This window comes from Salmo trutta, chromosome 1 (genome assembly GCF_901001165.1).
Source record: "Salmo trutta chromosome 1, fSalTru1.1, whole genome shotgun sequence".
Taxonomy (NCBI): Eukaryota; Metazoa; Chordata; class Actinopteri; order Salmoniformes; family Salmonidae; genus Salmo; species Salmo trutta.
Genome location: NC_042957.1, coordinates 49,951,270 through 50,062,142, shown reverse-complemented (window position 1 = coordinate 50,062,142; position 110,873 = coordinate 49,951,270). Strand labels below are relative to the sequence as shown.

General features: G+C 41.8%; 3 protein-coding genes and 1 non-coding gene across 15 annotated transcripts; 1 reads left to right on the top strand and 3 right to left on the bottom strand.

Moving 5' to 3' along the window:
- Positions 1 to 11,667: 11,667 nt before the first annotated feature.
- trnat-cgu (transfer RNA threonine (anticodon CGU)) lies at positions 11,668 to 11,739 on the bottom strand. Its single transcript has one exon. It is a non-coding gene; the product is annotated as a tRNA-Thr (tRNA).
- Positions 11,740 to 16,060: 4,321 nt separating this feature from the next.
- On the top strand, positions 16,061 to 61,278 carry LOC115198550 (axin-1). 8 transcript variants are annotated; one of them, XM_029760574.1, is made up of 12 exons: positions 16,061 to 16,402; positions 27,628 to 27,825; positions 38,229 to 39,209; positions 46,466 to 46,612; positions 48,208 to 48,304; positions 52,174 to 52,311; positions 54,812 to 55,368; positions 55,508 to 55,666; positions 55,824 to 56,075; positions 56,515 to 56,622; positions 58,110 to 58,259; positions 58,516 to 61,278. In XM_029760574.1, exons 3-12 carry the CDS (start codon positions 38,308 to 38,310, stop codon positions 58,634 to 58,636), a joined length of 2,631 nt encoding a protein of 876 aa, XP_029616434.1. In that variant the 5' UTR covers positions 16,061 to 16,402; positions 27,628 to 27,825; positions 38,229 to 38,307; the 3' UTR covers positions 58,637 to 61,278. The 8 variants fall into 8 exon arrangements, with proteins under 8 accessions (XP_029616434.1, XP_029616442.1, XP_029616450.1 ...); XM_029760582.1 differs by lacking the exon at positions 16,061 to 16,402 and adding an exon at positions 16,872 to 17,086; XM_029760590.1 differs by lacking the exon at positions 16,061 to 16,402 and adding an exon at positions 17,581 to 18,008.
- Positions 61,279 to 74,211: 12,933 nt separating this feature from the next.
- Positions 74,212 to 82,700, bottom strand: LOC115198540 (galanin receptor type 2-like). 2 transcript variants are annotated; one of them, XM_029760543.1, is made up of 3 exons: positions 82,577 to 82,700; positions 78,082 to 78,476; positions 74,212 to 76,364 (listed from the first exon to the last, which is right to left on the bottom strand). In XM_029760543.1, exons 2-3 carry the CDS (start codon positions 78,453 to 78,455, stop codon positions 75,611 to 75,613), a joined length of 1,128 nt encoding a protein of 375 aa, XP_029616403.1. In that variant the 5' UTR covers positions 78,456 to 78,476; positions 82,577 to 82,700; the 3' UTR covers positions 74,212 to 75,610. The 2 variants fall into 2 exon arrangements, with proteins under 2 accessions (XP_029616403.1, XP_029616413.1); XM_029760553.1 differs by lacking the exon at positions 82,577 to 82,700 and adding an exon at positions 81,834 to 81,858.
- Positions 82,701 to 105,349: 22,649 nt separating this feature from the next.
- LOC115198522 (AN1-type zinc finger protein 2B) lies at positions 105,350 to 109,803 on the bottom strand. Of its 4 annotated transcripts, none has more exons than XM_029760513.1 (10): positions 109,629 to 109,803; positions 108,521 to 108,594; positions 108,141 to 108,235; positions 107,835 to 107,966; positions 107,579 to 107,730; positions 107,370 to 107,483; positions 106,964 to 107,057; positions 106,519 to 106,601; positions 105,965 to 106,104; positions 105,350 to 105,697 (listed from the first exon to the last, which is right to left on the bottom strand). In XM_029760513.1, exons 2-9 carry the CDS (start codon positions 108,573 to 108,575, stop codon positions 105,993 to 105,995), a joined length of 837 nt encoding a protein of 278 aa, XP_029616373.1. In that variant the 5' UTR covers positions 108,576 to 108,594; positions 109,629 to 109,803; the 3' UTR covers positions 105,350 to 105,697; positions 105,965 to 105,992. The 4 variants fall into 4 exon arrangements, with proteins under 4 accessions (XP_029616373.1, XP_029616363.1, XP_029616382.1 ...); XM_029760503.1 differs by having other exon boundaries at positions 106,020 to 106,104; positions 109,629 to 109,802; XM_029760522.1 differs by lacking the exon at positions 109,629 to 109,803 and adding an exon at positions 108,329 to 108,425 and having other exon boundaries at positions 106,020 to 106,104.
- Between the last annotated feature and the right edge of the window lie 1,070 nt (positions 109,804 to 110,873).

Sequence of the window (110,873 nt, the reverse complement as noted above, 5' to 3'; positions counted from 1 at the left end):
ATATTGAACTTACAGTAACATTTCCCTTAGACAAATGACTATTTGTCACCATTTGATGTAAGAAAAAAGTAAAATAAGCACCATTGTGCAGAGTTAGGGCTAGATGACAAAGCACAGATCCTGGTGGAAATGGAGCATGTCTGTCATGTGAATAGTCGTCATTTTTCAGAACCCTGTCAATACAGCATCCTTGAAACACTGTCAAGGGGTTTGTTGACATTCTGCCAGAGGGCCGAAGCATAGAGACATATTACCTGCCTCTTTTCCACAAAGTTCAGACTATGGTGGACTCATAATAGCTGGCAGTGCAGCTTGTCATTGACCCACAACAACATGGCTACATCCCAAAGTCATAACCCAACCAGCCAAAATATCTCTGAGTGATTTCTTAACCACTGAATCAACAGGAGGATCTTATTTTGCCTGTGTTTTTACCTGCCTATTTAAAGACAATAACAACACTAACTGCATTTCTTTTCTGGAGGCTTTGCCTAATGTAGATTTATCTTTAAGTACAGTACATGTCTATTGTGGTTGTTAATTAAGCTGTTACTCCTGGGTCTGCATGCTAGAGAGCACTGGACCAGAATGCAGTCAGCAGGGCCTGATACTGATTAATTTGAGGGCTTCTCTCCAAGGCCTGGCAGTCATATGAGGAAGCTGAGCTCTACTGCACAGAGCTGGTCTCCAGGGATGCCTGTCAAGGATTCTGGATTTAACAAGAATCATAGATTCAGTTAATGTAAATCCTACGTATTGCTCAGTGAGGAAAATGTGCTATGCTGTGAATTGTAACTTTTAACCCCCCCCCCCCCCCCCCCAAGTTCTGTTTGGGAATTGTACATGCACTTAGATTTTCAATAACCTTGTCCAATTGGGTGGTTTGTCCATGCACTTGAGTGTGGTTAAAAACCGTGCTTAGCAGCATGACTGAAATAAAGCAGTCCACATCCCCATATGTCTAGTAATTGGTCCACTTTTGATGACCATCCTGAGTGTTCACATCGGTCACAGGACAACGTTCAAGTATGGTTTATAGATGTGATTACTACAATGAATGTTGTCCAAATAGGCTCAATGCTAAACACATTTTGCCTTCACAAAGCAGTCTTAGAAAACGAGACATGTGAGATGAGTCATATGATCCGCACTCCCCAAAGGCATATTCAGTGGTGTAAAGTACTTAAGTAAAGTCGTTTTTTGGGGTATCTGTACTTCACTTCACTATTTATATTCTTGACAACTTTTACACAGCTTTCCCTACATTCCTGAAGAAAATGATGTACTTCTTACTCCATACATTTTCCCTGACACCCAGAAGTACTCGTTACATTTTGAATGCTTAGCAGGACAGAAAATGGTCCAATTCACATACATATCAAGAGAACATCCCTGGTCATCCCTAATGCCTCTGATCTGATGGACTCACTAAACACAAATGCTTTGTTTGTAAATGACATCTAAGTATTGGAGTGTGACCCTGGCTATCCGTAAATAAAAAAAACAAGAAAATTGTGCTGTCCGGTTTGCTTAATATAAGTCATTTTCTATTATTCGTACTTTTACTTTTGATGCTTAAGTGTATTTGAAAACCAAATACTTGTAGACTTTTACTCAAGTATAATTTTACTGGGTGACTTTCACTATTACTTGAGTCATTTTATATTAAGTTATTTTTTATTTTACTCAAGTATGAGAATTGAGTACTTTTTCCAACACTGGGCATATTATAATTTCTCATGATTCAAATGGGACCTCGGCACGGTAGTTACACAAATGTATATTGTTACAAACCCAATAACTATCCTACTGAAGCTACTTGTTAGATATTACTGCATGGTCGGAACTAGAAGCACAAGCATTTCGCTACACTCGCATTAACATCTGCTAACCATGTGTATGTGACCAATAAAATTTGATTTGACTAATATTGTTTCACTTGCTTTATCTAGGGGTTCTAGGTGTAGTTACATGTTCTGTAACCTGAATCAATGTGTGCATTTATGTGAGAAATCAGCGTTTGATGACAGTGTTGGATGCACATGTGCCCAGGAGACAGCTACTTACCGAGTTCAGGGCCAGCTCCATCTTGACATATTGGATGGCCATATATGAATTTTGTTTAAGTGAGAGCGACAACTTGGTAATATTTGTCTGGACAAATTTCTATTGTCATTATTACATTGTCATACCAAGAGAGCACAGCCTACATTCATTAATCTTACTGTGTTAATCATGTTTGGTGTCTGATTCGAGCATAAGAATCAAGAGAATCATCTAAATTCCTTCCCATTTAGCTTCAAATGCATCATGATGTCCTCTGTTCGCCGGTTCTACTGAAGCTCTAAATATAACTGCTGAGGCAGAAAGGGTAAATGTATCCCCCTCGCTGTGTGAGGGTGGCTTGTCATGTGAGATTTTTCAATATACTTTACCCTGCAGAGTTCCCCTACAAGGTCTCTGTGTGTGTCCCTCTCTGTCTAAGTAGTCCTGCTTCAAAATGGGACTTCAACATTATGTGCAGCTCAGCGTGAATGTTAAAGGAATCTGATATCAGCAACAGTAGAGCACTCAATATGGCCATATCTACAATAGGATTAGATGTGGGTGGGAGTCTTGGCTGTAAGGGTTTCATACCGTGCCTATTGCTTCACACATGTCTTGATGTTTTGGACAAGGAAATATATATTTTTCCTGACTAACATTGTTATAAAGCATTCCCAAATGGAACAATTCCAAACTTTTTTATCATCAGAATGTGTAACACTTACATTGTAACAAGTGTTGTTATGACATTGTTCTTACGCTGTATTTAGGGTCAGGATTACTGTAATTACAGTAATTACAATACTTGTTGTATTACTTACAAGTAAGATCAGCATCTGATGTATGCTGAAGGACTGAAACTAAATGTGTCATCCCATCTTGTGATCCTGTTCAAGTATTATGTGCATTGACAAGAAAAGGCACATTTCATTTTGCTATGCCACCTGGTATTTTGTTTAAAAGCTGTGTGTGTGTGTGTGTTTGTGTGTACGTGTGTGTGTGTGTGTGTGTGTGTGTGTGTGTGTGTGTGTGTGTGTGTGTGTGTGTGTGTGTGTGTGTGTGTGTGTGTGTGCGCGTGTGCGTGTGCCTGCGTGCTCTTGGCTTGCTAACTATCACACCCTCAGCTTGTTGTATCTGGCAGGCTGTCAGTGTGGAGACCTGCGAGCAGAGATTATTAAACAGTAAACTCTGCTCTGCCTTGTCTGAAGACCACTAAATAACACTAGGAGGACTCATGTGCATGAGCGTAGTGAAAGAATACATGCCACCATCTTCTATTCACTCATACATACAGATCCATTCATCCTATGAGGAATAGAGGGAAGGTTCTTGAAGACAGACACATACACTGAGTGTACAAAACATTAAGAACACCTTCTGAACGGCACACATACACAACCACGTCTCAATTGTATCAAGGCTTAAAAATCTGTCTTTAACCTGTCTCCTCCCCTTCATCTACACTGATTGATGTGGATTTAACAAGTGACATCAATAAGGGATCATAGCTTTCACCTGGATTCACCTGGTCAGTCTATGTCATGGAAAGAGCCGGTGTTCTTAATGTTTTGTGTACTCAGTGTAGTAGAGTACTATACGTTGATGTAGAAGAAGCCTCTATAGAGGAAGGTTGAACAATTAGAAACACAACAGTCTAAGGACTGCAAGGACCAGGAAATATTGGTCACATCTGGAATCTTAACGGTGGTTGTGACAGTCCAAACCATTTTGTAGGTCATTGTGAATGTACTTTGCTAATTCAACAAAAAATGATGTTCTCCAGTGCATTCCTCTCCTCTGACGTCAGTTTGTCATAGCAAGAGGCTTTTGGGGATTCATTTTTGCAAAGTTTACTAGTTTATCACAGAATCTAATCAACATAGTTTTGGTTTATGCACAGCAATGCGTCAGAAAACGTTCTACGTCGTTAGGATTTGAGGGATCATTTAATAGAGATTACTCAAAGGATTACATCCATTGGAAAAAAGTCAAAGAAGCTTATGTTATTATCTCATTATATTGAACATCAAATGTCTCAGATGAATATCTTGCAGTCCCTTTTAAAGATATCTCAACTATGACAGTCACTCACTTCATCATCTACTTCCTGAGGCACCAGGCACCACATGATGCAGAAATTATACCAACAATTAGAGTTTCTACTATCATTATTAATCAGTCTATTAATAGTTTATCTGTTGTTTTCTCATCTTGTCATTCACAGTTTAATATTTTAAATACTCATATTGCAATATTCATATTTCAATATTATTACCATAGGCATTCACTGTGATGTTTTATTTAAAATCAATAAAGGCACAGATCCTTTCTGCCATGTCATTTAGACTGGAACGTTCCGTTGAAGGTATAGGGTGTCAATAATGACTTCCCCAGCTGTAACTGCCTCCCTCACGATAAGCAAAGACAAACCTGTCTGGAAAGCCAGCAAATGCTCTGTGATTCAACACAGCCTGACCATATTCTTCACACACAGCGCCTTCACAGTAAAGGAAGGTGTTTACGACTCCACAATCACATCTCACGATGCAAATGATTACAGTTTTGATTCCATAGGAATATAGGATATGTTTACAATGATATAGATGTGTTTATTCACTGATATTTTGAGAGTTTATTTAGATGGGCTTAGTTATAGAGGGTTCTCCTCCACTGATATTCTTATATGAATGCAAATACAACAATGAAATCCAAAATACTTTTGTTTCATGACCCATTCTGTAAAAATCATTCTGAATCCGTCATCAGTTACAAGGTAAAGGTGAAGAGAGCTAAATATCTATTCTGCTCACTCACAGTATATCCCACATAGAAGGAAGTGCTCTCCTGATAGCAGTAGCTACAGGCTTGTGGACATACAGAGAGCTTGATGGGTGTGAATGACCACTAATCACCTGTTTTATGTCTTAGCCCGCTTGCTGTGCAGCATATTTCATGAAGATGAGCAGAATTGCAAATGGCCTACTGAAAGTGTTCCTTTTAATCAAAATTTCTTTGGTCTTCATCTGTTCACCCTCATCTAATTTACAAAAAATGTTGGTAATCAAACTAAACCATCGGTTTGGTATTTCAATTAGTTGATCATGAATCCACAGCTGCTGTGACTGCACTACACTGTAAAATATTATTCAGGGACTTAGTAAATATTATCCCCAAAAATATTTGATTTTCACATACATATTCAGGTTTCAGGTTTTTCTTCAATATTTGTAATACCTTACTTCATTTGTATGTGTTCAAAAACATTACATTTAAAAATGCCAATTCAATTTAATATACAGTGTATAATTTACTACATTTTCATAATATTTACTCTCAGCTTAATAATTAAAACATTTTGCAACAACTTTCCGTGTGGCCTCGTTTTTAGAGGATTGTGGGTAATTCAAAATTGTTTGACTTTATAATACTTTTACACAACTTTATATATTTTTTATTTTTATTTCACCTTTATTTAACCAGGTAGGCAAGTTGAGAACAAGTTCTCATTTACAATTGCGACCTGGCCAAGATAAAGCAAAGCAGTTCGACAACATACAAAAACACAGAGTTACACATGGAGTAAAACAACATACAATCAATGATACAGTAGAAAAAAAATAAGACTATATACAATGTGAGCAAATGATGTGAGATAAGGGAGGTAAAGGCAAAAAAGGCCATGGTGGCAAAGTAAATAAAGTATAGCAAGTAAAACACTGGAATGGTAGAAATGTAATTTGAAGAAAGTTCAAAGTTCAAATATAAATAATATGGTGCAAAGGAGCAAAATAAATAAAATAAATAAATACAGTAGGGGAAGAGGTAGTAGTTTGAGCTAAATTATAGATGGGCTATGTACAGGTGCAGTGATCTGGGAGCTGCTCTGATAGCTGGTGCTTAAAGCTAGTGAGGGAGATAAGTGTTTCCAGTTTCAGAGATGTTTGTAGTTCGTTCCAGCAATTGGCAGCAGAGAACTGGAAGGAGAGACGACCAAAGGAGGATGCATGCTTCTGTGCTATGAGTTATAATGGATTATGCTGAACTGATATGAAAACCATCGGGCAAATTGACGTTCAACAATGAGACCACCCATTCAACAAGGTTACACAACTCTTAATGCCAGAGACACATGCAGCATCTTACAATGCCTGCAGTTCTACCCCCACTGACTGCTACTGGAATGCGCACTGTGTTCAACAATGGGTTAAAATGGCAAATAATCAAAGACATAAACAAATATTTGACATGATCACTGAAAGTAACTGATCAAAAAGATGAAGTAGATCTAACTGCTTTGGAATTATATATTATACATAGTAATACCTCATGTTGTAAATACTCAAAAAGCTGAGGCAAACAGTTTATTTAAAAAAAGTTTTTTTTACAGTGTATTCAGTGATTCCAGTCAGCTGGAATTTAACAGGAAAGTGATACACACACAGGGGCTGTGAGCAGACCTTGGTGCAAAACAACTTAATTGTGCACTCAAGGCCATCTGTGAGAAGCACAAATTGTAGGCATGACATTATGTGAACTCCCTACCAAAGGGCTTGTTCAAGCCAAGGAGATACATTGGTAATGTTAACACAAACAAATATTGAGCAGTGGCTTGTGTTTGTGTCACATGCTCTGAGCACTGAAAGAGTGTGTTCTAGCCTGTGCCTCAGGACTAGGATGGAACAATCTGGGCTTTGAAAGAAGACACGGCTCCTTTCTTTACAGGGAAATTCTAAGAAGTCAAAACTCCCCTGCGTTAATATTTTGAGGAATTTGAACGCCTCCTTACATGTTGTAATTGACGCAAACCTCTCACAATTGATATAAAGCCAATAACCATACTGAATTAGGATTTATGCAATGCAATCATTATTTATTCATCATTAGAAGTGATAACAATCTATAAAATTATAATTTGTCTCCTACCTACAGTACATGTAATACTATTTCTAAACATTACACTGTGGACCTAATTGCATATATGACCAATAAACAAAATACAGGTATAACCCTTTCTTTATCCTTAGGCATGAAATTAACAATTTGACAGAGATGTACACTCCCGTTCTAAAGTTTGGGGTCACTTAGAACTTTCCTTGATTTTTAAGAAAAACTATTTTTTTTGTCCATTAAAATAACATCAAATTGATCAGAAATACAGTGTAGACATTGTTAATGTTGTAAATTACTATTGTAGCTGGAAACGGCTGATTTTTAATGGAATTTCTACATAGGCGTACAGAGGCCCATTATCAGCAACCATCACTCCTGTGTTCCAGTGGCACGTTGTGTTAGCTAACCCAAGTTTATCATTTTAAAAGGCTAATAAATCATTAGAAAACCTTTTTGGAATTATGTTAGCACAGCTGAAAACTGTTGTTCTGTTTAAAGAAGCAATAAAACAGGCCTTCTTTAAACTAGTTGAGCATCAGCATTTGTGGGTTCGATTACAGGCTCAAAATGGCCAGAAACAAAGAATTTTCTTCTGAAACTCATCAGTCTATTCTTGTTCTGAGAAATGAAGGCTATTCCATGCGAGAAATTGGCAAGAAATTGAAGATCTCGTACAATGCTGTGTACTACTCCCTTCACAGAACAGCGCCAACAGGCTCTAACCAGAATAGAAAGAGGAGTGGCAGGCCCCGGTGCACAACTGAGCAAGAGGACAAGTACATTAGAGCGTCTAGTTTGAGAAACAGACGCCTCACAAGTCCTCAACTTGGCAGCTTCATTAAATAGTACCCGCAAAACACCAGTCTCATCGTCAACAGTGAAGAGGCGACTCCGGGATGCTGGTCTTCTAGGCAGAGTTCCTCTCTCCAGTGTCTGTGTTCTTTTACCCATCTTAATATTTTCTTTTTATTGGCCAGTCTGAGATATGGCTTTTTCTTTGCAACTCTGCCTAGAAGGCCAGCATCCCGGAGTCGCCTCTTCACTGCAGACGTTGAGACTGGTGTTTTGCAGGTACTATTTAATGAAGCTGCCAGTTGAGGACTTGTGAGGTGTCTGTTTCTCAAACTAGACACACTAATGTACTTGTCCTCTTTCTCAGTTGTGCACCTGGGCCTCCCACTCCTCTTTCTATTCTGGTTAGAGCCAGTTTGCACTGTTCTGTGAAGGGAGTAGTACACAGCGTTGTGCGAGATCTTCAGTTTATAGGCAATTTCTTGCATACAATAGCCTTCATTTCTCAGAACAAGAATAGACTGACGAGTTTCAGAAGAAAGTTCATTGTTTCTGGCCATTTTGAGACTGTAATCGAACCCACAAATGCTGATGCTCCAGATGCTCAACTAGTCTAAAGAAGGCCAGTTTTATTGTTTCTTTAATCAGAACAACAGTTTTCAGCTGTGCTAACATAATTGCAAAAGGGGTTTCTAATGATCAATTAGCCTTTAAAAATGATCAACTTGGATTAGCTAACACTGCGTGCCATTGGAACACAGGAGTGACGGTTGCTGATAATGGGCCTTTGTATGCCTGTGTAGATAGTCCATACAATATCTGTTTTTTCCAGCTACAATAGTCATTTACAACATTAACAATGTCTACACTGTATTTCTGATCAATTTTATGTTATTGCAATGGACAGAAAATGTGCTTTTCTTTCAAAAACAAGGACATTTCTAAGTGATCCAAAACTTTTTGAACAGTGGTGTATGTGGTCTACATTAGTTCATGTTTCAACTTTATTTGTCCCAGAGGGCAATTCGTTTTGCAGCAAGGAGCACATAAGACGTAGAAACATAAAAAAACACATATGAATCACAAAGATACTGAATGCAAAGGTAGTACATCCAATGCTAGTGCATTCGTCATGGATGGGCAGCCATCAATATAAATATATCAATATTAATGATCAACATTAGCACCAGCAATAGTACAAAGTAAAACCTAGATAGAAGTTAAGTACCGTATCAAATACATCAAGTCAACACCATCATCATCAAAAATATGCTGACCTAAAACTAAACATAAAAAATTATGATTACATTATCATCATCATCAACATCATCATCACCATCATCATGAGCCCATGTAATGGAATCCAAGACAATAAAGCTAGTTAGGACATTAATCCAAGGGCACTGTGAAATGTATAGAGGGGAAAGAGTTGGGTTAGTTTAATCTGATATATATTTTAGTTTAATCTGATATGTATTTTGGTTTAATCTGATTAATATTTGAGTTTAATCTGATATATATTTTAGTTTAATCTGATATGTATTTTGGTTTAATCTGATTAATATTTGAGTTTAATCTGATATATATTTTAGTTTAATCTGATATGTATTTTGGTTTAATCTGATAAATATTTTAGTTTAATCTGATATATATTTTAGTTTAATCTGATATGTATTTTAGTTTAATCTGATATGTGTTTTAGTTTAATCTGATATGTATTTTATACACCCCCATAAACACAACGATAGGAGATCAGTGCAAGAGCAATAAGGATTTTTAGGGGCATTATGATGGTGAAACTGAAACACAAGTGCCCCCAAAAGCCCCTCATTCTCCCTGCGGCGTTACATTTGAACTTCACTGGGCACCATTGCCTGCCACTAGTTTTACTATTTATTCTGTCCCAACATAATCACAGTATCATACAAACAAACATAAAGTTGGGCTAATTGGTTTTAAGATGAGAGGGTGAGTCACAGAAGCGGGACTTTGCGGGCCAGTTGGATTCTGATCAAACTCATCTCGCCCCCAAGATCCCGTGACTGAGATCACACTAAGGCCACCTGACATTCTCATACACATTACAATTACTTATGGATACAATATTACATCATCCTCAGCTTTTGTCCTGAGTTCCTTTTCAAAGAGTGCAGTTTGTGTGTAGGTTATTGTATAACTGACATTGGGTCTAGGTAAGGGTTTTGTCTGGCTATAAAACAGATAACACACTTCCACTCACTGTTATTGAGAACGTGTCAGTGTCAGCCTGCTATAATAATTAGTTAATCTAGCTACATCCTGCATGACCTACAATAAGGCTGATTTCATAAGAACAACAGCTTTACAGTAGCCTGTGTATTTTATACAAATGATGTGATTACTGATTATGCAATCCTTGAACATGTCCTTTCATAAACGACACACTTGATTAGCATCAAGCTGACATTTTTTTGTACAATAACTGGATTTTAACGTGCACATTAATATCATATTGCTGCAATATATCCCTCTGTATAGAATGTAAAACAGCATGTTTTAATATACAGCTCGTGTGTGCCTTTAGTGAATTCAGTGGGCGTTAGTTGAGTCCCAGACAGTGTCTGGTGGTCCCTAGAGAGTTCAGGTACTCTCAGACACAATCTGTCTGCTACTCTGAGAGCCCACCCCTTGAAAAAAACAGCACATTTAACACAACTAATCATGCATACCTAATATCAAAACAATAGCATTATCTAAACATTCACAGACTAGTTTAGCGTTCATTGCGCTATTCAAAATGATCAATAACATAGGCCTATAATTATTAGATAATCGAAGTGACAGCAATAAGAATTCCCCTCACACCTGCTGGCCCTCCCAGCCCTGGTAGACAGACGACATGACAGCCGCTCCGACCTCTCAAGCAAAACATCTTCCGTGTATCATGGATATAACGTCGCTTTAAACTTACCATGATAATATCAGACCAGTCAGCAGGATAGGGAGGAACGACTGTCTGATTTTATCTGTTGTTGTTTCTTTAAGTATCCGTGCTCCTAGTGGTGAGCTCAGCAGTGTCTGGCGGACTTGACTCAATGCATTAAAATAAAATCTCGATACCAGCGCCTCAAACATTGCTTCATGGTCACGCCACGAGGTAAGAGAGGCCGTGAAGGGGGTGATGCAGTCTCAAAAACAGACAACAGCAATATGGCATTTATCCAAATATACTTGTTTTTGTTGTTAATTATAGGCTGTTGGAATTCAGAAAACCATTCTAGGGGGGGTCGTATCAGAATCAGATATGGCGTTGTCCTGCGTTGTTTTCTGCAGCTATTGGGGGGATAGTTTGGCATATGCTAGGCCTACTGTCAATGGGATTATGAGTTTTATTTTCCTAAAAGTATTATACAAATATTGAAACTGGGAAATGCATTCCTCAAAATCCATGGAGCGTCACACTGTTTTGTGCGTTTATGGTGCCCAGAACAGGGCTCCGCGCGCGCCAAAAGGTTTTCACAATAAGATTAATGATGAAAGGGTTTGAAAATGCAGATGAAATGGTATGTAACAAAAACAAAACATTGCTTTGTTTTGTAAAATTCTTACAAAAGTCCCCATGTCTCTTTTAAAATATGAATATATTGCGCAATTTAGCACACTCATTTAGTCAGTTGCTGCCTATATGTCACGTTTCACTTTAAGGTACCTACAATTAGGTACTCATTAAAGGACAGATTGTATGGACGCATTAAAAACATTAGTCTTTGCTGCCCCCTATTGATGCTAAAGTAGTCCCACACAATGTTTCAAAAGTCATGTATGCAGTCGAAGTGAAAATCAACACAAATTTGACTGTTGTTGTGGCTAATCACGCTTTCTATTATAAATTATATTGGGAGTAGGGAAATGGTACATCGATTTTTGATTTAGCAGAAATGCTATTTATAATCTCCTAAAAGGCACGGACGGGGTTCGAACCCGCGATCTTCGGTTTACGAGACCGACGCCTTACCACTTGGCCACCGCGCCTGCGCTGGTTAGCGCATGAAAAAGTGTTCCATATCTCATGTAGACGAAGTAGTATGTGTTACACAGCTATCTCGTGGTGGCCTTATGCAGTTAAATTCCCCTGAAAAGGTTTAATTTAGAAATCTTTTTTTCATGGCTTATGCCGTGTGCATGTATTTTGGTCTATGTTCTACACTCAAACAATTTAAATTGGAAATAGGTAATGTTTTGTTTAAGACAGAAGTAACACAATTTCAGTTGAAAGGGAGTAGCTAGTAGGGCCCCTACCAATGCATGTCAAATATAATGTATTTTAGCATAGGCCTATTTAAATTAACTGTCACTTTGGAAGTGACATTTGGTGTGAGTAAAAAAAAAAAAATATGAGAAAAATAAAATGTTTTGCATGAACCACAGGGGGGGGCTATTACACTGCACTGTCTTTCAATACTTCCCAAGACTAGCTAGTACACACACGCACACACATAATTTATGCAATATACAGATCAATTAAAATTATTATTCAAACAGCTTTTTACATTTAAATTACCCTTCAAAAATGTGATATTCAATCAGGTTTTCATTGTTGCAGACATAGGACACATTTGTCACAACATTTAAAGAATGGCCCAGCTAGTAATGTAAAATGAATGTAATTGCGAATGGCCAAACATTTATATATTTTTTTTAGGTGCCGTGAAATATGTTGTTTTACAAAGTCAGCCATAGTATTACGGCGCCCTTGAATGCCTTGTTCAAGGGCACATTGACAGGTGTTTCACCTCGTCGGCTCAGGTATACAAACCAGCGACCTTCCGGGTTACTGGCCCAACGTTAACACGTCTGTAATTTTCATCCATCCAAACTGTGCTCAAAATACTTATTGAGGCCTAAACAGGAATGCAGAAACGACAAGACGCCTAAGCATAAATGCAATATAATCTGTGAGAAAAAAAATGTTTTGTTAACGGCAGTTTGTGTTCTATGCTGTTGCCGATGTGTTCTTAGAGGCACAGATGGTTTGGTCAGCAGAGTTACACTAGTTGTTTTACTGGGTCCTTTAATCTTCTCTGTCGGTGGGTTCTTTGACAGTGGGAGTGTGCTTCAGTCCTACAGCCTGGAGGGAGGAATAAACAAACACCTTTGGGAGAGAGAGAGAAAAAGAAAGAGAGAGAGAAAGGAGACAGACTGCTAGTGATGGGGGAGGGGAGAGAGGAGAAGGCGAGTCATGAGACAGGAAATGTAAGCGTGAGATGTATCCTTATTTTCAGACTGTTCATTGCAGAACACTGGGAACAGAATGACTAACATTCAAATTGAATTGCCTTTTCTAGGGGGGAAATGTTACGTTGTTACTGAGGGTGTATGGTTATAGAAATACAAATCTGTATTTTAGAATACTGCAGATATATTTGTGTTATTTCTGAGTCTACTGGGAAAATGCACCCCTGAAAAGGAACCTGGAGTTGAACTGCTCTACGGTATTGATACGGATAGTCAGTACATTTGTATTGCCTCTACATTTAGTGATACAATATGCATGAGTCTGGTGGAGCTCTCACTATCTTCTTCTTCCCCAAAACCTCAGAGAGAAATGCTTGCCTTAGGGCTTTCATTTGATCAGATATCCTAGGGGTTGTTTCAAAGGCTTTCCAAAAATGAATAAGACTCATTACCATTGGGAATGAGTCAGTGTTGAAAACCAACAGATGTTGTGGATGAAACCTTGACCTGCTTATCCCTAATCATCAGTACCTAGAGAGGAACAAAAGCTTGCTCTGTTTTATGTTCAACTATTCTTGAGGCTTGCTGGTGCTAACAATGTATTTATTAAACTAGTGTTACCTTTTATGCTTAGTAAGTATAGCAAGCAACTATACTAAGCCATATTTAAAACAAAAATGAAATCTAAAAGCATGCAATGAAAAAGACGAGTTGGGTTTAGTTTGTCTTTGCTTGCTACATCACGGCACAGGCATGGCCAACAAATAGTTGTAATTGTTTCGGAAGTGACATGAGCGGAGTGATTTGAGAAAGACAATGGAAATGCAATATGTCATGACGCAAATGTTCAGGACACAAATGGTTTGAATGAGCTCTGCTCCTACCATAGTGTCTATGACATACAGAATGTGTCAGTCAAGATTAGTTGTGGAGGGTGTCTATTGTTTGTTTCCGTGCTCGTTGTTTTGTTTGTGACTGAATTGTAGGTTGAGATTAAAAGTGACTGCAGCTGCTGGCTGCTACTTTGCCCCCTGTTGATCATCAGTGGAATTTCATTGTGCGGTTTATCTCAGGGTTCCATGTTCTGTAGTCTGGGGATGCTGATAGGTGCAGGGCTGCCCAGTTAGTGAAATGAGGTGAAAACAACACCAAGAGTAGGAGATTATTTGTTGCTTCACAAGAATTGTGAAATCCATAAATACAGGGTATACAGTGAAGCGTGGAAAGTTATGGAATTTGTGGATTACAATAATCATCAACCACAACCCAAAGCATTTCTATGAGGCCTAAATTATGCTCCTTGAGCTAAAAAACACTATTGTGAAAACAATTAAAATTGGTAACAAATCTGTAGCTCACTAACCAAATTCAGTATAAGAAAGTCACTTGTATAATGAGGATGGATCTTATTGCATTCAGTAGTGACTACCCACAGACGCCAATACATTTGAGTCATTCTTATTCAGAGTGACTGCACACATTTTTGTACTGGTCCCCTATGGGAATCAAACCCACAACCCAGGCGTTACAAGCGCCGTGCCCTACCAACTGAGCCACACAGGACCCTCAGTCAACATCTATTCCACGTTGGTTCAACGTAATTTCATTGAAATGACACGGAAACAACGTTGATTCAACCAGTGTGTGCCCAGTGGCTAGAATCAACAAACACAGCAACACACAAGTTAAGTTATTCTTACTTTTCTGCTCTGCCAGGCCCGTATTATAAATGCCAAGCGCATACACCTGCCTATAAGATCCAGAATATATCACACTCTCCAGTAGCCAGAGCTCAAGGTTCTGTCCAGAGCTCAGTTGGTACAGAAAATGAGGCTCTGGCTTTGGACATCCTGATCCACACAGGAGGACCTTCATCCTTCTAGCAGTCATTACCAGCCATATCCATTGCACTTCTGTTGATAGGATTTTGTTCAGTGACTTTAACTAGGCTTTACTGCCCATTATGGATGAAGAACAAAGGCCGCAGAACATCTAGGCTTTATAGTAAAGAACAGGTATCCGTGGCATGCAGAATGAAGGGGAACATTTGAAATGAGACTGAAACAATGGTGCCTGCTCTCGTGTTTGAATCTTTATGACAAGAAATTGTATCCCTGAAACTAAAATAGTATGGAGTTTGTAATGTCATACAGCATTGATTTTGTGCCCAGAACAACTCCGTAAATCCGTAAACAGAATCGTAAATCAATTCAGTTGTAAACCCTGAGAGCTATTTCTTAGTCTGAAATTACATCATTATGAGGCATTTTTATTCATGTGGTGAATCACCAAGAAACTCACTTTCTCCCTCCGAGAATAAGGCAACTATTTAATGTAGCTATCTTTTTAATAATGCATTGCTCCTTGTTATAGACACACTGGCCAAACTGCTCTTTTATAAGCAGCGCTTGTTTTTCTGTTCGTGAGGGGAAATACAGGAGTGAGCGTGTCCATGAAAACACAGTCAGCTTCAAATGAGAAATCCACCACTATGGAATATTACCTGATACACGCACAGAGTACAATATAAAACACTTGTGTGGCTAGAAGTCGTAGCACTTGTAGTTTATTTTGTCCAAACTGAGGTCTTTGAGTGTTTGTCTAAGTGGTCATACAATGTGGATGTCTTCATTTGTGTACGTGGCGGGGTAATGTTTGCTTTGTATTTTTGCCGTAGTGGATCTGTTTGACGAGTCTCTCTGATGTAGTGAGGACGTCATAGTCAGAGAATGTGCAGAGAATGCTGGGAGGTGGCAATACGAACAAAATCAAACACAATATAGAGAGGACAATATGTTCCTAACACACCCATGTAAAATGTGCATCTACTATAATGGTCACTTCCACCAAATTAAAGATTTGTAGACTGTACTTTGGCTCTAGATTGTTTTTCTTCTCTAATCCATCTGTTCAGGTAAAAATAAACGTCAGGCGAAACTTTCGATCAAATTTCCTCTCTGTAGGTCTGTGTTCCCCTGGGGGAGCGTCAGAGAGAATCTGCAGGATAAGAAAAAAATAAGACAAAATCCTTGTGTCCATGACAACTTACTGCGAGGTAAATAAAATCTTTCTCCCCAAGCCAGGACTTGACTGCTCCAACATCTCACCCCTCCCAAACATTAATCCTGGCTCTCCTTGATACCACTGGCCAGCTGTTTGTCCTGTGCTGCTCTCTTCTTTTTAAGAGTTACATGTCTTTGAGTGTTGTAGCTTCTCTTGTTTCTATTACAGATGCTGGCCAATGTGCCCGAAGGAGCGAACAGAGAACCACTGAAATCAAGCGAAAATCTGAAAGTAAAATTTGTGTTAGTGTGGCGCAATCAAGGCAAATGCAAGTGGCAGGCGACACCATGGATGTTCGTTGGGGTAATGTGAATGGAAAATCGGTCATTGTGGGAAGGGTTTGCTAAATCTGACCCTGGCTGCTACAAGACAAGCAAGTGTGAAATTCATATGAAAGGTAAGCAGCTAATAACGCTATACAACAAAGGCAATATCATCTCTCGCCCTTTTCCCCAATGTTCTTTTCACTACTCTCATCTGCTTATACCTCTTCTCAGTGGCTGTTGTGTGTTTTGTGTCATTTCGCAATCCTCACTATCCATTAAACACATGCTAGCTTTGATCTAAAAAGAACCAAACTTCAGGTTTTATAACAAAGCACAGCTATTTCCACCACTCTCCATGGCTAGAGAGTTCCTTTTTTAATCAGACTGGATAAAACCAGACTGGATTGCGGAAGAGGACTCCGTTCAGCTTTGTTTGTTCAAAGCCACTTTCATTTTTGTAATTGTCACCCCTAAGTCTCATCACAAACTGTGATCATACCCGCTAATAGTAAGTGGGCTATTTCTAATGTTTACCCAGCAATTAGGAGCAAATCACTCATGCCTGCGGGGTCTGTTGCTATAGTTACAATAGGATTCTGCAGACTATCATCTGGTCCTCGCATCCTCCAATGGGGTTGCAGTGAAGAAGCTGCAACATGAAGTAAAGATGCACATCTTTCAGCAATCCACTAGTAAGAAACAGAAACAGGTTCATGAGTATAAGAAAGTAATCTAGAGTGGCAAGCAGGCGACTGCGCCCAGTCATGGCGGACCAGAGAAATCAGAACCGACGACACACTCAGCAGGAGAGCCAGGTGAGAGCATCGACCATTTTGAGTCTTAACTGGTTATTGCACGAAAAAAGTACTTTACGGAACAAACAAAAAACTGTGACAGTAAACAAGATTAGCCTTAAAATCGAGTCTCCGACCATAAAAGAGCGAAACGAGTCATGTGAGTGGGGTGTCAAAATGGATGAAGAGCATTGTCGGGATGAAAGCAAAAAAAATGTAGTCTAAGGCCTCTCAGAATTGTTTTGGTTTCAAATGGTGCGATCATAGAACTCCAGCTGAGCCCTTGTTTACTTACGATATGTTTTTTTTGCTCTCGATTTTTGTACATCGGAAGAACAACAAAGTCGGATTGGTTGGATCAAGCGTTTGTGTCTCTAATACCTTTGTTATCCGTAAAATATGTGACTGAGACTGTACGGGTGACAACAAATTGGCCTAGATCAATCAAAGTCCTCTAAATCTCATTACTCGGAACATCTGACAGAAAGATGTATTCAATAGACTCTATTGAGGAGCTTTGAATTCGGCCTTCCACACATCAAAGGCCTCAGTGCTGAGATACATTTTTGTTTGGAATCGCTATTTTTGGGGAAAAAACTAGAAATGTGGTCAGTGAATGTGCGGCGAGGTAAAGGAGAGCGGCCAATGCTGCTTGTTTTGAGCTTCCCCCCTACCAGGCGGCACATGAGCCTGTCGATATGGCGGTTTGATGTCCGTCAGAAAAGAAGAACCCCCACAACAATCACAGAGGGGGCCGGGACGGAGAGACAAGAACAGAGTAAGAGAGGGGAGAAAAGAAAGAACCATCGACAGATGAACTCAGTTGTGATTAAAGATGGCGGCTCTGCATACCGCAGACTGCGTAGCGCGGGACGTGATCCATAGCAAGACAATCGGAGCAGTCTGCATTTCAGCAGAACAAAAACAAGCATCGCGTAACAAGGTAAATTCAAATGGAGGTGGTAGTTATGCTGTCTGCACAGCTTTGAACCTTTGGCTGCTTTTGCATTGTTTATCGCTCCATTTCTTTGTCATTTCGAAACAGTTTCCGTTTTTTCTTTCCCAGATGATCTTGCTACTGTCACGGACCTCCTTGTTTGCCAAGGCAGAGCACATCAATTGTTTTGACTGCTTGAAGTGCATCCCAAGCCCAAAATACTGGGCATAATGACAAGCTTTCATGCCTAATTTCATGTGCATTTGTCCAACCCAACAGATCTTCTATGATCAGAGGACTTTCGCCATTGGGTGCATGGCCACCGCTGCATGTCACTTCAGGGTTCCATTCCATAACAGACAAAAAGCAGCCTGAATATGTAGTTATATTATATGCATGTTTCGAAGAGTAGAAACTATAAGTAGTAATATGAACTCAAGACGGAAAATCATTTAATCCTATGTGCTTAATCCACCCTTGGGTTTGTTAGTCACGATATATTCAGCAATGACAAAGAACATCAGCAGGACTCCAGAATACATTTTCTGGTAGTCTTTTGGGTATTGCTCTTTTAAGACGTTCAAACACTAAAAAGAGCAGCATGTCAATACACCAAAGAGACACTCTTTCTTTTAAGTCCCTTCTATTCAAGTAGCTTAATTATTCTTAACCAAAGCTTGACCAAAGCTTGCACTGTGGTTCACTATCCGCAGCTGAAAAAAACCCTCAGCCGCTGAAAACATTTGTGGGTGTTTTATTTCATTGAGTCTTGTTCCATACTTTTTTAATGAGAACCTTGAGACAAATAGATATTTTTTATCGCTTTTGTTCTTATGCAAACTTCATTTTTTGTGAGTGACTTGAAAACTACTGGTTTTGAAACATGATACCGCCTTGTGTGTACAAAGAAATAGAGCATTCATTTTAATGTATAGATGGGCTATTGTCAAGTGAAGAGGCCTCACCAGAGATAAGCCTATTTCAAGCAAGGCCTACAAGGGAGTGAAAATCCACATTGGCAGCTGGAACAAAAGGCAAATGAAAAGAAGAACTGGGGATGTATTAAGTTGTTAAGATTATTCTATGAAAGGAAGCTTGCATCATTCAATTAGATGATTGCAGATGTTTTGTTGTTGATTGCCATCATTTTTTATCCTGTCACAAAGGAGAGGAAACACAAAACATTCTGATGAATGTGCTTTTTAATTCTTCGTCATTAGTTTTCATTGTCTGTATTTTAACCTCAGAACCCCATCATTTATCTTGGTTATCCTGATTCAGGCCAATGATATTGCCAACAAATTAATAACATCAGGTGACAAATGTGAAATTAAGGATTTATTCATGTTTATTAAGAAATAATGACGGTGTATCCATTGTATGTATGCTTCGTCCATCCATCTCTGCATCTTAAAACTGTTCCTAGTGCAGCTAGAATGGTGGTAATTACTATATTTACAGTAGTATTGAGTCAATGCCTATTTCAAAAGATCTCTTTACAGCCAACAGTGGTTCTCCAGAGCAGTGTGAAAGGAAGTCAAAGGAACATCTGCAGGTCGCATTCTGTTCCCTCTCAATCTCAGTCGGCCGTTATGGCTGTCATTGCCTGTTTATTGAAAGCTTGAGCTGCATATTATTCAGTCACAGCCACTGAAATAGTTGGAACAGATCTTGAGCATTTTGAATGGGTACATGAATTAGTGACATACAGCTGAGAGATCGGAATGTCTTTTGTCTTCGTTCCTGCTGATTAGGATGTAGGAGTGATTGTCCAGCATGTCCTCAAAGGAAGTAAGAAACTCCAAAATAAAAAGCAATGAATCAAGCAAGTGTAAAGTACATGTGCACAGTATCCTAAACCGGGTCGTAAATGCCATACACAAAATAGGAGTTTATGTGTCTGGACTTTTGGCAAAGTGGTATATAGCATGTTGGGTTGGCAAGCACCATGTAAGTACAGATCCCATTCTCAATACTATCCACATTTCTACAGCAGTGAATAATGTGTGACATATTGAAGTCATTTAGAGAAATAACTCTGCAAAGTCAGTAAATTATCCCAAAAAGGAGTGAAATTGCAAAAGAAAGGCATGCCCGTTGTTGCTTCATTACATTTCATGAGCTGTTATTCTGGGATGTGACCTTTAACATAGTCACTGTGAAACTTGCACATTGGTCGTTTTTCCCCCTCACCAATGAGACTTTACTGTCTTTAAGCAAACACAGCTCTCAGATGTGCAAATTAGATAAAATGGGCAGGCCCGTGGGAGAGCCCTGAGATTTATTTTGGATTTACAGGAAATGTGTCTGGAAAATGAGAAGCTAAGCAATCTTAAGGAGAGCAGGTGAGGAGGAGGAGAAGAAATTGAAATACCACTTGCTATGCAGAAAGCTCATTTAATTTCATCATGGTCTAAGACAGTGCATGAATTCCCTGCATGGCCCAGGCTCCATTCTTGTGTGATATAACTCACTGGAGGGATCCCTGTAGAAGCATTTTCATCTACTGTAGGTGAGCAGATGGCTGGGTCACAGACAATGGAGAACATGAAAGACACCTAGAGGCCTGGTTTTGTCACGATCGTCGTAAGAACATTCAGACCAAAGCGCAGCGTGAGATCGGTTCGACATTTTATTTGAAGTGAACCGCACAAAAAACAAATAAAGAACAAACGAAACGTGACGTTCTGGAGTGCTCACAGGCAACTACACATAAACAAAACAAGATCCCACAAAACACAGTGGGGAAATGGCTGCCTAAATATGATCCCCAATCAGAGACAACGATAAACGGCTGCCTCTGATTGGGAACCATACCAGGCCAACATAGAAATAAAACAACCTAGATTACCCACCCTAGTCACAACCTGACCTAACCAACATAGAGAATAAAAGGCTCTCTATGGTCAGGGCGTGACAGTACCCCCCCTAAAGGTGCGGACTCCTGACGCAAAACCTGACTATAGGAGAGGGTCCAGGTGAGTATCTAGTGTCGGTGGTGGCTCCGGTGCGGGGTGAAGTACCCACTCCGCTCGCGGATCCACCAGCATCGGTGGCAACTCTGGTGCGGGACTTTGCCCCCGCCCAGACCACGGGTCCGGCCATGGAGCCAGGTAGAACGTCGTGCCCGGACTGGGCCTCGGCGCAGAGGCGGACCCCGGCCATGGAGCTGGGTTGAACGCCGAACCCGGACTGGGCACTGGCGCCGAGGAAGGCTCCGGCCATGGAGCTGAGTTGGCCGCCGTGCCTGGACTGGGCACCGGCGCAAAGGAAGGCTCCAGCCTTGGAGTGGGACTGGACGCCATGCCTGGACATTGGCGAAGAGGAAGGCTCCTGCCTTGGAGCTGGACTGGATGCCGTGCCTGGACTGGGCACCGGCGCAAAGGAAGGCTCCGGCCTGTGGACCGTCGTAGGAGATTCCAGACTGTGGACCGTTGTAGGAGGTTCTGGACTATGGACCGTCGCAGGAGGTTCCGGACTGTGGACCGTCGTAGGAGGTTCCGGACTGTGGACCGTCGTAGGAGGTACCGGACTGTGGACCGTCATAGGAGGTTCCGGACTGTGAACCGTTGGTGGAAGCTCTGGACTGTGAACCGTCGCCGGAAGCTCTGGACTGTGACCCGTCGCCGGAAGCTCTGGACTGTGACCCGTCGCCGGAAGCTCTGGACTGTGACCCGTCGCCGGAAGCTCTGGACTGGGAACCGTCGCCGGAAACTCTGGACTGGGGACCGTCGCCGGAAACTCTGGACTGGGGACCGTCGCCGGAAGCTCTGGACTGGGGACCGTTGCCGGAAGCTCTGGACTGGGGACCATTGCCGGAAGCTCTGGACTGTTGATACGCACTGGAGGCCTAGTGTGTGGAGCCGGTACAGGTGGCACCGGACTGGTGACACGCACTTCAGGGCGAGTGCGGGGAGCAGGCACAGGACATGCCGGACTGGGGAAGCGCACTGGAGGCCTGATATGTGGGACTGGCACAGGTTGCACCGAACTGGTGACACGCTCTTCAGGGCGAGTGCGAGGAGCTGGCACAGGACGTACTGGGCTGTGGAGGCGCACTGGAGACCTGGTGCGTAGGGCTGGCACAAATCGTACTGGAACAATGACACACTTCGCACGGCGAGTGCGGGGAGCTGGCACAGGACGTCTGGGCTGTGAAGGCGTACTGGAGACTTGGTGCGTAGAGCCGGCACACATGGTACCGGACAAATGATACGCTCCTCAAGGCGAGTGCGGGGAGCTGGCACATGCCTGGACATCGGCGCACCAGTCCGGTGCCACCTGTACCGGCTCCACGCACTAGGCATCTAGTGCGCATCAACAGTCCAGAGCTTCCGGCAACGGTCCCCAGTCCAGAGCATCCAGCGACGGTCCCCAGTCCAGAGCTTCCTGCGACGGTCCCCGGTCCAGAGCTTCCGGTGACGGTCCCCAGTCCAGAGCTTCCGGCATCGGTTCACGGTCCAGAGCTTCCGGCGACGGTTCACGGTCCAGAGCTTCCGGCGTCGGTTCACGGTCCAGAGCTTCCGGTGATGGTTCACGGTCCAGAGCTTCCGGCGACGGTTCACGGTCCTGAGCTTCCGGCGACGGTTCACGTTCCGGAGCTTCCGGTGATGGTTCACAGTCCGGAACCTCCTACGACGGTCCACAGTCCGGAACCTCCTACGACGGTCCACAGTCCGGAACCTCCTACGACGGTCCACAGGCCGAAACCTCCTACGACGGTCCACAGGCCGAAGCCCTCCTTTGCGCCGGTGCCCAGTCCAGGCACGGCGTCCAGTCCAGCTCCAAGGCTGGAGCCTTCCTCTGCTGCGCCGGTGCCCAGTCCATGCACGGCGTCCAGTCCCGCTCCAAGGCCGGAGCTTTCCTCTGCGCCGAGGCCCAGTCCGGGAACGGCGTTCTACCCGGCTCCATGGCCGGACCCGTGGTCTGGGCGGGGCCAAAGTCCCGTACCAGAGCCGCCACAGATGCTGGCAGATCCGCGAGTGGAGTGGGTACTTTGCCCCGCACCGGAGCCGCCACCGACGCTAGATGCCCACCCGGACCCTCCCCTATAGAGTCAGGTTTTGCGGCCGGAGTCCGCACCTTTGGGGGGGGGGGTACTGTCACGCCCTGACCATAGAGAATAAAAGGCTCTCTATGTTGGTTAGGTCGGGGTGTGACTAGGGTGGGTTATCTAGGTTGTTTTATTTCTATGTTGGCCTGGTATGGTTCCCAATCAGAGGCAGCCCTTTATCATTGTCTCTGATTGGGGATCATATTTAGGCAGCCATTTCCCCACTGTGTTTTGTGGGATCTTGTTTTGTTTTTGTGTAGTTGCCTGTGAGCACTCCAGAACGTCACGTTTCGTTTGTTTGTTTATTGTTTTGTATTTGCTGAAGTTTCACTTCATAATAAAGATGTGGAACGCTACGTACGCTGTGTCTTGGTCCAGTTCTTACGACGATAGTGACAGGTTTAGGTTACCTTATCATCTTCGGCAGCTGTGAATTGCAGCACAGGAACTCAAGTGCGCCATAGCCCATAGGTGGCAAATCTTTAAGCTGCTGTTAATTCAGATATGAACATTCTGACTTCTGGTCGATGAGACATAAATAAAGATGGAGTATTCCATTGCGTGTGCCTGTTCGTTCTATTCACTTGTAACACAATGGATCTTAGTTCAGTGAATATCTGACTATGGGCTCAATTCAATCAAGCTCACATTGCAGTAGCATAAACATGCTTTTCCACACTAGGTCCCCCCCCCATACAGGTAAATGTTTACAATTTTCAAAACAAGACTTGTAGTCTTTGGTGGAGAAAAAAACAATACAATTCTATGTCCGGTCTGATTGAATCCCAAGTTTTACTTGGATTTTTCCACTAATGCTAAAAGGCCTCATGTTAAATTATAACTCAATTCATAACACGTACTATGTTGACGGTAAAGCAGTAGGATGATTAAGTGTCCATAAATATTCTCTTGCAATAAAGCAGTTTGGTATTTTGCATGCACAGCACAGCAACTTTGTAAACCTTGCACTTTGCACACCACATGCATACAATATGTTGATAGTGTACCAACAGATAATACATATTACTTGGACCGGTACAATGAATTGAAGGAATCGTCCATGCGCATAATATAAACATTGCATTATTGTACCCAAGGGTTTGTCTCCTGATAATTCAGAGAGGAAGACAAATTAAAGCATAGCTGAAACCACGATATATTCCTCTGTATTGCATCACTTTGTATTGTTCCATGTGTACAGAAAAATCGTCAACATTTGAGACATAATTGAACAAAGGGATTCAAAAGGAAATCCTTCTTATGTACAGTATATGTCCCTGTTTGAGGAGCTAACTACCACCATGATGTAATGATGTCAGGTTAATGTGTAACGTAGAGGGTATGATAGGGTTGGGATTACCACCCTGAACGTTGTATCTGATGTCCTGACCTCCTTACTCATGCTATGCTCTAGCTCTGCTACATGCAATGATAGGATCTTTTACCATTTAACTGTTTGTTGATCTCAAAGTGATTATATTACAAGCACCAAAAGGCAAAATTTTTCCAATTATACTTATGAGAATAATGTGTAAGATTGTTATGTGAAGTTATGTGAATACTTATAAAGTAAGTGACATCATTAGTTACAAGTGGAGATAGTTGGATGGCATGGTGTCAATAGGAAAGAGAGAGCAAGTGCTTGGTTAATGAATGTGTTTTGTTTGGTTAGATAATAATACACTGCAGTGGATGACATCGTTGTACACTATGGGATCTATTTTGACAAACTAACCTCTAACATAAATCTAAGCGCACTCAAGTTGTGGGTGTGTCAGAAATATTTTTGATATTTTGACAGCGGGAATTATGGGCGCAAGTTGTAGGTGTTATGAGGGCTTGACCACTCACTGGCCAATGAAAAACTGCTCCGAAGCTTTTTGTGGTTGCTTTAAATTGTGTTTTTATGGTGTTTGGTGTTCTGTTGTCATAAACTCCGGCGGGAGAAAATGGATGTTCGTCCTATCCGTGAAAGATAGGGCTACTAGTTTATTAAATAGCATAGAGTATAAATAACATACAGTAGTAACCCTATAATAGTCCTAGTTATAACAAATGTTTATGTATCTAAATGTTCATATGCCTTTTAAAAAAGGTAATGTCCTTCAACATGGGAATGTTGCGTTCAAATTTCGGTAGCCTATAGCCCAAATTGTATTGCATAACCGAACAATAGACATTGCCTACCAAACGTTATAATAAGATGAGCCTACCTTCGCAGTGATATGGCCTGTATGGTGACTTTGCCATGTGAAGAATTGTACAGGTAAACAAACAAACAAACAAACAGTCAAATATTAGTCTCCCTATAGGCAGAGGGGTGGGTTGCCTTCCACAATGTATCCACCGAGGGTCGGGGTTACCAGACTATGCAAATATTAATACAATAGCGGATTCAGCACTACGGACAACAAACAGAATTCCTGTGATTTGACATCAGCAGAGGGCAGTGGAAGATTAATTTTTCAACAAAATGATAAACGAGAAACAAGCAGACTTTTTAACAACTTCATGTTTTTAAATAGGCTTCCTACACATAACTACTTGATGTTTCTAAATAGGCTTACTGACATCTTTCATTCAATGGGCATCACACGTGTCTAAAGTTTTTTACAGGAGCTGGACATAAATATCATCCAAAAACTGCTCCCAAAAGTGATATTTTAATATAACATTGGTGATATGCAATTCTATTGATTAGGATACTGGGTGCCCCCGCAGGCTAAATCCATGCCATAGACAACAGCCATACTGCTAAGACCAGCTTTTGGTCTGTCTTTAATATCCCCGCAGCGCTGCCTGAAATTGGCACTTTAGCGCACGTTTTTAAGGACACACCTCAAATATTTCCACCCCTCCCACCTCAGCGTAAGCGAGCTGATATAAGACAGGTAAATTGCCGACCCTGGCTCAATTGTTTGAAAAGATCAGAGTGCCTGCTTTGAAATTGCAAAAATATTGTGCATTTGAGAATTGCGCTGGGTTAACGGCAGCCGAAAATAGAGCCCTACACCTTTACGAAGCTGTCATCGTGACATGTGCTGTGTCACGTACCATTCTGTTCCTTAGCTGGGTTTATGGTCTGGGATGCCCTTGAAAGCTAGTTAATACCACTTGAGACAGACTGTGACATGGTCTCATGATTTTAAAGGTCAAGGAGAGACCGTTAAACTCCCTAAGTATATGGTAATGGTGGTACGTAAAAATCTCTTGCCACCCCAAACTTTATGTGTACCCCATCTTTATTTTTGTTACTGTACTGTGCTTTCCTTTGCATATTAACTGTATATTCCAACCAAACCTTGAAAGGCAGATGACAAGATTTGCCATACCTGCAAAGCAAATGTGATTTCGTATAACACAATGGTTTGTTGAACCTTCACTGTACCTTTGCTGCTGAGGAATTGGCATTAGTCAGAAAGTTAGACTGATGCCGGTTATACTTGTGATTACAAACTCAGTGGAGTTTTCCTTATTCAAACTTGTTCTGACGGCAGCTCTGCCTTGAGGGCAGGACAGAAGACAGCCCTTACTGTCAATAACACACCCACCCTTCACTAGCTTGTCAGCTGCCTTGTAGAGGGGGCAGGTACTAGCAGCCTGCACCTGTCATGTCATTTGTCAATCAGTCCCAAGGCCAATCAACAGGTAGCTGATTGGCATCTACAGCTGCCAGTCGCAATCCCTACACATCATAGTAGAGGAAAACTGCCAAACACAGCTGTCAAATGATTCTAATAGTTTGCTCTATGGGGGGGAACATGATGTCCATACGTTATGAGCAGACATCGATATAATGTAAAATGGACGTGCCACAAGCCAAATAAAATTCATGTAAAGGGTTAACGATTATTTGAAGGCAGCGTCAATGGCTTTATGTAATACTTTATGCAAGACTAACCAGAATTGCAAAGGTAGTTCCTCAATCTGTGTAAATCGTATCCATTCGCTTGGCATTACGCCCAAACTTCTCCGTTTTTTTCTCTTGCTGGTGAGCTGGTGTTGAGCTGAATTGGTATTCCCTGGAATCCCGGAGGCCTGGGGTTTGTTCGCCGTGGGGGGCCCAGCGATCAAAGCCAGGGCCCAGGAAGAGGGCTGTGTGTGCAGCTGCTGATGGCATCTGATGGGAGATCTGCTCTGCCGTTTCCACTCAATTGGGGAACACTGCTACAGACCTTGTGCTATTATTCACCAGGTTATGTTAATGTTGAAATAGACCCTTATCTGGATGACAGTGCTACATAGCTGAGAAATATTGAAATAAACAGTCTTGAGTTAAAAAGGGGTAGGGGGCTTCTGCACAGCAGTACATCTCCTTCAAGGTGCTGTTTCTGGCAGGTTTTAGATATTATTTTGAGATGCTGGTTTATTCTCTAAATAATGGCAAAAATGCATTTGATGTTTATGCATTTCTTCAATTTCTATTTGAGTGAGGTGTCAAAACTTTTAAAAATGAAAGCACAAGTAAAATTTTCATTGGCATTTCACATCCTCAGAGCATTGTTGTCAAATTGAAAATATTTTATATTTGGTGATAATGCAACCAAATGTTTTCTTGTTCCTCTGTTTCAGAACCGAATGGATAAAAAATACATCCTGGTATGGCAAGATTCTCCATGGGCAGGCACCTTCATTTTGCTAGTATTGAGAGAGATGTTGTCTTTACCGGCACCTGATTTATCCAATGAGATTGCAATGGGAGCCTCAGCAAATGGGTGTCAAATTGGAGGAGAGAAATCCATTAAACAATGGAGTAACGTTTTACTAAAGGTAAGGCATGTTGCTTTACATAATTGAGAAATATCTTCTTATTTTATTTCAGAACTTGTGGCATTTTTCAATATCGAGCCTATTCATTATGTTATGTCTTCAGTCACATGGGCCTGCAGCCTAAGACTTGAGCTCCTATTTATAATGAGACACAGATGTCAGGCAGATACAGTATGTCCGTGAGCAGTGCTGCATGTCCTCCTCTCTTCATCATCATCATATAGAATAGCCCATGGTTAGGTGTGGTCTTTCAAATGGTTTTCTTCATCGATAGAATAGAGCATTCTATTACTAGCACACCACTCTGCTGCTGTTTCTGTATCTCTTCTGAACACGTTTCTTGGAAATGTTATACACACCGCACACTTCTTGCTGTGCAGTCATATGTAGACACTCCAGATAATAAATGCTTATACCATGGCAATGTTTGAATACTCATTTCTGATTGGCTTGAAGGGCATTCTAGAGTGCATTATTTCCCTATGGCGCACGGTAGAATTTTGGAAACAAAAGTGAATTGAAAACATCAATGGCATTGTTGAATTTGATTTTCATAATAGAAAGCTAGGACTGATGGTTTGGTTAGCGAAACTAGGAATACTGTTTGGTTACCATCTAGTAAACTTGCTAGCTACTTCAGTGGAAGTTAAACACATTTCTAGCAGCAAATTAACACTTCTAGCGGCAAATGTGTTTAAATTACAGCCATGGTATAAAAGGGACAATCAACTTGTTGCTCTCTGTGTTCGCTGGAAAATAATGCAACTCCGTGGAAGGTCAGTTCCACTCCGCCAGTGTGTCGTTCATTAGTTTCCATAGAATGCATAGCCTCTTATCCCTTACATAATGAGTACATGTACATGTGTCATAGAGGAGGTGTGATTAGTGCAGGGGCACTGCACTCCAAGTCACTCTATGTTGACAGACAATTCCTCTAGTCAGCCATTCTGTGTCATATGAGACCTCTGGCATGCCGTGTGCCCTTGTGGCTACAACGGTTGAATAGTAGTGCACTTGAATTCAACTGCAAGGACTTCGTCAGGAAATGTTCACAGAGGCAATTCTCTATAGGAGGAGAGAGAAAGTTCTGACTTAAAGAACTGCATGTCGCTGTAGTTTACAACTTGTCCTCATTGTTTATGGCTGATTCCAGCATTATGGAAATGACATTTGCATGAAAAATCACAACTTTAATGTCTCACAGAAGGGACAAACAAAATATAAATGAAACGTTTCATGTGTGTGTCTATAGTACCCCTTGGGGTGAGTGTACATCCCCTAAAAGTGGACTTCTAAATATTGGCATGTTGGAGAAATAAAGATATTAAGAAGTGTTATGGATGTTAAATTAAATGGACACACTTTTTGGGGAGACTAATGCTGCGCATCCCGAGTGGCACAGCGGTCTAAGGCACTGCTCGATCCCAGGCTGTGTCGCAGCCGGCTGCGACTAGCAGACCCATGAGGTGGCGCACAATTGGCCCAGCATTGTCCGGGTTAGGCCGACCGGGTTGTCCTTGTCCCATCGCACTCTAGCGACTCCTGTGGCGGGCCAGGCCCAATGCACACTGACACGGTCACCAGCTGTATGGTGCGGCTGGCTTCCGGGTTAAGCGAGCATTGTGTCAAGAAGCAGTGCGGCTTGGCGGGGTCGTGTTTCGGAGGACGCCCGGCTCTCGACCTTCGCCTCTCCCGAGTCCGTACGGTAGTTGCAGCGATGGGACAAGACTGTTACTACCAACTGGATATCACAAAAAAGGGGTAAAAAATCTAACAAAAAGAATAATAAAAAACCAAACATAACTACAGGCAGCCTGAATAGAATACAAGGCCATGCACCACCTTTTTAAAAACAAATTATCTTTAAACATATACAGCATTCCTCCAGTGTTAATGAAGATGAGATGTTAATGAAGCAATACAGACCTGTTGAATGTAGACACAAATATAAGATGTTTTTGTATAAAAAAAAATTTAAAAAAATTGTAACAAAATATGCACATGAAACAATATTCATGTGCTTATATTGCCGATCCACTAATTTCCGTTTGATAAATACAAACAAATTGTTGATACACTCTTCTCATCTTTCTATCTAAAAAAAACCAGCACTGCATTGTATGAGAAATCAGAATATATTTTCCAAGAGAATCTTATCTAGAACACATCATTTTCAAGATATCAACAATTACTTCAGGGCAAGTCTGAAGAATACTTCTCAGAACAAGCAGACAAAATGTGGTGAATTCACAAGCTTTTGAAGCTAAGATATGATACATCAATATCCATGACATCCACAACCGTTATGGACGTTAAGGATATCATTGCGCTGAAAAAGGATCCTCATAATGAAATGTAAGAAACCAATTATAGACCATATGAAACCTTGTTGAAAGTTGGCTTTACAGAGAAAGTTTCAAGATGATCCAATGTATGGTGCATATTTTACAAAAGAAATTCCTGGATGGATGTTACATTGCCTGTCCCAGTCACCCCACTATCTTTATAAGATAGTAGAACATAAAATAAAACTTTGGTCTGTATTGCTTCATTAACATCTTCATAACTAACACTGGAGGACAGCTGTGAGTGGAAAAATAAGCTCTGTGAGCCCTTTCTGAAAAGCCTTTTTTGAGACTTGGCAGCCTACTCTGTAATGATCCAAATTCAGGCAATTTCCTACATAAACTGGTCAAATAAAGCCTGAACTCCAACATATAGAATAATTATCAATGTGGTTTCATTTGGAAATGACTAACTTTATGTATACATGCTCAGGTTGACCTTCCCACAGAATCACCCTTATCTTATTTGTATTGCACAGTGGTATATTTTGAAGCACACCATTGTGGCATAAAATCTGCACTTCAAAGACAAGACTCAAAAGAATATAACAAGAATTGAACCTTCATACAACCTATTTCTCAGAGAGTCTTTCGTATTTGTCCATGTTACTTTAATAAAAAACAATAAAAAATGAATTGACTTGATAAGAAGAGTCAAAGAAATAAAGGATGAGGTCACTGAATTCTCAGAAGAAGATGGCTCCAGGCCAATCATATAAAGTAGATCATTTACAGTACATGACACACACCTTACTGTTGTTATATTTTTTGCCATTGGAGGTGAAAGAGTTTATGAACAAGAAAAGATAAATTGAGAAATACCAGCAAATAGCTTGAGCAAGGTCAAAGCACATTTGTATTTTGTAAGTGCACACAAAAATTCAGCCCGATGAGAAATTATTTTTAAACATTTTTTTTCTTCAAAATAATTATTTTTTGGTGACAAATGTGTCATTAATTGAATAGAAATGACAGTTGAAGTTGGAAGTTTACAAAACTTGGAGTCATTAAAACTTGTTTTTCAACCACTCCACAAATGTCTTGTTAACAAACTATAGTTTTGGCAAGTCGGTTAGGACATCTACTTTGTGCATGACACAAGTAATTTTTCCAACAATTGTTTACAGACAGATTATTTCACTTATAATTCACTGTATCAGAATTCCAGTGGGTCAGAAGTTTACATACACTAAGTTGACTGTGCCTTTAAACAGCTTGGACAATTCCAAAGATAAAATAAAGTGGTGATCCTAACTGACCTAAGACAGGGAATTCTTACTAGGATTAAATGTCAGGAACTGTGAAAAACTGAGTTTAAATGTATTTGGCTAAGGTATATGTAAACGTCCGACTTCAACTGTACACCTTGGCCAAATACATTTAAACTAAGTTTTTCACAATTCCTGACATTTAATCCGAGTAAAAATTCCCTGTCTTAGGTCAGTTAGGATCACCACTTTATTTTAAGAATGTGAAATGTCAGAATAATAGTAGAGAATGATTTACTTCAGCATTTATTTCTCTCATCACATTCCCAGTGGGTCAGAAGTTTACATACACAATTAGTATTTGGTAGCATTGCCGTTAAATTGTTTAACTTGGGTCAAACGTTTCGGGTAGCCTTCCACAAGCGTCACACAATAAGTTGGGTAAATTTTGGCCCATTCCTCCTGACAGAGCTTGTGTAACTGAGTCAGGTTTGTAGGCCTCCTTGCTCACACACGCTTTTTCAGTTCTGCCAAAACATTTTCTATAAGATTGAGGTCAGGGCTTTGTGATGGTCACTCAAATACCTTGACTGTGTTGTACTTAAGCCATTTTGCCACAACTTTGGAAGTATGCTTGGGGTCATTGTCCATTTGGAAGACCCATTTGTGACCAAGCTTTAACTTCCTGACTGATGTCTTGAGATGTTGCTTCAATATATACACATCATTTTCCTACCTCATGATGCTATCTATTTTGTGAAGTGCACCAGTCCCTCCTGCAGCAAAGCACCCCAACAACATGATGCTTCCACCCCCGTGCTTAACGGTTTGGATGGTATTCTTTGACTTGCAAGCCTCCCCCTTTTTCCTCCAAACATAACGATGGTCATTATGGCCAAACAGTTCTATGTTTGTTTCATCAGACCAGAGGACATTTTTCCAAAAAGTACGATCTTTGTCCCCATGTGCAGTTGCAAACCGTAGTCTGGCTTTTTTATGCCGGTTTTAGAGCAGTGGCTTCTTCCTTGCTGAGCGGCCTTTCAGGTTATATCGATATATAGGACTTGTTTTACTGTGGATATATATACTTTTGTACCTGTTTCCTCCAGCATCTTCACAAGGTCCTTTGCAGTTGTTCTGGGATTGATTTGCACTTTTCACACCAAAGTACGTTCATCTCTAGGAGACAGAACACGTCTCCTTCCTGAGCGGTATGACGGCTGCGTGGTCCCATGATGTTTATACTTGTGTACTATTGTTTGTACAGATGAGCGTGGTACCTTCAGGCATTTTGAAATTGCTCCCAAGGATGAGCCAGACTTGTGGAGGTCTACAATTTATTTTCTGAGGTCTTGGCTGATTTATTTTGATTTTCCCATGATGTCAAGCAAAGAGGAACTGAGTTTGAAGGTTGGCCTTGAAATACATCCACAGGCACACCTCCAATTGACTCAAATGATGTCAATTAGCCTATCAGAAGGTTCTAAAGCCATGACATAATTTTCTGGAATTTTCCAAGTTGTTTAAAGGCATGGTCAACTTAGACTTCTGACCCACTGGAATTGTGATACAGTGAATTATAGGTGAAATAATCTGTCTGTAAACAATTGTTGGAAAAATTACTTGTGTCATGCACAAAGTAGATGTCCTAACCGACTTGCCAAAACTATAGTTTGTTAACAAGAAATTTGTGGAGTGGTTGAAAAACGAGTTTTAATGACTCCAACCTAAGTGCATGTAAACTTTTGACTTCAACTGCATATTTCCCTCCACGTGGGCCAGCCCACTACCAATTAGAGTTCTTGCCAATGAGCTCTAGCCCCTTGCATTTGAGTGACAGCTTGGGAGAGGCCTGCCCAGCATTACCCAATGAGATTGCAGGGCAGGCCCAACAGCTCAGTGGGCACAGGAGAGAGAGAGAGAGCAATTACTTGGTGCATATATGTGACTTAGTACGCAATCTTTGGAGACCACTTTTGGCTCCTGAGTGGTACTTTTAGAACTACTGGCTAAAAAGTATACAAAAGTACACAGAGAATCTCTTTAATAAAATGTTTTTTTTAAGCACATACAGTCATATCTAACCTCAACCAGGTTACAACAACACTGGGTGTAACCAAGTATACCTCAAGATGTTGTTTACTCTGATCATTTTACACAACACCAGGACCTCCAATTCTTGAAGGGCTGCAAATATGCCAGATTTGTGTTGGCTCATTCTGTTGCATTGCAGGTGTAAAATCCCCCCTAAAATATAATGTAGTTGAAAAATATGTACAGTCACTCTCTGTACTTTTTGAATGATCTAATCAAACCATCAAGACCAGTAATGGCTTTCTGCATTCCAATGGCCTTTGATCTCAGTACAGTAAAGCCTTGAGATTACAGACCTGATTGTTTGCAGGAATGTGCAGCTAGTTTGCAGGTCTAGATCAACACACAACGTGTGATACACAGTCAAAACACACATTGCCCTTGCAAATATACATTCCAGTAAAAATAAATGTTCTTACTCCCTTGTGTATTTCTTAAAGGGGGGTAAAGATTCGAATAGCAAGTTGAAAGGCACCTGCATGAACTTTTGTCTAAGCATTTCTCTCCTTTGGTTAGGTGGAGGAATACAATCACAGGCATACCTTTGATCTTTATCTCTTTACAAGCTGTGAGAAGGGAGCTAGAAGAGTTAAAGAGTACCGTCATACCACCCTGCATTTCTCTTTGGTAAATTCCGGCAGAGCTGATAGAATTAAATGATACGATACAATAATTCATTGGCTGTTGTAATGTGGTGGACATATGGTGATAATAGACCTCTCTCTGGCTCTCTTCTTGTGTGACATTCAAGGCAGTTAAGCTGCACTCCACGTTCATATTCCCTGTGTGTTGATATTGATGTTTCACGGACATTTTCAAAGTGAACTAACTAGAGTACAGTGGCAGCAGGCAAACACAATAACTCCATTCTTCGTTATTCTGTGCCAACCTTATACATAAAAGAACAGGGGGAAAGGACAACCACATTAAATTATTACTTGCCTTTTTGAATCTATATTCTCAAAACAGTTCCTTGGCAAAAGTTCTTGTGAAAATATTGTAAATAGCGTTCCTAAAGAGACAGGTGGTCCACTGTCTCTTATTGCCATATCATCTGCTTTTACACGCGGCATTGTTCCTTTCCTTACAAATGTCATGTTTATCTCTGTAAGGATATCGCTTATAATTTTTTTCCCTGATATCAGCGTTTTCATTTGACCCTTTCTGCCAAAGGATTTCCAAATAACGTATAGATGTAACGTTATCATTCTAGGCTTTTGCTTTGTTTTGCTTTGGTTTGATCAGGTTGTCTTTATCATCATCAATACATGTGATAAAATATATTGTCGTCTGGGAAGAGAAAGCCTAGCTACACTAGAATATTTGAAGAGAATGCACATCATCCCTCTCCCTCCAGTTCAGGTCCCCCCCACCCCATTTCTTCTACACCGCGGCAGTATGTTTTTTGAACGCTGGTGGCGCTGTACATCTTCTGAACCACCACACAGACAGGAGTGAGAGACAGCCATGGAGAGGTGGAGAACGGACTGTTTTCTTTGTTATTTTTAAACTCTTCCTATTCGCATCTCTGACACGATTCACAGTGAGCTGTACAAGCAAAAATTCCCGATGCACTCGAAAACGGCAAGTAGGTTTTCACAGGTGAAGTATAGAACACTTTTTTTCCAGCTCATGGTTTGGGATTGCGGTAGCCGGAGATGATATGTGCCATCGCTTTGCTCTGTGTGTGTGTGTGTGCGCGCGCGCCAGTCAATTCCGAGATCGAGTGAGTGTTCTATCTCTGCTGCGTCTTTTATCAATTCTGAAAAATGGTGGGGTGTTGGTCGTGAATATTCTTTGAACATTCATTACCTAAGATACTTACATTTTAGTAGGCGAATAGTGTTGCAAAGTTGTGTACTAGTCGGTCGGCTGCGGAAGGGCCTGGCTGTGTGTACGGAGTTTGTTTCTGCCTCCCCTCCCCCATCCGTTTCTGCTGCTCATATTCAGAGGCCAAGACATGAATGCAATGAATGTGGGGATCACTTCAAAGCATTAGGGATGGTAGGGAATGGGTGTAGTAATACAGTTATAGTAGCGACAGATTACACTCTTTGGAAATGTACGTGCATATTACGAAACTGAAGACCGCAACACAGTATTTGTGAATGTGCGCATGATAATACTTGCACGATCTGCGTGTTCCCAGTTGGAATCATATCACAGCCTGTTCTTGATAATGTGACCTTGCTATTTTGGTAAATGTGGTACTACGTAGGCAACATTGTGGTTTAAAAGAATTCCAGCATCAATATTTTTACTTTTTGTTTGTTCCAGGATAACGTCAGCTTCCTACATGTTTGTTACGTTGTTGCTGGAAGGCTATGTTCCTAAGTTACTTGATTCCAACAGTGTTGTTTTGGTATTGTACACAGTGGAAGTTGTGAATTCATCGGAGGCTTCGTTTTTCATTCTCACCTAAGCTTTTCCCCCTGATCTTTAAATCAAGCCGTTTTAATTAAAGCAGTAAAGTGGAGAGCTTAGATTTTAAGGTTTGATGTTGACATGACCAATTGCATATAATGTTGATGATTGTACAAATCATTCTGAGCAGTTGGCTGAACTAATGCCCAGTGGTCAAAGCAGTTGTCATTAGCTAACGTCCACACCTACTGTGTCAATAAAGATCAAGTTCTTATTTACAATGAGACCTCTCAGATAGCAGGGGCAGCACGTATAACACACAAATAGGTTAAGCAATATCATAGATACAACAGTCAAAAGTACACACAATGGCCATTTAGTAATGTGCAGCATTTAATTAAGAGGTAGTGGGAAAACATATGCAGTTATCAGTTAAAATCTCAGACAGTTTGTTTTTAAAAGTACCAGTTGGCTCAAAATAGCATAGTTTTAGTGTTTTTTTTTTTAGGCATGGTCCAGTCTCTAGCAGCAGGTAATTGAAAAGCATTTTCACCAAAGATACTGAGTGTCTTGTGGACTGCCAGGTTTATGTAATTGCTGGATCTCTGGTTGTTGTTGGTGGTGTGGAGTCTTAGTATAGTGAGCTGAGATAAAGGGAGGTCTTGCCGAGGAGGGATTTGTATATGAATGTGAGCCAGTGGGTTTTATGTCATACATGTAGTTAATGAATGACTATAAGTCACGGTGATGGGTTTGGAATGGGGCACTAGTGACAAAGCTTATGGCAGAGAGGTAAAGTATGTCCAGTTTATTGAGGGTGGACTTTGGGGCCATATTGTAGATGATATCACCGCTATCCAGGATGGGAGTATTGTGATTTGGACCATGGTGTGTTTAGCACTGTGTGTGAATTAAGATTTGTTCTGGTAGAGAAAGCCTATTCTGGACTTGACCTTTGCTTGAAGATTATTGATGTGTGTGTGGAATGATAGTGCCAGATACCCAGGTATTTAAATGAGCTGACATTCTAGGGCAGTTGGTGTCTAGATAGATGAGGACATTCTAAAGATATTGAGATCCTTGAAATGTAACATTTTAAAGAGATGTACTACTCCTGCTACTAGAATTGAGCGTATCCCATTTTTGTGTAGGTTCATCATCTCCGTCAACGTGAAAAGGAGAGATTGAGGATAGTTAGCGTTTCATTGCACTGTGATGTGTAAAAGACCCCGTCTGTCCACTCCATAGTTCCCGGACAGCCACAGGGGAGGGCCGCTTCCTCCAGGTCTCAGCAGGGACTGAAAATATTTGGCTCAAGGTCGTCCTCTGATATGATCAGTCGGAGTGCCTGCCTGGTTGCGTTCACCACACACAGCAGCCACGGTCACAGCCACGGTCACAGCCATGGCAGATTGGGCTCTGCCTGCACCCCACGGTTCCTCTTTTAACCTCCAGAACGCTCTGCCCTTGTCGCCCTATTTCATGCTCAGGGTCGGCTCCTGTAGTACACTGCTCACATCTGTGTCTGTCATCGGTGGCCTCAAGTGGAGTTTTTGTTCTCTCTATCCTTTACATGACACATGTCAAACATGCAAGTTTATTTTCAATGGTGAAGAGGGGTCAATGTGCACATCTGTCTCTACTTACAGGAGAAAACAAAAACAAAATAAGAACCTGACAGTTTTAAAGAATGGAAGGAAGAGGCACCCTACTACTCAGCGTCCATAACCCTTTTCCGTTCAGTTATTTTCAGCCAACCATTCCAAGTCAGAAATACATTCAATAGGATTGTCATGAAGCGGTTAGGCTATATCTGAAGTAGTGTTCTTTATTTTCGCTACCTCTGTATTTTATAGAATAGATTTCATTCACACTAACATATAGCCTAGCCGCAGTTCAGAAACCCAACAATAGAAATATGTTCTAGAATCTTCTGATGTTAAGGTGTTGCTGTGGGGAGTCACTAATGGAACGTGCTAATCTGTGTGAACATATGACACACAGATCACTTTTTTTCATGAGCATCGATTTCTTCAATGCCCTTTGCTTTAGGGGGATATTGAATTTTATTTCTTAATAGTCAAACAGTTTTTTCAACCTTTTAAATGGGTGCTATCTATGTGAGCAATGAAATAATTTATGGCATCTCTGTTTTGGCAGGATTTCTTTTTGAAATATTAGACTTGTGTGAATTCTAAGCTTAGACATAGATATGCAGTCTGCTTTTATTTTCTCAGTATTGAATGGATTTCCAATTTGTCTCAAACGTTTGTTCTTTTTTTACTAAGTTGTCAAAATGAGATATTAAACGTCTTGAGTCATTGCCTGTGAATACGTTTAAACGTGTGTTTAAAGCTCCCACTCATTGTATATTTTTGTATTTTTCTTACAGGAGAAATTCTTTCACGGTGGCATAAGTAGAGGGGTGGATCTGATAGTTCTGCACTGTGGGCTGTACTGGGACGGGGTGGATGGACGCTGTGAACATGAGCGTGGGCGACAAGGTGGGGGGTTACCTGGTGGATCTGGGAGGCAGCTTCACTGAGGATGCCCCCAGACCCCCGGTCCCTGGGGAGGAGGGAGAGCTGGTGTCCAGCGATGGACGGCCCTACAACCACGGCTTCTATTCCTTCAAGAGCGAGATCCTCAAGAACGAGGCCTCCACGGCCACGCCCAGACGACCTGACCTGGACCTGGGCTATGAGCCGGAAGGCAGCGCCTCCCCCACGCCGCCCTACCTTAAGTGGGCAGAGTCTCTGCACTCCCTCCTGGATGACCAGGATGGTATCCACCTGTTCAGGACGTTCCTCAAGCAGGAGGAATGTGCCGACGTGTTGGACTTCTGGTTCGCCTGCACTGGCTTCCGGAAGCTCGAGGCCAACGAGGGCCAGGGCGAGGAGAAGAAGCTGAAACTGGCGAAAGCCATTTATAAAAAGTACATCCTGGACAACAATGGAATAGTCTCGAGACAGATCAAACCGGCCACCAAGAGCTTCATCAAGGACTGTGTGATGAGGCTGCACATTGACCCGGCCATGTTTGACCAGGCTCAGACTGAGATTCAGACTATGATGGAGGAGAACACCTACCCGCTGTTCCTCAAGTCAGATATCTATTTGGAATACACCAGGACTGGGGGGGAGAGCCCTAAGCTCTACAGCGACCAGTGCTCTGTCTCTGGGGTCGGGAAGGTTTTACCAGGGTATTTGCCCACGCTGAACGAGGACGAGGAGTGGAGATGTGACCACGAGCTGGAGGAGCAGCAGGAGAGTGATCCCACTCCCAGCAACCGGCTCACTCAGAAGCTGCTTCAGGAGACGACTTCCCAACGCGTCACCAGCACCAAGAGATTCCAGGACAGTCACGAGTACAGGTAAATCCTCTCCCGACATCCTCTCTCTCTCTCCAGTCTCTATAGCTATCTAGCTTCTCTGTGCAAGTGCTGAATTAGAAATAAACTTGTCCTCCCCCTGCTGTGCGAGTGCTGCCTGAAGTCGGAGATGAAAAGTGGCTCTGAGTTTAGCACAGCGGACAGCTCAAGATGAGAGGAATGAAGTGTAGGCAGAGGCCTTTAACTACCTGTGATGGCAAGGCAGTGGCAGGGGTCAAAGGGAGAGCATTTGCTGGTTGTTAGAAGGTGGAGGCAGACGCGCTTTGTGTTCCCCACGCAGGTGTCCTGTGAATGGCAGGCTTTTCTAGTGGACGAAAGGTTCTCTCAGAGAAAAGCTCAACATGATTTCTCTTTTGACTGTGGGAAATGGAGAAGTCTGGTTTAACTGCAGCAGAAAGTCAAAGGAAGTATTCCCCGTCTAAGGAAATGAACCTGGCACAAAAAAAAGGAAGCACTCCCCGTATTTCTGTTCTGGATGACTAGAATAGGATTGTAAAAGTACGGTCTTGTTTATCTGTCTTCCATTCTTTAATTAATAGTAATATGATGCTTGTGTTATATTTGACAGACATCTTTGTGTCACAGCCCTGTGTCATTTCAGTTGCGCAGAACGGGATTGTGCGATGTGACTGACTACATAAAACTCTAATCCTCGTCCTGTTGGAACAGAAACGGCCCGTCTGGGCTTTTTAGTCCTACAAATGTTCCTGGCAAAGTCTGTGAATTAAATATCAGTCTTTTTTTTGAAAGATATATTCACACATCTCTGAATTTCTTCCATATTTGTCACTAAGCAAAGCTTCTATTATCACCAGTTGTGAGAAGAATATGTGGAGGGATTTTGCGGATTTATTTAGCCTTGCTCTGAAATATGTAAGAACACAGCATTTTTACTTTTCAGATGTGCTTAAGGATACTGTATTCACTTTTGGCATTGTCTGGTGCAGAGATTGAAGATTGCAGAATTCTATCCCTAGAAGTTGTCCCTCTTTTCTATCAAGTCTTAGACAAACCTTGACATATGCTGAAGTTGCAGTAGCACTCTGTGCAGAGAATGTGTTGAAGAGTTGTGGTTGCAGGGCTGAAGTACTTGAAATCCGTCTTCAATTAGCCCGACTAAAAAAGTAACGTTTCCAAGTCTTTGTTTTAGTTTAGGACTAGTGTTGTGATTTTGGAAATAGGTCTACGCAGAAATAGCACATTGTTTAGACTATTGGCCTATGCTAAGGAATATTGTTTTGTCTGACTTTAGTCTATTTGGATGCTCCGAACAGTGTTTTTAGTATAGTTATAGTGTATAGGCCTATATGTTGCCTTTTCTCATTTCCAGCTGGTCTATAAATGTGACAAAATGAAAGACTAGGATATTTTAAAACCACAGACACTCCCCACTCCACCCCACTTCTGATTGTGTATTCTATGGCCCCTGGATAGGATTTGCTTTAATTAGTGAGAGCAGTGCATTTTTGAGGTTGTTTTCAAATGACTATTTCATTAGGTCTAGTATTTGGCGGAAATTACAAAAAGATTACCCTCCATTTTTAAATAGCCTTTTAGCATCACCCTTCGGGTTTTTGTGCAACTAAATGTTGCACCAGTCAGGTGTCTCTTAATGTGTGAAGACCAGAATCCAGGGAATTAAAAGGGAGCAGCTCTGTAGTGAAGATGAATATGGAGAATAATTTTTTTTCTTCACAGTTGTGTAGTAATGCACAAAAAATGTTGCGGGATATTTATATGTTGTTTTCAGACAAGCGGGTGATAGCCGCAGCCAGTCACTGTTCTTGTAGAGACAAAGCTCTCTGAATATGTTTACATGCTATGATGAGCATGAATACACATTTTATATGAAACTGTTCATTCTGAAAGACTCATTTCCACCTGTCTGTCAACTCATTCAATTCACCCCCGACTCATTTTCCACCGGGAATCTTTCTCCTGGTGCCCCTCCTCTCTCCAGGTCTCCCTCGGAAAGAAGTTTAGATGGTTTACCTCAATGATAGTTTCTGGTTTGAACAGGTTAGATATATAACTTTCATTTTTATATAACCCTATCATCTTCAGAGTAATTGTAGAGAGAATGTAATGAGTAGCTAAACTCCTAGTCGGTCTGATTCCTTCACCTACAGTCAGAAGTTTACATACAACTTAGCCAAATACATTTAAACTCAGTTTTTCACAATTCCTGACATTTAATCCTAGTAAAAAATCCCTGTCTTAGGTTAGTTTGGATCACCCCTTTATTTTAAGAATGTGAAATGTCAGAATAATAGTAGAGTGATTTATTTCAGCTTTTATTTCTTTCATCACATTCCCAGTGGGTCAGAAGTTTACATACACTCAATTAGTATTTGGTAGCATTGCCTTTTTAAAATTTTAAACCTGGGTCAAACGTTTCGGGTAGCCTTCCACAAGCTTCCCACAATAAGTTGGGTTAATTTTGGCCCATTCCTCCTGACAGAGCTGGTGTAACTGAGTCAGGTTTGTAGGCCTCCTTGCTCGCACACGCTTTTTCAGTTCTGCCCACAAATGTTCTATAGGATTGAGGTCAGGGCTTTGTGATGGCCACTCCAATACCTTGACTTTGTTGTCCTTAAGCCATTTTGTCACAACTTTGGAAGTATGCTTGGGGTCATTGCCCATTTGGAAGACCCATTTGCGACCAAGCTTTAACTTCCTGACTGATGTTGCTTCAATATATCCACATAATTTTCCTGATGCCATCTATTTTGTGAAGTGCACCAGTCCCTCCTGCAGCAAAGCACCCCCACAACATGATGCTGCCACCCCCGTGCTTCACGGTTGGGATGGTGTTCTTCGGCTTGCAAGCCTCCCCCTTTTTCCTCCAAACATGACAATGGTCATTATGGCCAAACTGTTCTGTTTTTGTTTCATCAGACCAGAGGACATTTTGCCAAAAAGTATGATCTTTGTCCCCATGTGCAGTTGCAAACCGTAGTCTGGCTTTTTGATGGCGGTTTTGGAGCAGTGGCTTTTCCCTTGCTGAGCGGCCTTTCAGGTTATGTCGATATAAGACTCGTTTTACTGTGGATATAGATACTTTTGTACCTGTTTCCCCCAGTATCTTCACAAGGTCCTTTGCTGTTCTGGGATTGATTTGCACTTTTCGCACCAAGTATGTTCATTTCTAGGAGACAGAACGCGTCTCCTTCCTGAGCAGTATGACGGCTGCGTGGTCCCATGGTGTTTATACTTGCGTAATATTGTTTGTACAGATAAACATGGTACCTTCAGGTGTTTGGAAATTGCTCCCAAGGATGAGCCAGACTTGTGGAGGTCTACAATTTTTTTTCTGAGATCTTGCCTGATTTCTTTTGATTTTCCCATGATGTCAAGCAAAGAGTCACTGAGTTTGAAGGATTGCCTTGAAATACATCCACAGGTACACCTCCTATTGACTCAAATAATGTCAATTAGCCTATCAGAAGCTTCTAAAGCCATGACATAATTTTCTGGAATTTTCCAAGCTGTTTAAAGGCACAGTCAACTGAGTGTATGTAAACTTCTGACCCACTGGAATTGTGATACAGTGAATTATAGGTGAAATAATCTGTCTGTAAACAATTGTTGGAAAAATGACTTGTGTCATGCACAAAGTAGATGTCCTAACCGACTTGCCAAAACCTATAGTTTGTTAACAAGAAATTTGTGGAGTGGTTGAAAAACGAGTTTTAATGACTCCAACCTAAGTGTATGTAAACTTCCGACTTCAACTGTATGTTGCTGTGTATGAGCAGGGCTTTGATAAACCAATCAGTGGTGATCCAGGGGTGGCTGCACTCCAATGTAAAGGGGAGTGACAAAGGACCAGTAATTATTCTCAAGGTGCAAAGAAATGCCCAAGTCGTTGGAACAACAAAAGGCCCTACATCTAATGATTTGGCATTGAGCTTCGATCACTGTGCATCAGGAGGACAAGTTCATTGAGTAACGTTTTGGCAAGTGCTGCTGTTACACTCGGGTATTTCCTCATGTTCATCGAAAGCCATCTGGCCTACTCGTCGGTCGTAAGAAACGTGATGAAATGTAATCTATTTACAGCTGTGCACCCACACTGTCATAGCTAAACAGCAGAAAAAAATCAACCATGATGAAACCAGTGTTGGTTTGAAAGTGTCTCTCACCTCCGGCTCCATCTCTTTGCTCTCTCTCTGTGATTCTGTGAACATTGACATCATGGCTGCTGCTTCAATCATTAGAAGATTCTAGATCATGGGCTTGAGTGCTGCCAGGGAATAATCATCAGAGGCTGCAGTAATCCGATAGCTGCTTCCATCCCTTTCCTCCTCTCGGGCTGAACCAGGCTGGGTCTTAGAGGCTCATAAACAGATGCCTCACTACCAGTCAGTAGGATGGATGGCCATGGTTCAGGTTCTGGTAGGAGGCTGCCATTTTCCCTGTGGTGCCCTGAAGAGAGAACGCAGCCAGCTTTTAGAATTGGAAGCCCTGGTTTCTAGAAGGCAGCAGGGGAAGCAGGCTTCCAGGGTCAAGGGGAAACCCTGGTAGAAAGGAGGCTTCCTGCTTGGCGCTCGCTCCCCTGCCGTGTGCACTCCTTAAAACACTGTGGCCTCCTGCAGCTGCCCCTTTCAGTTACATTTCCTCTCGCAACGCTCCTTCCTTTAAATGAATCCCACTCATTTGAAACCTTGGCCATATAGCGTTGTCGCTATCCACAACCACGTTGCACCTCAGCCACAAAATGTACATTTCTATGCATTGACTGCTCGTATTGGTCGGACTTGTTTTTGTTTGATAAATGTACCATGAGGGATGCCAACATGGTGTGGGTTTTGTTCCTCAAAGCAGTTTTTTTAGAGCATCCGGACCAAAGAAGTGTTCTCCTCAGAGCCTCTGTTTTGAGAAGTGAATCGATTTTTACTACTCAACTGTTTTTTTTTTATATATTGAGAGGCATTTTTGACTTCAATGGAAACTCACTTTTATTGCAAAATTGCTGACTATTCCAAATGAAGTACTTATCTGAGCTCTTTCCCTTGTTTTCTTAGTTGTTCACGTTATGACATTTTCATGTTTTATTAGATTTGGCCTGTAAACTAAAAGCAAATGCCATGCATGTTCGCCATGGGTAATTCAGTAGACTTCCCTGGAAGGACAGATTATGTAATAGCTTACTGCTCACAGTGCTTATGAACTGAAAATGCAAAAAGGCCATTAAGCATCATTTCATGACCAGAGTGCTTTAGTATTAAACTGTAATCTCTTTTCCAGTGATACAAGCTGAAAGGATTTATGGCTGATGGACAGGATGTTCAGAAAGCATGACTGAACACCTGTTCTTTACGAAGATTAGACCTATATTTATTTCCATGTTACGTCGAATAGGAAGTGAGGCATGTTTCTGTGTTGTTTTTTTTTCTCGGGGGAAATTTTGCCTCCGGGATTGTCGGTGGAATAGTCTCTTACTTTATTGCTCTTTGCCGAATAGTTTGACACCACCTTGATATGATCCTGTCTGAATGTGACAGCAGTACCACTAGCCTCGGTCCTGTCCTTTATAGCCAATAACCATGTTTCCATCCATACATTTTACGTGAGTAAAGTCATACAGTATAAAAACGAAAATAAATAACAGCTGTGATGGAAACAGGAAGTTTCAGGACAATTTTATAAACGCTGACAGATAAGTTGTTCGTTTGACATGCTGGGATCTTTTTTGTTTCAGGGAAAAATGTTGTTATGCGAGAAATGGTGGTGGAAATGCCTTTATGCATAAATATATAATAGCCATGATATGGAAGTAAACTTGGAGTCACGTGATGACAGGGTGTGTGGTCCTCCCACAACGACTCAGGAAACCATGCACTTTATTAGGCTACAGATTAAATAAGTTATGGTGAACTTCACAGGGCGGTGAAAGTGCACGGTATGAGGTTGATGCTCCTTTCCAATAAATGTTGAGGGTCTTATTCTGGTGACATGACGATCGATGCTTGACTGCCGTTTTGACAAAATAAAAAATATTCTCTGTGATGATATCATCATGTAGACTAACCTACCGCAGAGCCTACCCGAACTGTATCTGTGAGCTGTTGGCTAAAGCACACGTGCCAAGACCAGACTAGTCACATTTTGCTATTTAGCCCCCCAAAAAATTGTGGCAAAACTGTCGGTCGAGTTGAAAATGTAATGGAAACGCTTTAAACATTCACATTTTATTCGGTAAGCGAAAAAGTACATTTTGTGCGCTACGTCATCATGCACTGATTTGTATCCGCGACAATTCAGTTTGGTGGAAACGCCATTGGTGGGAAAATGCGCATATTTACTCGCATGAAAACCTCTCACCAATTGGATGGAAATCTAGTTTATATCGTCATTTTATTCGATAGATTGGCAGTCTAGTTATGACACAATAAATGATATCTTCTGTCACGACTGCCATTGCTTTTCAAAGAGAACCAATTGTAATTTGTCATTTCTAGACATTAGAATCTCATCCCTTTACTTACACAATGTAGAACTAAAAGACATTTTTTCACCCACTCTCCATTCATCTCTTAATCCAAACTGATTTACCACTTCACAATAGATTTTCTTTTTCTTTGTTTGGCTGGAATATGGGCTGACTGATCAGCCAGAAGTAGCCTGGGTTTGGTTTGGTCTCTAGTAAGACTGAGCGCTTCAGAGTTCCCAGGGAGGGAGCACGTAGTGAACACTTTAGGGATCGTCTTCAGTTTAAAGATGAAGAGAACAGAGGCCTACCCAGATCTATAATTCATGTGAAGGGAGCAGTTTGAGGAGTGTGTTGAGGGAGGTTGAGTCAATGATGGAGGCTGTGGTGATGCAATGCCTCCAATAAGAATTAAATCAGCATCTCTACTGTACCTACCCTTAGAAACCCTCTGAAGGATATTCATTATGACAATGTGGGTGGTTTGGTGTGAAAGGCATGTATTACTACAGAGATACTACAGTAGTCTTATTTGGAAGTGCTTCTTTGTTTTATATCTAAATGACATTTACATTGTCACTCAGTTCTTATCCAGAATAACTAACATCCTTCCCTTTTAATGCTATGATAATACAGTGCAATAATCTTCGTAAAATGTACTTACGTGTGTCTCATGTGAACCTGAATCTATTGTTTAATGGTGCCAGTACACTCTGACATCATTGATTGTGTTATGTCATGTGCGTTGTATTGTTAATGACTTTGCCTTAATGCTCTCTCTCTCTGAATGTTGTGTTTCTTCCAGACATGTGCCGTGGCGGGAGCCTGTCAACCCGTACTATGTCAACACGGGCTACGCCATGGCCCCTGCCACCAGCGCCAACGACAGCGAGCAGCAGAGCATGTCCAGTGCCAGCGACGTAGACACACTCTCCCTGACAGACAGCAGTGTGTACGTACTCGCACCGCCTCCGCATCACCTCCCACTCACACGCGTGCACACGCACAATCGGCCAAACTGTAATAGTACATAACACAAGTAAGGGCAGAATGCCTCGAGAATGACGGTTCACTTCCCTGTTGCTTGCTGTTCAGCATGAGGACCTTCACAAACAATTTCATGACATGTGAATGTGTGGGTGTAGAAAACAATAGTGAGAGTGTGTTATTTTCAATTTCACCCATGCCCAGTATATCTGAGCTCTACCTGGGTCGTATTCATTAGGGCACACAGTAGCAAAACGTTTTGCCACAGAAAACAGAAACAAGTTTCTCATTGAACAAGTTCAGGTAGTCCCTCTTTTTGAGTACGTTTTCTTCCGTTTGGTGCCGAATGAATAGGGCCCTAGTCTGACTGTAGCGCCTCCTGCTGCACGCAGACTGGTGCCATGGTGCCATTTCCCCCTGTCTGCCTGTCTCACTGGGAGCAGCAACACATCTCTCTATGTTCCTCTCCTCAGAGAACAGCCATCTGTTCATTACGCACACAAATGATCGCTGCTAAATGTCATTACTTCTGCTAATTATAGAGCTATAAACTGGGAGCTACGACAGGGCCAAAGTATGTCATTTGAAGGCATTGACCTGTTACCCTTTAAATCAAGTTTCCCGGAATTCTGAGAAAATGGTGGAGAATTGATGGTAAAAGGTGGAGTAGATTTTGACAGGCTCTCATAATTGTGTAAAAGGAGTCGGTACACAATGAATAAAAATAAAATGTTATAGCCTACGTCTTATATGACATGCCCACATTGCTTGACAACGGTTTGTTTCAAGATGGGTAAATGTATAAGCAGTGCCTTTGGAGGATCCCTTGTTGGACACAAGCTGTTATTTAGCGCAGCAATCCTCTTTCTTCTGCCTTAGCGGGAAGCAGACTGTTTCCTTTTAGAGTAAATCGAGCTAGGATCAGTGGCGGTTCTAGACCATTTCAACTGGGGGGGGGCCAAGCTGGGGCCAGTTGTACTGTTAGAGGGGCCAGTTACATTAGACGTTATTGTTGTCATATCGTTTTCTTCACTGCATTGCAGGCATTAGCAGGCAAAAGACCATGTTCATAATCATCATCGTTGCCACTGTCTAATAACGGATGTAAAAAAAAGAACGATAGAAAAAATGTGTTATGTAAAAATGATTTCATACACCACAAGGGGGTCCAAAAATTGTTGTCACAGGGGCACTGGACCCCCCCCCCCCAGAACCGCCCCTGGCTAGGATGTGTTGACAGAGGGAAGCCAGAGAAGAGAGAAGACAGGAACGGTGCTGTAAGTTCAGAGATGGCACGGGGGAACGCATGTTAAAATAAACATCAAAGGCTGCTCAGCAGGACAAAAACATGTGTCTGAAGCAGGTTAGATTAGAGGACATTATCTGCTGTTTGTTCCACAGCTCCTAGCACAGATGAGGCAAACCCAGCAGGACCCCTGAGACTTGGGATAAAACAGTTCTTTGTGTTGGTGTCAGCGACCACTCCAGCTTCAAAGTAACCTATGAGTTTTCTAGTTTTGAATATGTTTGTAAAATTGTCCCTTTTTGTTTTTGTTCCAGAGATGGGGTTCCACCATACAAATATCGCAAACAGCATCGACGAGAGATGCACGAAAGTGCCAAAGCAAATGGGCGTGTGCCACTACCTCATATTCCTGTAAGTTAACCTTGGTTTAGCTGCGCACACACACACCCCTACACAAACAAGTACGCACACATACCTGCAAGAACCCCACTCGCTCATCAAAGACTGCTGACATGGCTGTAACCCGGTATTCTAGAAACATCAGTCTTTCTCAAATGTTCCCATCTCTCCACCTTCCTGCATTCGTAAGATGCCTGACTGCATCTCTCTCTGGGCCCGTGTAGGGCGTGTGAATAGCTCATAGTGAGGCTTGTGCTTTCTAAACTGTGTCTGGTGCTCTCCTCAGCCCTCAGCTGTCTGTCTGTGTTGAAGCCCGTCAGACAGCAGTGTTTCTCCTCTGTGGCAGTCCCACCTCCCTGCATGCCTCTGCAGCTCCCTACAGGAGAACTCCCATCCTAATTGGGCCTCGGAGTCAAGAGTCCTGCTGAACAAGACTCTCTCCCTCACATTAGGCTGCATGTATGTTTTTGGGTAGAATATTTTTTATTTTTTTCACCGACTTCTGTTTTTCAGTACACAGAATACAAAATAATAAAGAAACGAGCTATGCATTGCAGAATAATGGAAACGCTGTCTGTCCTGTCCTTGATTGTTCCGTTTTTGTCTAATGGATTAGTCCCAGACACATACTGCAGTGGTAATAGAGAAACGTACAGTGCATTTTGAAAGTATTCAGACCCCTTGATTTTTTTCCACATTTTGTTACTTTAAAGTGATATTCTAAAATGGCTAAAATAAAAAAGAATCCTCATCAATCTACATAATAATGACATTTTTGCAAATGTATTAAAAATCAAAAACAGAGTTACCTTTATTTACATAAGAATTCAGACCCTTTGCTATGGGACTTGAAATTTAGCTCAGGTGCATCCTGTTTCCATTGATCATCCTTCAGATGATTCTACAACTTGATTGGAGTCCACCTGTGGTAAATTCAATTGATTGGATATGATTTTGAAAGGCACACACCTGTCTATAAGGTCCCACAGTTGAAAGTTCATGTCAGAGCAAAAACCAAGCCATGAGGTCAAAGGAATTGTCCGTAAAGCTCCGAGACAGGATTGTGTTGAGGCACAGATCTGGGGAAGGGTACCAAAACATGTTGGCAGCATTGAAGGTCCCCAAGAATACAGTGGCTTCCATCATTCTTAAATGGAAGAAGTTTGGAACCACCAAGACTCTTCCGAGAGCTGGCAACCCGGCCAAACTGAGCAATTGGGGGAGAAGGGACCTGGTCAGGGAGGTGACCAAGAACCCGATGGCCGCTGACAGAGCTCCAGAGTTCCTCTGGAGATGGGAGAACCTTCCAGAAGGACAACCATCCCTGCAGCACTCCACTAATCAGGCCTTATGGTAGAGTGACCAGACGGAAGCCACTCCTCAGTAAAAGGCATATGACGGCCTACTTGGACTTTGCCAAAAGGCACCCAAAGGACACTCAGACCATGATAAACAAGATTCTCTAGACTGATGAAACCAAGATTGAACTCTTTGGCCTGAATGCCAAGCGTCACATCTGGAGGAAACCTGGCACCATCCCTACTGTGAAGCATGGTGGTGGCAGCATCATGCTGTGGGGATGTTTTTCAGCGGCAGGGACTGGGAGACTAGTCAGGATCAAGGCACAGATGAACGGAGCAAAGTACAGAGAGATCTTTGATGAAAACCTGCAACAGAGCGCTCAGGACCTCAGACTTGGGCGAAGGTTCACCTTCCAACAGGACAACGACCCTAAGCACACAGCCAAGACAATGCTGGAGTGGCTTTGGGACAAGTCTCTGAATGTTCTTGAGTGGCCCAGCCAGAGCCTGGACTTGAACCCGATCGAACATCTGGAGAGACCTGAAAATAGCTCTGCAGGCTGTGCAGTGACACTCCCTATCCAACCTGACAGAGCTTGAGAGGATCTGCAGAGAAGAATGGGAGAAACTCCCCAAATACAGGAGTGCCAAGCTTGTAGCGTCATACCCAAGAAGACTCGAGGCTGTAATCACTGTCAAAGGTGCTTCGACAAAGTACTGAGTAAAGTGTCTGAATACTTATGTAACTGTGATATTTCAGTTTTTTTTTTCTCTTATTGTTTCAGTTTTTAAAAAATTCAAAAAACTCGTTTTTGCTTTGTCGTTATGGGGTGTTGTGAGTAGATTGATAAGAAAAATGTAATACATTTTATAACAACCTTGTAACGTAACAAAAATGTGGAGAAAGTCAAGGGGTCTGAATACTTTCTGAATGCACTGCATACACTGAGTGTACAAAACATTAGGAACACCTGCTCTTTCCATGACATAGACTGACCAGGTGAATCCAGGTGAAAGCGATCAACCCTTGTTGATGTCATTGTTAAACCCACTTCAATCAGTGTAGGTGAAGGTGCCGATATGTTATGTGGATTGTGTATGTGTGCTATTTCAGAGGGTGACTGTGCAAGACAAAATATTTAATTGCCTTTGAACAGGGTATGGTAGTAGGTGCCAGGCGCACTGGTTTTTGTCAAGAACTGCAACACTGCTGGGTTGTTCACGCTCAACAGTTTCCTGTGTGTATCAAGAATGGTCCTCCACCCAAAGGACATCCAGCCAACTTGACATAACTGTGGGAAGCATTGGGGTCAACATGGGCCAGCATCCCTGTGGAACTCTGACACCTTGTAGTCCATGCCCTGGTGAATTGAGGCTGTTCTGAGGGCAAAAGGGGGTGCAACTCAATATTAGGACGGTCTTCCTAATGTTTTGTACACTCTGTGTACAATCTTCATTAATAGAGGGTAATAGCCACAGTAGTGAAGTCATTTCTACAGCCAGGTCTTCTAACGGTCATAAAGCTACTCTGGGCTATTTGTGTGTAAAGCTTTGTCTGTGTTGGGTAAAAGGAATATGAATCCAACTGAAACCGAATTCAAAGAGAAAATAGCAGACAGAGCTGGAGAAATCCGGCTTTGTAATCAGCACGTGGACATATCCTGTGTGCTTCGGTGGGGCCCCGAGTAAAACGGCCCTCTACAATATTTAGGCTATACTCGGAATGTACTTTAATCTCTCTTTGCTAGATTACTACAACAATGCACCTTACAGGCTTGAGTTGTGTTGGAAATACCAGCTAAGAGCTGCATATACTCAGCATCTCCCTTTGATAATAATGTACTTCACTCTGCTGCCTGTAATTAAACATGCAATGATAATGATTATTTTGAACGGACAATCACCTTTTAGAGATTAAGTCTGGTCTGTGGTTTACCAGTGAGTTTTCACTGTGTTTTTCCAGACGTGGTCTGCAGCTCAGACACCGTTAACCTATATTTAACTAGGCAAGTGGGGCACGGTGTCACGCTGCGACGGGTCGATCTGGAGATTTGATTTCGGTGTTTTCTTTTTTAATGACCATTATGAAGTCACTGACCAACAATGTTGTTTATGGCTGATATTTGACTAACTATCTTATGCATTTTCTCTAACTTTGGAAGTACCCTACGTTGAAACGTTATTGTTGAGATGAATGCCTGCTGCTTACAGCATACATTCTGCGTAGCAGCCTATATCAGATTATTCAAAGCCTTAAACCATGTCAAATCAGACCTTGTAGGTACTACATTAGCTACTAAGCAGTAGTCTTCTTGACTTTGGTTTGAGGTCATTGTTTTGGCACGTTCATTTCCATTACAGGTCCCCTGTTAGCTTTTTCCCTGATGAACTGTAGACGTGTTTGATAAGTCTTTCCTCCTTTATGTACCATTTTCTCCCTTCTGTTCTATTAACCAAAGTGAACAGCATAGAGGCCACAGGTTTTACCTTTTTTGAGGAGAAAACGGCAACAATGTTATCAGCCAATGACTACCGGTACAATTTGAAATTAACTGGAAATGGTGTGTTTCCCTCTGTTAGCGAACAAACCGGATACCAAAGGACATTCACGTGGAGCCGGGGAAGTTTGCGGCGGATCTGATCAGCCGGCTGGAGGGAGTGCAGAGGGAGAGGGAGGCCCAGGAGAAACTGGAGGAGCGGCTGAAGAGAGTCCGATTGGTACGTTGTTGTCCACAGAAATACCACCTTGCTGTCTGTATGATCCCTCTCCCTGGAGGGGCGCTGTACTACTCTATATGCCCCCATCATCCTCTTACCATGTTCTCTATAGCTTGGTCACTGTTTGTCTGGCTGTCTATCAGAAGGTACACTGTAATATCTCCGTTGTTTGAAAGGACTGGTTTGATTCATTAAAAGGAAACCGACATTATTCCATTGTGAATCATTTATTGAAGTGTTGCTCTGGCCTATCAGGGATCCATCCCACTGTATCCTGGAGCCCTTTGTCTCTGGCATCAGATGGAACACCTGTAAGACAGCCTGAGCCACTTGTGAGCCTGGCGCACTGTAATGACTTTGTTTGAAGTCAGTTGGAGCGTGAAGAAATGCCTGCGCTCACCGCAAATGGAATCTCTCGGTACACAGAGCCAGGGTCTTAAGTCTCAAGGCAGATATTTTATGTCGTTTGGCCCTTCCGTAAGAGGAACCGCCATCATGGAACAGTAGGTTTCTCTTTTATTAAGAGCTGGTGGCAGACGGGAGTGACAAATAGTGACTGTATTAACTGATATTCTTACCTAAATCAAAGATAAGCTAGTCCCCCCCCCTTTCCTCTCCTCTGCTCCCTTACCTGCTTTTCATCCACAGACTTACATCCTGATCTCACTGAATGTGACCTCAATCCAATGTTGATGGATGGAGAGGTCACATCCGGTCTAGGCATGCTCCCTCAGTAGTGTCTGAAAGGAACGGGTCAATATAGCAGGATAGCCTGTGGTATTATGGTGCTGTTGACTGATGAAATCATTTGTCGTCTTCATCTCTCCTCTAAATAATACAGAGCCTTTAGGATCAATGCATTGGTGCCACTGAGAGAGAAATAACTTAATAGGTGTTTTTCGCTTTACTTTTCAACGCTCTGAATATTGGCCCACCTAATGTATAATTTACATGTTCAATAGCAGCAGTACGTTCCACTTCCCTGAGGTGAGATTGAGTGAGAGAGACTCGGTACATCACATTCATTAGTAGATGCCTTTTTGCAGGATGGGCTCAGCAGGTCTGGATCTGGCCTCATTTTGGCACGAACAGGGTAACTGAGAGTGCAGAGCAATGGCCTGCACAGCTGCTCTGAGCCAGAGACTGAGAGCCAGGCCAATATCTGCACGCGCCAGTCAGACCCTCATCAAAAAGTCCTTAGCTACAGCCCAGGATTCCTCTACCTGGAGTGAGCATCAAAGCCTCCATCACATAAATTGCCCACTGTTATTTGCCAATGATTCCCATGTTGAAATGCCATCAAAGGTGTGTGGGAAGGGTGAGGCGGTGAGGAGCCAATGGGGGCTGATGTGTTTTAGTTAGGGGAGTGGAAGACTGAGTCCACACATCCTTAGCAATTCAGTTAGTTGCAGAGACGGAGACAGACCTGGTGAAATAAGTGCACAATGGTATGCACAGCTGCTACATGTCATACAGTTAGTTACTATGGCTGTACGTGTCATGCAGTTAGTTACGGCTGTACGTGTCATGCAGTTAGTTACTATGGCTGTACGTGTCATGCAGTTAGTTACTATGGCTGTACGTGTCATGCAGTTAGTTACTATGGCTGTACGTGTCATGCAGTTAGTTACTATGGCTGTACGTGTCATGCAGTTAGTTACTATGGCTGTACGTGTCATGCAGTTAGTTACTATGGCTGTACGTGTCATGCAGTTAGTTACTATGGCTGTACGTGTCATGCAGTTAGTTACTATGGCTGTACGTGTCATGCAGTTAGTTACTATGGCTGTACGTGTCATGCAGTTAGTTACTATGGCTGTACGTGTCATGCAGTTAGTTACTATGGCTGTACGTGTCATGCAGTTAGTTACTATGGCTGTACGTGTCATGCAGTTAGTTACTATGGCTGTACGTGTCATACAGTTAGTTACTATGGCTATACGTGTCATACAGTTAGTTACTATGGCTGACTGTGCCTTTGTCTAGGAAGTAGAACATAGCAATTTTGTAGCTTGAAATATATAGAGCTATTTAATTGTAGTAAAAATCAAGGGTCTATTGAGAGCTAAGATTATGCTGGCAGGCGTGATGTAGAGTGAAATAGATTTGCACCACAGAGGAAGAACATTGCCTCTGCAGCAGAGCCGTGATAATGCCACTGCATGTGTTAACACATGGTCTCGTGGAAGTGTGCCATCTGCTGGTGTGACTGATTGGAACAAATTGCCTTTTGCCTTTTGAAATGACTTTAGCAGTTGTTCTTTCACAATGTGGTGAGTTGGGGCTCCGTTTATTTTCTTGGGAAATGACCAGACACTGAAGCTCATACATGTGGGTTGTAATTGAGATTTGTCTCAATGTACAGCACAAATTAATGTGTAGGATATATTTGTGTATTATATACTGATGTGATCTCTATGTCAACTTGTAGTATTGCTGTTGAGTTGGGTAGTAACCATCTTCAGTATATTTAATGATCATTTATTTTTCTTTCTGGAAGGAGGAAGAGGGTGAGGATGCAGACATCTCCACATCCACCTCGTTCTCCAGTCACAGACTGCCCCCTGGTGGCCACCCACAGCACTACAACAACCCCCGCTACTCTGACATCGGCTACAACGGCCTGGCGCTGCGGCCTGACGCCCACGAGGAGAACCCCGAGAGCATCCTGGACGACCACGTCCAGCGAGTCATGAAGACCCCCGGCTGCCAGTCCCCGGGCACCGGCCGTCACTCTCCCAAGTCCCGCTCACCCGACGGCTTCCCTGCAGGTGGCAAGGTGCCCGGACCTGGGATGCCACCGCCCACAGGCCCGGGCAAACACCCAGCTCGGCTGGGGCCCAAGGGGGAAGCTGCCAGCCACCAATACCACCACAAACACGTGCACCACATCCACCACCCGGCCGGAGGGAAGCCCAAAGAGCAGGTGGAGGCTGACGCAGCCATGAGGGTCAATGGTAACTTCCACTGGGGGACGGAGCAGCACAACTATGGGTCCAAGTCTCGCAACTATGCTGACGGCACGGGCCCCAGCCCGATGGATCCTATGGGCTACAGGTACGCACAGAAACACACAGCCTCTTCATGTCTCTTTGAATTATGTTTTTAGTTCTTCCATGTCTCCAATGTTTTTTTTGTGGTTTTTTTTACACTTGCCATTAACGTCATTGTCCTTTTTATCACGCAATTTCCGTAGTAGCAAAGGTAGCACGCTATCGAAGCGGCCGTTTAAGAAGGCTGAGGAGGTGCGGACCTTTGAGGTGCCCGTGCCTACGGAGGACGTGGAGAGGAACCAGAAGATCCTCCAGTGGATGATGGAGGGAGAGGCGGTCCGCAACAAGAAGAGCCCCTACGGGTGAGTTCCTGCTTTATGGGTGACCGCTAGCTGTCTTTCCCACGTAGGGAATCAGTAACGTACAACCACAGTGATGCAAGTCAATTGAATTAACTCTGATCTGTATTATGGTGGTATGTGTACATTTGGGTCCGACAATGACAAGGATGTCTCCCAGGAGCACCACAGGGTCCAAGAAGACCCCGTCGAGCCACGAGGTGTCGCGGCCCAGCTCTGTGGAGCGTCCCGGGGCAGTGCATCCCTGGGTCAGCGCCCAGCTGCGGAACAGTGTGCAGCCCTCACACCCCTTCATCCAGGACCCCACCATGCCCCCCAACCCGGCCCCCAACCCCCTCACCCAGCTGGAGGAGGCTAGGAGGAGACTGGAGGAGGAGAAGAAGAAGACGGGGACCTTACAGACCAAACAGAGGTGAGTCGGCGTTGCCTGGGGAGGAAGGGAGAGGTCTCTGTCACAGCCTGGTTCTTCATTGTCATGTCTAGCCATCCTCTGTATTGTTGCAGTGATTGTGGCAGCCATGTGACTGAATCACCAAACTCATCCTTTTCATAATACAGGAAAAAAAGAGTAACGTTGTTATCGAAAAGTAATGTTTGTGCTGAAACAGCAAATGTTGGGGTGAGCTGAGGCATGACAGGGTCTCAAGACCTCTAAAGAATGAAATATTCTTCCCTTTTTTTTCTTCACGTTTCTCACTGATCAAACCCCCTTTTGAGTAGCGTGATGCACTGACCAACCTTGTTTTCCATTTTCATTGCACATCTGTGCATGATCACTGGTGTGTGTATCCTGGTTGGTGTGGCCCTGTGGCTGGTCCCTGTCTAACTCCCAGGGTTGTTGGGTCCTTCAGGTATGTGATGGAAGTGATCCAGCGGGGGCGCGCTGCCGCCAGGCCCGCCCTTTTCCCACCGCTCAGCGTGGTGCCTGCCGTCTCTGACACAGAGCTCTCCGAGTCCGAGTACGTCCAGTCTGGTTTACCCCAGTAGCTTTTAACACCCACCCCATTGGTCACAGCAGCACCCAAACCCCCATCCCATTGGTCACAGCAGCATCCCACCTCACCACCTCCTTCCATGTCTATCACCAGCAGCATCCAGACCCGACTGCTCTATATCTGCACAGCCAAACAGAGCCCTGTCTGTATGACTAGACTCCATAGAGATGAATAGAGGCATATATGTTTGATTACTGGCATTAATACTTGTATCCCCATAATCTAGTTGTAGTTTCCTGTACAATAACATCTCTGTGTAGTTTAGTTTTTTGTCAATTATAAATTCATATTTGATCTGATTATTTGCTTATGTATGGGTGGGGATTAGAATAATCAGTCTCTCCTCTTCAGCCATTTCTTAGTCAGACAGTATTCCATAGCTGCAGGGTGAGGGCTAAGACAGCGGAGGACAGTGAGAATGATTATACCTCTAGCTTCACACTGATGGGATGAGAGGGATTAGAAGGATATTAAGTGGAGAGAGATGGGGAAGATGGAACAGGAGGACAGGGAGGGAGGTAGCAGGAGGCAGCAGCTAGGGAGAGGTGTACTGTAAGCTGCGTGGGGCGAGAACGCAGAGCTTTGATGTTCTCTGTGTGAAGCTGCTGTCTGTTTGATGTCCCGTGGCTTCTTCCTCCGATGGACAGTTTAGTGATGTAAGGGGGACAGGATAGCTGCGGTAAGGAGCATATGAAAGCCTGGCTATCCTGGCATAGCCCTTGGGCCTCCACCACCTCACCCCACACCATCAAACCCAACAGGCCCCGGGGCATGCAGTTGGAACACTATTTACTGTAGTAGCCTGCTCCCTGCTGGTAGCATTTGGGCATAACACCTCATCATCACAATCCCATTTAAACTTGTGAGCATTTCCTTGCTGGAACAACATTATCCTCCAAGAACTCTGATTGATATATTAATAATTTCCCTGGACAAGGTCCTTAGGGCAATATTATCTGTACCAGGAGTGCTCAATTTGATAGCATTTTAGAGGAAATCAATGCTGTAAAGTCATACATTGTGGCTCATGAAGTATTCAAATCATGAAACTGATTCTTTGAATTTGTTTGTCAAACATATTTTCTATTTATTGGTTGTCTCCTTTTTGGCAGACCTCTGGAAATCAAACTAAGACCGCCCACTAGGGGTCCCCAGCCCCCTGGTTGATTATGCTTCGCCACCTAAACAGTCATTCACTGCATTGCAACTCAGGTGAAGGTCACAGCCAAAACATTTCTAAGTTGTAAAGAGGGAGTATGAGTGACTTGAAATCTTGTTTTCTTCCGTAAGACTGGGAGGAAATTATACCCCTGGATGTCAGAATTTTTTTCCCTCCACTCAAATGATCAGAGCTTGGAGTTCTGCTGAGGTCTTTGAAACATCTCATGCAAAAGATGAAAGGAAGCCTTGACTTGACAAATTGAATGAACCTCTTGCTTGTTTGTTTGCAGACATAAAGGGACGAAGAAGCCCGCGTGTGAGAACATTACGGTGGCCTACTACTTCTGTGGGGAGCCCATCCCGTACAGGACGTCGGTCAAAGGTCGCATGGTCATGCTGGGCCAGTTCAAAGAGCTACTGACTAAGAAGGGAAGCTACAGGTGAGGTCACTACTCTACCTGGTGAGGCACAGGAAACTAGATTTACAGGACCATGTTATGTAACAGTTTAGTCTATTAAACTCTGAAGTCCTTGAAATTGAATATCACGTTTTTGTTGTTTATGGTAATGTGGAAAACGATGAACCACATTCCAAAGTCAATTTTTCGTCTTATGTAAATTTGGTGCATAATAAATAAAGCTTTTTTCAATGAACTTGAACTAACAACCAACTGTTCTCTATAAAACCGACTCTAGGTATTTTTTCAAGAAGCTAAGCAATGACTTTGGGGTGGTGTTCGAAGAGGTACGCGACGACGACGCCGTCCTGCCCATCTTTGAGGAGAAGATCATTGGGAAAGTGGAAAAGATTGATTGACATGGAGGTGGAGAGGAAGGAGACGCTCACAAAGTCGGCCTGCGACGGCGCTATCGGCGGATGAGCTGTTCACTTGAGAGAGACCGAGAGAAAGTGTTTGATTAGAGGGAGGATTGGCAGGCGAGAAAAGGAACGGAGTAAGTCGCTACAGGACGAGAGGAGGAGGGAACGAGGAGAAGAGTGCGTAGTGGTCACTGTGGGAGACCCTCATGACTCCAAGGCTTTCATATCTGCTCAGTGCCACTGCATTGTGTAGACAGAGTAGGAGAGCATTGGACAAAAGAAAAAGCTGTCATTCTCTCCTTCAGTGTCTTTCTGTGTGTAATGTAATGTAGCATTGTACAATTTGACAAGAAGAAAAATGCTATGAATCTGCTTACTAAAGCAGCATATTATTTTTGATATGACGTATCAGAAGGTATCCTTTCTAATGTATCCAAGCTTGTCATTTTTATATGTGTCGGTACCAGATGTGTACAGATTGTCTGTTTTAAAACGTAACGATAAAGTTTTATATTATCTATTTAAATATTTGAAAAAGCGGTTGTTTTAATCCTATTAAAGCAGCGGCGGTGTTCCAATTCGACGAGATCCAAGTGTTTTGACGGGGCTGTTTTTCAAGTGTTGTAGGAACTATTATACAGCCCCATGTTCTACCAAGTGCTTTTTACAGGACCACTCAACCTTTCCAGTCCTCTAAAGTTAAGTGGCATTGAGTTGTCGTGCTGCACTTATCACTGTATTATGCATTAGTGTCAATGGAGCAAAATGAAAAAGGAACGCCTTCTTGAGGTTGCCCTTAACTGATTCTGCCTTCATGTTTTGTGTTTTTCAATTAGAAAGGGGCTCCCCAGCAGTAGCTCGATCTGTGTACAATGTACTGTACTCTGAGGTCTCTTAACTTTACCCATAGTGTATGTGTGTATGCACATTAAATACATTATTATACCCATACCTGCAGACATCTGCCGACTTAAATTGATCCCCACTATGTTCAGTAACTTTCATTTTGCTACATTTAGGTCTTAACTGTAGCAGATCAGGGCAGAAAAGAACATCTTTGATCAGAGATCATCACAACCAGTTGTGTACGTGCTACTGACAGTTCAGATTCTATTTACAGTCCAGAGCTTTTCTAGGCATTTAAGACCAGAGTCCATAGTAAAAGTCTCCTGAAGGTTCGTACACGGGTGTCTGTGTAGAGAAAGGGTCTGTGCGCGGAACTTTGTCACAAAGTAACTACCGCGTTCAATAGAGCGTTGATCATCTAATGTGTGTTCACATGCATTCGGAAAGGCTCCTGACCCCATGGTTTCACTCTGGACAATGAAAGGACATTAGTATATGTTTACCTAGTAAATATATCACAAATACAGCTGAATAATGACTTGTAGCCTTTCATAGCTCTATAGAGCTACATTTGGTGCCTGGCAGAAATTGTCTCTAGAAATAACTTTAGTATGAAATGATCTACTTTTTTGATAGGTCACAATACACCAAAGAGAACGGTAGAAGTTGATATATATTTCTCATCCCCTTTTCTCTTCTTTATTTACCCTCATTCACATGGGTACTCTTTGATTATTCTCCAAATCCCTGTGTTGAAGTGGAATTCTCTTGTACGATGTTCTAGGGCAGGGCTCTCCAACCCTGTCCCTGGAGAGCTACCCTCCATGTATGTTTCCGCTCCAACCCCAGCTGTAACTAACCTGATTCAGCTCATCAATCAGCTAATGACTACAATTGTTTGCGCTAGATTATGGTTGGAGGGAACCTGCAGGACGGTAGCTGTCCAGGAACAGGGCTGTCCAGGAACAGGGCTGTCCAGGAACAGGGCTGTCCAGGAACAGGGCTGCTCTAGGCCGTTGTGCCGGGGTCAGTGCCAGGTGGAATGTGCTATGCGTTGTGATTAGGATGGTAAGGACCTTTTTCATCAGAGTGCTATATTGCTGGGTGTTGTTCTGTGTCAACACCACATATAAGAGGACATCTCCTTTTCTGAGATGCTGTTTTTGTATTTATTTAGATGGATATTTTTTAAGAATCTGTATAAAGTTAACATACGTAGTAGACAACCCTCTATTGCTCCTGTTTAAAGATTTGAATAACCGTATTTTATGTTTTTATAACGAGAGGTATTTACTCCATGATCTTTGACAATATTGGTACTCAGCCATCATCTGTCACACTACAATGTAGAATTTGGCTCTCTGTTATAATTATGAATAGATGTTCACTGTCTGTATGTATTACCAATGGAGGGCAGTGATTCTTACTGTGAAAGCCCCAAAGTGAACTTCCCCCCCCACTTATGGTCAATGAAATGTACATAACAGCCATCACAGAGTGCCTTGTATTGCCATCCTCTCATGTCATCCGCTATGTGATTCTCACGTATTACCAGGGCCTTGCTTTATATTTTTATTTAGCGTCTTACAAAGGATGTTCTGTTGAAGCGTTTCCTGTGTCACATCTCACTTTGGATAAAACTTTTCTATGTAAATATGTAAAAAATTGTACATGTCATCAACCAGCAGTTCACTTCGGAGATATTCAATACCCTGGACCTGTTTTCTTTGTGCTGAGTTGTGCGGTTATCATTTAAAGGTACTTGAACAATAAATACATGTAATAAACCTAAACTTCTGCATTACTTGTAGTCATTCAAATGTCTTAACTGTTTTACTGATTTTAAACTATAAACTAGCAACACTTTATGAAATACTTAAAATCCTATTAAACTATACTTTACTATAAGGTGTTACCCACAAAGTAGATTTGCAATAAATAACTAAAAAAATCTGCAGTGTTTTACTGGCACAGCTTCAGCAGAAGATGGCAGTCTGGATCCGCTGACATTGTGAGCATTGCTTGAAGTGGGCTGGTTCTCACCCGTACAGGTACCTGCACCTCACGTGTTCTACTGCTTGACTACTGGGAACCTCTTATAGAATATTGGCTCTAGAATATGACACCTAAATCAGTACTGTAACTTATGGCAGTCCATGACCAGCAGAGTGAGAGAAATATTTCCTGGTGTAAGGAGTAGATTCTCAAACCTGGCTGAGATGACAGCAGTTACAGACAAATCCTTTGATAATGGTTCTGGAGGTGAACTTTGGAGAGTGTGTGTTGTCTGAACAACGGTTCAGGCTTCCAGATTGAGGTGATTCATTGGAGCGTTGCTACAGAATCAAACTCTTGAGAATCAGAATCGAACTCTTGATTGACTCGTTGTGGATTGTATTAGAACAGCTTTGCTTTTTGTTCATGAGTTTGAATCAAGTTTGAAGTATTTCAAGTCTAACTACAAAGGAAGATGTTGCAGTTCACTCTTGTCAGTTAACAATCCTTAAGAGTCTATTGACACCCGTGAGTCAATCTAAGTAACATAATAAAAAGATCCCCATCCAAATCCGTAAAATGAAGCTAGAGGTAGCATGGGCTGAATCTCAATCCGCTGATTCCGCCTGTGTCTGCCTTCCGCGTCTGCGGTGGAAGGTAGTCGAGCTACAGCGGTATTTGTCAGAACATGAGACATCCCGAAAATCGTTTTTCTCACGGAAACGTCTGTAGCGTCCAAACGGTTTGGCCTACAAACTATGACCCCCACAAGTGTCATGGGACTAGTCTGAATATAACCCATACAAATGAATGGGAGTATGGAGGTAGATTTGTGTCCCAAAAATATGGGGTTAATTATGTGAGAAGAAAAAAAATCCGGAGCTTTCTTATATCTCCTAGATATAGGACAGACACTTCAAAGCCTTATTCCTTCTGATTTTTTTTATTTTTTTTACTGTCTTTTTTGACATACCTGATTGTGCCATTCAATGCATTTCTATGGGCTATAGTATATATATTTTTGGGGGGGATACCTAAAGGGGTCCTAAAATTCCAAATCAAATAGCTAAATGATCTATGAAATGACCATCTTAAATCAATTGCATATGTTAGCTTTGTACCCCAATGACTTTTAGAGGTTAACCTGGCCCATTACTGGCTACATCAGAAATAGCTGCATATATAGACACAAGTCAGACGTGAGCGGTTACATTTAACTAATGGTAGACTTGATTGATTCACTTCGATGTAGACTTACGAAGGGATAATGTTGCGATAAGAGTCAGATTCAAGCAGTTTCAAGATGGTTTATATGTGAATAAATGTTATTAAGTTAAGATGGTTGGTGGAAATACTGGACATTTGTATAAAGCGGAAGCAACGTTACATTTAAAACAAGTGTTCTCAGAAATGACAGGGTTTCTAAGATCAAAACTGCCAAGTACATTTTGTAGGACGTTCTCCATTGACCTTCCATGACACTCTCTTCAAGCCTCTCTGCCGTGTGGGTGATTATGCATCGAACAATCTCCTTATAAAGAGCTCTGTATATATTAGCTACTGTTACGGCTCTGAAATATCTTCCTTTGTCTTCCAATCCCTAGTTTGCGGCGTGTCCTAGTCCCAGACAAGTGTTAAAAACACTGCTGCCTGCACACTGTTGGTTAATTGTGTTCTCGCTCACTTCTTTCCAATCCAATAGCAGTACCGTGAGGCCCCTGCTGTTTCATCCCAACAGGGCCCCAGCTGATATTGACTTGTAATTCATTCTGGAACACAATGTTGGGCTCCGTTTAGAGAAGCAAGCAGCTTAATTGAAAAAGTAAGATCATTAGTGTGTTCTCCAGCAGTGCCTAAAACTAGCCAGACCAAATCAAAATAGGCCTTCATTAGTGGTCGCCACAGCTCCAAGATATATATAAATATACTGTATATATCCAAGTTGTTTTTGCAAAACCTTTGCTCTTCACACCCTTTTGCAATGAACATCAATTCGAGGTTGTCTGTAATGATCAGACGCGTGCTTTTCTTCTCACTTCTGATGGAGACTGTGTTCTTCCCAAACCTGTTTGATCACTCTTCACACCATCCCTGTTGATGACTTGTATGATGGTGTTATGTCCTTTCCCAGCATCCTCGGTTCTTTAACGCGCGCTAGTGTAAGTCTACTGCGTTTTGTCAGACCATGGTGTTCTTCATTGTCTTGACACATGCACACAAGCAGCAGGATGCACCTGTTTAAAACATGAACATGCACTGCCGTGCACTTACTGTACCTAAAGACAGGCCACACTGAAGCGTTGGCTAGGCTGGTGACTTCTTATACAGCTATATCAGTACGTCACTGTACATGCTGTGCTTAGTATGGAGACCTGGACTGGACTGTACAATCAAAAGTCAGAAATGAATGTCAGCCTGTCAGGTCACTATTGTCCAATGTCCCAGGCTAGTGGAAGGTAAATGCCAGTCCCACCTCCTTTCATGCATAACCTTCCATACAATACCACACTGCCTCACGTACTTTACATATCCTTTGTATGTAACACCCAAGTAGGCAATGTTCTGACGGAGAAACCAGTATTGACTGGGAGCAGTGTGTGAGAAACAGAGGGAGGAGGGAGTGATAATATATGTTTTATTGCATGCAGTCCTTGTATTGCTGACTAATTTATACATGTTTTAGATTGCAGCACAGCGGTCAATAAATCCCACTGAACCTGAGTCTGAAATCCCCATTGTAACCAAATCTAAACACTCGCATTTTATTTAATCACCGTACATCCTTTAAAAGTAAACGTCAATATGGCCTCCATCAAGATACCATGGGGAAGATATGCTCCCCTTAAATCAATGATCGCTTTTCGTTAGACTGTGTCAGGACTCCCATTCTGCATTCACACCGTTGTACAGTCGCTGTTGTTGTGTGTGGGGGTGTATCCAGTGTTGAGAATCACTGGCCTCTAAAGCACACATTAAAAAGCAGCTGTGCACTTTACTCCCACCCAACAGAAACAGTATGCCTAATTAGACTCAGTCAATTCATCGTGCATGGCCGAGAGGAATGCGCAGACAGCAGCACATTCAGGATGTCCCTCGTGTAGAAAATGCGCAGTTACAGTACTTGTTGTTTATGACATATTCTGCTTAACGTTTGTGGGCAGCTAAATAGAACCATGCAAATGATGTAGGTAGGATAGTCATCATATAGGTGTCAATAAAACTGTTAACTGTCTACGAACTGTGTTCCAGGTACCATGGATATAACAAAAGAAAAGTGGGTAAAGGAATGAAGAAATGTCAGTCAGGTTCTGTGCTGGTGTGAAAAACAGCATTGATGAATCCACAATGAAAACATGCAGACCGTGAGCCCACTTCCATGTGGTCAAAACAGTCAATAACACAATGGATGTGTCAAACTAATTGCAACATGCATCTTTTCTAACTAGGCCATAGTAACAGTAGGTTCAGTTGAGCTATTTTCCGCTGTATATTTTCCCACTGCATGGGGTAGTGTTAATTGTTGTTAAAACGTCTTAATGTGACTCAGCTCAGCCCCTTCATTTCCTACTCATTTACGAGACTTGTAACACTAATTGTTGTATTTGTGTTTATTAAGGAGTCCTGGAGTCCAGCAACATTAAGGCAGTTATATACAATAAAAAATATTACATGACACTACATGTCATAACACTTTTCACAATACATTAAGTGTGTTCCCTCGGGCAGTGGTCCAGGTGCGACAAAAGTAGGGCCTGTAGGACCTGCCTTGTTGAAAATGAATCCTAAATGAAATAGTATGAACATGTTAAGATTTTGTTGTATATTCATTCGACCAGCTGTGTTTTGAGGTGTGCGTATGACATCTACCTGTTTTTCAAGATGACTTGCTCTCGAGTAATTTTCAGAACACTCTCAGTTCAGGATACTCTGTTCAAAGTGCAGCACTCCAGCATATCACACATTTCTCACAGCTTGAGAAATGTCAAATCAATTAAAAACACCACTGGTGTCCTGGATACATCATGAAAAGGCTTTAATAAAGAAAGCAATTTGTGGAAGGTCTGTGACAGGGTTTCCCAACCCTGGTCCTTGAGTACCCCCCAACAGTACACCGTTTTGTTGTAGCCCTTGGAAACACTATGAAATCAGGTCCCTCGTAATATCGGGGATCGGATCAAAGTTGAGTCAGATATTCTCAGGGATCCATCGATTCTTCGAGAGGGCATGTAAAACATTTATAATTGTGTTATAAACCAACATATCACGTCAAAAGGGCTTTAGTCATGGAAGTGATGGCTGTGACTGATATTTCACCTCCACTGTGTTTTTCATACAGTGATGGCCATCACTTAGTTTCAGACTCTTTGGTTTTCTGATCTTCTCCTGCAGTCATAGCTGCTGCTGTATCCGTCTTAGCTGCTGCAGGCTATTGAAGCGATATAGAATCAAGACTACTCCTTTGCTTTCATCCAGACTACAGCATCTAAACCACAGGTGTGTTTGAGTGCTCTTCAAGGGTTGTGAGTGCTAAGAATTTTTCCCTCTTCGTTCCACATTATCTTTCCCACTGATGTTGCCATATATGGATGTTTAGGGGTAATGCTTGTAATCTGATGAAGTGTCACATCCTGCCTCTTACACCTTTTACTTTGTTTCATTTTTTGCTGTTCTTTTTTTAGTACTCATGGTATCCCTTTTCAATCTAATCATCTTCCTAAACCACTGTAGAATGTTGATAGAGCTGTTATCTCTCTCTCTCTCGCTCTCTCTACCTCGCTCTAGCTCTCTCTACCTCGCTCTCGCTCTAGCTCTCGCTCTCTCTACCTCGCTCTCGCTCTAGCTCTCGCTCTCGCTCTCTCTACCTCGCTCTCTCTCTCTCTTTCTCTTTCTCTCTCTCCCTCGCTCTCGCTCTCGCTCTCACTTACTCTCGCTCTCTCTCTTTCTCTTTCTCTTTCTCTTTCTCTTTCTCTTTCTCTCTCTCCCTTGCTCTCGCTCTCTCTCGCTCTTGCTCTCACTCACTCTCGCTCTCTCTTTTTCTCTTTCTCTCTCGCTCGCTCTCTCTCCCTGTCTCGCTCTCACTCACTCTCGCTCTCTCTCTGTCTCTTTCTCTTTCTCTCTCTCCCTCGCTCTAGCTCCCTCTCCCTCTCCCTCTGCCTCTCTCTCTTCAATCCCTCAGGACTTGAGCTACAGTATTCCAATGCTCTCCATGCTTCATTTCCACTCCATCTCAGCCCTCACCACACTTTTTTGCTTCAGAATACTGAACTTCAAGAGCTATCTTCTTTTACCCCATCTATCTCCTCTCATTTTCATTTCTTCCTGGCCTTGGGATATTCCCGTGTGGCAGACAGAATGGCTTCAACATTTATACTCTAAGCTCTGGATTTCAGTCTTGCTCCTTAATGTGTAGCCAGTGTTTCTATAGATATAGAGATGCTTTCTGTTCTTATATCATAGTCTGTCTTGAATATACTTGTCATGGATCCCTCCGGGAACTTTCATCACGCACACCTGTCCCCTATTCCCACTGATTAGTAATTGTATATATGTGCCCTTTGTTCGACCATGGTGCTATTGATTATCGTTACAATGTCCATTGGTGCGTGTGAGTACCTGTGCTGTGTGTTTTGGGCTTTCGTGCCGTTGTGGATTGCGCAGATGATTACAGGTCTCGTCCCCTGTGTTAATCATTGTGCGCGTGTGTATTCATTCGAGGTACTCCTCGCTCTTTTGTTTGGGTTTCAACCCTGTGTTTTGTTACGTGTATGTTTGGTCTTCGTCCCCGTCCCTTTATACGGCACACAGTAATTTGGGCTGAATAAAAAACCCTATACGCATTCCTGCGCCTGTCTCCCGAATCATTGTTACCAACATGACAGAATAATCTACCATTAAGGGAAACAGCGGGAATGGCCCGTCCGTTCGACGCTGCGACTTGTCCGTCCGGCGCCGCCGCAACTTCGGCAGCTGCAACTGGGTCGTCCGACGTCACCACAACGGGTCCGTCCGACGACGCAACTTCAGCAGCTACAACTGGCCCGTCCGATGCCGCCACAACCGGACCGTCCGACGCCACTGCTACTGGTCTGTCCAACGACAACGGAACTTCGGCAGCTGCATCAGGTCCTGATCAACCCGCACTACGTTCCTGTGATCATCCTCGAGGCCGGTCCCGTTGCGTTGCGGGGGGGGGGGTGTACTGTCACGGATCCCTCCGGAACTTTCATCACGCACACCTGTCCCCTGTTCCCACTGATTAATATTTGTATATATGTGCCCTTTGGTTTCCATGGTCTTGTCGATTATTGTTACAATGTCCGTTGGTGCGTGTGAGTAGCTGTGCTGTGTGTTTTGGGCTTTCGTGCCCTTGTGGATGCGCAGATGACTACGGGTCTGTGTGTTAATCATCGTGCGCGTGTGTTATTTATTCGAGGTACTCCTCGCTCTTTTGTTTGGGTTTCAACCCTGTGTTTTTGTTACGTGTTTGTTTGAGACCAAACGATACTCTAGAAATCATATGGAGGTCAATTATACTACTCAGCCTTTATATGCTGTGTACTGCATGTGGCCTTCATATGTAAATAACGGCTTTATGGTAAAGCATACTAATGCATACTTTTCAGATTTTATTTTGTGTGGATCCCCATTGAGGCCTTTCCTCGCGTTCATCAGAAATTAATAGAGATGGCTTCCAGCCTGTTGTCTGCAGAATGAATTCATTCATTGTGTGCGTGTGTGTGTGTGTGTGTGTGTGTGTGTGTGTGTGTGTGTGTGTGTGTGTGTGTGTGTGTGTGTGTGTGTGTGTGTGTGTGTGTGTGTGTGTGTGTGTGTGTGTGTGTGTGTGTATTTTCCTCACCATGCCACTGCCTGAAGTTTGATTTTCACAGTGCTAGAGATCCAGACAGAAAGCAATCAAGGGCTTTGGGATGTCACAGCCATGTCTAGGTGAAGAATGTACAGTAGAAAATGTAGTGGAGAATTGGGAAAAGTGAACATTATCCAAAATTCTGCTTGTCTAACACATTGATCCTCTAGCCGTAAACTGCATTCATCTGGGTTTCTTTGCAAATGTTGAGGTTTATGTCTATATAAAATGTAACATCTGCTCAAAATTCTAATCTGTGACTAGATTCTTATCATCCTATGTGTTGTCCTCAGTATACAGTAATCCTGTTATCTTGCTCAGAGGTGAAAGGGAAAGACCACATGCAGCATAAAAAATGCATAATCATTGATTTGTGGAACTGTGAGTAACTCGTACTCCCTATGAAGGCTTCAGCCTTCACCATATAAAATAGAGAATATACAGCTATTGACGCAACTCTTTTCAATTCCCTTTAAACAAGAATGCGTTTCAATGCTCATCAAAACAGCGATGGCAGGATCATGCCGAGAAGAATCCAAAGCCTTGTACAGCGTCAGAAACCAAACTTTCCCACCCTTGACCCAACATGTTTTCCTCCAAGTTATCGGGTCTGTCAAGATATTGTATTCGGATCCATCAAACTTTATTTCCCATATTTGGTTGCCATGGTGCTGTGACGGAAGCCTAGGCAGAGAGCTCTGTCAATATTGTACCTACTGCTGTTATTTTTTAAGTGATTTTTGAAGAATGTTTTAAAAAAACATTTGGGGGGGGTTGATAACCTTGAGCTACAATATCTGGTGGTAACCCATGGATTTACAGGTTTGACGATGGCAAGTCTGTTTACTTAGCTATAGCTAGCTAGCTAACATTGGCTGGCAAATCTAAATTTCAATGATGCACCGGCTGTTTGTTCCACCTGCCCAGGTTTCTGGAAGGACTGTGGGGGGATGGACTGTGAGGGGATGGCAGAGGCTCGCCTTGTAGGAGACTGTTGCTGATTACTGCTGACGTGTGGTGGTCTCTGAGGCGCTTATAGCTGACGAAGCATCACCCAGGTGGGTGCTACACTTCTCAGTGGTGAATCTGCTCCGACCGCAGGGGAGGAGTCGCTGTGAACTTCAGAGACAAAGGTGCCTGATGAATAGTTCCGGGGCCTGCCTGTCTGAATAATCTTACTCCCTAGCTGGCCCATCGACACCACCTTTAAGCTTCTCCTGTACATAACTGCATCATCGTCCAGCTGTGGAAGACCATCTCCCCTGAATTGCCAGCTCCCTGACATCTTTTTTTGTTGTGTGTGACTGAGAATCTGTACGAAAAGTGCTATTATTATTATTAAGATCCTATTAAATTACTAGAGGCGCTATGTTATAAACCCTCAAAGTTCCAGAATGGTATGAAAATGGCAGCCATTGTGGTCGGGCAGAAATCCAAACCAGTCTAATTGGGATGAATGGCAGTAGAGGCATAGGTGATGCATTCCTTCTTTTACTGATGCAGGGAAATAAAAGTAAGGCATGTGCAGGGGTGTCATTTCAGCTAAACCTAGGGTATGGCAAAGTGCAGTGGGTGGGGTTTAATGAAATGAAATCTATGAAATGTATGCATTCACTACTGTAAGTCGCTCTGGATAAGAGCGTCTGCTAAATGACTAAAATGTAAAATGTAAAAAAATAAACTTCAGGCTCATTTACTGCATTTCTACACAATTCAAAACTCTCAAATGCATTTTGGAGAACAGCAAAAGCAACCAAAATTTACTCCAGCCATCATTAAAATGCAAATCAATTTATAACATTTTTGACATGCGTTTTTCTGGATTTTTTTGTTGATATTCTGTCTCTCACTGTTCAAATAAACCTACCATTAAAATTATAGACTGATCATTTCTTTGTCAGTGGGCAAACGTACAAAATCAGCAGGGGATCAAATACTTTTTTCCCTCACTGTATGCCTGGTGCCTTTCTAATTAGGCCTACATCTGTTGCAGTAGGAGAAGGCTTCTTTTGCAGGGAGCAAGGAGGATAATAAATGGAATCCGTGGGTGTGGATTACATCCCCTATGTAGACTCCAGCCCTGAGCTGGAATTACTAATGAACAGACACAACCAGAGTGGAAATATTAGGCCCTGTGTTGGAAACTGTTGGAATACCTACTCATATAACCATTACGCGCAGGACGCGCGGTGGTCGTAGATATAATTACAGTGACCTATTTCAAAAAACAACTTGCAAACCTCTAATAATTTGATATCAATGAGACAGACACATGTAGTAGTTACAGAAAATCGAATGTATACATATGTACAAAATGACCAAGTGGAGACCGCTATAAACTATCATATACCAGATATAGGATATATCAAAAGCAGTGAGGGAGCTTGCTAACTGCATGCTGATTGTTGGAAATGATTAAGTCCCTTATTTTAGAGAATTAAAGTGTGTGTGTCTGTGCATGCGTGTGTGTGTCTATTCTGTTCTGCCTTACTTTCTTAGATCCATATCAAGCAAAAAAGCTTTAAAAAGAACAGTCTATATCGTGCTAAGAAGGAACTGGGGTAAGTTTTTTTCAAACGTCGTCTATTTATGTTCCAAGTTGTTCTTAGAGTTAATTCTATCCTGAGTCATAGCAACCAGATGCTGAAGTCTCATAGATCACGATTACTGCTGCTTGACACCCACAGATTTCGGGAACGGAGGGGTTTAAACAGCATCAAGGTCAGCATCACTCCACTCCTCTAGACTTTCTGCTCTGCTGTGATCATCTTCACAGGAAGTGTCTACACTGCAGATGGGTTCTGGGGGAAATGGAGGTTATGGTTTGTCCACTCACCTCTATGACTTTTCCTTGGATCATCAGTAATTACAACACATTAATACGTATTTCACGTCTTCTTTCAAGAGTTAATCATGGCACATTCAATGCCATCTAATCTAACAGCATATTCCCTATATAAACTTAGGGTATGTTTGTAATCCACCCAGTTGGCCCACACTTTATCACCCAAGCTTAATAAAGTTTGTAATGCTCATGAGAGAGGAGAGACTGTTACATAAGAACAGATTCAATTCAGTACAAGCCTGAAACCATACAAATGAAACCATTAATCACTAACCACTAAATTGTTCTTCAAGAAAAAAGTGTCTGAGGCTTAAAGCAATAAGGGTAGCCTGATATAAAAACTTTTCAAATCTGTCAGTCCACGGAAGTGCTGCAATAAGGGTCTTGAGGAGTTAGTAACTCTGTGGTGAGAGACAATGACGTATTTTTCAATTAAAAAGACAATTAGATGGAGTATTGACCTGCTGGAAGAGAATGTTCAAGCTCTACTGCAAGGCAATAAAACACGGTCATACAATTAAAGCACAGACATTTTGCCAGTTTGTTGGAAGACATTTCATTTGTTTGTCACAACTTTTTCATTATCCTGCTTCTAAGTTTGGTAATATTGAAGGATAATGGACATTTTAGGATACCAATGAAGTTGTCTTTGAAAGATAACTCATTGCAGTTGTATCAACTGCCCACAGATTGAAGTGGTACAATGTCAAACAGTAAGGCACTTTGATTCTTGGCTCAGCCGGTGCGTGGACATGGATTTGAATCTCTGTCTTTTGTCTGTATACAAATCGAGGACATTGTGTCTGAGCTGCGTCATTCTGGGACGGAGGAATTCTTATGCACAATAGAGTTATCCTAACAGTGAACGAGTCAGAGAACACATCTCAGGGACGAATCCGTAGAGACGAACCACTCTCTATTTAACTTAAAATCTTGTACCACCACTGCACACTTGGCAGATGTTACAGTCAATTACTGTGTGCCAAAATAAAAGCTTTCATCCCAGCCTTAATTGCTTGCTTTGGGTTTTGGGTGTGACAAGCTACATTTCAAACTGAAATGCCTTACAGCGGGATTACATTAAGGAATGCACTCCCACCATGATGAGAGATACACTGATGAGTCATAATCATGCTGTTTATGCATAACGTTGCTTTCGTGTAGCACACATTGGCCAGAGTCATTCTGGGATGTCTATGCATGATAATTACATTTGGCTTTCTTCTTTACAAGCTTTATTCTTCAATCAGGAGCTCCTTCAAAGTGAAGCAGAGGCAACTCCTGTATGCAAATGCTGCCTCTCTCCCAGGTCAAATTCCAGAGATGCAAGGATCTCTGGGGGCTCCCTTTTTCTCCCCTTTCTTGCTCTCTCACTCTCTCTTGCTGCTTTCCTTGATATTCTACTACAGTATGAGTTACTTCCTAGAGGAAAAGAAACAATCTGCCAAGAACAGGTAGGCCTAAATCAGTGGAGGCTGCTGAGGGGAGGACGGCTCATAATAATGGCTAGAGTGGAGTCAATGGAATGGTATCAGATGTGGTTTCCATGTGGTTGATACCATTCCAATGACTCCATTCCTGCCTTTACTATGAGCCGTCCTCCCCTCAGCAACCTTAACTGGCTTTAATGGAGAAAAATAATCCTCTTTTGTGTGCAAGCACAGCACTGTGTGCTCTATCTTCACACAGTTTCATATTTATTCAATGTACAAACGTGGTCAGATGCGTTCAAGGATGTAACACTACAAGGTGTGAAACAGATGAGGGTAAGCGCTCATGAGGACAAGGGAGGCTGCAGGCTTATTGATTGGTTGCCACGACAATTCAGAAACAAGTACTGAGCCTTATAGAGCGTCATTGAAAAATCCTCAAAACATCACAAGACAAACAATGCCTTTCTATGATCATATCAGTGCAAACAGAGAGCCCGTAGTTCAATAATTATATTTACTGTCTGTACTCATTGTAATGCCAGTGAATGAAACATGGGAAATTATTGCCTGCCATCGAAAGAATAGGATCAATGGAGAAGGTGGATGTATCGAACCACCATTTGGAGAGACAATTATAAAATGTGTAGGATGGTGAGCCTGACTAGAAAGCTCTTAGAAAATGCTTCATAAGAATTGGGTGAGACTGAACCTGTGACTGTTAGTATGATAGTCATTTTATTAGCCGTACAGTATACCTGAAGTGGGATTTAGCTAATTGAGGCTCCTCGCGTCTTGCATTGTAAATTCATTTTACTCTTGGCATGATAATAGTTGCTGTCTTCTATTGAGATCGGATTAGCTCATTATATTTTCCAACCTTCAGAATACATGATGTGTGATACTGACCCCTTAGAGCGTTATTGTCCTACTACCTTTTACTAATGAAGGTTCTTAAAACAAACACACAAAGCATTTCTAATGTGAAGTGTGTGTCATGTGTATCCTCATATTATTAATGGGTGAACAAGAGAAGGATACATACTCCATCCTGGCTTTTAGATGGGTAATGTGCACGTTGCCAAACCTAGCATAGCAAGGAACACAAGGAGCTATAATGTGACTGTTAGAACTCCTTATTGCTTTTCTAAACGTCTCAATACTGTACTTATGAATATTGATGTAGGGACTGAAATCCCATATAGGGATAAAAGCAATTCCCATGAAAGCAATTGCTATTCCCCCAGGCGGAGTTTGCTTTTAATTAGTCATACTGAGAGTTAGAGACGTTGAAAATCTACAGTATTTGGGCTAAGATACGCATGATGTTGTGAGCTATTTGTTTCATGGGGAAAATTGTTAATAAGCTGAACCAATTGAGCTTTTAAAGCATGGTCTGTTAGAGCTTGAATGTTCTGAACACACAATATTTGGTCATCTTAGTTTAAACGAATTGCTTATGAATAGCTACTTTACATGAATGTACCTTTCATAAATACTACATAGGGGTGTGTCTAGGTTTAGGGTTGAACCGGGTTGTGCAGATGAAACCAGGATTAGGGTTTGATATGTTACCAATAATAGCATTAAATACCGCAACATAAAACATTTTATTTGATCATTGATATTTACATCCACTTCTAAAATGTTTAGCCAATATTTAACCAAATACATAATCTCATCCAATACACATAAACAAGTTAGAGAAGTACATAAAGTACAGACATAAGGAAGTGTCACAAAGGCGAAAACAAATAACACAAAAAGCACATTGCATTTTGACAAAATTGCCGGGTATAAAGGAGAGTTCTAAATATAAAATATATGCTTTTCTATTCTGGCCTTTTGCAGGAAAATCAGTCCTGCTGGTGGAAAATTGCATTTCTTGGAATTTCTAAATGAGAGGGAGGGTAAGGACATGAGAGGCAGGGTAGTTTAACACAGCAGTGAGGTAGTATACAAGCTTTTAAGGAGACTCGACTAGAAAAGGGGAAACTAGGAAAGTGAAGAAAGCAAACAGAGAAAAGAGAAAGCTGACTTCATAGAGTTTAACAGACAGATTAGATAATACAAGTGAATAGAGGACATAAAGGATAATATAGTTAGCAGCATGGAATTTACAACAGCAACACAACTCTTAAGTGACTGAGTGCAGTAAACATCAGAGAGAAACATGCGAAAAATACAAATATGTGCAAAGCAAAAAGATAACACCACCAGCCGAATACATTTGAACCTATAGAGATCCTATTCATAGGTTGCACCATGGCATTGTTATGAGCATTCTCAAGCCGCCCTCTTGAGAATAAACCCATTCATTCTGAACGGAGGGAAATGACTGCTTCATCTAAATTACAATGACGTTGCTAAGGTAGGCAAATATTTAGTAGGACACAACTATGCCATCATTATCATTTCATAAAATGTACTTTAGACAGAGGGTAATGTTGTTATTAGCTAGCAAAGTTTGTCAAAAATAGCTAGCAATGCTAAACTTAGCTAGCTAAAAACCGGTGATCTCCACTCAATCTTAGCTTGCTAGCTAACGTTATTCTGCAAGTCCATCTGATGACATCAAAATGATGACAAAAGGTTTTCCTACTAATTATTTGCCTCATTTTAAGTGTAATTGTATTTCCAAGCCATTGTAATGCACTTGATGATATCTCCTCAGCGCTCATTGATAATGCATAGAGTAGAATGCTCAGTCGGCATCAGTTCTAAAACAAATGTTCAAACCAATATTGTGATGAAACATAGGTGCAACCCATAAATTAAATGACTAGTATTCTAATTTATAATTCTATATTTCAACCATTCTCATGTTTGTTTTTTTAAGGATCATGCTCTCTTTACCCTCTCATCAAATTCTCAGTTGTCACCATCTCAAAAACCGAGATACTGTCATCATTGAGTTTCCCTTTGAGGTTGGAATACAAAGTCTTTGTGATAAGGAAATCTGCAAAGTCCTTTACCATTGGCCTCATCATTCAAGGCTGTTTCTGGAAACGGCTTATAGTTGCTTCCCTCGGCTCGGCGATGGGCCGGCTGCTCATCTCACAGTCATTTTGTCGTACATTGTCCTCATTAATTTGTGACACTTCTGTGGACCCCGCCTGGAACCCAGGCACTGTGTTGGCCACATGTACCACATGCACTTTGTTCCTGCCGTTCTTACTGAGAATGCAGCTGAACACCTTCTTGAAGCCTTTGCGAAAGTGCTTGGACACCAAGGCGTACACAATGGGGTTGAGGCAGGAGTTGGCGTAGGCCATGCAGTGAGAGAGGATCCTGAATGCGTATGTGGTCTGGTTGAAGGGGAAGTCTCCGTACAGATAGCATAGGATCACCACATGATAGGGCAGCCAGCATAAGCAGAAGAGCACTGTGACGATGATGATCATTTTGGTGACTTTGCGCTTAGCCCTCTTGGACTCTGACATCCCGTCCAGAGGGTCCACAGCAGTCCACAGGTACTTGATGGTTCTGGTGTAGGACAGGCTCACGATGAGCACAGGGATCACATAACCAAACACAAAGGTACACGTGTCCAGCACCTTGCGGTTGTACTCCTCCCAACCTGGAACACAAACGTTACTGTTGGCGTAATCTATGAGGTCGTAGTAGCTCAAATACGGTCCTGCGAAGATCAATGATAGTCCCCAGATGACTACCATGGCAACCACGGCATTACAGGGCGTTCTCAACTCTCTAGAGCGAAGAGGGTAGCGAATGGCCAGATACCTAGACCAAACAGAAAGACTTAGTTACATATTCTATTAAACCATAATGCCATGAATCAATGTACACTGAGTGTACAAAACATGAAGTAACACCTTCCTAATATTGAGTTTTACCCCACCCACCATTTTGCCCTCAGAATAACCTCAATTCTTCGGGACATGGACTCTATAAGGTTTCGAAAGCGTTCCAAAGGGATGCTGGCCCGTGTTGACTCCAATCCTCCCCACAGTTGTGTTAAGATGGCTGGATGTCCTTTGGGTGGTGGACCATTCTTGATACACACGGGAAACTGTTGGGCATGAAAAACCCAGCAGCATTGCAGTTCTTGACACAAAGGCACCTGGCACCTACTACCATACCCCATTCAAAGACACTTAAATCTTTTATCTTGCCCATTCACTCTCTGAATGGCACACATACACAATCCACATCTCAATTGTCTCTAGGCTTAAAATCCTTCTTTAACCTGCCTCCTCCCCTACATCTACACTGATTGAAGTGGAGTTAACAGGTGACATCAATAAGGGATCATAGCTTTCACCTGGATTCACCTAGTCAGTCTATGTCATGGAAAGAGCAGGTGTTCCTAATGTTTTGTACACTCATCGTATGTTGTTTGCTTTATATGTGTAATTGCAAGTCAACTGGGATTTCATTATACTCCACCTTCTAAATGGAATTAATTGTTTTTACTGTTGTGTTGCTTGCACAAAGACATACAAATATTATGAGCGCTTGCTTCTGGGGGTTAATAGACAAGAGGCACATTGGTGCTGCAAATGGAACTCATGAAAGGGCAATCAGTGTGTGTATATTGCTCATCACAACCTGGCAGTGAAATAATTGCTGCTGGGTATTCTAGGTCTCAGCTGTAGCCTGAGTGGACGCTCATTTTTCACATAGAGGACATCTATCAAATGAATGTCCCCCTCCAAAAGGTAAACAACACCAGGGTTTCTGCTCCCTTATTTAATGTAGGATAAAAAAGACCAGCTATTTTCACCGGGCTGAGCATAGCGACGGCCCTGCAGAATCAAAGGCATCCATTTATGCAGGAAAGAAGAATATGTCAATTTCATGTAGGGATAACACATTAGTGGTTTTTTACCTACTCTTTCATTTCCACATTTTAATGCAGATAAAATGCCCTTCCCTTGATCACATGAATACTGGGTTTCAATTAACGTGACCAATAGGGTTGCCAAAAAAGAAATGCCTGATCAGCATTCTCCCTATCTCCCTATGCTCTGTGAAAATGTCAAGGCTGTTTTGTAATAACAACCAATGGATGACTACAGTATAGGTTACTGCCGTGTGCTTTGCTAAATGAGCGTCCGTCCTCCTCTGTAGAGAGAGCATTGGGCGCTTGTATAGAGAGGAAGTGTGCTGGACTTTAATGAGGTGAGGGAAATAGTGACCTTGGCAATAGAACTCCGTACTATAATTGGCACCGACCTTTAGAGCTGCTGCACAGGTTATGTCTCTGTGCTTTCGGTTAGAACTCAACCGAATAAAAATGACAAAATATTTCACAAATGAAGTCTATTCCTATCAGCTCCTCGTTATGAGCCATAAAGAAGTAGTTAACCCAAAACGAGAATAAAGATCTTCTCATGGAATTTGTATACATGTAGAAACATTTGTATAGAGTATTTCAATGTTTTCAAATGTTTATGTAAAATGAGACATTAGCGAACAAGAGCTACAGCGTACATACCTGTCGACCGAGACGGCGGCAAGCGTGAAGCTGCTGGCGTACATGGTGAGGTTGATGAAGAAGTGGACCACCTTGCACATGAAGGAGCCGAACACCCAGCCCTCCAGGGAGTAGATGGTGGCTTGGAAAGGCACGCAGAAGATGATGAAGAAGAAGTCGGCCACGCTGAGGTTGAGGATGAACAGGTTGGTGGTGTTGTATCCCACCTGACCGCTGCGGAGGAGGACGGCCAGGACCAGACTGTTCCCAATGGTCCCCAGCAAGAATATGAGCGAGAACACTACGGGCACGATCACACTGGTGGGATTCAGCTGGTAGCTGTCCGACGTGTTCCAGTGCCCTGCTGTTTTGCTGAAGTCTTCCAGGTCTGACATTTTGGGAGTACTTTAGAAGTTCTGGAAGAGAACGAGAGAAGTACATGATGTGGTTAATGCTGCTGAATTATGACTGCAATGGGGCCACGGGGACTTTAGGGAACACAAGACTGATCATTTATGAACGTATGAACTCAGAAATGTTTTAAAACCAATTAATTCAAATGTTCAAACCACGAGGATAGGGAGGAAAGTTCGTTAAATATTTCTCACAACACATCAATTTCTATTATGTCTCATGTCCTGAATCCCTACATTGTGCAAATCTGAGCAACTATTTCCTTTTGGATGATTTATTTTACAAGAATGGTGGATTGTGTTCCAACTGTGAGGATAAAAAAAACAAAGGACAACCATGTATTTTCATAACAGGGAGCCGATGCATGCTCAGACTACCCAAGGGACCTGTCCACTCCACTTGTGTCTTTTCTATAGCCTTCCCACTCAAAGTGACCTGGTTAGCCTCTTGCATTCATCCTCATGGCATGAAGATGCACACATCCATTGGCTGCTAAGCCATACCAGCAGCAAGGCCTATTAAAAAGTGAGTAGGGAGAGATGCTGATATAATCAAGTCATCATTAAGCTTTGATTATTTGAATCAGCTATGTAGTGCTAGGGCAAAAAAAACAAAACGAGTCTGGGAAACAAGTTTTACATACTGATGAAATCCGCATATCAGATCACATCTGATTACAGTAGGCCTGCCAGCACAATGGCTTTGGAGTGTGCCTCAATAACGTTTCAATGGTGCCCACGTTTTAATGGAAATGGTTGAAATGACATGACACACATACACAGTCACTAATATTATTAAAATGCAGATTCAGATGAAACCATGACAGATGATGCAGAAATGGATTTGTTACTATGAGAGTGATTACATTGTACTGTATGAAAGCTTCAGGTAGGCCTATACAGTAGAGGCGTGTTTGAATCTACAGTTCTGCAGTCATTATCTTATATGTGAACTAAACTAGAAATAAAAATACATACTGTACTTCCTAACACCATGCAGATATTAAATCAGTCTATATATGAGTACCATGTATACTGACATCATTGGACCGTTCTCACTCTATTTTTCCTTTTCAATGTTCATGTTGGACCAACGATGAGTGTTGGTAAATTGGCACTTGCTGTAAGTGCCACTCTGGACAAAGAATGGCTCATCCTCCAAAATATAGCAGAAGCTGCTTGTGCAATCCACCATTTCACTCACTGTAATTGATATTTTTTCAAAGAAAATTCTCTGAGACATAGTATATCACTATCGGGATCTATCGTAAAAGGAGTAAAACATTGATGGTGTTGTAGATTTTACAGTTATTGTGTATGGTTCAGTTAAGCTAGTTTGCTCTACCTCCACTGAGGTCTAAAACCTACTTGTTATCAGAGATGTGTTATCAGTTATACCATTAAACCACAGGACAAATAGGTTACAATAAATCTGTTGGCTTGGATTGTACTTGTCTGGCATAAATTTGACAGCTCTTAGAAAACACACATTTCTCAAAGCAGAGCTGTACCGCTATATACTTCCACCTTATAGATCTCTATCAGCCTGCGCCAGACCCATCGCTCCTCATAACGAAACTGGACCTGATCCAGTACAGGACTGACTGATCTCTACCGTACCATGAACATGACAAGTCAGATGTCAAAACAACAGCTGCTGTAACCAACTTTAAATTGCCATGACAGAGTATTGTTTCGGCCAACTAATTGGCTAGGGATCCTATTAGGTTTGTGACATGACTGCTAAGTCGGTTGCCAAGCTAACATCTGCTGTCATGATTGATCTGATATGACGTTATTGTTATTACAGTTTTACATATTTGTGACAGAGGATTCAAGTCCCACTTTAAAATAATGACAACTGTAAAGGCTTTATAGCACATTCATATCTTCTTAAAACAAACTACTTAGATTCTTCCCAAATCATTCATAAGTCATACCATATTAAGGGCGATATGAAAGTACATCTGGTGATTTGTCAGTGAGCAGCATCCCGCCTTTCCCACCCTTTAAATTGCATGCCATTGGCTTGATCTCTGGGTTAAGATAGGGATCACGAAAGCCTTAAAAGTAATATTTTGTCAAATCACTGTCAAATTATTATTACATCAGCTGAAAGTCAGGTATTTGACGTAGCCTAGCGGTTAGCACGTTGGGCCAGTAACCGAAAGGTTGCTGGTTGGAATACCTGAGCCGACAAGGTGAAAAATCTGTCGATGTGCCCTAATTTGCTCCAGGGGCGCTGTACTACTATGGTTGACTCTTCTTACATATTTCTCCCATAGGCCTTGGAGCAGTACCATAGCATACAGTAAACCCCTTTTAAAATGTCTCATTCACTGAATGCTTTCTGGCTCATAGGAATGAGAAACAGTCTCTCTCAAAAACACTGTCTTTCTACCTCCTATTAAATCTCTTAACAGACTCCATATTAAATCTAATTGGAGTATCTGGGAGATGACAATCACAGTGGCAAACACTGACTCAACCTGGGAACAAAAACACAAAGAAGCAAACATAGCGGAACGAGCACATCCAAACACGTCACAAACATACCTAAAATCTTCAATAATCAAATACAACAACAAAAAAAGAATTTTACATCACGTTCTACTTTGCTGACGCTGTGGTACCACAACAACATGTACAGTATTGTACCTTTTTAATCTAAATTAGGCTTTTGGAGAACAGGATTAAATTGAATATACCCAATAATAAAAACGTAGATTTTCCTAATACAACATCACATTTGTAATCAGTAGGCTGCCTTCGCCTACTGTTCCTCACATATTGCCAATATGTGACCTTGAATAATTATGAAAAGTAAACTGTCAACATACCTCTGTGGCTAATGGCCGATTACCAAAAGAGGAAGGGTGGTTATGTGAAATACACCAAATTATTTAAAATAAACTCTGAGTTATCCTCAATGGAGTTGTATGAGACAATAAGTAAGTAGTTCTGGTATTTAAATCAATGCTCTCTAGCCTACCACTTTAGCTTTACCGCTACTGTCTATATTCCATTTCCAAGAGGCGTCTCATCACTCCTGTTGTCAAGAGTTAGAGCCCAGACTCTCCTCACCCTCAGCAAGCCGAACTCCCAGGGGGAAACAATCTTGACATATATGTCATTTGAGCTGGCTGACAGGAAGAGCAGCATGACAGCCAGCCTGAGAGGCAGGCAGAGAGGACGAGCTAGAAGAGCTATCAATCTAATCCCTTATCTTGTGTGAAACAACAGTTGGAGAGGATGCAGAAATTGTCTCTCGTCTTGAGTCATAATGATGGTTTTGTGTGGAATTACAGCAGTGATGGAAAATAAGAGGAGGGTAAATGACGGGATATAAAATAAACATACGATTTTCTGCTTTTCCTTGTCACGGATGGGCTATTGCAGCAGACGACCACACTGGGTTCCACTCAGCTAAAAACAAGAAGAAGCAGCTCCAGTGGATAGTGATCACCAACACAGGACAATTGAGGAGTGGAAATACGTCGCTTGGAACATGACAGCGAGTCCAGTTTACTTGAGTGGCCTGCTCAGTCCCCAGAGCTCAACCCTATAGAGCATATTTGGGATGAGATGGAATGGGCTGTTCACAGCATGAATGTACTGCTGGCCCATCTGCAGCAACTGCGTGATGCCATCGCATCAGCATGGACCAACATCCCTGTGGAACGTTCCTGACACCTTGTAGAATTCCCCAAATAATTCAGGCTGTTCTGGAGGCAACGGGGGTCCAACCCGGAACCAGATGGGTGTACCTAATAAACTGTCCGGTGAGGATAGATCAGTGGAATAAATATGTTAATAATGAACAAATGTAATTAAACAAAATGAAGGTGAAGACACAGACAACATGTAACCAAACTTCTGAAGCACATTCTCATTGCAACCGTAAGAGTAGTTCATTTCCATCTAGCATCCCACATTCCAGTGGTCGGCTGTTATGCACCTCCTCACAACAGAATATGGTACATGGTAAATGCATGTGAAACCTTTAGAAGAATTGCTATATAAATATTTGAAGGTGTTTGTGTATGAATGTAGACACATCATGCAAATTAGAAGTAGATGTATTTAGGGTGATTTTTACTTACCAGGATTACTGGTAAACTATATATCCGTTGTTCAAATGTCCTGTTTATGTTTGTTGTGTTCTGCTACCCTCAACAGAAAAACAATGATGCTCATGCTAATATCTGCTCCATAGTCTGAGCTCGCTCTCTCCTCCCTCTCCTCCGTTGCACATTGATATTCTGCCTGGATATCTCTCTCTCTCCCTCTCTCTCTCTCTCTCTCTCTCTCAGTTCAACCCTTCCCTTTCCCCCTCTCACAAAGGCTCCTCCTCCACATTTAATTGAATGTTCACACTTCACTGCAGAAGAGGTGCATTGGGTTTTACACACTACCGTCCGTACTGGAGCAAGGCTTAACAACCACTGTTTATTATCAGCTGGTGTGATAAACGAAAAACCTCAAGCAGTATTGTCAATCAGTCAAGCCCCTGCTGGACCCAGACTACAGCACTACGGCTGGAACTCATCAGCTATTAATGTGGTGCAAAGTTTTCCATAAATGCACCATTATGGCAACTTTGACTGGTAGCTTATTGGGAACAGTAGCTCAATACAGCTCTCTTGGATTGTTCTTACTAACGTGTTGGGAGTGCTTGTCTTCAAGGGCTTTGAACTTGTGAACTCAGAAAAGGGTGATATATGAATTGTTTGGTTGTGAGATCAAGTTGCAACGTTAGGGAATATGGCTATGCTTTATGCTTTTCTAAAGTAAACCCTTTTGGATGACCAGGTACAGCAGCTTGATAAAGCAGCCCCTATGGAAACGGGGTCTCTCATCCACCTATATTACATTTCAATGTATTGGTAAAATAGATTTGTGTTGTGTGTGCTTTCGTCAATGCATGTATGCGTGTCTGTCTGCCCTGTGAGTGTTTACATCTAGGGTGACATGATATTGATATTCAGTAATCCGTACGGGCTCTCATGATCTAAATCATCCATACCATTAGCCTTAGATGTATAAATCTGTTTGTAGAGTTCAGTCTCCAATCTTCCTAACATTTTGCTCTGTTTTTACTTCCAACGAGATTTTGAAAACATAATTACTCATACCTTGTAGCCTACGAGAAACACTCACAACCAGCTCGTAATTACACACAGTTGGCTTGGTGTGTGCTATTATGCAATACAAAAAAATAGTATTTTTGTAATAATGACAACAGCACATTAAGCACATCTAAGTGGGAAATTATTCAGCTGAACAGGAATTAAAGCTTGACCTCCCAAAGCAGCCTCTTAACCAGTTGAGAAGGAGGCTTAATGCTCTTGCATACAAATACTGTGAATTATGCAGATTTGAGCATACCCCGTGCTCAAGAGTTGCTTTGAAGGTCCAATGCAGCCATTTACAGTATATCTCAATATGAAATTACTTTTGGGTAACCATTAAGTACCTTACTGTGATTGTTTTCAATCACAGTAATGTCAAAAAGAAACATACACAGCTTCTTAGCAAAGATTAGCAAACAGCAATATCTCAAGCAATACTTTTGATAGGACAGTCTGGGAGTGGTCTGACAGGGGAGGGGAAAACTGAAAACGACTGTTATTTTTGACTGCAATGGCCCTTTAAAGATGTGTTGTTCCAGCTGGTATGTCCTTGGTATTCACTAGGGAATGGTGTGGTCAAAATGCATACTCCTTTTGGTGCTTCCTTCAAGTAATTCATCACAATTGGTAATTCGCTGGGATTATAATTAACAAAGAAACAAATGTATTGTAATTACTAAGCAATAACATTTTAGCAAATGAGAATTTTAAAATAATGTCTACCACCATGATTTTTTTGTGATACATTTTTGTATTTTATTCTGTACGGTTAGGGCATACAATGCATACGGAGGCAGTAACCAGACAATTTCAGGGAGATTACAGTGAGGAGATAGATGAGGAAAGCCAAACCTCAGAGGAAAACTCACATGAGGCTCACAGTATTGACCTTTTATTACCTCAGCACCACTTTATGCCTGGTCTGAGCGCTCCAGAGCCTTCTGTCCTCAGTTACAATACACCATAATGTATTACCAGAGCCGTGCACAGACCTTTCAGGGGGCAGGTGCTCAAAATGAAAAAATGTCACCCAAGAGGCATGCCTCCCTCTCGCCCCCTCCTCCCTTCGCTAGATTTTTTTGTTGATTTTCATAGTTCATATCTCGAAATTCATGACATACGTAGCCAAAAAAAACATTTTTTTAGCATAGGCCTATTTATTTCAACAACACACTCTCACTCATCACAAATTGTAAGGAGGTGGCAGGTAGCCTAGCGGTAGTTGGCAGGTAGCCTAGCGGTAGTTGGCAGGTAGCCTAGCGGTAGTTGGCAGGTAGCCTAGCGGTAGTTGGCAGGTAGCCTAGCGGTAGTTGGCAGGTAGCCTAGCGGTAGTTGGCAGGTAGCCTAGCAGTTAAGCGAGTTGGGCCAGTAATCGAAAGGTCGCTGGTTCAAACTCCTGAGCAGATTAGCTGAAAAATGTGCTCTCGCTCTGGATAACAGTGTGTACGTAAATGCAAGATAGTTACAGTGCATCTTAAAGACATGATTGACATTGGGAAAAGAGGGTGGGATATCAGCTGATTGTTGATGTAAATCTGCTAGTTAGCTAGCTCAACAATTTACTACTGAGCTATATGGAATTGTTTTAAGGAGGTCAAACCCAGGATCATTTTGCTATTTGATTTTGAATTTTAAGATCCCCCTTGAAGTATCCCAACAAAAACTATTATTTGATTAAACATTTCATTTGGCCTTATGGTAAGCTATATGGAATTGTTTTAAGAAGGTAATTGATTTTGAATTTTAAGACCCTTGAAGTATAGAATTTTTTTGGGGGAATAAAACATTTTATTTGGCCTTACTGCTATTAACCCATACAAGCACATTGAATAACAGATTCACTACATGGAGCAACCAATAGTCCCTTAAAATATCAAAAGGAAGTTTGTTCTGAAGTGCCTGTCCTATATCTGAGAGATATAAGAATGATTGGGAAACATTTGTTCATTTTTTTTTACATGTATTTTATCCCTTATGTTTGGTACTAAACAGTCACCATATCAATACAGTGCATCCAGAAAGTATTCAGACCCCTTGACTTTTTCCACATTTTGTTACATTACAGCCTTATTCTAAAATGTTTTATATTGTTTATTTTCCTCATCAACCTACACACAATACCCCATAATGACAAAGCAAAAACTGTTTTTTAGACATTTTTTCAAATGTATTAAAAATCTAAAACTGAAATATCCCATTCACATATGTATTCAGACCCTTAACTCAGCATTTTGTTGAAGCACCTTTGGCAGCAATTACAGCCTCGAGTCTTCTTGGGTAGGATGCTACAAGCTTGGCACACCTGTATTTGGAGAGTTTCTCCCTTCCCTCTCTGCAGATCGTCTCAAGCTCTGTCAGGTTGGATGGGGAGCGTCGCAGCACAGCTATTTTCAGGTCTCTCCAGAAATGTTCGATCGGGTTCAAGTCCGGCTCTGGCTGGGCCACTCAAGGACATTCAGAGACTTGTCCCGAAGCCACTCCGGCGTTGTCTTGGCTGTGTGCTTAGGGTTGTTGTCCTGTTGGAAGGTGAACCTTCGCCCAAGTCTGAGGTCCTGAGCGCTCTGGAGCAAGTTTTCATCAAGGATCTCTCTGTACTTTGTTTTGTTCATATGTTCCTCGATCCTGACTAGTCTCCCAGTCCCTGCCGCTGAAAAACATCCCCACAGCATGATGCTGCCACCACCATGCTTCCCCGTAGGGATACTGCGATATTTCCTCCAGACGTGACGCTTGGCATTCAGGCCAAAAAGTTCAATCTTGGTTTCATCATGGCCTGAGAGTCTTTAGGTGCCTTTTGGCAAACTCCAAGCGGGCTGTCATGTGCCTTTTACTGAGGAGTGGCTTCCGTCTGGTCACTCTACCATAAAGGCCTGATTGGTGGAGTGGTGCAGAGATGGTTGTCCTTCTGGAAGGTTCTCCCATCTCCACATAGGAAATTTGGAGTTCTGTCAGAGTGACCATCGGGTTCTTGGTCACCTCCCTGACCTAGGCCTTTCTCCCCCGATTGCTCAGTTTGGCTGGGCGGCCAGCTCTAGGAAGAATCTTGGTGGTTCCAAACTTCTTCCAATTTTGGTACCCTTCCCCAAATCTGTACCCCGACACAATCCTGTCTCGGAGCTCTACGGACAATTCCTTCGACCTCATGGCTTGGTTTTTGCTCTGACATGCATTGTCAACTGTGGGACCTTATATAGACATGTGTGTATCATTCCAAATCATGTCCAATCAATTTAATTTACCACAGATGGACTCCAATCAAGTTGTTGAAACATCTCAAGGATGATCAATGGAAACAGGATGCACCTGAGCTCAATTTTGAGTCTCATAGCAAAGGGTCTGAATACTTATGTAAATAAGTTATTTCAATTTTTTTTAAATAAATTAGCAAAAATGTCTAAAAAACAGTTTTCGCTTTGTCATTATGGGGTATTGTGTGTAGATTGCTGAGGAGTTTTTATTTATTTAATCCATTTTAGATTAAGGCTGTAATGTAGCAAAATGTGGAAAAGGGGTCTGAATACTCAAGGGGTCTGAATACTTTCCGAAGGTACTGCATGTACTGCCATTCATTTTTTCAACTGGTATTGGGGACCTTCAGAGGAGTCTTGTGAGGCCTTTGGGTGTCCTAGAGCAAAACAACCGATATGTACGTATTTGTGAGAGTCTCACTTTTCCGGAATAGTTTGTTGGCCAAACAGTTCTGACGCTAGACGATTTTGTGAGAAAACAGATTTTCGGGATGTCTCGTGGTCTGACCAACACCGCTCTAGCTCTGTCACCTTTCACCGCAGATGCGGAAGTGCGACATTGTCGGATGTGGTGAATTAAGATGCATCCAATGCAACAAATCTGATATCTCTAGTTTAAACTGACAGATGTTTATGCTAATTAGATTTCCACAGGGGGGCGCGGACATCGACTCTAGGGGGTTCATACTGCATTTGAATAGCAATGGCATAAGTGGTACTTTGTCATTACACTTGAGATTTCAGAGAGTATTGTTGTTAAGCATTGTTACAATATTCAGAAAGAAACGTCATAAGGTACAATTCAACGTATGACTCAAGGTTGCCTAAGGAAGCTTTTGTTGGCTGCAAAGAGCTTTCCAATAAAAAGTGAACGTGTCCTATGACACAAGACTTACATGTTGTGTGCAGCTTTGCAGTGCATTGCATCATGATGTATTTAGTGAATGGTAAGATGGGCGTCTTTGGGTGGGGAAAAAAACATTAAAGTACTATCAAAGTGCCCATGGCTTATGAAGTTTTGTGGCAAGGTACAGTAAATCAGCATTCTGAAATGCCTCCTGGGTTATTTCATGGGCAGGTTCCCATAGCAACCAAAGAAGGCTCATTTTCACAGGACACTGATCAGATCCTTGGCTGTGCCCGTGGCCATTAGCACTTTATGCTTCATACTGGATTTATCTGACACTTCAGATTGATTTGGCACCAAGAGCACAGCAATCAGTGAGATATTCTTCTGACATTCATTTGCTGTGTAATCGAATTAACATGAAGTACCCACTCATTGTCAAAAGCACTGAGATACAGCATATAGGGGATTTATTCCAACCTATTTCTTCTCTGAACTTTCAACCTCCCATAGGTTCCCATCTCATATAATATTCACTCTAATGATGGGGTTAAGAGGAGCCAATCCTTCAGAGTAGGTAGAGGTACTGTATGTACTGTAAATCCTTAATCAGCTAATCTTATTCCAGTATTGTATGGTTGGAATCTGCAGATCTGTGCCTGCTAGTATGCAGTAATATCAAACAGGAAAATAATCACAATATACACTGCTCAAAAAAATAAAGGGAACACTTAAACAACACATCCTAGATCTGAATGAAAGAAATAATCTTATTAAATACTTTTTTCTTTACATAGTTGAATGTGCTGACAACAAAATCACACAAAAAGAATCAATGGAAATCCAATTTATCAACCCATGGAGGTCTGGATTTGGAGTCACACTCAAAACTAAAGTGGAAAACCACACTACAGGCTGATCCAACTTTGATGTAATGTCCTTAAAACAAGTCAAAATGAGGCTCAGTAGTGTGTGTGGCCTCCACGTGCCTGTATGACCTCCCTACAACGCCTGGGCATGCTCCTGATGAGGTGGCGGATGGTCTCCTGAGGGATCTCCTCCCAGACCTGGACTAAAGCATCCGCCAACTCCTGGACAGTCTGTGGTGCAACGTGGCGTTGGTGGATGGAGCGAGACATGATGTCCCAGATGTGCTCAATTGGATTCAGGTCTGGGGAACGGGTGGGCCAGTCCATAGCATCAATGCCTTCCTCTTGCAGGAACTGCTGACACACTCCAGCCACATGAGGTCTAGCATTGTCTTGCCTTAGGAGGAACCCAGGGCCAACCGCACCAGCATATGGTCTCACAAGGGGTCTGAGGATCTCATCTCGGTACCTAATGGCAGTCAGGCTACCTCTGGCGAGCACATGGAGGGCTGTGCGGCCCCCCAAAGAAATGCCACCCCACACCATGACTGACCCACCGCCAAACCGGTCATGCTGGAGGATGTTGCAGGCAGCAGAACATTCTCCACGGCGTCTCCAGACTCTGTCACGTCTGTCACGTGCTGTGTGAACCTGCTTTCATCTGTGAAGAGCACAGGGCACCAGTGGCGAATTTGCCAATCTTGGTGTTCTCTGGCAAATGCCAAACGTCCTGCACGGTGTTGGGCTGTAAGCACAACCCCCACCTGTGGACGTCGGGCCCTCATACCACCCTCATGGAGTCTGTTTCTGACCGTTTGAGCAGACACATGCACATTTGTGGCCTGCTGGAGGTCATTTTGCAGGGCTCTGGCAGTGCTTCTCCTGCTCCTCCTTGCACAAAGGCGGAGGTAGTGGTCTTGCTGCTGGGTTGTTGCCCTCCTACGGCCTCCTCCACGTCTCCTGATGTACTGGCCTGTCTCCTGGTAGCGCCTCCATGCTCTGGACACTACGCTGACAGACATAGCAAACCTTCTTGCCACAGCTCGCATTGATGTGCCATCCTGGATGAGCTGCACTACCTGAGCCACTTGTGTGGGTTGTAGACTCCGTCTCATGCTACCACTAGAGTGAAAGCACCGCCAGCATTCAAAAGTGACCAAAACATCAGCCAGGAAGCATAGGAACTGAGAAGTGGTCTGTGGTCCCCACCTGCAGAACCACTCCTTTATTGGGGGTGTCTTACTAATTGCCTATAATTTCCACCTGTTGTCTATTCCATTTGCACAACAGCATGTGAAATTTATTGTCAATCAGTGTTGCTTCCTAAGTGGACAATTTGATTTCACAGAAGTGTGATTGACTTGGAGTTACATTGTGTTGTTTAAGTGTTCCCTTTATTTTTTTGAGCAGTGTATTTTTTGATTTGGCCAGTGGTTGATATGATACTTTTCACTATTTTAGTTCCAGTCAATGTCAACACACTAACACTAAAATGGATAAGAATAATTAGATAGGGATAAACAGCCTTTGTTGATTAGCCAGTTGAGGTACATTACAACTAATAAGACTCAACCTTTCATATCCATAATACCATTAAAGCTTTCATCTCATTTGCAGAGATGTCAGATGACTCAGTTCACGGAGACATTTTTTAAAAGCAGGCTGAAAAGGATCCTCATCACAGTCATTGTATAACCCATAGAAAGGTATATTTTGGCTCATGATTGGGGCTATTTTCCAGAACACAGTGGTGGTTAGAGGGAGATCCTCTCCCCCATCATGATGAAAGCCCAGGAAGTTGAAGTAGTAGCTGCTTTGATTAGGACAAGCCAGTCTCCAAACTACAACAGAACGTGTGACGAAAACACAGAAGCTGATTACCTCGTTTCACATCAGTGTATATTGTGCAGTACCTTGGCAAGCACCCAGAAACTTGCTGCATATGAGTTCTCAATTGACTTGGTAAATAAAGGTTGAATAAAATAAACAAATGGTCACAATCTCTGTCTTCAAATGTTGTACAGTAGAATAGTGAGACAGATAATCGTCTCATAAGAATTCTGTTCTGATATAGTTCTCATTACGTTTCTTCCCATTTGGAATGTAGCTGAACCTGTGTCCTCTGAGGTCAACAGCAGTGTCAGCTCAGATCATGTGATTTCATTTAGGAACTAACCTCACACTCTCACCAAAGACTTTGAAGTGTTAGAAGAAGATATGTGACCACTGAAGCATGGAAAGAGAAACACAACGTTTGACACTATTTGTTTAAATTGAAGATGTTAGATTGGTTACATGAACATTGAGTCACAGGAATCATCTGACACCACTGAACATATTATCCTAAATCATTCTGGTAGAGTCTGTAGGCTGTATCACAACCGGCCGTGATTGGGAGTACCATAGGGTGGAGCACAATTGGCCCAGCGTCGTTCGGATTTGGTCCCGGTGTAGGCCGTCATTGTAAATAAGAATTTGTTCTTAACTGACTTGCCTAGTTAAGCAGTTCTCTCCAGAACTACAAAAACCACTCTGTTAAGAGATTACCTATGCTGTAAATTGTAAGTGGCACTAGGATGAGCTAGCATAGGCAGCGTCTGAAATGACACCCTATCTCTTAAATTGCCCTAAGTGAATAGGGTGCAGTTTCAGATTTACTCTCTTGACTTTCAATATACACTAGAATAACTGTCTTCACTGTCGATTATGTATTTTTCATAATCAAAAAGTAATTGAAAATACATGTGTTTCTGAGTTGATATGTCAATATTGTTCTACATTTTGTTAGTTTAAAAATGTTTCCCTCAAAGCTGCAATCCATTGCGGTGGAACTGCCACGTCCATAGGTGATACTACAACAACAAACGTTACTTCAAACAATGAACACTGCTTTTTTCCCTCAGACACCATTGCTCATCATTGCACCAGCGATAGAAAAGCAGAGTATAGAGTAAAATTGTGTTTGTTGCCATGATGCTGGATGCTCAATTCCTCTAAGTATGAAAAATAACACATTTCCCTGGGGAAGCCAGTGGTGCTGTTTCGCCTATTGCGGATCTCAGCTTTAAATCAGGAATAGCCACAATTGGATCAGTCATGTTTATTCCCTAGATCGGGAATACTGTATAGGGATCAGTCCCGGCTTCCAAAAAAATACACAAATCACATCCTGTATTTCTCCTAGTTGTCATGGAAACACATGTATCTGAATTCAGACCTCGTTGTCTGTTGGGTGTTAGAGTTGACTAATTGCTCTGACCTAATACAAAATTCTATAATATGTCCTTGATGACTCTCCAGCAGACATACAGTAAATCGTCAACCAGTTCTTCTACCCAGATACAACAGTTTGCATAGCTTCAGAGACTGATTCGATTTTTGGTGTGAAAAATCATCAAAGATAAATAAATGCTATTTAAACTGACTGACTTTGATGGGGATTTTTTTATTATGCTACTTAGATTGAGGCACGGGTGTCAATAGACTCTTAAGGATTAATCAAATTGACTGCGTCAGTGATTGTGTCAGTGATTGTGTCAGTGATTGTGTCAGTGATTGTGTCAGTGATTGCGTCAGTGATTGTGTCAGTGATTGTGTCAGTGATTGCGTCAGTGATTGCGTCAGTGATTGTGTCAGTGACTGTCAGTGACTGTGTCAGTGATTGTGTCAGTGATTGAATCAGTGATTGCACCCTCTACCTAGTATAGATGACTAAATGGAATATATATTATAATATTATATATTTTGAATATGCTAGCCAATATTACAAAGACAATGGCAAAGCATACTGTGGTATTCTGTGTGCTGTAAATTGCATATCACTGATTGCATGTTCTTCCTAAACTGCACATGAATAGCCTATGCTACGATCTCAATGGCAAAGGAGACAGTGATATTCTGTGAGCTGTAATGAAGGTGCACTCTTGTCTGATTTCTCTGACCTAGATGTTCAAAAGGTTTTGGCCAGGCTAATGAGAGCGGGCCTTCAGCCTCACAATATACAGTCACAGCTCAACTTATTAATCAGCTCCATTGTCACTTCGCAGTGGTGTGTCCATAGCCCCAGGAAGTATTTTGGGGGTTGGGGTGCTAGGTTTTTTTTACCGATGTGTATATCGGTCCGCTAATACAGAACTAGTAAAGGCCCAATGCACTACTTTGATGTGGATGTTTTGTTTCTTTGCCCATATCTCTGCACCTTTTGATGGAAACGTTTGAGGACATGGTTTTGTTCTTTCTGGATTCCATTAGAATGACAATCGCAGAGAAAGGGACAGGGCAACAACTCTTACAATTCCAACTATTGAATCTTGCAAGATACTGTTCGTAATTATACAACTACCTTTTTTTGCCAAAGTGAAGATGCTGAAAGAAAGTGGAGATGCGCTACATACGTCAATATCGGCCAGCTAATACTAGTAAAGGCTCGAGAAACTGACATATAGTATGTCATCTTGTAACCACTTAAGTGGATATCAACATAGTGTGCCTTTGGGAGTTATTAAGGAATCGCTTCATGCAAAAAGCAGTGGAGATAATTGGCTTTAAAATATTGATGTCACTGAGATGCCATCTGCTGCACTACCTGATATTGGCCTTGATTAATAGCCAAGAAGGAGAGCTATTACCTTAAGAAAGCTGGAATTACAGGGTGTACTTTTACAGGGTGTACTTTTACAGTGTGTACTCTGGAGGCTTGGTTGTTCTTTGACAGCCGAGTTGCAGCTCTCTTTATTTCAAGCTGTTGCTACTTCACTGCTTCTACTGGCTTCTGCAGCCAATAAGAACATCCAGGGCCTGCAGCACTACCAATGCTTTTTCTAACAGTCCCAAGTGAAACCTGTTGCTCTGACACCTCCTGGCAGTCTGTCTTTAGACCAAGGGAAACAAATTGCAGGAAATAATATTGATTTACTTAATTATTCAGACTGTTTTCATCCAATACTAGAACACGCCAGCACATACTGGGAATAAGAGCTCAGTATGAGGTTCTCCCTGTTACATTTTAGTCATTTAGCAGACACTCTTATCCAGAGCAACTTACAGTAGTGAATGCATACATTTCATACATTTTTTTCTCCGTATTGGTCCCCCGTGGGAATCAAACCCACAACCCTGGCATTGCAAACACCATACTCTACCAACTGAGCCACACAGGACCACAAATTTAAACAATTAATTTTACATTTACATTTTAGTCATTTAGCAGACTCTCTTATCCAGAGCGACTTACATTAGTGAATGCATACATTTCATACATTTTTTTCGCTGTACTGGTCCCCCATGGGAATCGAACCTGGCGTTGCAAACACCATGCTCTACCAACTGAGCCACACGGGACTGTGTTTTGCTATGTGTGACTGTGACACATTGTGATGAAACACTAGCTCGCCAGCCAGTTCAATCGTGATACAAGTCAGTATTCGACGTCCATCTATATCTGTGGACGTCGGGAGATGATGTAGAAACTGACCACCAGGGGCAGTGAGTGCTGTTACCCTCAAGAAGGTTTTGGTTTTGCTATGGCGTAAACATCTGCCTCTTGTGCAAAATGTTAGAATCCAGTGATAGAAAGTTGTTTTTGAGTTGTTTTTTTCAAGCCTATCCCAAACCTTAACCATTCGGAATTCATGCCTAACCATAAGAATTTGGAGTTAATGCCTGAATTTAATCCTAACCTTAAACATTTGGAGTTAATGCCTGAACTTAATCCTAACCTTAAGAACTTGGAGTTAATGCCTGAATGTAATCCTAATCTTAAACATTTGGAGTTAATGCCTGAATTTAATCCTAACCTTAAGAACTTGGAGTTAATGCCTGAATTTAATCCTAACCTTAAACATTTGGAGTTAATGCCTAAACTTAACCTTAAACACTTGGAAATTTGACATTTGGAACAACTTCGAAATTTGACGTTTGATAAACATGGATGAACGTCTGATTCTGACGTGAGACTGTGAGAGCTAGTAGAGCATGCAGCATAGTCCCCCTGCAGTGGGGTTGATTAAGATAACAGTACATCCTGTAATTCCTGATGTGTTTAGGTAATAGCTCTCCTTCTTGGCTATTAATCAGCTCCACATTACCTGATGACAGACAGGAGAACACAGTAATAAAGCAGAATGGGAAACTCCTGCAATCATTTGACTCTAAAGAGCTATCACAGGTGTTAATACTGTATGATATCTGCTTTTATGAACATTGATGGACACTAATGAATTACATAAGAGAACAAAGATATTCAAAGATATTATGGTGAATTTTTAAATGAATGCAGCCCTTTGTTATACCGTTTCATTGCTTATGAGACATATTTCCCAAAGGCAGTATTTCTAGCAGAAGGAACAATTTAGAACATGAAAGACTGTCAGCGTGCAGTTAAAACCCAGAAAGACACAATATGACTTCCATCTTGAAAATAAAATGGAGCCGTAAGAGAAATGATTTACTGTTTCATTTTGAAATATATTTCCATGTAGAATTTCACTGCAGCCTTTTGAAAGAGCTTGACACAATCACAAACTTGCTTTGTAGACTTCGTATAAATTTTTTTTTTGGGGGGGGGGAATAATTGGGAGACATGTATAGCTCCCATAGTCATGCTTTGATCACAACAGTGTCTGAATTCCTGAATGGTACAGTATTCCAAATGCTGTATGTGACACATGCTGGTCTGCATCTGGTTAAAGCTAGTGCCAGTGGTATAAAGTACTTAATTAAAAATACTTGAAAGTACTACTTAAGTAGTTTTGTGATGTATCTGTACGTTACTTTACTAATTATAATTTTCCCCACTTTTACTCCACTACATTCCTGCCTCTGATCTGGCGGACTCACTTAACACAAATGCTTCGTTTGTAAATGATGGTGTGTACCCCTGGCTATCTGCCAATAAAAACGTTTTATTTTTTTTATTATGCCATCTAGTTTGGTTAATATAAAGAATTTGAAATGGTTTGTACTTTTACTTTTAATACTTACGTACATTTTAGCAATTCCATTTACTTTTGATACTTAAGTATATTTAAAACCAAATACTTTTAGACTTTTACTCAAGTAGTACTTTACAGGGTGACTTTCACTATTACTCAAGTATGAAAATTGAGTACTTTTTCCACCACTGCATGTTTGAACTTTACACAACAAACATACAATACCTCTGTATCATGTCATGGAAATACATCACGTGTGACTGTACACACTTCAGATATCCAATATGATTGAAGAAATTGAATACATAACAGTCCACGCATGTTATGTGACATTGCTTGCGATGAGAGGAGCACATAAAATGGTGTCTGAAATATTTGACAGCTGTTATATGATTTGAGGGTTTTCTCAATTTAGTTTGATTTCGAGGTTGGTTCTGTTTGGGTTTGGTTTGCCCTGATTGGGATCATCCTTGTTAGTCAGGATGTGTTGCACCTCTCGCCTCGTTAGTTAGTCGTTACTTTGTGATATTTAAGAGCTGCTGGCCCAGGGGATTAATTGAGAGACATGAATAGCTCCCAAAGTCATCCTTTGATCACAACAGTGTCTGAATTCCTGGATGGTATTCAAAATGCTATATGGCTGCGTTTACACAGGTAGGCCAATTCTGATAATATTTTCAAATTTTTTTATTTTGATCAATCCGATCAGCTCTAAAAAGATTGGATGTGAAAATATCTGATTTGATTGGTCAAAAGACCAATTTGTGGAAAAAATATCATCATTGGTTGCCTGTGTAAATGCAGCCTACGTGACACTTAGTGGTCTGCATCTGGTTAAAGCTAGTGCATGTTTGAACCCTACACATCACATTTCAGATATCCAATTAGATTGAAGAAATTGAATACATAACAGCTATGTGCTATGCTATGCTATGTGACCTTGCTTGCGATGAATACAGCACAGAAAATAGTGTCTGAAATATTTGACAGCACATAGACTAATATGAATGTCACTTCATCCCACTTAAAAAAATACCATAGTATACTATGGTATAAATACTATTATTTTACCATTATTTTACCAGGTAAGTTGACTGAGAACACATTCTCATTTACAGCAACAACCTAGGGAATAGTTACAGGAGAGAGGAGTGGGGATGAATGAGCCAATTGTAAACTGGGGATGATTAGGTGACCGTGGTGGTATGAGGGCCAGATGGGAATTTAGCCAGGACACCAGGGTTAACACCCCTACTCTTACGATAAGTGCCATGGGATCTTTGGTGACCACAGAGAGTCAGGACACCCGTTTAATGTCCCATCTGAAAGACGACACCCTACACAGGGCAATGTCCCCAATCACTGCCCTGAGGCATTGGGATATTTTTTTAGACCAGAGGAAATGGTGCCTCCTACTGGTCTTCCAACACTGTAGTGTAGTGTTTTTGCAGACTTTACTGTAGTATTCACTGTAGTGTTTTTGCATACTAACGACTGTAGTATACTATAGTATTTAGTATAAATACTGTAGTAAAATAACTGTAGTATAATGTAATGTTTATTGCGAACTGTAGTAGTATTTGTAGTAGTATTTACTGTAGCGTTTTTGGGGACTATACTATACTGTATTGTTTTTGCAGACTGTAGTATATTGTAGTATTTACTGTAGTGTTATTTAGGACATTTCAGGAAACCTACTGGAGGAACACTAAAAGAGCACATTTTCCGAGTTCAGAGCTTCTTCTCTTTCCTAGAAGCTGTAGGGACACAATATGGCAAATTGCGATATGGGGGAGTGGAAAGAGCAGGGCATATGCAAACTAAATAGATACTGTAGTTTTTACTATAGCAGTGTCTTTGCGGACACTACAGTCTTTTTTTTGCAGATATCTACTGTAGTATTTAGTATAGTATTTTTCATTATACGTCAACATTCTATAGTAAGTAATACACATGATCGAGGGAAAGTGTACATTCTGTAGTATAGTATTCTATAGTAAACTGAAGTATTTTTTCATGTGGGCATGATAATATACTGCTCAAAAAAATAAAGGGAACACTTAAACAACACAATGTAACTCCAAGTCAATCACACTTCTGTGAAATCAAACTGTCCACTTAGGAAGCAACACTGATTGACAATACATTTCACATGCTGTTGTGCAAATGGAATAAACAACAGGTGGAAATTATAGGCAATTAGCAAGACACCCCCAATAAAGGAGTGGTTCTGCAGGTGGGGACCACAGACCACTTCTCAGTTCCTATGCTTCCTGGCTGATGTTTTGGTCACTTTTGAATGCTGGCGGTGCTTTCACTCTAGTGGTAGCATGAGACGGAGTTTACAACCCACACAAGTGGCTCAGGTAGTGCAGCTCATCCAGGATGGCACATCAATGCGAGCTGTGGCAAGAAGGTTTGCTGTGTCTGTCAGCGTAGTGTCCAGAGCATGGAGGCGCTACCAGGAGACAGGCCAGTATATCAGGAGACGTGGAGGAGGCCGTAGGAGGGCAACAACCCAGCAGCAGGGCCGCTACCTCTGCCTTTGTGCAAGGAGGAGCAGGAGAAGCACTGCCAGAGCCCTGCAAAATGACCTCCAGCAGGCCACAAATGTGCATGTGTCTGCTCAAACGGTCAGAAACAGACTCCATGAGGGTGGTATGAGGGCCCGACGTCCAGAGGTGGGGGTTGTGCTTACAGCCCAACACCGTGCAGGACGTTTGGCATTTGCCAGAGAACACCAAGATTGGCAAATTCGCCACTGGCGCCCTGTGCTCTTCACAGATGAAAGCAGGTTCACACTGAGCACGTGACAGACGTGACAGAGTCTGTAGACGCCGTGGAGAACGTTCTGCTGCCTGCAACATCCTCCAGCATGACCGGTTTGGCGGTGGGTCAGTCATGGTGTGGGGTGGCATTTCTTTGGGGGGCCGCACAGCCCTCCATGTGCTTGCCAGAGGTAGCCTGACTGCCATTAGGTACCGAGATGAGATCCTCAGACCCCTTGTGAGACCATATGCTGGTGCGGTTGGCCCTGGGTTCCTCCTAATGCAAGACAATGCTAGACCTCATGTGGCTGGAGTGTGTCAGCAGTTCCTGCAAGAGGAAGGCATTGATGCTATGGACTGACCCGCCCGTTCCCCAGACCTGAATCCAATTGAGCACATCTGGGACATCATGTCTCGCTCCATCCACCAACGCCACGTTGCACCACAGACTGTCCAGGAGTTGGCGGATGCTTTAGTCCAGGTCTGGGAGGAGATCCCTCAGGAGACCATCCGCCACCTCATCAGGAACAAGCCCAGGCGTTGTAAGGAGGTCATACAGGCACGTGGAGGCCACACACACTACTGAGCCTCATTTTGACTTGTTTTAAGGACATTACATCAAAGTTGGATCAGCCTGTAGTGTGGTTTTCCACTTTAATTTTGAGTGTGACTCCAAATCCAGACCTCCATGGGTTGATAAATTGGATTTCCATTGATTCTTTTTGTGTGATTTTGTTGTCAGCACATTCAACTATGTAAAGAAAAAAGTATTTAGTAAGATTATTTCTTTCATTCAGATCTAGGATGTGTTGTTTAAGTGTTCCCTTTATTTTTTTGAGCAGTGTATAATTTTGAAGAATTTGTTCCATGTGAGTTTCTGTTATGTGAGTTTCCATGAACAAAAAAAGACAAATGTTTTTCAGAATAATATGAGTTTAATTTGTTTTATTTTTGAGACTGGTAAAAGGTTAACATGATTGTCAAAGACAGGAAATACAACAGGAAATAGAACAGACAGAGAGCCTGGTGTTACCTACTTTTGTCAATAGATGTATTGGACGGAGCACAAGAAGGTACAACCCAATAAATACAGATCATTGCCTCATTTTTTATGGCCTGTAATAAACCTTCTGCCTATCTAATGTTCTAGAGAACACAAAGGACACTGCAAGTCAGACCTCTTTACAAAACCACAAAACCATATCCTCGAGGGTTAAGGACACATCCTACTGTGGTTGACAATATTCACAAAGCCCTGTTTGCTGTAAGAAGCTAAAGAAGCCCACGAATTCATCACCAACCCCCCTGAAGCCCCACTGAACCACAATCGCCCACCCGTCTGAGAGGCTGTCAGCCCGCACTCGAGAGGAAAATCATTTTCCAAGGAGCAGCGCTAACTCAGATGTACCTGCAATAAAATATAGCACTACCTTGGGAACGGTTGTCTCATTGGAGCCTGAGCATTAAAGTAAGTGTAGGAGGATAGGATACATTGAATTTGCGGCTTTGTAGTTGATGTGAGATTAGGCCTACATGTTTTCTACGTTGTATTCTTTCAGTCACTGAGGGCTTTATGTGCAAGAAAAACAAAACACCCTGCCCACACACTGTTTCTTTTTTGATGACTGAGAGCTTATCGCAGTTTGAATACCACTGGATTCAAGGTAAATATCCTTTCACTGAATCTTTCTATCCACAGAGTTAACTAAAGGAACCATTCTGTTACCAGCAATACAGACAATGCAGAGAGAAACTTGTTTCAAGGACAGCCAAGAGGTGCTGCTGAATAATGTAGAGCAGGAGTTTAACGTTTCTTGCCCAGTGACCCCCACCCAGGTAAATCAGCTACCCAGGGACCCCCATCATATGTTAGCAAAAAAACTAAAAATCATGTCTTGAGTAGAAGTAAAACATTTTGAAATGAATTGATTTGGTAGACAGTTTCATTATTTTCACCTCCCCACAGTTCATTGGAAGAGGAAATGTAAACTCTAACATGGTCTATCAGCTAAAATGGTACAGGTATCTTGCGGCGTAGAGAAAGTTTTCAGTTGTAAAGCACATTTTTCAAAAATGTTCCATTGAGCTGAGAGAAAAGGTTAGTTTTAAAGCTAATTTCCAGGAATTCCATACAGTTTGACTGTAACGGCTGTCGTAGAGAGGGGACCAAAGCGCAGCGTGTTGATTGCTCATGATGAATATTTATTTTAACTCAGAACACTAAAGAAAAATAACAAAGAGAAAACGAAAGCGCACAGTTCTGTCATGTACAGAAAACTAAACAGAAGACAACTACCCACAAACACAGGTGGGGGGGGAAACCTACTTAAGTATGATCTCCAATTAGAGACAACGAGGACCAGCTGCCTCTAATTGGAGATCATCCCAAAAAACAACAACATAGAAATAGAAAACTAGAACCTAAACATAGAAATACAAAACATAGAAAAACACAAAACACCCCCTGTCACGCCCTGACCTACTCTACCATAAAAAATAACATCTTACTATGGTCAGGACGTGACATTGACATGGAGCTGAGAGATAATGATGCAGTTTTAAAGCTAATTTCCTGCAATTTTATACATTTTGCCATGGCCAATGCTGTGTACCTGTGCTCAAACATTAGAACAAAATCAAAGATGGTATTATAAAAAAAGATAGAGAGTTCAATTATTTTCTGCATGCTTTCTATCTGGTTTTGGTCTTTTAAGTTGACACTGAAAGAGTTTTTCATCCCAAAAATGACCACTTAGATGGCCCGAATAAGATGTTTCTATAGAGAACAAAAAAGTGAAATTAGCTCCAATGACTGTAATTTCCTCTGTATTAAAGGGATAGTTTGAGATTTTGCAATGAAGCCCTTTATCTACTTTCCCAGAGTAGGATGATCAGGAACAGCTAGCATGATAACTGATCCTGTAGACTTCCCAATGTCATTGTATTTTTATTGCGGATCCCCTGCAATACCGCCGCAAGCCCCAGTTTGAAACCCCTTGATGTAGAGCACTGCAAAGCACAAACAAAACCGATTGGAGGAAGATCTTCCAGCTTTCCTGAACGTGAAAGGTAGACTAGTAATCAAATGGGTTGTTCTTGGTTAATGTGCAGTAACAGGGTATATTTTTGTTTGATACCCACTCGCATATTGATTTCTAATAACTGATATTTTCATGACGCTCAGATATATACTTCTGGTGTAACATGTGCAGCTGTCATCCCCCTGAATACGCTTCACATCCCAACTGATAAGGATCTGTGTAGACAAGGTGCATTGGAGGGATGGTTCTTCTGTCACTCTGAGGAATGATACATGTGAGAGGACCTGAATTTTGGTTGTATTTCCCAGAATACATGACTTAACAACAGATGGGTTCACTAGTTCCTCTTATACCATAGACATCACCACACCATAGTTACCCCAATCTACAGTCTACCATTGATTTACACCAATCAGGGCCACACTGTTGACAGGAAACATAACCCACTGAGCACACAACATTGTTTCAATGGAATTTCACAATCTATTGTGATGTGGAATCTACAGGGTAAATACATTGGATTTGCAAAAAGTCAAGGGTACATTTTTTACCACAGACAAACCTTGTATAAAATATGTTGAATTAGTACCTTTGAAACAATGTCAGATGTTCAACGTTATATATCCACTATCAGGAAAAAAAACTAGAAGTTCAGCAGCACCTCCTCCTGGAAAGTTGATCTATCTACAGCTATCCATTTGGTCTCGCATCCAGGGTTTTAACTATGGCCAGCCGTGCCTAGCTTTGATATTTGTGATTGACTACAACCAATGTGCTATTGTGAGAACGATTATTGAGAGGTCTCTTAATAACTATTCCAATGGCACGTTTAACACAGCAAATGAAATGTAACTCTACTTTAGTCATACATCATCAACAATCATCAATTGGCTTAAACAGCATTTGCAAAATCATCAACAGCTAGTTTCAATTCGATCCAGGGTTCAACTAAAAACCTAACAATAAATAGAAAGTTTCAAGCTTTGGTTGATTTCAAATGTAATCTTCAAGTTCATAATTTATAATTGATATGTTGGATTCACATCTCTATCTAAACCAAAACTCAAAGTTAAAGAATAGGACTAAATCAAATCAAACTTTAAATGCACTTTAAATAAAGTTTGATTTGATTTAGTCATATTCTTTAAATGTTGATATTTACAGTAATGTGAAAAAGTAATTGTCCCCTTTCTAATTTGCTCTACTTTTGCATATTTCTGATACTGAATGTTATCTGATCTTCACCCAAAACGTTATGTTAGATTAATGGAACCTGAGTGAACAAATAACACAACAATTACATACATATTCCATTTATTTCATTTTAAAAAGTTATGCAACACCCAATGCATCTGCTTTAAAAGGTAATTGCCCCCTTACACTCAATAGCTGGTTGTGCCACCTTAAGCTGCAATGACTCCAACCAAACACTTCCTGTAGTTGTTGATCAGTCGCTGTGGAGGAATTTTGGACCACTTATCCAGGCAGAACTGCTGTAACTCAATGACATTTATGGATTTCAAGCATGAACTGCTCATTTCAAGTCCTGACACAACATCTCAATAGGGATTAGGTCTGGACTGACTAGGTCATTCCAAAACTTCAAATTTGTTGCTTTTCAGACATTTTCATGTAGACTTGATTGTGTGTTGTGGATCATTGTCTTGCTGCATGACCCAGCTGTGCTTCTGCTTCAGCACACAGACGGATTGCCTGACATTCTCCTGTAGAATTCTCTGCTCTATACAGAGCAGAATTCGTGGCTCCTTCAATTAAGGCAAGTCGTCCAGGTCCTGAGGCAGCAAAGCATCCCCAAACCATCACACTACCACCACCATGCTTGACTGTTGGTATTATGATCTTACTGTGGAATGCAGTGTTTGGTTCTCGCCAGCCATAATGTGACCCTATGTCATCCAAAAAGTTGACTCAGGTTTGTCAAAAAGCACCTGGAAGCACCTGGATGATCATCAAGACACTTGGAAGAATGTTCTATGGACAGATTCAAACATATAACTTTTAGGACGACATGGGTGCTATTATGCCTGGTCACTTACACTATGTACTTTTAATGTTATCTCAACTGCAATCCAGGTCATTTGGTTCTGCTATTAGATGAAGCACAGTGATAACACAGATACCAAATATCTGACATTGTATTTACATTTGAACTTTGTTGTACTTTTAAATGGTTGAATGCTCAGCGATAACACATTTACATAATGACAACTAAATAAAAAATCGGACAGTTTTTCCAATGGAATTTGGTTGTGCTTTTAGATGGTTGAAAGTGATAACACATTGGGAATTGAACAAACTTCTGGCTGTCTTTTTGAGTAGGTGAATAAAGGTTGAAATCTCATTGATCAACCTCAATCAAATATTACCCAGATTCCCATGTTGAAATCATGTGGTGTGCCCAGGGGGAAGCTACAGAGTGTGCCTTTATTCTGTTTGCTCAGATGAAACTAGATCCAAATGAGTAATCCTATAACTAATGTCGCTATGTGACAATCGACAATTATGTGCTATTTTCCAGTGTTTGAGGGTGAGGAGGTCTAGCGTAACAGCTAATGGAGCTAAATGAAGGTGACTAAGCACACCATTATGCAAATTATTGTTGAGTGCCACAATCACGCTAGTGACACACTAGCCTGACTCATTCATAACCGTGACAACATGAGCAGCACCTCCCCAAACTGTAAAAAAATACTCAACAAATGAGCCTTCTTTATGGAGAAAAAAAAAACATTCTTGTGAACTTGCCCAACAACACCCATCCCTTTGTTTTTACACTGCTGCTACTTGCTGTTTATTATCTATGCATAGTGACTTTACCCCTAGCTACATGTAAAAATTACCTCGACTAACCTGTACCCCTGCACATTGACTCGGTACCGATACCCCCCTGTATATAGCCGCATTGTTGTTATTTTATTGTGTTACTTTTAAAATATGTTTTACTTTATTTAGTAAATATTTTATTAACTCGGCATTGTTGGTTAAGGGCCTGTAATTAAGCATTTCACTCTGAAGTTTACAGCTGTTATATTCGGCGCATGTGACAAATACAATTTTATTTTATCCTCTTTGGCCTCCCTCAAAGATACCACATGCAACATTATGCTGCTCTCTGTTGGACAAAGTATGAATGCATAGTGGTAAATACAGGCTTCATGAATATTCCTCGAGGAACCGGAGCGATTTAACAAAAGGTGTATTCGTCACGGAAACCGTTCACCGTTTAAGAACCAAACGGAAGCAAAACAAGAGTTTAAGAAACGTTTTGCAACAGCATCGGCGTAATGAATATGCACCAGCACAACAGTGAAGTTGCCGTTTGCTGCACTCCTATCTTGCTCATGTTGGTTTCGTCTCAGCTGTTTTTGCTGTTAGGAATTCTTTCTAGGAGTGGTGCTCAATAACTGCCAAGGTCTTCTTGAAAACAGACATTACCGATGAAATGTTAACAATAAAAATACACTTTCTATCCACTTACCTTTCAATTCAACAGCCAAGGTCGATAAGGCCTACCCTGAGGGAATTCAAAGCTGGAACTGCGTCACAAAGGCACTGATGGATGTGTTGGGGAACAATATAATACACATCAACATCATGGAAATCAACAAGTGTATTTGTGTTCATTCTACTTACCAAGCACTGCCAATTTAAGACTAGTCAATAGCATAATAAAACCGACCCCGTATTGTGTATGATGTACCTGTTGGTTTTCAGTTGTCATGATGATGCGGACAAGTGTCTACTTGTTTTGACTAGCTAGTTATATTAGCATTTCATTACACCCGTTATAACATCTGCTAAACTGTGTACTAGATCAATAAACTTTGATTTAAATATGTCGGATTATATAATGGCCTTCCTTTTTTATTTTAATTGGCAAAGCTTGGGCTGAGACTGTTTTCTCTAAGCCATAGAAATTGAATCGCATTCTAGTTCTGTTCTCCAAACTTCATTCATCTCCAGTTATGTCATCCTCCTGTATATATGCCTTGTACATAGAACGCGCTTCAGAAACGAATACATCTTTAAAATAATTTATTCAAGAAACATTGATGCCGAGGTTAAATGTCCATGATCAACATAGAAAATATGTACATAGAGAGCCATCGGTAAAAAGGACAGAAAGCCTGTCTAGAATGATGTGCTGAGTAGAGAGAAAAGCAGTGATACTATTCAATATATCTCTATGAAAGTCCCAGACTGTTCATTAGTTGGGATCAGTGATACTGGACGTTAAGAGTTCTGCTGGAGGGTTCCATCGATGTAGCACAGTTGCTAGTTGATTACTGGTGGTAGCAGCTTGGACTCAGACACTGGTCTGGGTTTATGAGAGGCTGCAGGAAGACTGTTTGGAGGACTCTCTTTCCTACGATAGAAAGTGAGATATTAGTACAGGCAAAAGTCGATTTAATTCAAGACAAAGAATCATTAGTGAGAGGCTTGTCTCACCATTTACAGTAAATATTCAACATGGGGAGAAAAAAAAAATAGGATCATTTAATAGGTCCATCAGATAAAATACACATTAAGTAGTACTTCAAAATTGTGTCATTCATTTTCTCCTTAGCTGATCTTTAAATGCACCCAGTGAGGATGATGAAGAAATATTGGGGACGCCATGGAGGCAATGTACCTAGGTGAGGTCCTGTCCTGTTAGCATGCTACTGACGCCTAAGTTTTCTGGATACCTGTTGTCTCTGCTGCTGGCGTCTGTACTCTTCTTCACTAGCAGCAAGGGCCTGAGCCAGAGCCAGATCCTCCTGCTCCTGAGGGCTGAGACAGACACAAACACTTCTATGTCACACAGAGGAATGCATCATCATCATCATCATACTGCAGAGAGCATGCAAGAGACACAACGACACGCACACACAGGTCTGAGGAGCAGCAACACACATCATGAGGTGAAGAAACACTGAACTGTGGGCACCACTGTCCTTCATTTATGAAGTCATCATGGACATCCCACCATGGGCTACATGGTGGAATGTCAAACCTATTCATATTGTGTTTTCCTATAGTAACCAAATAGCCTGCGTTTCAACTAGAGCAAACACATAGCAATAAGAGCTAGTGAAGAGAAACAATAGGTAACAGGGTTGTGTTGATGGCATCTGGACATGATTACAGCCTATATTATGTGTGGGTGATGCTGGATTATGGGATTTAATGGGGATTGTTTATTACCTGAGTGTTGGCTGTTGGACTGTGCTGCGAGCCGACTCAGCCAAGGACATCTCCAGCGCTCTTTGTAAGGCCTGCTCCTCAGTCTGCAATCACAACATGCAGATAAACACTTACAGGATGTTGTTTATTTTCTTCTTGGAATCTCAATGAATAAACAGAGCAGACTTTAGAATCTCAATGAATAAACAGGAACAGACTTTAGAATCTCAATGAATAAACAGGAACAGACTTTAGAATCTCAATGAAAAAACAGGAGTAGACTTTAGAATCTCAATGAAAAAACAGGAGTAGACTTTAGAATCTCAATGAATAAACTGGAACAGACTTTAGAATCTCAAGGAATAAACAGGAGCAGACTACAGAATCTGCATGAATGGACTGGAATTATTCAGAGAAGAGAGTTTACAGTAGTTTCAATCAAGCGGTGTAAGAGTGTTAGGCATACCAGGCCAGCCTGAAAGGATGCCGAAGCAGGTACTACATTCTGTGCTGGAGGGGGCCGCATGGCCGGAGCTGGATTATAAATGGCCTGAGCACTGCTGTGATAGAATCAAAAACAATAATGCTCAGTGGGGTTATGGAGTCAACAAGTCAACACTTTCTAGAAAGCACAGCGGTAACAGGTAAGAGCAGTTCTGTGAAGGGAAAAAAATGACATCCTTTCCATGTGTAGTAAATTTCACTGACAAAATCAACCTGTCAATTCGTCCATCCCATGTGGTTTAGTGAGAATACGCCTCTCATGAATTGGGAGGACAAACTGTGCTTGTCAATATCACTTGTTTATTTATTTAAGCTTCATGTGGTCTTTCAGTGTGGCGTTTTGAAAATCAATACATGAGGATCCTCACCGACTACTCTGGGTCCTAGCATTCCCATTAGAAATGGGCCTAGAACTTCCTCTACTGCTTGAAGTGGAGGCACTGCTAGAGGATGCTCCTTGGGACCGCATGAAAGCAGCGAATCTGAAAGAAATCCAATGTAATCATCATTATACCGCAAAAGCTCATCAATGTGCACCACAATCAATAAATGGCATCAGGTGGAGGGAAATATTTACCCAGATTTGGAGACTGGTTTGTCTTCAGGCTTACAGTCATGGTCTAGTGGATGTCGGTGTTTAAGACAATAATTAATGTGGCACTGGTCACATGTCACTCGGATCATTTCTTTCTGCTTGCAGCCTCCTTTCGAGCATTTGTTTGTAAATATCTACCATAAAAAAAAGGTTGGTTAGCTTAGATTAGGCATAGCTACTTCACTTAACCATGGGCAGTTTGTGTAAATGGTCCTGTAGAGAAGCCTATCAACCATACCTTTCTCTTGTTCTGAGCAGGGTCCGACTGGCAATCGCGATCGATGTGCTCCCCAACCTTGATGTCTGGCATTTCCCCTCTCTTGATGGGGATCGGGGTGTTGCACAGAGGACACACAGGGACCTGGATATCCTGGGGACAGAATCAAGCAGAGAGCCGTATTAAAGCTCTGTTTGGATCAATAGACAACATGCAGACAACTAGTAAGGTTGAACAGCATGCATTCATTTCTACATACTAACTGCACATTATAGGAACTTTGCTTTAATTCAAACATACGATGCTGCTAAACTATTTAAAATGTACCTTTTTGTAGGATGACATGCATTTGTGATTTGCATAGGTTATGTGGTCTTTACAAAAAATCTCTTCACAGGCATCACATCTCATTGGTAGGAAATCTGTCAGATATAAGAAATATGTCAAGGTGTTTATTCCATGGTAAAGAATAGAGATCATCCATATGAATGTAGATAAATGAAATTCTCACTAACACTCCTCAATCCTGATAATGGGTAGTGCAGCCCATGACAATTGGTTGTGGAGGACTTTGGACTTAAACCACAACTATTGACAGATACCAAAGCCATACTAGAAAGGACAGGAAAAGAACACAAACAACAGGCTCTGTATTGGGAGGCATTGAGGTAGTAAATGGAGACAGTATTACATAACCAACCACTCACCCAGCTGCTTGCAGGAGTTTTCAGAACAATGCTCTCCTAGATTTGGAAACTCCATGGCACTATGGTGATACACCCTTCAATTGAAAGATACATAGATAAGCTAAGATCATGCATAAACAATGTTTGTTTACCTGTGACAAGTTATCTAAATAAAACTAACTTGGTCCGCGTCACTTCCTTTTTTAAGAACAGTAGATTCAGCATTTCAATTTTAGGATATTTAAAAAGTCCCTTTGTTTACGTGCTTCCCTTTCAACTAACGTTAGTTACGCTTATGTAACCGGCTAATTATGGACGTGTACAGTCAGTGGAAGAATGTCAGTGGAGTAATGTCCACTGACAGATACAGTTAGCTAACGTTAGCTACCCATCTAGATGTAGGTAGCTAGGACTTCCTATGATAACGAATGCTGAATCATGCCATCACTTCTTGCTACCTACATTTCGCCATTTTGACTAACGTTAGCTAACTAGCTAAGTTATTTTGGGGTATCTAGCAGCAGTCTTCCTCTCTGTTAGCAGCCAGCTAGCTAGCTACTTATCATGGCTAATTAGCTAGCTAGTAACTAGGCCAGCTCCTCCCTGTACAATCGCTCGAGGCCATAAATGCAATTACCTAGCAGATCAATGTCAGTATTGTCTGTGCTTAAGCTACCTAACGTTAACTATTGAGTTATTTATGGGATACCATTGATGAGCTTGTTCCTGGTTTACAGGCCAACAACAACAAAATGAAGCTAGCTAGCTTGCTTGCTTGCTTGCTTGCTGATAAGCTAACGTTGTTAGCTAGCATTCCACACAACTACTGTAACGTTAACATTACGTCGTTACTGGTAGTTAACTAACGTTTAAGTTACTAGTTTAACTTTACATTAATTCGAAACGGATAATATTTAGAAAAAATATATTTGGGACGATTGTTTACCATCACGAACGTTAACTAGATAGCCAGTTAACTAACACTAAACAAATATGGATTGGAGACACCCTTCCTGCCCTGACGTTGCCTTGGTTTGGTTGACTGACTAGCTAGCTAGATACGATAGCTAACAGCAAACCATAGTAAATTGAAAAATACATGCAAAAATAGACGACTACTCTCACTTACCCAGAAACTTGGTTCAACCAGACAGCTATATTTGATTATTCTTCCCCCTCTTGCTTTGAGATTAACGTTCAACCTTGAGGAAGCGAGTGGCTAGCAAGCACTCTTGACAACCAGCTACATCGAAGCGTCACTGACACTGTTGTTGAGACACTGTTGTTGACGCCCCTCCTCACTGTTGTACTAACTAGGGAGTTCCAGAATGTACCACACGAGGCAGGGATGCAGCGTTGTTTTGATCAATCACAGTGACACAGCGTTGTTGAGAACTGTCCATGGTGCTAGTTTTTTACGAAACGTCTGAGACGTTTTTTGGGTTGTCTCAAACCAGCACCACGGACAGCTCAAAATAATGCTTTGTCACTGTGACTAGATATGAAGGTGACTAAGCTAGTCTCTCGCCAGACTAGTTAAGAAAGGCCATGTCAGAATGAATCACTTTTCTGGAATCATGGTAGGTCTATAACTAGGGTATAACAAATCACACAAAATAAGCAGAATAATGCTAGTTTTGATTTTGGATAGTTATCACCTTCCAACTTTTTTTGTGTTTGATATTGTATTTGTTTACTTGCTGAATAACAGAAATGTGTTATTCACAGAGCACATATCTTTGTTTCACAAGTAAATGTGCCCTATTATTCATCACTACAATATAGGCTATAGGTGATGATATAGGTGATTCATTCATGCTGATGAAATGGCCCATATGGGCTAGGTACCTTTGTGTACACTGGAAGCAATTGTGAGTCTAAAGAGAAAAATGTGCAATACTGCAGTCAATGTAATGGCATATCATTACCAGATGGTGGCAGCAGAGCTCTTTCAGACGCCTATACAGTCTTCAAGATCTGGTTGTTTATGACTGGCCACATTGTGTTTTTGTTTTGTGGCAGGCCCGTTAATAGACTCTCTAATCTCATGTTCCATGCATGCGTTAACAGAAGGGCAACTGCAGAGGAAAGTTGTCATTGCAAAGATAAAGTTACAATACATATGTACAGAAGTGTCACTGGGTGAGTTAGTGAGGTTGGGCCTACGTGATCAGTTTCAGATTTTGAAAGTATGAAGTTGTAAACACTTTTGGCATGAGTATGAAAAACACATAGATAGCGATTGTTAATGATTATGTTACTGGAAACAAAGCCTAACTTAAAGCAACAACTCCTTGTTGAAGAGGCACTAGAATCCACATGAACACACAGCATAGCAGGACCAACCCCATTACCAAGAGGTCAACTAGCTGGA

Coding starts and splice junctions, on each gene's coding strand:
- LOC115198550 (XM_029760574.1), top strand. CDS start 38,308: ATGGACGCTGTGAACATGAGCGTGGGCGACAAGGTGGGGGGTTACCTG. Junction 55,667..55,823: donor AACAAGAAGAGCCCCTACGG/GTGAGTTCCTGC, acceptor GATGTCTCCCAG/GAGCACCACAGGGTCCAAGA. Junction 58,260..58,515: donor ACTAAGAAGGGAAGCTACAG/GTGAGGTCACTA, acceptor AACCGACTCTAG/GTATTTTTTCAAGAAGCTAA.
- LOC115198522 (XM_029760503.1), bottom strand. CDS start 108,575: ATGGAGTTTCCAAATCTAGGAGAGCATTGTTCTGAAAACTCCTGCAAG. Junction 108,236..108,520: donor AAACTCCTGCAAGCAGCTGG/GTGAGTGGTTGG, acceptor TATATCTGACAG/ATTTCCTACCAATGAGATGT. Junction 105,698..106,019: donor GCCAGCAGCAGAGACAACAG/GTATCCAGAAAA, acceptor TTTCTATCGTAG/GAAAGAGAGTCCTCCAAACA.
- LOC115198540 (XM_029760543.1), bottom strand. CDS start 78,455: ATGTCAGACCTGGAAGACTTCAGCAAAACAGCAGGGCACTGGAACACG. Junction 76,365..78,081: donor GCCGCCGTCTCGGTCGACAG/GTATGTACGCTG, acceptor TGTTTGGTCTAG/GTATCTGGCCATTCGCTACC.